The 112,758-nt window shown below is 41.4% G+C and overlaps 5 protein-coding genes and 2 long non-coding RNA genes across 13 annotated transcripts; 4 read left to right on the top strand and 3 right to left on the bottom strand.

The window, feature by feature from the left end:
- Nucleotides 1–4,067: 4,067 nt before the first annotated feature.
- On the bottom strand, nucleotides 4,068–19,899 carry LOC146520727 (SWI/SNF-related matrix-associated actin-dependent regulator of chromatin subfamily E member 1-like). 7 transcript variants are annotated; one of them, XM_085158073.1, is made up of 11 exons: nucleotides 15,878–15,985; nucleotides 15,286–15,343; nucleotides 14,305–14,348; nucleotides 13,562–13,660; nucleotides 12,126–12,206; nucleotides 11,371–11,502; nucleotides 10,272–10,443; nucleotides 10,003–10,175; nucleotides 9,644–9,745; nucleotides 9,191–9,428; nucleotides 4,068–6,156 (listed from the first exon to the last, which is right to left on the bottom strand). In XM_085158073.1, exons 2-11 carry the CDS (start codon nucleotides 15,290–15,292, stop codon nucleotides 5,771–5,773), a joined length of 1,434 nt encoding a protein of 477 aa, XP_085014199.1. In that variant the 5' UTR covers nucleotides 15,293–15,343; nucleotides 15,878–15,985; the 3' UTR covers nucleotides 4,068–5,770. The 7 variants fall into 7 exon arrangements, 5 of the variants coding, with proteins under 5 accessions (XP_085014199.1, XP_085014197.1, XP_085014198.1 ...); XM_085158071.1 differs by having other exon boundaries at nucleotides 12,114–12,206; XM_085158072.1 differs by having other exon boundaries at nucleotides 12,114–12,206; nucleotides 15,860–15,883.
- Nucleotides 19,900–36,013: 16,114 nt separating this feature from the next.
- On the top strand, nucleotides 36,014–45,905 carry LOC146520728 (MAGUK p55 subfamily member 2-like). The gene is made up of 6 exons (XM_085157627.1): nucleotides 36,014–36,156; nucleotides 36,239–36,457; nucleotides 40,236–40,387; nucleotides 41,053–41,255; nucleotides 42,294–42,422; nucleotides 42,554–45,905. Exons 1-6 carry the CDS (start codon nucleotides 36,014–36,016, stop codon nucleotides 42,728–42,730), a joined length of 1,023 nt encoding a protein of 340 aa, XP_085013753.1. The 3' UTR covers nucleotides 42,731–45,905.
- Nucleotides 45,906–51,541: 5,636 nt separating this feature from the next.
- Nucleotides 51,542–54,586, bottom strand: LOC146520729 (putative C-type lectin domain family 20 member A). The gene is made up of 4 exons (XM_085158093.1): nucleotides 53,609–54,586; nucleotides 52,855–53,149; nucleotides 52,394–52,677; nucleotides 51,542–52,308 (listed from the first exon to the last, which is right to left on the bottom strand). Exons 2-4 carry the CDS (start codon nucleotides 53,126–53,128, stop codon nucleotides 52,120–52,122), a joined length of 747 nt encoding a protein of 248 aa, XP_085014219.1. The 5' UTR covers nucleotides 53,129–53,149; nucleotides 53,609–54,586; the 3' UTR covers nucleotides 51,542–52,119.
- An 8-nt stretch (nucleotides 54,587–54,594) lies between these two features.
- LOC146520730 (uncharacterized) lies at nucleotides 54,595–56,618 on the top strand. The gene is made up of 2 exons (XR_014873880.1): nucleotides 54,595–56,278; nucleotides 56,504–56,618. It is a non-coding gene; the product is annotated as an uncharacterized LOC146520730 (long non-coding RNA).
- A 9,428-nt stretch (nucleotides 56,619–66,046) lies between these two features.
- Nucleotides 66,047–86,609, top strand: LOC146520731 (all-trans-retinol 13,14-reductase-like). Its single transcript, XM_085157858.1, has 12 exons — nucleotides 66,047–67,148; nucleotides 67,823–68,005; nucleotides 80,601–80,739; nucleotides 80,896–80,998; nucleotides 81,733–81,928; nucleotides 82,015–82,212; nucleotides 83,178–83,297; nucleotides 83,409–83,547; nucleotides 83,821–83,930; nucleotides 84,039–84,205; nucleotides 84,823–84,982; nucleotides 85,659–86,609. Exons 1-12 carry the CDS (start codon nucleotides 66,983–66,985, stop codon nucleotides 85,799–85,801), a joined length of 1,824 nt encoding a protein of 607 aa, XP_085013984.1. The 5' UTR covers nucleotides 66,047–66,982; the 3' UTR covers nucleotides 85,802–86,609.
- A 1,587-nt stretch (nucleotides 86,610–88,196) lies between these two features.
- On the bottom strand, nucleotides 88,197–91,020 carry LOC146520732 (uncharacterized). Its single transcript, XR_014873872.1, has 3 exons — nucleotides 90,742–91,020; nucleotides 90,539–90,641; nucleotides 88,197–88,230 (listed from the first exon to the last, which is right to left on the bottom strand). It is a non-coding gene; the product is annotated as an uncharacterized LOC146520732 (long non-coding RNA).
- A 9,847-nt stretch (nucleotides 91,021–100,867) lies between these two features.
- Nucleotides 100,868–105,520, top strand: LOC146520733 (macrophage mannose receptor 1-like). The gene is made up of 4 exons (XM_085158092.1): nucleotides 100,868–103,713; nucleotides 104,173–104,467; nucleotides 104,645–104,928; nucleotides 105,014–105,520. The coding sequence occupies exons 2-4, from the start codon at nucleotides 104,194–104,196 to the stop codon at nucleotides 105,200–105,202; spliced, it is 747 nt and encodes a 248-aa protein (XP_085014218.1). The 5' UTR covers nucleotides 100,868–103,713; nucleotides 104,173–104,193; the 3' UTR covers nucleotides 105,203–105,520.
- Nucleotides 105,521–112,758: the final 7,238 nt, after the last annotated feature.

Below are 112,758 nucleotides of genomic sequence, written 5' to 3' on the forward strand. Positions count from 1 at the left end.
TGGTGTTATGTGTATGCAGCTCTACGTGAATTATAATCCTTTGTAGGGCTGTGTGATATGACCAAAATCTCACATCCCAATGTAAGACATATCTCTCCTGATAATGATATATATCACAAAATAGTGCATTTTCTGTAAATTCTGTGATTCTCGGGCAACTCGACTTATGTGAAGTGTTTTCAGTTGGGCGTCGTGTACCTGGAGTTGAGTGTTTTGACCGATGCGTGAAACTATACATATTTAGACATGAGTTTAAATGGCCGCCATTTTCTTTCCGAGTATTTATTACACGGCGTGCTGCGAGGAAAAGCCTGTTCTAACGTTTGAGTCTAAGGATTATTTTGAGCACCTGATGGCTCTTTTTTGCTTTTCATTCGTAAACTCTCTCGAAACTCTTTCATGTGATTCTTGTGTAGGTGGTTAAAGAGGTTTGTTGTGTTTGAGTGGTGGTGGGGACCAGTTTGTGGCATAATTTGCATAGTACAGTTTTCTGGGGCGTGTCAGACTTTTCATAACCAAATCATTTCCATGCTACAGAGGTAGCCCCTCGTTTAACAATAAGGTCCTTGATTTCTTTTGACTGGTCCTTCTGTTTGGAGCTAGCTAGTTCTGCCTCATCCTTGCTGGCCATGCTGGTATTCTCTGTGCCTTCATCTGCGTGGTGACTGTAAGCGCCATGTATAGTTACTTGATGTTTTTATTTGAGGTCATTTGTTTGATGCATATTCTGAAATTTTATGTTTGAGAATAATGTATATCATTTCAGTTTATTTTGAAAAGTCTCAACAGAAACTTGAGCTTTATTGTGAAAGGTTTATGTGTAAAATAAACAAGTGGACGGTGGAGCCACACAATGGTTTTACCGTCATTGTTGGTAACGAAAGTACGCGTAAAAACAGTCACTTGTCCGTCCATAGTGTGGTTATTGTAAGTATAAGAGAAAGAGAGAACTTTAAGAAATAATATATCCACTACAGTGACCATCAAAATCATGAAAAAAATATTGCCGTAAACAGTTTATTTTGCAACACCACAAAACAAACAATAGTGTATAATATGAAACGATAGACATTTTTATATCGTCATCTGATATATATCGTCATATTGCACAGCCCTTTTTTTGTTTATGTTGTTTATGTTCTAGGTAAAAAAATATATAAAAATACAAACTTTTTAAAAATGTCTTGTTGTTTCTCTTTTTTTCCTCAGAATAAATTGCGACTAGTCTCAATGGCTGACATGGAGGAGCAACACAGCGACACGTTAACCCCGACTGCTGCAGTTCCTGTATGAACTGAGCAACTCTGAAAATCCAAGGAAAAGCGGAGTGTAGTTTATTTAAAGCTCAGATGGACCTTGATGGACTAACATGCAGGCTGCATTCAGGACTTTGTCACACTGGTATATGAAGAGAGTTAACAACACTTTGTAGTAATTTGTCTTACTATTGTCTTATTTATTGTGATTTAGGGTCTGTGCGCACAAGCAGAGGTTTTTGTTTGTGTATACTGTATCATAAGTGGACAGACATGGATGCAAATCACACCTTAACCATTTGGCTGAGGCAAAACTACCACAAGGCAGTGATTCTAACTAAAAGGTACTCTGGATATTATTAAATGTGAACATTGTCAGGTGTCCTGTTTGAAGAAAACACTTGGTAGCCACTTGAATGAATGTAAATAAACACATTTACATGAGGGCAACCTGATTTCAAGGAAATAAAAATGCTCAAATTTGAAAGCTTGTGAGTTATTTTGTTCATGTATCAGCTGTTTAGTAGTTTTATGACAAGATGGAAGCTGTTGTTATATTTTAGTATAGTGTTTGAGTTAAGGAGAATAAAAGAATATTTAACATTAATTGTACCAATGTTGTTGTGTACAAAGCACAAATTAATTTAAGTTTTAATTTATAAATTTTTGAGTACATGGTGTACTAGGTTGTAATTGCATAGAAATGTACGTATAAGGATATAAAGAACTATATTTAATGAGTTACAGTGAAAAGGAGTGCTTGGAAATAGTAATATAAACAGAAATTTAAATTTTTCTATTAACGGAAAATATCAGTTAATGATACAGGAATTATACTGTAAATCTACAGAATTTTCCGTTTTATCATTTACAGAAAACTCCGTCAAAAACAGAAAATGTACTGGCAGAAAATTACCAGGACATTTCCCGTTTTTCTACGGAATATTTTTTTTACAGTGTAGCTCAGTCTGCTGAGCTGACAGCAGAAAAGGAATTAAATGCTCTCTCTGTTTTTTGTACCAAATTTATTATAGTTATATACAATTAATTCCAACATCCGATATTTAAAAAAATCTAACAAAATTAATAATAATAATAAAAACAGTTCTCTTACATTTTGAAGATTTTTATTTGCCTAATGTAGATGTTTCCATCGAACTTGAAACAGAAATAACTTCTTATCTAAAGAGAAACCAAGAACTAAAAGCAAAGATGACAAACTCAGAAGCACTAATTTAAACAGGGGACAAAATAAGTCTTGAACATGAATACTATGACAAATCCAAAAGAATACATCATGAATCCATAAAACACAAAGCCACAGGTCAACAACTCAGGGACCTTAAGTATGCCAAAACTTGTAAACAGTACCACTGATGTCACTTGTGCAACTTGTTGGTAAGTGGCATGATCAGTGGTGTCAAAAGCTAAAGCTAAACCTAGTAGGATTATATTTATCCAAAGCGAATAAGAATATCATTAGTAAGTTTTATTAATGCTGTTTCCATGCTGTGGTTTTGTTGGACACCAAATTGGAAATTGTCCAATATATTATTTCCCACCTGATGATGATGATGATGATTATTATTATTAATAATCAAACCAGAAATATAAGATTTCGCTGATGTCCAAAAACATAGGTATGGTGATGAGGACGTGAGAAAGGAGAGCTGAAAACCTGGCTGTCAGGTGCTCATTAAAAATGTAAATGGTTTTCTTCTGGGAAGAAAATACTGGCTGTATCAAAAATTACACATTTGTGGTCAGACCAAAATCCCTTCATATAAATCAGACATTTGCAGGGAGTTTATAGACTGGCCAAGATTAAAACCCAGATCCTAGATGCACTTAGTTAAATGACTTGGCAATATCAAGTAATTCTGTGACAGTACAGTTAGAAGGATCGCCAGTATGTAAAGAACACCACCAAAATGATGTTGAATTTAACATACATGTCTTGCAAGAGTAAGGTTATTTCAGTGGGCCTCATTTACTAACAGTGCATACACATAAATCTGTAATTTATCAATATTTTACTACTTTAGGATTACATTTATAATTCCTTCTTATGAACAAACGATAAAAATGACTTTGACCATCACTTGCAGTATAATTCCTTGGAAACTTTGGCAGTGGGTTTCTCACCTGAGGCTGACAGCTCCGTGTCCTCCACCTGTTTTCTTCTTTTTTCTTGTAATCTGACTTTTTTTTTTTTTTACATCAGACTTTTTGATTCCAGGCTTTTAAAATGTTCATCACTCCGTGGAAACTCTTTGGAAAGTTGAGCCTCAACAGTCAGACTTCCTCCTTATTTCCTGCGGTGGAGCTGCAGGCTTTGCTCTTATAAGTCTGTCCCCAATTTCTGTGCTTCAGCTGGAGATATTATATAATGTTTATTTATATAGCGAAATGGGGGCAAAATCCTCTTGCTTGAGGGTGTCAATGAATGACTTTTGGACAGCAGTCAGGTCGGCAGTCTTACCCATGATTGTGGTTTTGAGTAATGAACCAGGCTGGGAGTTTTTAAAAGCCTCAGGAATCTTTTGCAGGTGTTTAGAGTTAATTCGTTGATTCAGATGATTAGGTTAATAGCACGCTTAGAGAACCTTTTCATGATATGCTAATTTTTTGAGAAGGACCTGTATATGCTTTCGGTACCAGATTATATCAGTTGCCGAGCACTCCTCTTAGCAAAACTCACTGGCTCACTCTTAACATCTTTCTCCGAGAGTGAAATTGTCACTAACCCCCTTATCCAGTCTTCCTTTCGGGAGACAAGACAAAAAAACAAAAACAAAGAAACAACAGGAGTAGCAGAAAGACAAATCATCTTTATTTGGGTCAACAAGTTCAGACAGTAGAAAAGAAAAATGCAAAAAAAAAAAAAAAAAAAAGGACAGGCATACTACCAAAAAACAGTCCAAGTAAGAAAACAGTCCTTTGAATGCATAAGTGAGGTTACCTGTGCATTTCTCTGGTGAAGTTAGATGCATGTAGTGCCAGCAGGAATCTGTGGTCTAAACAAAGCTTTTACAGGTTAAATGAGCAAAAATTAAATTAACTGAGTACAAGTGTCAGTTCTTTCTACTTAGACTTCAATATAGGGGAACAAACATCCATGTTAATGTTTTACACTCAAAGCAAGACATGTTATTCAGATTTTTTAAAAATACCCTGGAGATGATCCCATCATTATTTATTTGCTGGGATCTTCATGCGTTTTGTATTGAACTTTAATTTTCCTCATCTCCAGCTATACAAGACCTGCACTCAGATTCATACATGGGTAAGGTTAGTACATAGCCAAACATGCAGAATATGGAAAAAACAATTGATGCTGACTTTACAAGGGTGTGTGTTAAAATGGCATCTGATTCAAGAGTACAAATTACCAAGGTTGACCTGGATTACACTCGTTTAATAAGGTTCACTAAATCTCAAAAGACGAAAAAGTAACAGTAGTAGTTCTGCAAATGAAATGTATCTAGAAAATTGAGGTTTTTCAATAAGTGAGAGCCGAAAATATTGAGGTCCTTTTGTCAGAGCTGGCCCTTTAACATATGTCAGGTTTCTCAAAATGAATTACAAAATAAAACTCTGCAGTGGTCCAAAAGATAAACACACATACATGGAGCCTAACAGCCACAGCATTGAAACCTCTCATTATCATCACAGTTGCGCTGGGAAAACTTGGCAACCAGCCTTCATCTGGTTGTTGAGATTCACCTAATCGCTGCTGCATATCAACAAGCTCGGCTGCAGCAGCAGCACAACATCATAGATACACTCACACTGCAGTAATGAGGTGGACAACAGCAGCGAGGTGGTTTCAATGTTGTGACTGGTTGTTAATGTGCTTAATGCATGCAGATGTGTGCGTTTCAACCACATCCTGTCTATACAGTAAGCCTTATCTCAGGTGTTTATTTGAACTATAAGGGGCACGTGGCTGCTTTTTCTCGTTCATCTGAAGCCGTTTCACTCTGAAGTCAGTCGTGATACAAACCCTGATGATAAAAGTAAATGGACTTTCAGACTCGGTGGTGCTGAGCAGTTGTTTCACAGCCCTGTGTTATCCTATTTCTGAGTGTGTATCTGCTTACTTTAAAAAAATAACATCAAGTGACATGATTAGAAAAGAGGAAATGCTCTCACAGTGCCTGGAGCACAAACTCAAAGAGGGCCAGGTGTTGTACTCTTTGGTGACATTTCAATTAAGTCAGATTACCAGACCAGGCATGCTGAGTAAAGTTACAGGAAGCATAGAGCTTTAAAGGAAATCCTACTTTCCCTGCGTTTGGTGCAGCTACATGAAGCTGGATGATGAAAACCTACGTCACTCTCGCACAATTTTTTTTGTATTGACTTTACTTTTACACCTCTCAACCAATCAGTATTTCTCAGCTGTTACAGAGCCACTTCTTCTGCATCACTACAACACTGCTGCTCCATCCAGAGAGGGAGAGCTGCAGCACCAGGAGGACATCTACACCCATCACTTACAGCCAGCACTACTACATATCGTACTGCTGGCTGCTCTGACTGGGGGTCAGTAGTGGTGGTGGTGGTGGTGGTGGTGGTGGAGGGGTTGCTTCTTCTGAGGGAGGGGCTGGTGCTGCAGCCTCATTAGGATTAGCTGTACTGAGGTTGGCGTCTTGGCCTACAGGTGGGTCTGGGAATGCTCCTGATGCTGCTGCTCCAGGTGGGATGTCTGAGGGTGGAGGAGGCATGCTGTTGCTGCTGCCCCCATCATCACTGGGGGCACTGCTGTTGGGAGTACTGCTCTCCCTGGGGAGCTCAGGGGGAGGTGTTGCTTTATCAGAGGAAGATGATGAAGTATCAGATGGTGGTGGTGGAGCCACCTGGGGGTCTGAAAGCGGCTCTGCAGGTGCGGCCTCATCTAAAGAAAGGAATGGATGCAGATTTGGTATAAACACATCTGATTTAAGAATAAGCCGTCTTTAACCCTTTAAAACCGGTCGGAGCGGGCACGCTCTGTTTTGCGTGAGCTAGCGCAATAATTTTTTTTCCATATGAAACCTGAGGAGTTGTACTTACATCTTATACCATCAGCTTGTCCTCGGTCACAGTTTCCTTCCACATATAGCTTTGCAAAAACTGCATAAAAAGCACTTGCAGCAACAAAAACATAATATTCTAGAAACACGCTTTGCCGATCCGATCAGCTGTTCATAACACTTCCTACATTGGATTAGACGTCAGCGCGAACTATCGCATGTCCGCCATGACCTGCCCGAAACCGGAAGTGACGTCATTTTCGCGGAAATGTAGTTTTTTTTACCATCAAGGCCTCATGAGCCTATACTGGTGTTTTTAAAAGTTATGTTTGACTTTATGACTTTCTGTGTCGTTTCTGGGATGCTTAGGACTCATATTGCACTGCTGGAAATAGTTTATTTTGATGCATATGCTGCTTTTTTGCAAATTTGCAGTATAATATTTATTTTCGTTTTTCCTGCAGTGTATAAAAATTGGTGTATTTCAAAAATAAAACTGTGAAGGCACTCAAAATTTCCTGTGGTGGGAAACTATTTTGTGCAACTTTTTTGTATTTACAGTTTTGAGGGATAAGCCTCTTAAATTTCTCTAACTAGAAATATATGTTAAAAAAGCAAAAACGATTTTCATTTTTTTTGTAGTTTATTGCACTTTTTTGCAATTTCTGTAATCACTATGCACTTAATTCATACATATTATTAAAATCTGGGCTATAATGGTTGTATTGATGTATAGCAACTTGAAATGCTCCCAAAAATGGCACTACAGCATGTAAAAATATAATATAAGCTCTGGCGGACTTGGTTCTATGGTAGGTCTTAAAGGGTTAAGGACACATGTCATTGACATTTAAAACCTGATTAATGAAGAATAGATTTAACTGTTAAACCACTCTTAAAAGTGCAATATTTGTATAAACGATGTTTAATGGTGTGTCCACTAAACAGTTTTGATTAATTTTACTTGAGATGTTGCTAAAACAAGGTAAAACTCAACTAAAACTAAAGTAATAGTAGCTGTACCTGACGTTTACAGCAGTTTCAATCCAATCCGGTTTTATCAAATCAAAAACAACAGTCACCTCAAAGCGCTGTACAAGCACTAAAGCACTTTGAGAGGCCAGTAGAAGTATTGGTTCAACAACATCTAAGTACTAAACAGTTTTCATAAATGTTAACCTATCATGCAGCACATTAGCTAGCTGTTTAACTATTAGTAATAAGCTGACAGCCATGTTAGTCATTAGCAACACTTACAATTTGGAGTAATTAAAAAAAACAACTTTTCATTCATTCTGTTGGTCCCACAATTAAATCAATACAAATAATGAAGGCATTATAGTACACATCAAAGGTGGGGAGTCATAACTGGGTAACGTCCCAGTAAATCTGAATTAAATGTTCATTGCTGCTTGTGAGCTCTGCAAAATTAATAAAACAGTTAAAGAAAAAATTAACTAAAACTGACCAAACCTATCTATATACAGTGAAACTGCTTTGAACTAGGGCTGGGTATCGTCACTGATTTCTAGAATCGATTCAATTCCGATTCACAAGGTCCAGAATCGATTCGATCCACGATTCGATTTAATTCGATTCGATTCGATTCACTTCGATTTGAATATGGGGAATTTTGACAGTCAGAAATATTATAATTCAGATCAGTACATTTACATATTTTTGTATCTATAAAAAGGAAGCTGACACACGCAAGACTTTATCAAAGGTGTGAGCATCACAGCAGATGCATTTGTGTCAAAGTAGCTGAAGATAAAACACAGAAACACATGAAGGTGATTTTTCCTGGCCTGGGATTTTATAAAAATATTCTGCAGTACATCAAAAACGAAAGAAAACCATTAATCAACATATGAACATTACCTCTGAAGTTACAGCGGTTTTATTAGACACACGGCTTAGCGTTTTGCATTTTGCATAATTTTAAAAAGTTTAAATTTGTTCAGCATTGAACGGCAGAAATTAGGTTTTCTTTTCGGAAGTATATAAAACGGAAAGAAAAAAAAAGTCGGCCGATAGCGCTGTAAACAAAGGTAGACTTGTGCGTACAAGCAAGCGAATAATGCAGAAAACAGTACAGAGAGAGAGAGAGAGAGAGAGAGAGAGAGAGAGAGCTGTGCCTCATGGTAGAAGCAAAACAGTAAAAGTCAGAGTGAATACATGACGATGTTTATGTGAAGCGTAGTTTGGATCTTCTTTTGCTGCTGGTTCGGTCAATATTGTTTGGAGAGACATCAAACTAACAGCTTTACAATCAGCGCATAAAGGGCGTGAACACAAAGCGCGGACCCGCCGACAGATCAGAATCAGCGAGCTGTTGGCTTTCAGCCCCGACTGTGAGAAATTCGACATCTAACTGATTCTGATCCGCGGGCTGCGCTGTGTGTTTAAGTCTTTGTGCAGAATCCATGTTCCTGCTCTCATTTACTGTTTTAGCTGTTTGGTGGTTGTTGAAATTTTGTGAGATTTCACCAGAGATTCTGGCATTTCGGGCAAAATAAATTTGTATTAAAAAATCGATTCAGGATTTTAATGAATCGATTTTACGTAATCCAAGCCAGAATCGATTTTAATCGATAAATCGATTATAAAAACCCACCCCTACTTTGAACGACTCTTCCATCAACCAGTGGCTATCAGGTGGATTATGATTGTACTTAAATCCAAACAAGTTTTAAGATTTAAAGCGTTTTATCCAACATGCCTTTTTCACACAAGCACTTTCCTTCTATATTTAAATATTTTCAAAAATTCTCACACATCAATGGATGAATCTTGGGGATTGTATTTTTCCCAAGGATATTTGGCTTGCAGAATGAAGCACCCAAGGATAGACTCACCAACCAGACACCCTCCCCACCCCCCCTGTGTATGTCTCTGTGTCCCCCCCACTGGTACCTGTCTCCATTGGTGTAGGTTTGTCCTCCTCCTTGGTCCCTGAGGTGGGGCTAGCATTAGTGCTGCTCTTCTCTGCAGCTTTGTTTCCAGCAGCCTCCTGTTGCTGTTGAGCAGCTTTCTCCGCCTGCTCAGCGGCCTCCCGCTCCCGCTCCTCTGCCCGGCGCCTTGCTGCCTCTTCAGCAGCAGCCATCTCCGCTGCTAGTTTCTCCATATCCACTTCCACCTTCTGACTGCACAGCTGGAAACACACAAGACTCTCAATTAAACAAAATTTAAAAAGTTGCAAATGTCATAAGACTGAAGGCAAAGGGAAAGTAGTAGGCCTATACTTACAACACATAACAGTCTGTGGTGACAAAGTTTTATCTAAAGGGATGTTTAGTCATCTACAAATAAAGCTCTTTCTTCCTACACACTCAGCTCTCTCTAGGTAAATAAACAGTGCTGCTTTACCCGCTTCAGCTCAGTATTGAATGAGTCAGTGGTCTCCAGAAAACGTCTTTTCTTGTCTTGATGGCGGTCCTCGATCTGAAGAAGTTCAGCTTCAAGTTTCCTCTGAAATCACAAGCAATCAATCAGCAGGAATAGATCCTTCCTTTTAAATGTGAAACAGCTTATAAAACTAGTGCAACTACTTTTGGTTGTAAGCAAAAATCTTGTCACAAGGAAGCCAATCCCCTTTGAGGAATGCACATTTATATTAAAGTGTAAACAATGCTTTTGAAGTCAGTTTGAGTAATAGTTACACACATAGCTTTACAAGCTAAAAAACAAAGTAACAAAATAGAAGCAAAAATGTCCTGCTAACATACCTGGTGCACCATAAGAGACTGGACCTGCCTCTTGAGGACCTGCATGCGGGCTGTGGTGACCACAGAGCGGACATCAGGCACCACAATCTCACTGAGGATGTCACTAATGAGCCGGTGGTTTCTCTGGAAGCGAGCAGCTGCTGTGTGCTTCACTGAGAAACCATCATCATAATCTAGGTGGAGCGAAAAGACAAGATGGGCAGAACCATGACGAGGTTGTGAAGCCATGATTAAAAAAAAAATCATAGATATCTTCAGAATTAACCTACCATCAGGATCTTCAGCAGGCTGAATGCTCATGTACGGCTCTCCTTTGTCCATACGCGACTGCCTCTGCCTGCTCTCCTCCTCCATTGCCGCCTCAGCCCGGTTCTTGGCGTTGATGTAGGCCAAGTAGGCAGGTGAGTTGTGGTAGGCCTTCAAAGAATCATTGTACTCAATCTAAGAGGAAGAGGGACAGGAAAAGAAAACAAGCCCTTTAAAACAACTCTGATCATTTCTTATTTTTCAATGCAGGGATTCTTTAGTTGTCACTTCTACAACTGCTGTTGAACTGCCAACATGTAAAGAAGGTATCCAAGAGCAACGGGTTACTTACAAAAGAAATTTAGGCTGCGTTCACACTGCAGGTCTTAATGCTCAGTTCCGATTTTTTTTGTCTGCTTGTTCACACTACAAATAAAATGTGACAGCAAACGCGCTCTAATGTGAACCCTCAAAGCGGCCGCATGCGCAAAAGAAGACGTCACGCACAACACGCTCTGTTTAGATCCAGACCAAACAGTATTGTTTGACTGATGGCCCTTAATATAAAGACTTGCTTCGGACTTTACGTTTCCCAATTTTGCTTTAAGTTATAAAGTCATTTTGTTATTTACATATGGCCTAATAATGATCCTTATTGCTGTTTAGCGAGGAGCGGTGCTTCAAAGGATAGTTGCAGATTTCTGTCAGAATCTGCAGATTATGCAGTACAAATAAAAATGTTCACGTTTCTCCAACGTTGACTTCCAAACAGTTTCACTAACCCTAACCCATCTACACTGGATGACCAGGAAGCGTTCACGATGTCTTCTCGGGCACGTCTCCGGCGCTGATAATTGGCGTCTGTCTTGTGTCAGTGACGTAAAAGACGGATTTAATGCGACGTGAACATTCAAACAGCAGTCGCTTTCTAAAACATCGGATATGTCTCGGATTCAGTACCACATACGAAAGTGACCCAGATTGGATTTGAAAATATCGGATTTGTGCCGTTCACACTGTCATACCATGATCGGATATGGGTCGCATAGGGTCAAAAAAGTCGGATTTGATGCGCTTTCGCCTGCAGTGTGAACGTAGCCTTAGACTCTTGCTCCTCCTTACCTTCTCAGCCTCGTACTCATTAAGGTAGTCCTGCTTCTCTTCATCACTCAGGTCCCTCCACATGCCCCCAATAATCTTTCCAATCTCCCACAGCTTCAGGTCTGGGTTGGAAGCCTTTACTTGGTCCCATACCTTTCATATTCACATTAACACACACACACACACACACACACACACACACACACACACACACACACACACACACACAATCAGGCAGGATCAAATGACGTTGACTGTTACAATACAAAGGAAATACAGGAGGCAAAGTACAGAGGTAAGAAACAGTTGTAAGATCTAACTGGATGAAATTATTAGTAAGGCAAAGCATAACTACTTAAGTGCTGCAAGAAAGCATGATGGAAAATATTCACTTATATATGGAATTCAATTTTTTTCTAAATGCAGGATCCTTTAGATGTTTTTCAGCATACAGTGTTAAAATTACAGCTCTGAAACTAGAGAAAAGCAGGCAAGAGATGAGCCTATAAGGGGGAAAAATAGAGTGCCAGGGACAGATTATCCCCGTACGAGGAAACATATGGAGATGTAGCAATTTTGCATGTTGACAAAACACAGAAGGCTACTGTGAGTCAACGGAAACAAAGTGGAGAGCCTCCACTAGGTGGCTGAGGTGGTGGTGAGGCGTCATGGCTTGGCTGTTTCCCACCCTCAAACCCCTGCCAGCTTTTCAGGGGGATGGGAGGACAAGCAGTAAAAGCAGACACCGTGGATGGGTGTCTTACCTTCCTGCTTACCTTCCGGCTGTACCGCATGTATGGCATCAGTGGCTTGTCTGGTGGTTTGGGAGGCTTTGGGACGGTGATGCCCGAGGAGTTCTGTGGAAAGAAGGAGAGAGGGGGCACAAAGAAGAAGGAGGAAAAAGTATGAATGGAGAGATGGAAGGTATGAAGCCAAAGGGAAACAAACAAACAAGGGACAGGTTTAGAGAGTGAACAGAAAAAACAAAAACTATCATAAAACATCTGCTGATTATGGTCGGATATGGTTTGTGGAAAAGGTAAAACAACAGATGTGAATGTAAACATGACAATACACAATACTGAAATGTTCCTTAATGCTTTCATACAGTCCGATAAAAACAATTTTGATGTGTTAAGATGTTCTACAAGCCAAAGAATGGCTTTAAGTGTTTCAGAGCATCTCTGTAAGGCAAATGATGTTTAGATGTTTCACAGGCTGCTCATTACTATCACCCCCTAACTGGGTGTTTTTTTTTTTTGTTTTGGCTGTTCACTTTGATTTTGTTACAAAAAAATGAAATTCCAACATTGTCTTTATTTTGGGATTGGAATTCTAGAGGATTACGTGTGAACAAATCAAGCTGCCAGCTCTAATGTGTGTTCATGTTCGAAAACAGCACCACTGACTGAGTGCACAATGAGTGGGAAAATAAATACATTCTCAAAGTGAACAGTTTCCTGTAGCATTGCTTTCTCTGTGTTATGTGTTTTGTTCTGCTGTAATATATCTCGTTTTATGCAAGTGCACTCAGAGCCTGAAGGAAAAAACCTTGTTTAACAGAAGGCTGGCAACTACTGTTGTGATACAAGTTATCTCAGATTCGGTTTTAGGTTGTGCTGAAAGAACTAGCAACGTTTGGCTAGGGCAAAACATCTTTTGAAGATAATTCAAACAATAAAGGAACACATTCACCACAAAGGTAGTGTTTTGCCTATGCCACCATGCACACCCACAGGAAGGCTTGTGTTCTAGTCCGACAAGACCAGATATACTTTCTGACTTGATTACTGCTAACTGCAGTGCAGGAACTGTTAAGGCCGGATTGGTCACGTTGAAAACGTGTTATCCCCCCCCCCCCCCCCCCCCCCCACGTCAATATGAAAACAAAATCTTCTTCAGTTTATATTTTTTTCCAAAAGCAGAGCTGTTATCAAACGTTACGTTCCAACTGACATCACATCTTACTTTTTTTTTTTTAAATGCATTAATTTGTTTTTTCAACACACATTTATGCACGCAACTGAAGCTCTTTAAAGCTGCAAGTCATATATTCAGTTTCCCCACTTCAATATATACAGGCTAAGCCTTTCTTACAATCCTATCATTCTTCTTATACCTGGGCCCTTTATTCAATCCAAAACATTTACTTGTGCTTTACACTTTCTGTTACATTTAATTTGTTTTTCAAATTGCTCCATCAATTCATTACCCTGCTGGAGCCTCCGGAGCTCCCTCCCAGTCGGAGGTTGTTGTAGGCCAGATGGCTGTAAGGGTTGTAGCCCACAAACCCTGGGGTGGAAGGCATTTGCTGATGGAAGACAAATGAGACAAAACACGAATGAGAAATGGCTCACACACAAGAGGAGGAAGAGGGATAAACATAAATAAGTGAAAAGGAGGGGGAAACATGAAAATACATGTATATATATATATATGTTGACTTTTTGATTTGTTTGTTCCATGATCTTATCATGCAAGGCAAAAAAAGGCAACTGGGTGGCATTAAGAATTAGTTAAATAAGTTTTTGTTGTGCACTGAGTGTGTATCAGCAGATTTCAGCTCTACACAGTGCTTTGCACTGCATCTGAATGTAAGGAAATGAAAAGCATCAAAACAAGCATGTTGACTCTGTTACTTCACATATATGTCTTCTAATAACATCAGCCAAGGTAGATTCTGCAAAGCTCTTCAGTCAAATAACAAACTAATTTGATCCCCATCAGTAATCTCAAACACCTTTGGTGCAAGACCTAAAAAAAACGTGTGGCATGACAGGAAAAAGGGGTGAAAGAGATGATGGAGAACTGAAGAACAAGGTTTGTGGCAACCTTGGCACGTTCACACATTAAAGATTTAAAGGAAAGTAACAAAGAAAAGAAGCAAAAAAATAACATGGCCCTTGGCCGCTAAACCATGAACACTAAGACTGGTGCTAAAAGCGGGACACTTACTGTTGTTGGGGCAGGGGGAGGGGGAGGAGCGTAAGATGGTCGTTCTGTTCAAAGTTTAAAAAAAAGAGAGAGAGAAAAAAAAAATGTTAGTCAACCCTTGCATACCTGCTGTGTACAAATGACATGTTTTCCCTGCTGTTTACTTTTGCCTGACAATAATACCACTTGAGTGTGAACAGTGAGGGTTCTTCCTAACTGTCTACTGTGAAAGTACTTCAGCCTCATTTTTCACTCCTCTGCATCATGAATGTCTGAAAAGAGATGCACTTCTATATGAGGTAATCCAACTGACTGCTGCTGTCACCCAGGTACATTTTGCAATTCAATATTACTTTCAGTTTTCAGCCATAGACAATTCCTTATTTTTACATTTCCATTAATGCCAAAAAACTAGATCTGTAGCATTTCACTTTATCGACCAGCCTGTGCTGGTCCTGAGTGTTACTCTGATGCTCTTCGGGGTCTTAACTGTCAGTTGTACATTTTCAAACTCCACCACTGTGTTCTGCATTTCAAGTCCACAGTCCTCATGTCTCTGCAACGTCAAACTCAATGTGACCGCAGAGCAGAACAAAGGCTACCATCACTATCTCCAGTTTGAATCAGTTGACTTTGAGTCTATACACAACACAAGGAACTGACTAAAGAGGCAGATAGTACATATCGGACACAAATCTGATTCTATGAGAAATAGTGCAACTGTACACACTCTTCAATGTTGTTTTTATTGAAAAGCCCACCGATCTAGACAGGATGACACTATGAAGCATGAAAACCTAAAGCTTAAAATTCTGCATGACGGCATCCTATGTGCAAAAACAGCGCAAAAATGTGCTTTATGTTATCTGAGTCTCTTACTTAATGAAATAGTATTCCTGCATCTTTCCCCCAGTGTACTGGTCGCATATATATATATATGAACCATAGAATGAGACAGGTGTTGGCATATAAAGGATATCAAGGACTGATTTATTTACTTACTTGACATCGCAGCTGAGAAGCGGCCTACGGAATGGAGGCTTTTTTCATGCTGGTTAAGCTGAAGAGGGAAACATAAAGAGAAAGGAACTCAACTACAGTCCACTTTGTAGTTTCGGCGTAGAACGAGGCAGAAGAAAAAAGCACCGGTAAATGAGCGGATAACAACAACAATGACTGACTGGGTTAAACGGGTTAGCATTAGCTTGCAAGGCCTACTAGCTAAACTCGCCGACACCAAAACCTCTTTGTCCCATATTCATACGAGTTATCCATCGAATTTAATGACTCTAGGTCCAAACAGTAAAAGTAAGCAAACACGAATATGCTTTCATTCAAAACTATGTGACACTTTTAAAGAGCAAAACGCTTAAGCGACGTCTGTATAAGCCTTGCTGTTAAAGCTAGGTTAACGAAGAAGTAACCAGCTCCCGCTATCAACCAACATCAATTAATCAACAAGCCCAAGTTTCCTCTGGCACATGAAAACGTTTTCCCGCTTCTTCCCCGAAGTTACAAAATGCAACAGTGACACTTTTTAAAATATAAATTCGTGCATATATTTATATATACACACATGCTGGGAATAACATACAGCAATTCACTTAACCGTCCTTTGTTCCCTCTGTAGGGCCGCTTGTTCCGCCTCTCACGCACACAGCGGAAGTGATATTTTTCAAGCAGGTCGTCCGGCGGATAAGAAATGAGCATTTCATAATAAAAGTATATTTGTGTTAAAATACTTTTTTTTGTTCATGTATTTAAAATATCCCAACATCCAAACTATTAATTTTTGTATTCCAACCACTTAAAAGTATGTGTAAACCGTGGAAAATATCGATGTATCTTCTTGCCAGAAAAGCGAAACCATCAAATGCCTTAAGCCAGGATAAAGGCCAGCAGGGGGAGATTCCTGTGGTTGTAGAAAGACAGAAAGATTTATTAGTCAATCCTTTAACCAGTGAGTCTGTGTTTAAAAGAGTTCTGTCATCCCTGAGCTATTACCCTAAGTTGGTGAAGTCCTGTTGTGAAGCTACTAATTGGCTTTCTGAAAATGGACTTGATCTCAGTGTGACACCTCATGCTCTTTGCTCTTTATGGCTAACAAGCCATAAGCCAGTGAATGTACTCTGGTTTAGCCATCTTTGTGACATCAAATAAATATCATAATTTACAAAATAAAATTAATGTCCCATTCAATAAGAGGTAATACCAGCAACAGAGCCAGTGTAGCTGTTGCTGTTCTGTGAGTCTATTGTGCCCATGTAGAAAGGACGGCACTGCAACGCTGGACTTGCCCTTACTCTGGGCTCCCTCTTTATTCTGGCAACTGGTACAAAGAAAACAGCACACAGTCTTCATTAACAGTGTGTAAAGCAACTGCAACCTTCAGTTCACCAGCTTGGGAGTTTTTTTCCTTTTTCTTTCCAAACATAACACTTAACAAATGAATAAGATATATTTATACAACACAACATCAACAAAGTCTTTCTTTTAAAAGTTCTAGCTGAAACCAAACCTGTGATCGTATAGTAGCAGTATTATTTATTTATTTTTCTCCTTTTCCCTAAACAACAACAACAATAACATATAAAAACAGCTTTTCTATTATAAAACAATCATCATTGTTCATCTTTTTTTTTTCCTATACAACAGCATCAATTAAAACTTATACTTAACAGCGCCTACCTGGTACAAAGAAAACAGCACACAGTCTTCATTAACAGTGTGTAAAGCAACGGCAACCTTCAGTTCTGTTAAAAAGAATTAGAACAATTACAATCTCATAGAGAAACATTAGAGCTGAGTGCAAGTCAAAAAGCACCCGACTAGCTAACGAGTATTAGCTTAGCATGCTAACTAAAAATGCTACTCGTGAATAAAGTTACTACCCATGCATCAAAATGCCTGTAACTTTCAGGATACATGCTAGTACTGCTTACAATCAAAATACATGTTGACAATTACCACTATAAGAATGTTTTCATTAATACACATACAAAATTGACAACAGTTTCGCTCACAAGCACCTACCACCAGCTTGGGAGTTTTTTTTCCTTTGCTGAGGCATGCGCTGTGCAGCAATTTGGAACTTTAACAGTTGCAGTTGCGGTATTTGTCCACCAGGTGACTCCAACTATTCACAAAGCACATCAATTTTGAGGAAATTCATTAAGCTATTTTCTAACTCTGTTACATCCACCCCCGCAGAATTTCGCTCAAAATTATAGATGCACAACCCACAGCATCCACCAAAATCAACAAAACAAAAGAGAAACCCAAAAGAAAACAGACCCGACATGGTTATATAGACACACCAACTCAAGAAGTATCCCCAAAAGGATGAAGCAGAGTGAGCGGCGCCAACTCACTACCAGCTCCTGGATGCAGGATGCCGTCTACACCCCACACAAACCATGCCCCACAGAAAAAGAAATGTCCTCGTATCGGGACCGAAGTTCAAACATGGTGGTGCAATGGAAAACCAGAATGGAACAAAGAATACACCAAACTGGAAACCACAATGTAGAAGAAAAACCTTACTGAAAAGCCTGACATATTGACTTAGAGACTTTGCCAATTATCTGACTTGCATCATTAACGACCTCTTGAGTGGACATTACATGGAGCAACCGATTGACTGGTTTGACAATCCGTCCAAAACGAGATCTGACTGGTTGTACATCGCCAGGACCAGATTGGTTGGAAGGCGTGAGTTGTCTGTTCCCTCCCTGAGTGATAGTCGAGGGGGCCGATAAGCAGTCTCGTTCAGAGGTCATTGAACCGGCTTTATGGTGCAAATCACTCACACTCTTAGGCTCATCAGCCATGCTCAAAACACGACTAGAGGGTTCAGCGCCCTCACAGCTGTCCAAACATGCAGCCGACAAATTGTCAACCCATTGCCGAGTTCTGTTCACAGAATCCCCACTTTCTGAGAAAGACAGCAATCCCGTTGCATCCATGACATTGCCAGATCCAGCTTCAGAAGAAGAGGTGCGATCTGCGTGACTGTCCTCGTCCACAGGTAAGAAGTTAACAAGCATCAACAGGTTATGGTGCACAACCCTCTCCTGTCCAGTCATAGGATTCTTGATCACATATGTGTGAGTAGCAGGGTTCACACCAACGACAGTGTATATGGTGGACTCCCACCTGTCTGCTGTTTTTTGCTTCCCTCTCTCACGTCTGTTGGAAACCAGGACTCTATCACCCGTAGCGATCAAGTTCCCCTTCACACCGCGGTTATAGAGCTCAGCCTGACGTCTCTGTTCTTTGTCAACATGCCCTTGAGCAATAGCCATTGCCTCTTGAAGATCCTTTGTCAGGGACACCACGTAGCTGTCATAACAACTGATTTCAGGATCTTTCAGTATGTTTTTGAACAGCACATCAACTGGAAGACGGGGGACCCTACCAAACATGAGATAGAAAGGAGCGTAACCTGTTGTCTCATGCACAGTACAGTTATACATGAATGTCAGGGTCTGGAGGTGCCGGGGCCAGTCGTGTTTTGCATCAGGAGGGAGGGCACGAATCATGTTGCCCAGTGTCCTGTTGAAACGTTCCACACTACCGTTGCCCATTGGATGGTACGGTGTCGTCCGAGACTTCTTCACACCAGCAACTCTGAGCAATTCAGCAACCAGCTGACTTTCGAAAGATGCCCCCTGGTCAGAATGGACCCTCTCTGGGAATCCATAAATGCAGAAATACTTGTCCCAGAGTTGCTTCGCAACCTGTTTAGCAGACTGATCTCGGCAAGGGAAGGCTTGGGCCATCCTAGTAAAATGGTCCATCACTACCAGCACATCAACAGGTTTCTTGTTAGAATCCTCCGCAGCCCAAAAGTCAATGCACACAATTTCCAAAGGTGCAGATGTCTTGATACTCTCCAGGGGTGCCCTCCCCTCAGGATCAGCTGCCTTACCAATGACACACCGCTGGCATTGTCGCACATAATCCTTCACATCTCTGTCAATGTGCGGCCAAAAGAATCTCTGGCGGGCCAGACACAAGCTCCTAAACTGCCCCTGGTGACCAGCATTGTCATGTGTGCCCTGGAGGACCTCGGGTTTAAGGGCATCAGGGACAACAAATTGGTATCTCTTCTTCTTGGAGACCTGATCCCTAGATACTCTGTAAAGGACACGATTACACATCGTCAGTTTGTCCCAGTGTTTAAGGTACCTAATGACCATGGCACACTCACTGGATTTTTCCCTCCTGGAAGGTCGACGGCCGCGTTCCACAAAGTACAACACTCTGGAGAGGACAGGATCCCTCAACTGCCCCTCACGAAGCTCACCCTCAGAGAACACAGGTTGAGCATCTGTTGCAGGGAGAAGTAGCTGTGGAAGCTGTTGGAGGATGTCAACAGCACGCGTTCTGGCACACGACTCCCAAAGGGTATATGTCTCAAAAATGGCAGAGACCTCTTCTTTAGTCAAGGACTGGTTCTTGGCATGCCACATTAGGCTCCTCCTCGACCTGGCCATCGAAGAGATGTCGACTGGAGTTCGACTGTCGAAATGCCTCCTGTACTGAGCCAACAGAGATGAGAAGAGCTTCTCCAACTAGGTTGCTATAAGGGCAGCAAAGCAACCTCTCTCCGACAGCCAACTTCACAAACGGTCGACGGCTTAGTGCATCTGCGACAATGTTCTTAGAACCAGGGACATATTTGATATCAAACTCGTAAGATGCCAGCTTCGCCACCCACTGCTGCTCACATGCGTCCAGACGAGGTTTAGTCATAATGTGTGTAAGCGGATTATTATCAGTCCACACCGTGAAGGCATGTCCCTTGAGCCAGTGGCTAAACTTGTCACACACAGACCATTTCAACGCAAGGAATTCAAGGCGATGAGCAGGGTACTTCTGCTGGGCACGGGAAAGGGATTTACTGGCAAATGCAACTGGTCTAGCCACAAAATCACCTTCCTGAACTTGTGAAAGAACTGCTCCCAGCCCATCCAAGGAGGCGTCGGTGGACAAGACAAAAGGGCGAGCAAAGTCAGAATGGGCCAAAACTACTGAGGACACCAAAGCAGCCTTCAGATCCTCAAATGACTGTTGATGATCATGTGTCCAGTCAGTAGGTGTCAGCTTCCGAGATTGCATAGCACGGCCCACACGTGCCCGCCCCTTGCGCTTCTGCTTCTGGCCAGACAGAAGGTCAAAGAGGGGCCTTGCCAAGGCAGAGTAATTGGGCACAAAATGCTGGTAATAGTTCACCATCCCCAGAAATGATCTGACACGGGACTGTGACAGGGTGATCCCATCAGGCTCCATTAGGTCCGCAATGGTCATATTGCTTACAGCCTCGACCTTAGCAGGATCTGTGGACACACCAGACTCATTAATGATGTGCCCGAGGAATTTCACCAACCTCCTGAGAAGCCAGCACTTCTTTGGGGCCAATTTCAGGTTATGTTGGCGAAGTCGGCTGAAAACCATTTCCAATCTCTCCAAAGCTAACTGCTCAGATGGTGCAAAGACCAACAGGTCATCAAGATAGCACAGCAGGCTGAGGAAATTTTGATCGCCAAAAATGCAGGTCATCATTCTCATGAAGCTGGCTGGGCTGTTGCACAAACCCTGAGGAAGGTGGTTATACTCGTACAAACCCATGGGTGTTGTGAATGCAGAGTATTTGCGATCTTCCTCATGTAGCGGCATGTTATAGAAGCCAGAAGTCAAGTCCATCGTGCTAAAAAACGCATTGCCACCAAGGGCTGCCAAGCAATCAGCTTGATGTGGCAGGGGATGGGCATCCTTTAGCGTCCGCCTGTTGAGCCATCGAAAATCGGTGCACACTCGCAAGTCACCATTTCTCTTCCACACAAGGACAAGAGGTGAGGCAAACTCGCTAGTAGACTTCCTGATTATGTCTCTCTCCTCCATCTCGTTAAGAACCTGGCGGAGCTTGTGGTATTCGGCAGGAGGCACACGCCTGTAGGGGAGACGAAATGGCCTGTCATCTGTCAGTCGAATCCTGTGCACAAAGCCCTTAGCCTCACCACAGTCCAGATGATGGCGAGAGAAGACATCTTGATAATTGACCACAAGGTCAGCCAACTTTTCTTGCCAGTCCAATGACACATCACAGGATTTCAGGTCCAGGTCACCCAGGCCAACACGGTCCAGCCTCTTCTGTACAGTACCAACATCCACTGTGGGTACAGATGTCCCAGTGGGCTCTGTACGAGTAGACTGTTGACTGAGCTCTGGAACCTCCATATCCTCCAATGCAAGGCAGGTGTAGACATCAGCAAGCTTGGCATTCCTCCGCAGAATAACAGGGTTGTCTGTGACGTTAAGGAGCTTTAACGTTAACTAGTGATGACTTCATGAACTTCTTCACAAATAAAATTTTTATCATTAGAGAAAAAATTACCAATAATCATCCCACAGATGTAATATTATCTACAGCTACTCTTAGTTTCATTGATGTTAAGTTAGACTCTTTTTTTCCAATCGATCTTTCTGAGTTAACTTCAATAATTACTTCCTCCAAACCATCAACGTGTCTTTTAGACCCCATTCCTACAAAACTGCTCAAAGAAGTCCTGCCATTGATTAATTCTTCGATCTTATATATGATCAACCTATCTCTAATAATCGGCTATGTACCACAGGCCTTCAAGGTGGCTGCAGTTAAACCTTTACTCAAAAAGCCATCTCTAGACCCAGCAGTCTTAGCTAATTATAGGCCAATCTCCAACCTTCCTTTCATATCAAAAATCCTTGAAAGAGTAGTTGTCAAACAGCTAACAGATCATCTGCAGAGGAATGGTTTATTTGAAGAGTTTCAGTCAGGTTTCAGAGTTCATCACAGCACAGAAACAGCTTTATTGAAGGTTACAAATGATCTTCTTATGGCCTCTGACAGTGGACTCATCTCTGTGCTTGTCCTTCTTGACCTTAGTGCAGCATTCGATACTGTTGACCATAATATTCTATTAGAGCGATTAGAACATGCTGTAGGTATTACAGGTATTGCACTGCAGTGGTTTGTATCATATCTATCTAATAGACTCCAATTTGTGCATGTAAATGGAGAGTCCTCTTCACACACTGAGGTTAATTATGGAGTTCCACAGGGTTCGGTGCTAGGACCAATTCTGTTTACATTATACATGCTTCCCCTAGGCAGCATCATTAGAAGACATAGCATACATTTTCACTGCTATGCAGATGACACCCAGCTCTATCTGTCCATGAAGCCAGATAACACACACCAATTAGTTAAACTGCAGGAATGTCTTAAAGACATAAAGACTTGGATGGCCACTAACTTTCTGCTTCTTAACTCAGATAAAACTGAGGTCATTGTACTCGGCGCTGAAAAGCTTAGAAATATGGTATCTAACCAGATTCTTACTCTGGATGGCATTACCTTGGCCTCCAGTAACACTGTGAGGAACCTTGGAGTCATTTTTGACCAGGATATGTCCTTCAACGCACATATTAAACAAATATGTAAGACTGCGTTCTTCCATTTGCGCAACATCTCTAAAATTAGAAATATCCTGTCTCAGAGTGACGCTGAAAAACTAGTTCATGCATTTATTACTTCCAGGCTAGACTACTGCAATTCATTATTATCAGGATGTCCAAAAAACTCACTGAAAAGCCTTCAGTTAATCCAAAATGCTGCAGCAAGAGTACTGACAGGGACTAGAAGGAGAGAGCATATTTCTCCTGTTTTGGCTTCCCTTCATTGGCTTCCTGTTAAATCCAGAATTGAATTCAAAATCCTGCTCCTCACATACAAGGTCTTAAATAATCAGGCCCCATCTTATCTTAATGACCTTGTAGTACCATATCACCCTATTAGAGCACTTCGCTCCCGCTCTGCAGGCCTACTTGTTGTTCCTAGAGTATTTAAAAGTAGAATGGGAGGGAGAGCCTTCAGTTTTCAGGCCCCTCTTCTGTGGAACCAGCTTCCAGTTTGGATTCAGGAGACAGACACTATCTCTACTTTTAAGATTAGGCTTAAAACCTTCCTTTTTGCTAAAGCATATAGTTAGGGCTGGACCAGGTGACCCTGAATCCTCCCTTAGTTATGCTGCAATAGATGTAGGCTGCCGGGGGATTCCCATGATGCATTGAGTTTTTCCTTTCCAGTCACCTTTCTCACTCACTATGTATTAACAGACCTCTCTGTATTGAATCGTATCTGTTATTAATCTCTGTCTCTCTTCCACAGCATGTCTTTATCCTGTCTTCCTTCTCTCACCCCAACCGGTCGCAGCAGATGGCCGCCCCTCCCTGAGCCTGGTTCTGCCGGAGGTTTCTTCCTGTTAAAAGGGAGTTTTTCCTTCCCACTGTCGCCAAAGTGCTTGCTCATAGGGGGTCATATGATTGTTGGGCTTTTCTCTGTATCTATGAAGCGCCTTGAGGCGACATTTGTTGTGATTTGGCGCTATATAAATAAAATTGAATTGAATTGAATTGAATTGAGTGGGACCCACCTGTCTCCCCAGAGAGGAGTCACCACTCTAGCGACCATGATGCCCCTGGGTGCAGAGCGAGAGGTGGTTGGCTCAGTAACTACAGTAGAGCCGGGAGATATCTTAACATCTTTAGGAAGCTTCCCCCATACAAGAAACTCACTGTTACCTGGCAGGGTGACAGCCCTGTTGCACCTGACTGTGCCCACTTTGTCTGGTATCTCAGTACCAGACCAGCGTTCCAGGCCAGCAAGAAGAGAGAGGAACTGTTCAAGTTCCTGATGCCCTGAACCCGATGTTGAAACTGCCTCCCAGTAGCTTGCATCTTTCTTGAACTGACGGATTAAATGTCTGATGACATTCGAGCCAACAATTAAGTCATCTTGTTGATTCTCAACAACAAAGGTTGGAACCAAGATATGACACCCATACACTTCCATGTCAAGCTCCACCACTGATTTAGGCTTCACTCGTACACCACCACAGCCAACAAAAACAACAGTGGGTGCCCCCTGATTGCTCAAATCAATAGCACCAGCAGCAGCAAGCCTCTGCAGTGCTACTTCACTCAAAGAACAGGCCATTGAACCACTATCCAACATAGCACCAAGGGATGCCTTGCCTCCGATTGTAACAGGAGTGTAGAACAGGCTGTCACTGCTGCTGATTCTCTGTGTGTCCTGAAAAATAACTCTCTCAGACTTGTCTAAGTCCTTTACATTGTCATACAGCTCTGCTGCATCATGTGTGTGGGAGTGTTCTTCATGACCCGTACAGCCTCCCTCAAAGCACAGGTCGTCTAGTTTCCCTGGGCATTGTCACCCGTAGAGGCCCCATTGGCGCACGAGCGAAGTGTGTGACCGGGCTGAAAGCATGTGAAACAGAGTCGGGCAAAGCGGCAATGGGACTGTGTAGTGTGGTCCTCCTTATTACAGACCTGACAGCTCCTGCCATTGAACGAAGGGTCCCGATTCTGTACTCGTCTGCCACCCCGCCGTGAAGGGGAATGTCCATCTCCAGCCTTCACTTTATTCAACAGCTCCCTGAGCATTGACATCATCTCGCCAAGCACAGCATTATCGCTGGGCTGCTGACTGTGGGGGAACTGCTGCTCAGGAGCAGGGAGAGCAGACTGCTTCTGGTAATGCAGGGGAATAGTCTGACATCTATTCTGAGATGAGGTCGTCGGATTCCGTTCCCCATCCTGTGACAACAGAGGAGGAACTGTGGGACAGCTTGGAGCAAGAAACATCTGCTGCGTCTGGGACAAGAGAGGAGAGGGTGAGACAGAGGGTCCTACCCCAGGAGACGGGGGTGAGGTAGGAAGCGCGTCAACACCAGAAGACTTCCTCTCATTGTTATTCAAGAGCTCAACACGCGTGTCATCACGAATTAGCGCTGCTGCATGGGCCTCAACCACGCGCACTCTCACAGAAGACACCCTCTCGCGCCGATACTCATCTATCCTCTCCTGAATCTCCTTGCATGTCCACTCATGTATCTGCTTGTACTTAAACACAGATGCGAGCCCAGGATCTGGGCAGGGTTTCACAAACATTTTAGCGATCTCACCACCAATGTCCTCAATTCGCCTGCCTTGACGCTTCAAACCTTCCTCAGCCATATCAGCAGCCTTGTTGAGGCGTATCCAGTAATCAACAGGATTCTCCCTGTGAGAAGGCAGAGTTGAGTAGAAGTCCTGCAGGGGTAGGCAAGAGGAAGTGCTGCTGAAGTACCTTATCAGCATGTTGAATATGACATCAGGGGCGCAAGAAGTAGTAAGCGCAGGATCACTTCTCAAGCCTATCTTAACTACATCCCTGGCCTTCCCCATTAGCCTCCCCATCACCTCCTCTGTCTGCAACGACACATCAAGACTCTGCTTCCTGATGTATGATTTCATCAGCTCAACCCATTCAGTCACTGTGTACTTGTCTGTACCATCACCCCTGAAAATGACAGGCTCCCTGTCGGATTTTACAATAACACTGAATTGAGTGTTTTCACTAGGTGTATTCGTATCGCCACTCGAATGGGAAGTCTGGTTATGTGAGTGAGCATTATTTCGGTCGACATCACCAACAGCTCCACTAGACATAAGTCTGGCCGCAATAGATTTACCTATCTGTGAACCAAGTCGAAAGATCATGTCACTAAACTGGTTTAATGTGTCCTTCCCATCACTGGGAGTGGAGTGATGTGCTTCGCCCCGCAAAAATTGCCCCACGGGAGACTCATCTGGATCTACACCCGACCCAAAGGCTCCAACCCTCCCAGGCAACACAGGTGAAGCTCCCTCATCCCTCCCAACTGACCCATGTGACAGTAAATGAGCACGTGCTGCACCTCTACCCCGCCCAACAGAGGAGCGAACATTGTCACATATATCACTCAGCTAGAATTTGCTTGCCATATTAGCATATAAACAGAGAAAAGGAAAAGCAAGAAAAAAAAACAAACAAAACGTAGACAATAACAAATATTCAGAGTTGCAGGTGTCAGCACAAGCAGTCCGGAGAGAGTCCCATCAAACCAAAGAACAAACAGTCCAGTACCTTAACATAATTCACAGTCCAAAACGGGCAAAGGATGAATCTTTAAGCACAATACACTGCAACCTGGGTTGGAGAGCTGCATCAAGTTGATCTCAAATCACAGAGTCACGGCACCAATGTAGCTGTTGCTGTTCTGTGAGTCTATTGTGCAAGTGGTGTGATATGCCCATGTAGAAAGGACGGCACTGCAACGCTGGACTCGCCCTTACTCTGGGCTCCCTCTTTATTCTGGCAACTGGTACAAAGAAAACAGCACACAGTCTTCATTAACAGTGTGTAAAGCAACTGCAACCTTCAGTTCACCAGCTTGGGAGTTTTTTTCCTTTTTCTTTCCAAACATAACACTTAACAAATGAATAAGATATATTTATACAACACAACATCAACAAAGTCTTTCTTTTAAAAGTTCTAGCTGAAACCAAACCTGTGATCGTATAGTAGCAGTATTATTTATTTATTTTTCTCCTTTTCCCTAAACAACAACAACAATAACATATAAAAACAGCTTTTCTATTATAAAACAATCATCATTGTTCATCTTTTTTTCCCCCTATACAACAGCATCAATTAAAACTTATACTTAACAGCGCCTACCTGGTACAAAGAAAACAGCACACAGTCTTCATTAACAGTGTGTAAAGCAACGGCAACCTTCAGTTCTGTTAAAAAGAATTAGAACAATTACAATCTCATAGAGAAACATTAGAGCTGAGTGCAAGTCAAAAAGCACCCGACTAGCTAACGAGTATTAGCTTAGCATGCTAACTAAAAATGCTACTCGTGAATAAAGTTACTACCCATGCATCAAAATGCCTGTAACTTTCAGGATACATGCTAGTACTGCTTACAATCAAAATACATGTTGACAATTACCACTATAAGAATGTTTTCATTAATACACATACAAAATTGACAACAGTATCACTCACAAGCACCTACCACCAGCTTGGGAGTTTTTTTTTCCTTTGCTGAGGCATGCGCTGTGCAGCAATTTGGAACTTTAACAGTTGCAGTTGCGGTATTTGTCCACCAGGTGACTCCAACTATTCACAAAGCACATCAATTTTGAGGAAATTCATTAAGCTATTTTCTAACTCTGTTACACCAGTTATCAGGAAACTATCTCTTGACGTCATACAGTGCACAACCTACGAAACCAGAATCGATGCCCACTGTTGGTCATTAGAAAAAAACACATTCACTATTCAGATCTGGAAGCTACATCCATCCATTGAGTTCTGGTTACTGGCTTTCCTGTTACTTACTTAGATTTTTATGGCTCTTTCTTTGGCATTATATTTCACAGTAGTAAAACCTACAGACTTCATACTATGTTATTCTTAAAACTAAATAATTTTCCATGTTTGTTACAGTGGTCAGTTCCTCCCCATTTTTATTTCTCATACTCTCAGTCGGAAGTACGCTTTTCATACCAAATCATATTCGTCATTTTTTTAAAAACACATTTGTTGCCCTCTTTTGCTACTTTGATGACATGGTAGGGTTAAAAGAAATTCCACTGGCTCCATTTTTAGTGTTAATTCTGCTTACAAAGACAATAGCAAGCTGTAACCACAAGATGGCAGTAATGTAAAGGATGGATGCTAAGATATGAGCTCTTTGAAAACAACCTTATATCTTTCAATGTCTTTCACAATTCCACTGTAAAACCCACCAGTGTAGAAAAAATGTCTACACTGTAATTCAATTGACATACAATTAGACATGGTTCTGGATTCCTCATCATGTTAACGTTCATTTAATAATAATAATACAAGTCTTGTAATCATTACAAGTAATCTTTTACTGGAATTTAACTTGCAGTGCAGGAAACACAGAAACACTAGAGAGAAATTGTTCTGCACTGCAGTGACTCTTAAAAATAAAATGATTGAAGTACAATGAAAAACTTTTGTAAAACTTTGAGCACATACTCGGAAGATGTCGGACATAAATATTCCAATAGATATTCCAAATGTTGTTCTGGAAAAATCATTTTATGATGTTATCAATGCACTTACTTTATGTGCACATGCAGTGTGAACATAAAGAATGAGTGTTCCACTTATTCCCTGGTGAGTTGTTAAAATTCTAAAAAGTGCTGTACCTCAAACATTGTACTATTATTAAAACATGTTCTCATGGAGATGCATTTTCCTGTGTAGTGTGCTCAACAAAGAGTGCGCAACAAACACAAAAGTGTTCCATCATGGCCACAATATCAGACTGCAGCACACCTTGCATTAAGCACACAAACCATCATTGTGTGGTTTTAAAAAATGTATCCTGTTATAATAATTATGTTTCTCTTTCTTTAAGTAACCGATTTGGGGAGGTGGCTGTTTCTCATTTCACGCAAAAGGCGTGGCCGAGGGCTGAGAAAAACACAATAATGTCTGCTCAGCAGTACCAACCAAGTGCTTGTCAGAAACAGGGGTATTTTTGGTTTTGTTATGTTATTTTTTGTTTAGTTAGTAGTGGTGTTTCTTTTTTGTTTCCCCCTATTGTGTGTAAATGGTTTGGCCAAACCACTATAAAGGTTGTGCCTTTGTGTTTAGGTCAGTTTGTGAGTTAAGTTGCGTCTGCTTTGTTTGGTTAAGTTTCTGTACTGTTTACATGTTGTCATGTAGATCTAATAAACAAGAATACCTTTATTATAGAAAAGTATAAGTTAATGTTATTGTAGTTGCTGTTCATTGGAAATATCAGTAGATATATGACTGTAAACTCTTTTAATTCAATTCACTTCACTTTTATTTATATAGTGCCAAATCACAACAGCGGTCTACTTCAAGTTCTTTATATTGTACTGTACTGAAACCCAACAATATTGCAAAGAGAATTTGAACAGTCACACTTTATAACAATCAACAGTCTTAGAATGAACTGGCTTGAGATGACCGCTCAGATTGAAGTCCTTTTTACTCACTGTGGTGGGGTTGAGCTGAGGTGGAGAAGGATGAGAGTCCTTGAACACATTTTTATTTTACTGATGAATTCATTGAAAGTCAGTGTTGGGTGTGTTTTCAATACTGCCTGTCCCCACTTTAGTGCTCTCCCATGAAGCAAGGTCATCATGAAGCCAATCTTAGACCCTAGCTTAGACTCTGCTGAAGGAACACCAAAGAACATTGCATTAGGAAACCAACAGTTTTATCCAACTCATCTTAAAAAACTTCTGGTATAGGGAGTGACCTCTCCAGCGTCTTGGAAGGTTGTAACGAGTTGTCCAAGTTTGTACCAGGTTCTGTGGAACAGGTAGGTTAAGCAGTGTGACTGGAGTTGGAGTGGGGACCATATCTTTTATCTCAGCCGGGCATTAAAATACCAGCCCTAACTATATGCTTTAGCAAAAAGCCTAATCTTGAAAGTAGAGATAGTGTCTGTCTCCCGAATCCAAACTGGAAGCTGGTTCCACAGAAGAGGGGCCTGAAAACTGAAGGCTCTCCCTCCCATTCTACTTTTAAATACTCAAGGAACAACAAGTAGGCCTGCAGTGCGAGAGCGAAGTGCTCTAATAGGGTGATATGGTACTACAAGGTCACTAAGATAAGATGGGGCCTGATTCAAAGGACATAGATGGCTTCTTTCACTCCTCCTCTAAGCCATCTGTGTCCACTGTGAGCGACCATTTTTGAACAGAGGCGGCGGTTTACGACACCAACTCTCTGCCATCTATAATCCAGTTTTGAGTGGAAACAGAGCATGTGTGTGTTTTGCTTCTAGCTGAAGTCAGATCCTAGAAATCACACTGACTGCTGCACTGCTGCTGTTCACAATCAGCCAGAGTTTCGGGTGAGCTCATTTTGAGTTCCCTCCCCAGACGCCTTAACGCCCACTCACATCCTGGGTCATCTGACCTCAGGAATTCGCATGATAAGGTGGGGCCAGGTTTCACAATGAACTCACACCACAGTGTTACTGGAGGCCGAGGTAATGCCATCCAGAGTAAGAGTGGTACATAGCCGATTATTAGAGATAAGTTGATCATATTTAAGATTGAAGAATTAATTAATGGCAGGACTTCTTTGAGCAGTTTTGTAGGAATGGGGTCTAAAAGACACGTTGATGGTTTGAAGGAAGTAATTATTGAAGTTAACTCAGAAAGATCAATTGGAGAAAAAGTCTCTAAATGAATATCAATGGTACTGAAAGTAGCTGTAGATAATATTACATCTGTGGGATGATTATTGGTAATTTTTTCTCTGTTGATTAAAATTTTTATTTGTGAAGAAGTTCATGAAGTCATTACTAGTTAACATTAAAGGGATGGTTGGCTCAACAGAGCTCTGACTTTTTGTCAGCCTGGCTACAGTGCTGAAGAGAAACCTGGGGTTGTTCTTATTTTCTTCAATCAGTGACGAATAGTAAGATGTTCTGGCTTTGCGGAGGGCTTTCTTATAAAGCAACAAACTATTTCTCCAGGCTAAATGATGATCTTCTAAATTAGACACGCCATTTCCTCTCCAGATTATGAGTCATCTGCTTTAGGGTACGTGTTTGAGAATTATACCACGGAGTCAGGTACTTCTGATTTGAGACCTTATTTTTCACTGGAGCTACAGTATCGAGTCGTACGTAGTGAGGAGGTAAAATTATTAACAAGATAATCGACCTCTGTTGGGGTAGCGTTCAGATAGCTGCTCTGCTCTGTGTTGGTACAGGGCATTGACGATGATAACAGTGGGTGGATTATATTCTTAAACTTAGTTACAGCGCTTTCAGAAAGACATCTACTGTGATAAAGTCTACTCCCCACTGCTGCACAGCAAATTCAAAAGTGTTGAATAATGTAAAGAGTTAATTTTACTCTAAGTAGAGTCACATTCTTTTAATGTAACTCTGAGGTGTAAACTGATAGTAGTTAAAATCGAGTGTTAAAAATGAGTGTTTCTATGTCAAATCTGGAGGTGTTACAATGGAAATATTAACTCTTGACCTCTTAACTCTATGACACCAATAGAGTAAATTCACAGACTCCGCCCCCAGCACCATAGGCTCCAATCGAAGCTGAAGTGAAGCCGTTTCAGAACATTTTGCTCTACATATTTGAGTTGTTTGCCATGCTTGGTAAGTCATTTTTTCAAAGATTGTTTCAATTATTATTATTAGCTTTTACTTCTGTGGCTCTTTGGAGTTGAGACAAAGCTGTGTGAAAGGCATTAGCCATGTTGCTCGGTGATAGCATAATATTCTGTTTTAGCTAGCTGAAAGGTATTGTTTGCGGGCAAATACCACAGCCTTGAAAAAAAGCTTGCATGTGAATTTTCAGTCAAACCTTTGGTCAAATACACCTAAAACAATGTCTAGAATGTGAAATGTTGGTATAATTGTGCTACTTGAAGCCTGAAAACGATCTCCCATAAAAAAACAAAAAACGAGCAAACAGCAGTAGTAGATGTCCTGACTGGGTTCTACGTTAGCATTTAGATCCCTCCAGAGTTTTGTGCACACGGTTTAGGTAAAAATGAAAAAGGTTGAGGGTTTACATTTAGTTCAGTATTACCTGTTGCCTGTGTCCTTGTCTTTTGGGAAAATACTTTACACAAGTAATGGCTCAAAAATGGCTCTTTTTTTTTTTTTTTACTGTGCTGCAATTGATTGTGCCATTAATTTGTGTCAACTAATTTTTATTCAATCTCCACATAGGATATGCTTGTGAAGATGGAATATGGGGGAGAGCAGAAGTGCGTTGCAGTTCCACAAAGTGATGAATGAAGGACATGCATATTGTATTTTGTATTTATTGAAATAAGTGATTAGAATGCTGTTATTTTCATTTACCAGCTCACCTGTGTCAGACCTTTTGATAAACAAAATTCTAATGAAAGTGAGAACATGTACACTGTTACATCTTTCAGAAAATGTTTTGAAATTGTGGTGCACAGTTCAGAATAAATGTTTTTCAAAAACCATTGCGTCTTTTTAGTAAATGTTTATTTCCAAAAGAAATTTCTAGAAGTTCAGAACAGTAAAATTCCCGCTTATTAGAATTAATTAGAAGATAACTCTTACGTAGTTAAACTAAAATACTCTTTGAGAGTTAATATATAAACTCTTAACACCAAGTGTTAAATTATCAACTCCAGAGAGATTTGGTGTTTAACACTAAATCAGAGTTAACGTACCAACTCTCCAAAAAGAGTTAAATTAACCTCTTAAGCCCCAAGCCTACCTGATCTCCTGCTTTTTGCCCCCGTATCAGGGGGCGTTGGGGCTTAAGAGGTTAACACTCTCTGGTGTGGCCCCATATAGACACTTTAAAAGTGTTGAAATCAAATCTGACAGTGTTGAGGCTTGGTTTGTCTGGTCAGAGTCATGTGATCAGGTACATCCAAGCTTCATTCAGTGCATCATTGCTTCGGTACCTGATTCAGTGGTTTATACAGAAGTAAATCACTGCCAGGATTTGTGATGTGATGCGCGAAAATAGTGAAACAGTGTGCGATATAATGAGAGTCATGGAGCCCGTGAGGAAGAGAGGATGCTCTGCCTATTCCTAAATAAAAAACAAACACAATAACTTATGTGTAATGTTTTTATTTTATCTGTTTATAAGCAATTCTACCCCAGGGTAAAATCATACCTATAAGCTATAATATATTATATATAAATGAACATGTCCACTGATCAGTTACACAGCATGTGTAACAAGCATTACTCCCAGCCTTTTAAAAGAGCGTCTTATATATTTTTATATATAATGTATTTTTATCTATGAAGTTTATAAATGTTCACAAGCAAAGGGAGCACACACTATGGCACATGTGTAAACAAGGATGGTTTATTCATCAAAATTATTTAGTAATCACACAGATATAACACTGCTTTTTTTCACCCCTAAAAATACACATTCAAAGAACCATAATTGTAGCCTAATTTCACACAAAATTCACACAGAAGCCGTTCATTTTAATTTGTAGGATTTAGCTGCTTTTCAGTTTTTAGCCACCAAAGAGGACCGTGTTTAAATGTAATGAATGACTAACAGTGTTGGGGAGTAACGGAATACATGTACCACCGTTACGTATTTAAAATACAAAGTATGAGTAACTGTATTCCGTTACAGTTACCGTTAAAAAAGGTGGTATTTAGAATACAGTTACTTTGTTGAAATAAATGGATTACACGGCGGTACTTTCCTGTTTCATATTGTGGCGGGTCAGGACTGTTTGGGTTTTGTTTGACAGCTACGTTCTGTTGTTCCAGGTGGCAGCATTACGGTTGCCATGGTTACAGGGTGACGTTCTCTCGCTGCGCGTTTCCTGGGTGAGAGAGCGCCATTTTGTTGTTGTGCTAAGCTAATAGGCAGAATGCTACAGGTATAGCTCTAAGACTCGACTGTACACCGTGTTCGTGTTTTCCTCCGAAACAATAAGTTCCGTTGCAGCAGCCTTTCAACGCCTCTCTCTGTCTCTCGCTAGCAAAGTTGACCCAGACAACAAGTAAAGCTAGTTTTCGGCTACGAGCCCGACACGGAAGCCACTGTATTAGCCAGAGGTCCCTTTACTACGATTCGGAGCCGCGGACCTTCAGTAACAGTAATAAATCACAGCAATAGTACATTCATGTAGTTGTAAACAGCATGGTAATATATTAAGTAATCCAAAGTATTCAGAATACGTTACTCTCCTCGAGTAACGTAACGGAATACGTTACAGAATACATTTTGGGGCATGTATTTTGTAATCTGTAATGGAATACATTTTAAAAGTAACCTTCCCAACACTAATGACTAATGATCCCTTTTTTTGATACATGCTTCAGTGCTTCAGAAAGCTTCATTTGGCCTTTACTAGTGAAAACACAGTTTTGTTTTTTTTAGCTAAAACAAAAATGTCAAAGCAGCTGGAAGTTCAAGTCTCCACAAAATTTTACTTTGCAATAAATGCAAATGCGCGGGGGGCCCTTGGGGGGCCCTCGGGCCTCCGGCCTCTGGGCCTGCGGCCCGGTTCACTCTGGCACAGTTGGCTGCCGGCGGAGCCGGCGGGCATGCAGGTGCAGCCCCATCTAGCTTCTGCCCGGTGGCTACTGGGTGACCCCTCGTCTGGGGATCCTCAGCCCTTCCCATGAGGGTGGCACGGATGCCACCCTCATGGGAAGGGCTGAGGCTCAAATGGACAAATACGGCAATGCCATGATGATCCATTTGGCAAAATAAATCCATTGGGTATCCTTGTTGGTCTTCAGACAACAATTCTGACGGCTAAAGAACCAAATGGGACAGGCAAAAAAAAAAAAAAAGGGTCTTTGACCAGCAATTGATCGTGTGCCTTAACACATGAGCCAAGGTGTGAAAAAGGGTGTGGGTCATTATCACCAGAGTTTTCAGGTGAAACTATTATGAGACTTTGCCTCACTATATCATGAGACCTACTGAGCTCAACTGACACATGTGAGTGGGTGTTAAGGCCCTGGAAAGGGATCTCAAAACTGGACTGTAGGTGACATCTGTCATAGGCCATTTCCAACTGTTAAATATTTTCTTTGGTGAGAAGTTTGGGTTTTTTTTGCCTTGAACTAAAACATTTACATAAAAAGGCACCTCTTTAAAGAAAAGAAAAGAAAGAAGAAGAAAAAATACAAAATAATAAAAAAGACTTTGAACATGCATACAGCTATTTATTAGTCATTTTACTGTTCAACTTTATCACCATTGTTTCTGTATTTTGCAAATATGTAAATCTCACATTTAAAATGTTAGAAAAAAGATGGTTAAAAATTTATATTTTGGGTATAGGTATAGGTTAATATGTATTTTATATTTCTCACTAATTTTCTACTATCTCAGTTATTGTGCTGAAGTGTGGGAGAATACATATGCGAGTAATATAAAACCCATATGCTTGCTACAGTAGAAAATGGTACGAATGGTTCATAATGTTAAATATAGAAAACATACAAATAATCTATTTATAAAATCAAAATTGTTGAAATTAGAAGATTTAGTGACATTACAGACAATTACTTATGTTCAAGGCAAAAAAATATGCATTACCTCTTAAGTTACAAAGTTTATTTGTCATGTGTTTAGGATGTGGGCACTGTAGAAGGAAATTTTACTTGTACTTGTACAATACTATGTACTGGAATTTAACAAACACATTTTTCTTGCAGGAAACAGAAAAACATTTACCTAAAAATAAAAATGCAGTGCAAGATAGAAATGTTTCTGTATGAGTTCAAGTTCCTGCAGATTACATATTAAATCAATGAATAAGTTCTCAGTAAGCTTTAAATCATTTTGTAGACCTTCTATTGTTTATCCATATGTTGACAGTTGGCTTTGCTCCAGATGGTGAATCATGTTACTGCTATAACTCGCCTTGCAGGCTTTTTCCATGTCTTTATTTATTAGATGGTAGTCATTGTTTTGTCCTGTCAAATGGTATGCTACCAGGTAGCTCACATGCAAGCTAAACATCACTGATTAAAGTATGTGCTAATAATAATGCAGTAATTATCTCTGATTATTGACAAACAATCAGAAATTTTTACTGGAAATGCCAAGGATGTTATAAGCTTGCTGGATGCTCGCACTCTCTCACACTACAAAGTGTAAAATGATACAAATATATTCATTAACGCTCATCTAAAGTCATCATCTGCTTAATGTAGTGTATTAAAGGCAATGGACTATGAACTCAGTCTTACACTGTCAATTAGGAAGAAAATAATAAGTGAAGGATTTTTTTTTTGACCAGGTAAACTGCAGAGATGGAAAATGTCGTAGATGCACCAGATATTATCGGGAATGTGTTTGGCATTGGTCAAGGTATTGCCGGGGCACTGCCAACAGATTGTGCATGCACTGTGGAGATAAAGAATGAGTGTTCCACTTATTCTCTTTGTAACCCCTGGTGAGTTGTTAAAAAGTGCTGGACTTCAAATATTGCCCTATTTTTAAAACATGTTCTCATGGAGATGTATTTTCCTGTGTAGTGTGCACACAAAGAGTGGATGCTACGCCATTCCCTTCCCACCTACCATTCAACCGTCTGCTGAAGGGGAGGCTCAGTTTGTCAAGCGTCCATCCAGACTTGAAGGAGCAGTGGGCATCTTCACTTATGATCTTTGCAATAGTTCTTCCAAAGAGGCAACTGCAAAAATTGCCATCATGTTCAAGGTGCCATTAAAACAGAAGCCAAATCAATGTGGATTGTGAGTCTTTGATATTGGCACAGAGTGTAACCAATAGGGATGGGTACCGGTATCCATGGCACCGGCTTTTCTCTGCTTTTTTTTAAAAGCCGAGAAATACACTGTATTTGATAGCTTGCTGCGAGACCTCACACTGAGCACATCTACTGCGGGTGTGGTGCCTGTTATCGGACCAGGAGTTTGCAACATCCCCCAAAAGAGTAGAGTCCTGGCCCCTAGCCCTGCCAGTGTAGCAGAAATGATGACGGATGATGATGGCAGCAGCAGCCGTTCTTCTCTGCGTGAGTAGCTTAATGTTGTTCGTGTGTAATTTACGTTGAGTAGGCTAACCACGTTATTACATTAATGCACGTGTTGCGGAAGTTTTCCACTTAAATAAAGCCTGCAGACGAGCGGTGAGCGGTAGCTAACATTCTTTAATCAAAACACACAAAGAACAGACAACCAAGCTTGATGAAGTCCCTGCATGACCGCGGGACAGACGGTCAGCAGAGTCTCTCTGAGTCTAGCATGGCTCTCAGTTAAATACCTTCTTCAGGAACAAAAGGCAGTACACAGCTGTTTCACACCTTAAGGGTCACACTCCCTTGCTACTTCCCAGAGTCCTCGAAGAGACAAAAGACTGGTCCTCTGGAGTTCCTGTTTCCCCCAACATCCTTACTACACCCCCTACCATTTGTCTTACAGTATGAGTGTCAGACATGTTAAAATCCAGTGGCACCAAGGCATTACAATAACGTGATTAATAGCTAAGTGAAAGAAATTCCTATATAATCCCACCCTTTGATTCTTAAATCAAGAATCACATTAAAACCAGAATTTCTTTCCTGATATTCTGTATATCACATCAACATTATTGTACACTTAAAGGAGTTTCACACTGTGTATCCTCACTTCACTGTTCTCCCACCACGCTTTGTTCATCTTTAATCTTCCCCACAATCTAAGCTCCCACATGCAAATGGAAACACCAATGATACAGAGGAAAGGTCTTCTCCAGAGTGTCAAAGTACTTTGCATGGCAAAGTGAAACAGCATTAGGTGGTCATTCTCTGTCACAGTCATGGCTCCTGGTGTCTGTGCCATTTACAGAGTCATAATTCCAACGCTGATCTTCTTTGCGCTGTCATTTTGGAGCTTGCAACGCTCTCCTCATCCCTTGATTTCTGTTCCAACGCGGCTGTAGATTTAAGGCAGAGCACGTCGTACACCTTAGTTGTCTTCCTCAGCGTCAACGACGAAACTCTTTCATTTTATTTTAAGATTTTGCTGTTCAAAATCTCCTCGTGACAATCCTTTGGAAACCCAGTGGTGCAGCCCACTGTCGTTTGTCAGTGGTCCTGGAGATGGTTCCTGCTCCTCAATGGTCCTCTTGAAGCGTTCTCTCCCAGTCATGGTCTGCATCTGTGCCTCAGTCAATCCTTCCATATCCCTCATGTCACGGTTCCTGCAATTTAAAAATGAAAACTTCCCCGGAAAAACCCTCTTTTACCCTATGTCAGCTTATCACAATTGGACATGCACAATAAAGTTGTGCATTGTCTCTTAAAAATTCCCAGGGATTCTCCCCTGGAGTAGCTTCACTCCAGGCCCTGTTGTAAGAAAAAACATTAGCCAGTGCTGTGTCCTGCTGTAAATCATGTGATTAGATCATATGATTAGCCCTCTGCTGTGGAAAAAGTGATATAGATGTTAGCGCAGCGCGTCTGTATGCTCACTTTCTCAATGTGACCTCTGTACTGTAAACAATACAAGGTCATGAATAACACACCGCTGCTAAATTCACAATGACACAGAAAGTGGCAATTAAAAGGTTAAGTCAGCACGGCTCAAAAGCCCATGCAACCTGTTGCGGTCACCTTTCTGCTCCTGTAAAAAGAAACATACATATATCCACCCTTTTGTCACACTGGGTGGAGGTGCAATCTTGCATAGTCAGTCCCCACAGTCAGTCCCCATTTTTTATTTGCTGACAGTAGAACCTCTCGTGACGCAATAAGTTTCTACTGCCAGCAATGACGTCATTTCACAAAAAGAAAAAAAGAATTTAGACTGGATTACCTCGCTGAATCCTTTTTGACAGGGACTTGTTTTCTGATTGTCCCAAATAAGTGGCTTTCTCCCAAGCCCATTTTAATTTTGGAGAAACTCACTTGCGATTGTTCAACATGTTGTGTAGCGCTTTCAATTCCGATCTTGCAGGCCTGTTTGAAAAAGAGAAAATTGCCAAACATATAATTTCAGTGCACTGTTAAAATAAAAAAATATGAAGGCCTCTTTTTAGAAGTTGTCTAAGCATACTCTCTTAGTTTGATAGATCAAAACACAACTAATTGGCAGGTTCAAAGTGGTACCAAAAGAAAATGCATCAGTAAATCTCCAAAACTTTCATCCACCAGTCACACCTCACACAACAGCAATATTCTTTTAGAAAATGAGTTTTGTTTTCCCCATGTACCCAGATGTGTGTCATGATAAGACCTCCCTCACACATAAGAAACAAGAAACTCAATAATCTATTAGTCTCCACTCATCTGACCCCCCTGCAGCATTCTGTTCACCCCTGCTGTGATTCAATCATCCGTCCCCAAAAATAATACTAGTTCACTTGTCTATGTATCACTTCTTAACCCACTAAGTGAACCGGACAAGATGATGGTAACAGAAACGCATGCTTAAAATGCTATTTGGTCTTCATGAGCTTCATTGCATGTGTGTTTGTGTTAGTAGGATTAATGCATTTTTCTGTTTGTGGAATTTTTGTGTACCTCTCCTCTTTGCGGTGCTCCAGACACTTTTCAATTCTCCACGCAAAGCAGTCGTTTTTTCTTCCCAGTTTTCTAAACCCAAATTTCATTCCCACACTAAACAAAAAAACAAACAAAAAAAAAAACTTCCTACATGTCCTTCCCTGCTCCTTCCACTGTGGTCTCATCTCATCTCTCCCCCTTGCAGCAGTCCAGTGAAAGTCAGTTGTCTTTCAGCTTTGTCCTGTGTTTTCCACGGTCTCACTTTGCCATTTTGCTCCAAAAGTGGCAAATGTCCAACTCAGGCAGTCTTTTCAAAAGTCCATTCTCACACAGTGAAGTTGCAGCTCGTTGGAAATGCGCGTCTATCCATCCAGTCATGATGATGCCATTTTGCTACAGCTGCTAGAACTCACCCATCTGCAGCAGTCCCCTCAAAATCGATGATCTCGGTGGTAACTGAAACACACGGCTCTGTGACTCCTCCATTTCCTTCGCTTCAACAGTTGGTAGGACAAAGGTACCTTTTCCCTCAGGGGTGATCGGCCCGTCCACGGAACCGTTGTTCAGCGACCACATGGACCATCCCATCCTCGTCGCCATTTTGTTGCGGAAGTTTTTCCACTTAAATAAAGCCTGCAGAAGAGCGGTGAGCGGTAGCTAACATTCTTTAATCAAAACACACAAAGAACAGACAACCAAGCTTGATGAAGTCCCTGCATGACCGCGGGACAGACGGTCAGCAGAGTCTCTCTGAGCCTAGCATGGCTCTCAGTTAAATACCTTCTCCAGGAACAAAAGGCAGTACACAGCTGTTTCACACCTTAAGGTTCACACTCCCTTGCTACTTCCCAGAGTCCTCGAAGAGACAAAAGACTGGTCCTCTGGAGTTCCTGTTTCCCCCAACATCCTTACTACACCCCCTACCATTTGTCTTACAGTATGAGTGTCAGACATGTTAAAATCCAGTGGCACCAAGGCATTACAATAACGTGATTAATACATAAGTGAAAGAAATTCCTATACAACAGACATGAGATACTGCTCTATGAGGAGGTGGCCAAGGTCCCACCTTTCAAGAGGAAAACTCTGATTCTGATAGGTGCTCAAGGTGTGGGGAGGCGGAGACTAAAGAATAAGCTTCTACTGAGGGATCCACAGCTCTTTGGGACCATAATTCCATGTATGAAGTCTGATATATTCCATTGCCTTATTGCTTCTTATTGCTAAAGTAGCTAGAATTGTTTTTTTGTTATATTGAGTCGATCGGTAGGCCCACAAACTCCTATGCAGGAAGTTGATTTTGGCTCTCTGATTAAAAAAACATCTTGATCCCTGATCCTCTGATCTGTCCCCTCTGCATCATCTGAGTCTCAGCCAGTAGATGGTGCAGAGGGGACTCGCTCAACCTGACTGCCTTCATGTCCAGATGTCTTCCCTGCTTCCCCTGATAGGAAAAAAGCTGACTAGCTTTGCAGGTCCAACCTTTTTGATTACACCTGTTGTGGCACTTGTTATCCTGGGATGGTTTCAGAGGCCTGTACAATAGGCCCCAAGGGAAGATATTACTGGGAAAGGCAAGAGCAACCTATTAGAGCTAATATAGATTAACACTCACCTTTAATGTTTCTCAAAGGGTTTAAAAAGGAATGGCCACAGTTTAGACTTTAATAGCAGAAGATTTTATTAAAACAACTTTTCAGAGTGGGGTCTGCTACCAAATGTGGCAGACAAACTGACTAAAATGTCCACCATCCATCTAAAAATTTTTACATTTTGGTTTGGAGAGCTATGTTAGCTGGCTTGAGCTAATAAACTGATCATAGTAACTTCCTTGTATTTGCGCAGACACCTCCAGAAAACCCAAAAAGGGAGAGCGAGAGAGTCGGATGTTTGCTTTCACTACCCGCAGCAAAATGGAAACAGACATCAAGAACGGGCGCTATCTAGAACATGGAGAGTATGAGGGCAACCTGTACGGCTTGAAGATCGACTCCATACATGAGGTGGTGGAGGCAGGGCGGGTCTGCATACTGGACGCCAACCCTCAGGTGTGCACATACATACTCTTGCTCAAGACTTTTCTGTTTTAGCAGTAATCATAAGCAGCAGCATCTTTACTGTCTTGTGTGAAAATTAGGGGCTACTTTGACAGAATCCTGTATACATTACACACATGCTTCTAATAGTTTCTATTGCCAGTTTATTAAAGTGAAATGCTCTAACTTACGTTGTGCTAGTGGAGTCATAGACTGGGTGCTTTCTGTTGAGATGCTGAATCAATGTCGTTGTGCTATTGTGGTAAGCTGATTCAGTTTTACCATGAACACACTGTACAGCATTTTTGTTTTTCCTTTGTTTGAAATGATCCCAAACTTTAGATAGTTTTCATTTTTTCTGTGACTTTGCTTTTCACTTCTTCTTCATCTTCTCTGCTTTTCTGATCCCACCATCAAGTCAAGGCCGCTCCGTCCACATTAAACATGGTGATCACTAACCAGTACATGGCCTTAAAGTAGAAAAATTTGCACTTGATATTGCACATAAGTATTGTGCATAATATTGCATACAAGGGAGACTGGGCGAAGGTTAACACAGTGTATTGGATGTGTGTGTGTGTGTGTGTGTGTGTGTGTGTGTCATCTGAAGAGACCATGTTGTAGAATCTGACAGCAGTTGGAAGGAAAGACCTGTGAAATCTCTCTGTCCCACATCGTGGGTGCTGCAGCCACTGAAGGAGCTGCTCAGTGCTGTCAGAGTCTCCTGCATGGGGTGGGAGAGAGACTTTGATCTCCTGCATCCATTTGGGTCCACAAAATAAAACCCTCCACATTCCTCACATCCCATGACAACTTCTCTACTTTATCTTAAATCTGTTTGACACAGTCAGTCCCATTCAGTCAGCATAGAGTCATGTGCCTCACTCAAGGGCATCTTATTAAAAGCACTGATAGAGAAAAAGTCTTTCACTGTCGTCAGTCGGTAACTTGTGGTGGATTAGCCCAGTGGGTCAAAAGGTTTAGAGCCTGCAAGAGACTCTTTCAGTCTAATGTACTTGTGTTGATTTTGCTTGCGTGTCTTAATTTTAGTCTCTCAAAGTTCTGCGGACCTCTGAGTTCTTGCCCTACATCGTGTTCCTTCAAGCTCCAGAGTTCGAGGTGCTCAAGGCCATAAATCAGTCAGCTGCAGAGGCAGGGGTCGTCACCAAGACGCTGATGGTAGGAATTGCTCACAGTACAACCATATGCACATAAAGAAGATGAATAACTCAGGAAGCAGCAAATAATGAGAAATCAGTCAAAGCAGAAGTCCTGTGATTAACAGCCCTGCTATCTGTTTTCCTTCACAGGATGAAGAGCTGCAGAGGACATGCGATGAGAGTGCTAAAATCCAGACAGCTTATGGTCACTACTTTGACCTCAGCATTGTCAACGACAACCTCGACGAGACATACCGCACCGTCAAAGCAGCGCTGGAAACGGTTTCCAAAAACCCCCAGTGGGTCCCGGTCACCTGGGTGTTCTAGAAAGAGACATGTGCTGGACTGAGGAGGGAGGGAACAAGAAAGGAAGCAGGCACTGAAAATATTCCACTGAGTATAAATGATGGGTAATAACTTTACAGGATAACTTCTCACATTTCCATAATTTAAACAGGATATATTTTCAGTGCTGCAAAGAAAGCGTGGAATTGAAGAAGGAAAGAGATGAACGAGGAGGTGGAAAAAAACCCTTGATTTCAAAAAGTGTGCATATGCATGTGTGTTCCTGTTTACATAGAGACTTCAGAGCAAAGACTTGTGCCATTACTGATGATTATCATCAGACATTGTCATTGTTTACATTTTTTGCATTTAATCAGTGCCATCTCAGTGCAACTCGGTGCCATTAGGAACAAGCAAGCTCCATCTTTCACTTTTGTAAGTGTACAGTTTCTCATCATGAAATCCAAAATAGTTTCCCACTGCCTTCTACAGTAAATGTGGATGTTTTGCATAAAGATTAAGTTGTATAAGGTTTCCTATCAATCCCCTGACACCCATGGGTAAAGCTTTTTTTAGGTTAAGTCTGGTGAGGCCGTCATAATCTTTAAAAAATGTCTCTTGTTCTGGAGTTGGTTGAAAAGTGAAAGGACATCTCTTTCAGGCTTTTAAAAAGATTTGATTTAAACTTTTATTGGTTAGAGACACTAATCACTGAGCAATAGCATCTAAATGGTACATGACCATCAGTGGCAATAATTGATTAAATTTGTTTGAAAAGTCAAAGTTAACATCACATCCAGACCAGAGGTCTCAAACTCCAGTCCTCGAGGGCCGGTGTCCTGAAACCTTTCCATGTATACCTGTTGCAACACAACTGAATACAATTAGTAGGTCATTAGCAAGAGTACAGCACTCGAGTATAGAACTTGACTGCATGCAACCCCTAACCTACTAAATTTGAGTAATGTAAGTGTTTGGGAAAATGTACTTCTAAAAGTACTTTTATTGCACTATGTTCATTCACTCATGAGCTGCTGTAACGTGAATCAAATGGCTGAATAGCCACCTCAGTCCTCAAGGACTAGAGTTTGAGACCTGATCTCGATCAAAACCTAGCATGAAACCTCTCAGCCAGGTTTAAACAGAAAGAAACATTTTTTCTACATATCTTCACCTATCATAAAAAACCAGCTCGTCACATTTCACTATAATCTCATTTTAACTTTGTTTCAGTGTGCAGCACAGTCGCTTCTTTAACAGTTTTTCAATAAGTAGCATACTGGGTGGGTCACATGGATTAAACTATGATTTAGAGAACAAAAAAGAATCAACAAATATCCTCTTCATCCTATGGAGCAGGTGCTGAAAAAAATAGGACAAAGAAATAAATGAGAAATCTGGAGCGCTGCATTCAGTGAACTGTTAACTGTTTTTCTTAAATCATGATTTACTCATAATGCTGGCCTCTTCTCATGGTTCTCTTACTAAACCTGAACCCTCTTTAATTCAATTTAATTCTTTAAATCAACATGTCTTGAAGTTCTCCAGAGGCCTGGTAATGAACTAATCATTTGATTCAGGTGTGTTGACCCAGGGTGTTATCTAAAACCTACAGGCCTGATTTAAAACATAACCTTTACTTGATGATTTTCTATTTGATTTCTGTATAGGTTTCTCATCATATTCCAAATGTAATAATTGTTCGCAGACACTTAAAATTGATGTAAGGATTCAGTCAACCCACTCAGTAACATTTTGACAGCTAGTTTTGAGTTTCAGTCTTTTAACTACAACACCATTTAGTTGTAGATGTATTTTAAGCTTCTAACCTCTTTTAATTTTACTGTAGTTTTAGTCGACTAAGTATCATAAGAGTACAGTAGGCTAATCCTGAAGTTGAGTGACTTCACTTAAATATAAGTATGTTTTATTTTACCAGTAAGAGTTGCTCCAAACGATTACAGAGCATCTTATTTTCCTCAATATCCACTTTATGTCTTTGTCTCATCTTCTCTTCTACTCAAGTGTTGACATTTTGTTTTGTTTTCATGACAAACAGGGAGCTTCCCTCCAACTTACCCTGTTAGTCAGTGGCAGATGAAATACGCACAACTAACCTGACCGAAAAAGAGATTATTTCTGATTGGATCGCCTCCTTTCTGCCCAATATATATTCGATGACAACAGTGTCAATACACTTTGTCATAGTTTTTCTCCTCGAGCATTCTTTTTTATTTAGTTGTCATCATGTTTTAGGAAAACTATGATAGAAATTATTGGTCAATGAGATAAACAAATACAAATTTTATTTGTCACGTACACAGTACAACATATAGTGAACATGTAGTGATAGATAAAAAAACTTTATTAATCCCTCGGGTAGGTTCCTCTGGGAAATTTGTTTTTCCAAAAAGCACAGCACCGACAGAAGTTACAGAGTTAAGAATATTATATATATATATATATATATATATATATATATATACACACATATATAAATACAAAGACATATATAGATAAAATATACAAAGGGGATAAATAGAATAAATAGGAATAAAAATAAAAATAAAAATAAAAATACAAATACAAGTGAATTGCACATTTCAAGTATGGAGTCTATTGCACTGCTGATTATTAACAAAAAGTATTGCACAAAAGTTATTGCACAGTGAAGAGAAGAGGCACTACAGCTTAGTTGTTCCCCCCTCCTTTGTCCTCCTGTCTCCCCTCCCTCTCCCCTCCAGAGAGGAGTTAAACAGTTTGATGGCGTGTGGGACAAAGGAGTTTTTAAGTCTGTTGGTTCTTGTCTTTGGGAGAAGCAACCTGTCACTGAACAGACTCCTCTGGTTGTTTATGGCCGTGTGCAGAGGATGTCCAGCATCGTCCATAATGTCCAGCAGTTTCTTTAGTGTCCTCTTCTCTGCCACTGACACCAGAGTGTCCAGCTTCATGCCGACCACAGAGCCAGCCTTCCTGATTAGTTTTTCCAGCCTGGATGAGTCCTTCTTTGCTTTTTTGCTCCCCCAGCACACCACAGCATAGAAAAGTACTCCAGCAACCACCGACTGGTAAAACATCCTCAGGAGCTTCCTGCAGATGTTAAAAGACCTCAGCCTCCTGAGGAAGTACAGTCGGCTTTGGGCTTTTTTGTACAGGTGCTCTGTGTTGCATGACCAGTCCAGTTTATTGTCCACCCACAGCCCGAGGTACTTGTACTTGTTGACCACCTCCACCTCCTCCCCCTCTATCTGAACCGGCAGTGGACCTGCTCTGGACCTCCCAAAGTCCACAACCAGTTCCTTAGTCTTTGAGGTGTTGAGTTGCAGGTGGTTTGTGTGACTCCATGCGACAAAGTTCCTCACCAGACTTCTGTACTCCTCTTCCTGATCATCCCAGATACACCCCATGATGGCTGTGTCGTCTGCAAACTTCTGAATGTGGCATAATTCAGAGTTGTAGCAGAAGTCAGAGGTGTACAGGGTGAAGAGAAGAGGGGACAGCACAGTTCCCTGTGGTGCTCCTGTGCTGCTGACCACAGTGTCAGACGTGATGTCCTTCAGCCTGACGTACTGTGGCCTGTCGGTGAGGTAGTCGGAGATCCAAGCCACCAGGCAGGGGTCCACCTCCATCCTGTTCAGTTTCTCCTGGAGCAGACAGGGCCGGATGGTATTAAAGGCACTGGAGAAGTCAAGAAACAGGATCCTGACTGTGCCTTTTCCCCCATCGAGGTGTGAGTGGGCTCTATGCAGGAGGTACAGGATGGCATCGTCCACTCTGACACCCGCCTTGTAGGCGAACTGTAGTGGGTCCTGGGCATGTTGTACCTGTGGTCGGAGAAGGTTGAGGAAGAGCCGCTCTAGAGTCTTCATAAGATGTGATGTCAGTGCCACCGGTCGGAAGTCATTCAGCTCATTGGGCCGGTTCCTTTTGGGGACCGGGACGATGCAGGATGTCTTCCATAGGGCGGGCACTCTCCCCAGTCGCAGACTGAGATTGAAGACTCGTTGTAGTGGCTCCCCAAGTTCAGCAGCACACGCCTTTAGCATCCTCGGACGCACCTTGTCCGGACCTGCTGCCTTCCTGGGGCGAAGCTTCCTCAGTTGTCTCCTGACCTGATCCACTGTGACACTGGGAGATGATTGGAAGGAGGGGGGGGGAAGATGTCCTGCTGCTGAGAGAGGGATTGGAGGAGGGGGGTGTCATCATAGTGTCAGGAAGGGGGGGAAGCAAGCAAGGGAGGTAGGAGAGTGGGGAGAGGGCTCTGTAGTAAAGGTGAGGGTGAGGGTGGGGGGGTTGTGGGCTGGTCAAACCTGTTGAAGAAGTTGTTGAGTTCGTTTGCCTTCTCCACAGTCCCCCCCACTGTGATATGCTTGTGTCCTGAATGACTGATATTTAACTGTGCATCATTTATGCTGATAACTTCTAGGACCAAATATGTTTGCAAAGGTGTGTGGCTGCACAGCAGCACACAGCCTCTGCAGGCTGTTATAGGTGGATCTAGACCTAGAGTTCAGTTTGGACCAACTAAACATGCAGAGTGTCAAGAATATGGAATAAAAGTGCACACATCAGGAAGAAATCAAACAAACACAAGCTGTGAAACAGTACATTGAAGTCATTGTACAAAGCTTTCTTTCACCAGAATGAGTTATTCTGTTTCACTCATCCTGTCATTCTCAGTTAGCACTTTTAATTTTGATGTGTCTGTGATTTTTTTTTTTTTTTTTGTATTTCTTGCGTGAGCTGTAAAAAGTTTGTAGATAGAATGTAGATACACAATCATATAGAAGGAATGATGCTCCCCCCTCGTATTTACAGTATGAGACATGTCAGTGGTAGCCTGAGAGTGAAGACCACAGCAGCTGACCTACATCAAAATAAATGTAAAACAGTATTTTCACCATTTGAATGTCAACACAGTGTGTTGTCTTTTGTCTGTCTTTGTTTTTGCCCTTCAGTTGTAGTGTCACTCTCAGGCCACCGTACTTGTCACAGTTTCCACAGTGCCAACTGAACTAAAACAAATCTTTGTATTTATTTTTTAATTTCATGTATTTTTTGTGGCAGCTACTCAGTATTTTGATGCACAATCGCTCAGCGATATAAGAAAATTTGGTGTTTAACAGTGAACAGAGTCTGGTTGTTTAGGCTGTGTTAGGGGAGCAGTTTTTAGTCAGTCTTTGTAAATAACATTTATATTTATGCTCTAGTTTTTAAAGATGGCTTCAGAAAAGCAGATTCTTGCCTGGCAGCTATACATGTGACGTCTGAATATGCTGGAATAAAACCATCATTACTCTTGAGGACATTCCAAAACCTCACTGTCTGCTATTTTTCAATGAAATGTCACGAATGCAATATTCGATTTTTTTCACCGTAACAATCATCAAATCACAGAAAGATTTGATGATCTTGCAATAATGGACTTTCCTGAAGGCAAAACAACAAAATCTTTGCAGTCATGCGGTGAATTAGACGGTGAATCAGTGTTGAACCTTGGAATTATTTTGTAAGGCTGCTATTAGCGATGCTTCTGCCTGTACAGAATAAATGATTCAATTATAATTATTTGTGATTATTTTTCTTCTTTCTGCATGTTTTTAGGTGCTTAAAGCCTCAATTATTCATGTGCACTTTTATATTTAATAATTTTATATTTTATAAGTTAAGTATTATAAAAGACACTTTGGAGTGGCATGATGGATGCAAGGCATTTTCCCCTCAAAAATAACAAACGCTGAATGCAAACAGTTAAACAGGAACCAGCCAATGATATTGGTAAGTAATGTAACTTGTGTAAACCATTACTTTTTCTTTTTTTTTTGACTCTGTGGCTCCTCATTTCCTCCACATAGAGATGAACACATAAAAACAATGTCCAGCACTGTCAAGAGCACGCCAAGTCAACCCTAACCATGTAGAAATGTTGGCCAACTAGAAGCCTACCAGCAATTTAACGCACAGTCTGACATCATAAAGGGGATAATGGCACCGACCTTTGACACTGCAAGCCAGTGTTTATTTTTATTTTCCACAGACATTCTGAAAACATTCAACCAGGAAAAGCATTTTTCAAAAACTCAATTTGGTGATCTAAAACTTCTGGAAAACCAAATTGCACAGTGAACCTATGCTTTCCCAAAATTGCTGTGTACATGTAGAAACAGTTGAATGAACCTTTCCTGAAACAGAAACCAGATTACTGGAGATCATTTCAATCTTTTGTACAAATATGTTTAAATGTTTACTAATAAATATCAAGTGAAAAACGTTTATTAATAATTAATGAGTTTATTTTGTGTTCCAAAAGAAGAAAAGAAAGGTGGTTTTTGATACCTTAATATAATGTTAACAGTGTTAATGTTTACTGCGGGAAGAAACGGTACAAACGTCATTTTATAAGGAAAACGCTCGAAAGCACTCTCCGCCTGTGAGCAAAAACAAAACCAAAAAACCCCCACCCTTTCCTATTGGTGGAAAAATGTACCATGTCGACCAATCAAAAAATGATATGGCAACATGGCATTTAGTGGTTTAGGAAGGGGGAAGTTTTAGGAGTGACGGCGGTGTTTTGAGATGTGAGAGATTTGCAACGTTTAGCGCAAATCTTGTGTAGTTAGTGTGTAGTGTAGTCAATAGTTTTGTTGTGTGTGTCAGAACAACGAGGCGACTGCTGAATGTTACAGGTGTTACAGCAGTGATACATCTCCTGTTGTCGGGCCTGCAGGTATCAGGCTGTTGTTCTCCTTTATCTCATAGTGGACAGAAATTATTTTTTGGAGTGGCACAAATAATTTGTGTGGCATCAGATTTGATGCAGAACAGCTGATTGTTCTGTAAATAGCTTGAAATGTTTATTTAAAAAAAAAAAAAAAAAACCCCGCCTTGGCCGCATTTTTAGGTAAACAGCTGCAAAATCTTTGTTTGCATAACTCTTTTTTTGAAGAAGTAACTATATAATTAATTGCCCAACATTGGTCATTATATACTGTATTTTGCAGACAGAGAGTTACAGGACTCTCTCCCAGACCACAGACTCATAATACAAGTCAGAGCTTTATAAAAAATAAAAATAAAAAAGAGAAAGTTGTGTTTTCAAAATTGGAGTTCAAGTTATTTTTTACTTCCAATGGTGTCAACATACTACACAGGTCATGAACAAGATTTATTTACTAATTTTTATTGTAAGTGGGCTAAAGCAGTTAATTAAAAGTAGTCTAACATAAATGCTGTAATTTGATTATTTTAATAAACCATGTAACTTGGATGGATTCGATGCTGGCGTGACCACAGTGCACACGTCTGCTGTTGCTCACAGTGGTCCAAGATACCGCTCAGGGAGTTTGTGTGTTCGCTCAGACACATGAAAAATTAGAGGGAACATTGCTCACCACACCAAGAATCATAGTTTCTATGTTATATAGCTTTTTGTCAATTTTCAAATAAATCACTATTTTACCTTGAATACCTTGCTGGATGTAAGCCAGAGTTTAATGGCTCATTAGCATGAACCCACTTTACACCCCAACAATCTTCTATCAAAATTCATTAACAACTTTTCAAGCTATCGTGTTTAGAGGGAGAATGACATGACCAAAGACATAACCTCCTTAATGATGCTGGGATAACAAATATGATCAAAACAGAAGTCAAAACTTTTCCAAAATGGACGGATGACACAACAGAGGTGGGTCTTATCTCCAAAGGTGATGAGATGGCTTACAGGGAGGAGGTCAGCGCCCATTCACACTGGGGCCAAGAGAACCATCTCACCCTCAATGTCACAAAGACAAAAGAGATGATATTGGACTTCCGCCTGAATTACCGCTCAGGCGGTAGAGCAGGTCATCTACTGATCGGAAGGTTGGTGGTTCGATTTCTGGTTTCCCCTAGGCTGCATGCCAAATATCCGTGGGCAAGATACTAACCCCAAATTGCTCTCCGATGCATCCATAAGAGTATGAGTGTGTGTGAATATTACTTATAAAGCACCTAGAAAAATGTGCTTGTGCAAATGGGTGTGAATGGGTGAATGCACAAGTTGTGTAAAGCACTTTGAGTGCTTAGAAGAGTAGAAAAGTGCTATATAAGAACCAGTCCATTTACCATTTACTTCCAGAGGTGGAGAGAAGAACCCCACCCCCCCACCCGAGTTAATGTTTGCCGAGTTAATGATCTTGACCGTTAAATTGGCTCAGTAGTGGTGAAAATCTGTTAAGTAGATTTCTGGTGACATATCCATGGTGATTTTGGGTAATTTGTGACAAATAAAAAGTAAAGTCTGGGGAATATTTGATGAAAGTTTATTCCTGTTAGGGTTGGGGGAATTTTAAAGTTGATGTGCTGTGTTTAATGTAATTGTGTGCTGTTGGCCCAGTGAAAAAGTTTAGAGTAGGGCATTTGGTTAAAAGGATTGTTACAAGATAAATATATATATAATTAATCCTTATTTTCTGGTTATATTGTTTTATAGAGGCCAGTGTAGACAATCGCCCTTCTGAGTTAGAATGTGTGCCAAACGTCACAGAGTAGTAGGAGACTGCATGTCTTGTGCAGAGAACAGGAAGTTAGTGCAGAGCTGCATAGGCATATTAATAAAACACAGGAAACCAAACAGAAAAAGCGGAACTAAGTAAACTGTGTGTGTGACGTATAGCAGAACTATGTATAACCATAGTCTGTTCTCAGATTGGATAGTTAAATTTGTGATTGACATGACATTGGCCAATCAGATGAAAGGAAGAAAAATAGGGTCAGAATTTGTACTTGTAACTTAAAACTTGAGTGTAGAGTTTCACACCTATTTTTTGGCTAAGTCCACACACAAATCTTTTTTATACATATATATCCTGATTTACAAGTACAAAATATTTATGACCACAATTTGAGCCCATACTGGGGCAGTAACAGCAGAGGCGAAAGTATCACCTGTATTTGGCAGTGAGTAGAAAATCCTTTGTCCATCTGCCACATTACATTTCTGTCTGCCACCTCACATATGCCTATCTAGAACCAGTCCACTGTACTACCAACCTTCCAATTAAAAGATCACTAGCTTTACCTTCCTAAGTACAGACACGCTAAACAACTAATATATATTTTTTGTAGTCCACCATTTATCCATCACCTGTCATAAGCTCAATACAATTAAATAGAGTCACAAGACTTTTACACAATTTATTGTTTACACAACATGTATTAGGTTTACAGATGAAATGCTGGTTGGCTAAACTTTCTAATAAATTGTAATGACATAATAAACACACATCTTGCAGTAACTAGTATAACATTCCCAGTAAAATAGTGCATATAATAGTGATCAAAAGTTTGAAGTAATTTAGAAATATCTTTAAACAAGTAGTCAAACTTAAGTAAGAGCCATTGCAAAGAAAATCCTTATATACAAACATACAGAACTTGAGTAAGTGGCTTTATGGCTTTATGTAACAGAAGAAGTTCCTTCTCTGCTGACAGTTTCTTATGCCATAGGATGCAGTACCACTCTTCTCGAGGACGCCACAGAAGCCATTAGTCGGGCGGCTTGGAATATTTTCATATTGCATCTGTTCTCCACCCAAACACAGCCACTCACCAGCCAGGTTACACAGGCCCGTCCACACCTGCCAACAATGAACACAGAGACAATTGTAAACATGGTGTATGAGTTTCTCACCAACACGCATACGCTGTAGGAAACTGTCCAACCTCATCAGTGGTAGCTTGTTGTGCTCTCTCCCGTGCATAGGTGTGGTCATCAGTAGTGATCAGCGTGGCCAGGTCATAGCGATGGTTCCTGTAGGGAGAGTTGGGATCATTTGTGTCCACTGCACCCAGAGACCTGCAGTGGTTTAATGCCTCCTCCCACGTCTTATTCTCCTTCACCAAAACCAGTTTCTCATCATAACACATGAAAGAATGACTGTAATGGCAACCACAACTCCACCATACACCATCATGCTTGAATACACAGTCTCCATATCGATCTGCATCTGAAAGAAGAAGCAAAGAGACACTGTTATTTACTGTTCCCAACAGCAAATAACACACTAATGTTAATATCAACAAATGTGATCTTGCACAATCTAATAAGAATCAATAATTTGCTCTCACACCTAAACAGGTGTTATTCTAAGATTAATACTTGAGCTTTAAAACATGTTACTTACGAGAACTACCCCACTTGATGAAGCTAGCTATCTCGTCTCCTCTGGACCATTTCCATGTACTTGTATTAGCTCGATATAATCCGATCCAGCCTCCAGATTTGAAAAATGTGTTCTCTTGTTCATTTCTGATTGTGATCAGGTCAGTGTGGTGCTTCCTGCAGAAGGTCTGGGCATTTGTCCAACTTCTGGAGTAAGACCCAGAGTAAAGTTTAAAGTTTAACAGATTCCCACAGACAGAAGAAATAAAAAGCAGCAGAGGGATGAGAAGGCACATCTTCCTTAGGATGCATTGACACTGTAACAAAAAGGAAAAGGGTCACAGAGAAGAAGATTGCAGTTTTTTGCGCAGCCATGTTTCACTGATGAAGTAGTCAAGTGTCTCTCTCAGCAATGACAATGTAGGACAGATGATGACGTTAGGAAATGTGGATGAGTCTTGGATTAAACAAGAACTGTATAAATGTAACTGACATTTAGTCTCAGTAATATTACTTAATCAACTCAATATTTTACCTAATGTACTTGTTTGATGTCATCCTACGAGACTTTCACATGCCTTAATCATGTATGGTACAAATAACTAAAACAGTAAACTTTGTAAATCTTGTAAACGTTTAACTTAAAGAAAAAAAAAGAAATTGGTTAACAACTTGAACAGTCTTTTCTAGTGAAGTGGGGGCATACATAGGTGATATACTCTCAGCAGGTTAAACCATTCATTACACTGTGTATCAGTTTCTACAGCAGTACTCACCTTGGCAGCAGATAATGTGGAACCTTTGAAGCTCAGAGTCTCCTGATGATGCTTTTTTTTAAGTCTGTGAGATTCTCATGGACTGTGATACTTGTCAAAGCTTTTCTTTAGCATAGACTCCGCCTTTGTTCGAAGCATTTGAATAGCTCTGGCTTTCTATCCTCAATTTCATTTAAATCTTTCTGAATTTCTATAAAGATGCTAAGCAGCATTCAAATGTGGTTTTGTGTCGGGGATCTTCATCCTTTCTACTTCTCTTTTTGCTCTCAATCCTTTGAGAAATAATCATTTTCCATCTCTGTAATGTAAGGATTTATAAAAACATTTATGTTTATAGAACACTCTTTTCTGCTAAGTTCCAACCAACCTGTCAAATCTTATTATACTCTCTTCGCTCTTTCATTGGTTTTCTCCACCTGCAGCAGCTAAACACAATTAAATAATACAATATATTGAAAAGTTGTTATTGCTGGTATGTGATTTCCTGGTAATTGTCATAGATTTAATCCCCAACAAATTTACTTTCCCCACTTGATAGTCATATTTAGAACTTTATAAGAATTTTTTTTATTCTGAGTCATTACAATCACAGTGGACGAGACCGGGGATGGAAAAGAAAAAGAAGAAAGAAACAGAAGTTGGGGAGAAAGTTGACAGAAGGAGATGGATACAGAAAGGGAGAGAAAAAAACCCACTGAAAATCTGCTTCAAACACTGCTGAAAAAAACAATAACACAGCAGAGAAACCACAGCAACAACCAACAGAGAAAAAAAACCACTCATCAACAACAATGAACAAGCAGAACAAAACCGCGACAACCCCCACCCCAACTAAGTGATGGAGCTGATCAAAGGAGCCCAGAGAGATTGATCTGTTGTGGCAGCAGAGGCTGTATCAAGGCTTATGTGGTCCAACAAATGGTCTCTATATTGGTTAATATTAAGGTTCTTTTTATTTTTCCAGATCATAAGAAGAGTCATCTTAGCAATCTCATCTCTTTAGTGACCTCGTCTAGGTCACTCAAGAAGCAAACTAAAGGGAAAGCTGGCTGTTACATTCCAGACACTTTGATAAGACTTCACATATGCAACACCAAAACCTCGGAGCAGGTGGACCAAAGAGTGTGGTTGTAATTGGCTGGTGTATAGAGATTAACAGACCACGTGACTTTCGCGCATTGCATGCCGGGAACTCGTGGCAAAACAATCCAAGTACCGCATCAAATGCAAGCATTTGCAGCACCGCAAAACGTTCATTCTCCGGTTCCAATACCTTCTTGCTTTTTCTTTGTCCCCCAAAAAAGTTATGTACAAAACGAAGGAGAACAATGCCGGTCCGTACAAAGACAGACTTGATGAAAAGTCAAAGAAAAGGAGGGAAAAAATCAAAGGAGTGAAAGGGTTAGACCCTTACAAGCGCACAGAGTGGACAAAAGACGTTAGCATGCTGCCCAACTTTCACCACGCTCATATTTATAATTATACGGTTCTTGGAGTGAGTGCATACACTCATGAAGTTTAGTAACTTCAGGTCACTGCAACAAGCCCAGGAACAGTTTACTGACGGATGGGTACAGGACCTTGAAATGCACCGTGTAGAACGAAAGACCATCGTACATATCATAAGTTTACCAGTCTCACAAATCGTCTTCATAAATACACATTCGTTAACCGTTTATTAATAGGACCTTTGAGCTCAACGGTAATTAATTAGTAGTGGAAATAATTTCTGTTTCGCATCACAGAAATGTAGCAGTGACAATAATATTCTATGCTGTAATCGTACTGTGCAATTAGTGATACAAAAAAACCTGTTTCATCCTGTGAATAAAAGTATATGTTTTTGTCAATGTACCATGGTAATAACAGAAGCGAAACGCAATATTGTGTCAGGACAATTCACTATTTATGCACAATAAACAAAGGAGCATAGCGCGACAATTTCTGTTCAGCGCCAGACTTGTAACCTATATCACCAATTATGTTATGAAAAATGACGTATTAACTACAACAGAAGACTGACCTTTGTGGAAATGATTGAAGCAGACTAACATGTGAGCTGGAGTGTTCTGGGACGTTATATTTGGTCTTTGAATGGCTGCAATCCAGGCCATCCGTCGCCTCTTTGTTACTTCGGAAACATGGCTCGAACAATTTCTCTTCAACGATGTAATCCGATAACAAGCGATCTCTTTACCCGTCGGCTTCCCGTGGCTGTCATGCGACCGGCTATTGCAGTTAATGATACAACAGCTTCTTGCCATTTTTTTGTGTTTCTTTTTATCGCTGTGTAACTGATTTTAATTGAAAGCCTGCGTGCGCTAGTACCTCTTGCCATGAGTTCCCAGAATTCTTTGCGGTTTTACCCTTGAATGACGTCACTGTGTTGCCCTTAAGGCATTTCTCTGAATAAATAGGTTCATAAGTTTGAAATAAATAATTCTAAAAAGATTTGCAATTAAAAAATTAATGTGTTGTTAAAATGAATAATTCATGCTTTACATACGTTTTAGTTAAAAGGAAAATATCGCTAAAATGTATTTCCTGTTCTGGGGGGGCACTTCCGGTTTTGGTCAAGCACTCGGTTTTGAGAAACAGGCTCCTCATGCTAAAGGCAGTATGGAGATGTAATCAAATGCCATCTACTCTGAATTATCAGGCTGGAACGCCGTAAGTTACTTTATATGACAGTTTATACAGATAACCTTGGATATTAACCTCTTAAGCCCCAACGCCCCCTGATACGGGGGCAAAAAGCAGGAGATGAGGTAGGCTTGGGGCTTAAGAGGTTAATGTATATTTTGCTAACATGAATGTTTTAGTGAGAGTAATGCACTTTATTGATGTAAACATGCTTCTGCCTGTTGAGATGGAGTTTATTTTCTGTCATTTCAGTTTTCACCACATGTTCATGGAGACAATTAAACAAGCTGCAACTAAACTCCAGGGTCTTCATTTGTGGTTTAACTCGGTGTCACCAACATCCTCGTTGAAAACACTACAGTCACATTTTCAATCTCTATTGCCTTCACATTGTGAGGTGTTGGATGACGTGAAATCCATACTAAATCCATACTGCTTTTTAAAGCATACATGTTATTATTAAGTTTAAGAATATAATCCAGCCACTGTTATCATCGTCAATGCCCTGTACCAACACAGAGCAGAGCAGCTATCTGAACGCTACCCCAACAGAGGTCGATTATCTTGTTAATAATTTCACCTCCTCACTACGTACGACTCTGGATACTGTAGCTCCAGTGAAAACTAAGGTCTCTAATCAGAAGTACCTGACCCCGTGGTATAATTCTCAAACACGTACCCTAAAGCAGATGACTCGTAATCTGGAGAGGAAATGGCGTGTCACAAATTTAGAGGATCATCATTTAGCCTGGAGAAATAGTTTGTTGCTTTATAAGAAAGCCCTCCGCAAAGCCAGAACAGCTTACTACTCATCACTGATTGAAGAAAATAAGAACAACCCCAGGTTTCTCTTCAGCACTGTAGCCAGGCTGACAAAAAGTCAGAGCTCTTTTGAGCCAACCATCCCTTTAACGTTAACTAGTGATGACTTCATGAACTTCTTCACAAATAAAATTTTTATCATTAGAGAAAAAATTACCAATAATCATCCCACAGATGTAATATTATCTACAGCTACTCTTAGTACCATTGATGTTAAGTTAGACTCTTTTTCTCCAATCGATCTTTCTGAGTTAACTTCAATAATTACTTCCTCCAAACCATCAACGTGTCTTTTAGACCCCATTCCTACAAAACTGCTCAAAGAAGTCCTGCCATTGATTAATTCTTCGATCTTATATATGATCAACCTATCTCTAATTATCGGCTATGTACCACAGGCCTTCAAGGTGGCTGCAGTTAAACCTTTACTCAAAAAGCCATCTCTAGACCCAGCAGTCTTAGCTAATTATAGGCCAATCTCCAACCTTCCTTTCATATCAAAAATACTTGAAAGAGTAGTTGTCAAACAGCTAACAGATCATCTGCAGAGGAATGGTTTATTTGAAGAGTTTCAGTCAGGTTTCAGAGTTCATCACAGCACAGAAACAGCTTTAGTGAAGGTTACAAATGATCTTCTTATGGCCTCTGACAGTGGATTCATCTCTGTGCTTGTCCTTCTTGACCTTAGTGCAGCATTCGATACTGTTGACCATAAATCATGACAAAACCGACATTATAATCTTCGGTAAGCAGGACTCTATTAGCCTCATAAGAAACAATCTGGGCCCATTATCAGCTAATGTGCATCCCCATGTAAAAAATCTTGGTTTCATTTTTGATTCCACTCTCAAGCTGGACAAGCAAATAAACTCAGTTGTTCGTGGCAGTTTTTTCCAACTCAGGAGCGTTTCTAAACTCAAAAATATCCTGTCATCTAAAGACCTGGAAACTGTTATCCATGCCTTCATATCATCACGTCTTGACTACTGTAACTCTCTCTATTTAGGTATTTGTCACTCAAGCCTGTCACGCCTGCAACTTGTTCAGAATGCAGCCGCAAGGCTTCTGACGGGCACTAGAAAGAGAGAGAGTATTACCCCGGTACTTGCATCACTACACTGGCTACCAGTTAAATATAGAATTGATTTTAAGGTTTTATTATTTGTTTTTAAAGCCCTCCATGGTTTGGCTCCAGGTTACATTTTAGATCTTCTTAGCCTGCACTTGCCCACTCGATCTCTGCGCTCCTCCAGTCAGATGGTTTTATCAGTTCCACGCTCCCAGCTCAAATCTAGAGGTGATAGGGCTTTCTCCATTGCCGCCCCGAGACTCTGGAATAGTCTCCCCCCCTTCATAAAATTCTCTCCATCCTTGGAAATCTTTAAATCAAATCTCAAGACCCACTTATTTTCCAAGGCTTTTGGATCTCGCTGATATTACATGTCTTACAAAGTTTTCTTTCTATTTTAATTCTTTTATTATATTATTCCTCTGTTCAGCACTTTGGCCGGCACTTGATGTCTTTTAAATGTGCTATACAAATAAATAAAGTTGAAGTTAATATCCTATTAGAGCGATTAGAACATGCTGTAGGTATTACAGGTATTGCACTGCAGTGGTTTGTATCATATCTATCTAATAGGCTCCAATTTGTGCATGTAAATGGAGAGTCCTCTTCACACACTGAGGTTAATTATGGAGTTCCTCAGGGTTCAGTGCTAGGACCAATTCTGTTTACATTATACATGCTTCCCCTAGGCAGCATCATTAGAAGACATAGCATACATTTTCACTGCTATGCAGATGACACCCAGCTCTATCTGTCCATGAAGCCAGATAACACACACCAATTAGTTAAACTGCAGGAATGTCTTAAAGACTTGGATGGCCACTAACTTTCTGCTTCTTAACTCAGATAAAACTGAGGTCATTGTACTCGGCGCTGAAAAGCTTAGAAATATGGTATCTAACCAGATTCTTACTCTGGATGGCATTACCTTGGCCTCCAGTAACACTGTGAGGAACCTTGGAGTCATTTTTGACCAGGATATGTCCTTCAACGCACATATTAAACAAATATGTAAGACTGCGTTCTTCCATTTGCGCAACATCTCTAAAATTAGAAATATCCTGTCTCAGAGTGACGCTGAAAAACTAGTTCATGCATTTATTACTTCCAGGCTGGACTACTGTAATTCATTATTATCAGGATGTCCAAAAAACTCACTGAAAAGCCTTCAACTAATCCAAAATGCTGCAGCAAGAGTACTGACAGGGACTAGAAAGAGAGAGCATATTTCTCCTGTTTTGGCTTCCCTTCATTGGCTTCCTGTTAAATCCAGAATTGAATTCAAAATCCTGCTCCTCACATACAAGGTCTTAAATAATCAGGCCCCATCTTATCTTAATGACCTTGTAGTACCATATCACCCTATTAGAGCACTTCGCTCTCGCTCTGCAGGCCTACTTGTTGTTCCTAGAGTATTTAAAAGTAGAATGGGAGGGAGAGCCTTCAGTTTTCAGGCCCCTCTTCTGTGGAACCAGCTTCCAGTTTGGATTCAGGAGACAGACACTATCTCTACTTTTAAGATTAGGCTTAAAACTTTCCTTTTTGCTAAAGCATATAGTTAGGGCTGGACCAGGTGACCCTGAATCCTCCCTTAGTTATGCTGCAATAGATGTAGGCTGCCGGGGGACTCCCATGATGCATTGAGTTTTTCCTTTCCAGTCACCTTTCTCACTCACTATGTGTTAATAGACCTCTCTGTATTGAATCATATCTGTTATTAATCTCTGTCTCTCTTCCACAGCATGTCTTTTATCCTGTCTTCCTTCTCTCACCCCAACCGGTCGCAGCAGATGGCCGCCCCTCCCTGAGCCTGGTTCTGCCGGAGGTTTCTTCCTGTTAAAAGGGAGTTTTTCCTTCCCACTGTCGCCAAAGTGCTTGCTCACAGGGGGTCATATGATTGTTGGGCTTTTCTCTGTATCTATGAAGCGCCTTGAGGCGACTTTTGTTGTGATTTGGCGCTATATAAATAAAATTGAATTGAATTGAATTGCTGTTCTGCATAGGCCTTAACCCCCCCAGTGCGATCATTGAAGGTAGTCAGAATTGAGGGGATCGAACTACCAGAAGGCAAGATTGCAGACATAGAGGACAGTTACAAGTACCTGGGGATCCCACAGGTGAATGGGAACCATGAAGAGGCCGCTAGGAAAGCTGCAACCACCAAGTACCTGCAGAGGGTCAGGCAAGTCCTGAGGAGTCAGCTGAATGGTAAGAACAAGATCCAGGCCATCAACACCTACACCCTGCCCATGATCAGGTACCCCGCTGGGGTAATAGGCTGGCCAAAGGAGGAGAGAGAAGCCACTGACATAAAGACAAGAAAGCTCCTTACCATGCATGGAGGGTTTCACCCCAAGTCCAGCATCCTGACGCTGTATGCTAAGCGGAAGGAAGGAGGCCGGGGACAGGTGAGTGTCAGCACCACAGTCCAGGATGAGACAAGGAACATCCACGAATACATCACGAAGATGGCCCTAACTGACAGCGTGCTCAGTGAATACCTCAGGCAGCAGAAACCCAAGAAAGAGGAGGAAGGCGAGGAACCATCATGGAAGGACAGGCCCCTGCACGGTATGTACCACCGGCAGATAGCGCAGGTGGCTGATACCCAGAAATCCTACCAGTGGCTGGACAAAGCTGGACTGAAAGACAGCACAGAGGCACTAGTCATGGCAGCACAGGAGCAAGCACTGAGCACAAGATCCATAGAGGCTGGGGTCTTTCACACCAGGCAAGACCCCAGATGCAGGCTGTGTAAAGATACCCCAGAGACAATCCAGCACATAACACAAGGGTGCAAGATGCTAGCAGGCAAGGCATACATGGAACGCCATAACCAAGTGGCCGGCATAGTGTACAGGAACATCTGTGCCGAATATAACCTGGAAGTCCCATGGTCAAAATGGGAGATGCCCCCAAAGGTGATGGAGAATGACCGAGCTAAGATCCTGTGGGACTTCCAGATACAGACGGACAAAATGGTGGTGGCTAACCAACCGGACATAGTGGTGGTAGACAAACATGAGAAGATGGCCGTAGTGATCGATGTAGCGGTTCTGAATGATAGCAACATCAGGAAGAAGGAACACGAGAAGCTCAAGAAATACCAAGGGCTCAGAGAAGAGCTCGAGAAGATGTGGAGGGTGACAGTGACGGTGGTCCCAGTGGTAATCGGAGCACTAGGTGCAGTGACTCCCAAGCTAGGCGAGTGGCTCCAGCAGATCCCGGGAACAAAATCGGAGATCTCTGTCCAAAAGAGCGCAGTCCTAGGAACAGCTAAGACACTGCGCAGGACCCTCAAGCTCCCAGGCCTCTGGTAGAGGACCCGAGCTTGAAGGATTGACCACCCACCTGGGCAAGTGGGGAATTTATTTTTATATATATATATATATATATATATATATATATATATTTTAGGGGTGCAACGATATTCGTATCGATATTGAACCGTTCGGTACAGTGCTTTCGGTTCGGTACGGATATGTATCGAACAATACAAAATTTTTTATTTATTTTATCAACTTTCCTTCTGACGATGCTGTCTGTGTTGAGCGCTCCATAGATCTGCGCTCGACAGTGCAGCCTAGGCGGAGTAGTCGAACGCAGATTCACTGAGCAAGCTAGCGAGACAGAAGTTAAGCTCTCCTTGCAACATGGCAAATTGAACCTCCCCCACCCTAATTCAGATGTGGCGTTTGGAACTATTTGGTTTTCATGTGACGTATGACCCTGAAGGTAAGCGCATCATGGACAAAAGTAAAACAGTATGTCGGATGTGCCACGCAATGCTCAATTACATTGGTGGGAACTAGTGCGTTAGCGCAGTTAGCTCGTTAAGGTGTTGACGCCGTCCAGCGTCAACACCGCTCGTTAACGGAGATTTGCCGTGTTGTGGCGTTAACGTCATTTCAGATTATCGCTGACAGCACTAGTGGGAACACAACGAATATGACTGCACATTTACGCCGACATCATCCTAGTGCAAAGACAAGTGGAAGCAGATAAAAACAACAAGCATGCATGCTACAAACTTCACCCGAGTCATTTAGACAGCCGTTAGCACATGATTCTCCTTATGGGGACCTGATATGTTTAATATGCTGCTGAGAATATAGCCCAGAAGAAGCGTATATTAGTATAGCTTTTATTTTGGAAAGAGCCATTTCTCTGTAATAAACTCTGTTTTCCAAAGATGAGTGATTTCTCGATCAGATAGATTTATTATTTTTTTTACTTTGTTGTTTCAGCAACATTAAATTTAAAAACTGTACTTTTGAGTTAAAATATATATTTATAATTTTAATAAATGACAAATTAAAAAGGCATGAACATTTTTTTGTATTGAAAAAATATCGAACCGTGACACCAAAGTATCAAACCGAACCGAACTGTAAATTTTGTGTATCGTTGCACCCCTAATATATATATATATATATACATATATATATATATATATATATATATATACATATATATATATATATATATATATATATACATATATATATATATATATATGTGTATATATATATATATATACATATATATATATATATATGTATATATATATATATATATATATATATATATATATATATGTATATATGTAGCCACTAAACTGGTGGACCTAAATCTTAACCACCACGTCCGTATATATACAAGCAGAAAGGGAGTGAGTGGGTCAACGCTCGGAGAACAGAAGCTAAGCCAGCTTTAAACACACCATTTTTTTTTTAGGATAAAACACAGTCAGAACCCCCAGATACAGGCTAAAATCCCCGCTATACAATAAAAATAATGTTTGTAACCCACTAAAAACCCTGCCGGCAGGAATAACTATACACTAAAAAACCAAAACTAAATGAATGTTTTTTGTATGGTAAACACTCCCCCCCCAGAGTCAATTCAATTCAATTCAATTCAATTTTATTTATATAGCGCCAAATCACAACAAATGTCGCCTCAAGGCGCTTCATAGATACAGAGAAAAGCCCAACAATCATATGACCCCCTATGAGCAAGCACTTTGGCGACAGTGGGAAGGAAAAACTCCCTTTTAACAGGAAGAAACCTCCGGCAGAACCAGGCTCAGGGAGAGGCGGGGCCATCTGCTGCGACCGGTTGGGGTGAGAGAAGGAAGACAGGATAAAAGACATGCTGTGGAAGAGAGACAGAGATTAATAACAGATATGATTCAATACAGAGAGGTCTGTTAACACATAGTGAGTGAGAAAGGTGACTGGAAAGGAAAAACTCAATGCATCATGGGAATCCCCCGGCAGCCTACATCTATTGCAGCATAACTAAGGGAGGATTCAGGGTCACCTGGTCCAGCCCTAACTATATGCTTTAGCAAAAAGGAAAGTTTTAAACCTAATCTTAAAAGTAGAGATAGTGTCTGTCTCCCAAATCCAAACTGGAAGCTGGTTCCACAGAAGAGGGGCCTGAAAACTGAAGGCTCTCCCTCCCATTCTACTTTTAAATACTCTAGGAACAACAAGTAGGCCTGCAGAGCGAGAGCGAGTCCCATATTCCCTCTTGTCCAGCCACACACATGCGGGCAAATGTTCCTTAGCTGGAAGAGACAGGAGAGGAACTCCTCTTCCGGGATGGTAAAACTCGCCCGCAGCAGACCAGGGAGGAGGCTCCTATCTCCGCCTGACAGTGCGCGGCCGTGCAGTCCAGCCACTCTCCGCACCTGCACACGGCCTCCCTTGCAGCCCCGCCCTGAAACAACAAACACGGGCCAGCAACGTTGTCGGTGCAGCCGCTGTTACCCTCTCCCGGCAAAGCTACGCCTAGCGCCCAACAGTGGGAAAGCAATATTCACAAATGCAGGAAGAGGCGTCCCCCTGCCCTGCTGTGGATTTCACGCGTCGCCTCCCACTGTTGCTATTTTGTCCGTCTGGACTGGATCGCCGGGTTATGCTAGCCGATCGTCGGATATCTCGTGACGCCCCACAGGCAGGCCGGTCTTTCTTTGCAGGTGCTGGGCTGCACACGTTTTGTTTCCTGCTCCTCGCTTCTCGTGTGTCTCTCCTCTTCCCTCTTTGTGCTCACTAGCTCCCTCAAGTCCGTTTGGCGGCTGATAGGCCACCTCGGGGAACGCCCCCACCTCACAGGTGCCTACAATTGTCCGCTTAATCCACAGTGGAATAAAAATACTATACAACAACACCAAACACACACTATAAATATGGGGATAAAATCATGCAATCAGAATATTAATAAAGAAACATGCAATATCACTATTACAATAAAAACATGCAAATAAAATCGACACTATGTACCAACACACAGTCTGATTCAAAACAAAATATAAAAAAATTATTTTCCCCGTGTGACATCCCCCGCACCCTATACACTACACCTGTATTGCCAACCTCTTCCACTACCACATACGGCTCTGAGCTCCAACCTGGGTGCAACTTGCCTTGTCCCTGCCTATTCCTGTCCCTTATCCAAACTCTCTCGCCTGGCACCAATGGCAGGGCCCGCACACTTCGGTCATAAGCCCTCTTGTTTTGGGTGGCTGCTGCCTTCATCTTCTTCCTAGCCTTCTCATAGGCAAAAGATAGTTTCTGGTGATGGTCCTTAACCCACCCTCCCAGGTAGTGGCATGGGGATTCCCGCTCAACACCTAGGTTTAAATCCACCGGCTGTCTCAAATGCCGCCCAAACATCAGGTACGACGGCGCATACCCTGTGGCACTATGGACAGTATTATTGTATGCTTGTAAGAGCTCTGGGAGATATTCTGGCCACCTCTGTTGTCTCTCTGACTCTAGGGACCGAAGCATGTGCAGCAATGTCTGGTTCATCCTCTCATCCACCATTTCCAGCCGGATGGTATGGGATGGTCTTGCTTTTTGTAATGCCATAGCACTTACACAGCTGGTACATCAGGGCAGACTCAAAACTACCACCTCTATCTGAGTGTAGCCTGGTCGGGCAACCGAAGGTCCGAATCACGTGAGCCCAAAGAGCATGCACCGCAGTCTGAGCAGTCTGGTCTTTGGTAGGAACTGCCCAGGCGTACCGTGTGAAAAGATCAGTCATCACCAGAATATTCTGGTACCTGTCTGTGGGCCTCCCCAATGTAAGAAAGTCCAGGGCCACAACCTCAAGGGGATATGACACAATAATGGGATGCAAAGGGGCTCTAAGCCTATTTCTATCTCGCAGGCTACACACAGCGCACCCTAGCTGGAATTCACGCACCTCTTCTTCCATGCTGGGCCAATAAAAGAAGCGACGTATCCTGGACAGTGTCTTTTCCACTCCCGCATGCGCCGCTGCCTCATGATACTTCTCCCACACCTCCTTGTGTCTCTCTGCAGGACATAGGATCTGAAGGTACATTTCGTTAGTGTTAGGGTCCCTTACCTCTCTGCACAGCGTACCCTCACAAACCTGCAGCCTTCTCCATTGCTGTAATAACTTCTGTACAGGGCTAGGCAGGGCTCTCCTCGTTGGTGCATCAGGGGGAATTCCCTGTTCCACGTACTCCCTCAGGATGCACAGATCCATGTCCTTTTCCTGCGCCTCCTTCCAGTCATTCATCTAGTCTACCCATATTCCCTCTTCTCCAGCCACACACATGCGGGCAAATGTTCCTTAGCTGGAAGAGACAGGAGAGGAACTCCTCTTCCGGGATGGTAAAACTCGCCAGCAGCAGACCAGGGAGGAGGCTCCTATCTCCGCCTGACGGTGCGCGGCCGTGCAGTCCAGCCACTCTCCACACCTGCACACGGCCTTCCTCGCAGCCCCGCCCTGAAACAACAGACACGGGCCAGCAACGTTGTCGGCGCAGCCGCTGTTACGTACCAAAACACAGAATCACAAAACAGAAACGTGTTGCTCTTTCATTAGCTGGGACCACATCCACATTTAGTTTTGACAATAGTGAATGAAGAATCATAAACTGATGCTGTGGTTTGAGGAAGGCCTCAGAGGGGCCTGGGAGCGGATCCGAGGCCGAGTAGATCTTCAAAGAAGGGATCCTAGTGAAGTAGTAATGATTTAGCGTTATGAAGGTTCAGGAGGCATGCATCGATGCAGAGCCGTGAGAGTAGTTTATGAGGTGTGGTCCTGCTCCTGAAATTCAGATAAATTATCTCCACTTTCAGTAAAAAGTGAAACCAAACATACAAGAATGTCACAAGAAACCAGAACAGGGCTTCTCAGCAGAGCCTTCAAAATAAAAAAATCTTCCAAATAATAAAATATCCTGGAATAAAGTCTGCACACAAATCTAATATATGAGTTATATTTCTGCCTGGTTACATTATAACTGGTTTTCTAATTCCAATTTTGTTCATCACATGTATCATACTTTGCTGTATGAGCAACTTTGCTGCTTAGCGGTCTTTTCACAGTGTATAATATTGCCCTCTGAATTTGTAACCTTTACATATTTCCCAGAGGACTAAGAACTTCAGTCACTGCAATTTATCTCTCAAAGCGTTTTTGTTCACAATCATAAAGTAGAACTGCAGTGATCTAAGCTAAACAGTCACATAGCTGTAAATAAAAGTCCTTTTTTGGATGTGGATATCACACACATACAACCAGCCCTCTATTCTCTGCCAGTGCTCGCCTACTGTGGAAAATTCATTTCCCACTCCTGTAATTCTGTGGTATGATTTCACATAATGTCACATGTTATGTGCTTGTTACTTCATGACTATAAAAAACAACAAAGTTTTCATTTTTCATTGGGTCTTCTCCTCTACAGCCCGGTTGGAAAGCTTCCCATTTGATCTCCTCACTGCTTCGTTCTTGCCTCTGATCTCTCTCCTGTTGTCAGTGTAGAAGGTGCAAAGCTCCCTTCAGCTAGTATGTGGTGGTGGCTGCTTGGTCTACTCAGCTGCGTGCTGCTGGCGGTTATTGTCATTTTCTTTTTGATAGTGGGGCAACGCTACAAGGTATTTAGTGAGTCGTGCCTGAGACCACCCGGACCCCTTGTCGCTGACAGCAAACTGAGGGAAGCCAGGCTGAAGAGAGGTAATGTATGCATGGGAGCAGTGGTCAATTTGGTGACTACTTGATGCTTAGTTTTTACTCAGTGTTTATTTAAGGAATGAGGAATTTGTAAAACTCTGCTGATCAAGACTTCTTACTTCTGCTAGAGTCATAATAAATCCTTAAAACTGAGAAGTAGTACTAATTTTCCTATTAATGTTGATAGTCGATGGATCAGTTTGTCAGTATTTTGGTTTATGAGCAACACCTGCAAATTTAAGATAAGACTTTATTGATCCCACAACGAGGAAATTTGTGCAGCTCAAGTACAATGCCATTCCCTTTGACCTCAGCTGTAGTGTTAATTACACTAAACATTAAGCTTTTCGTTTAGTTACTACAGCTCTAATCACCAGTGTTTTCTTACATTTTCTTGTCATTTTTTAGCTTCTGAAGAAAATGTATTTTTAGAATAGAAAATAAATAATTTAATACACACAACTTTATAGCTGTTATTCATAAAGAATTTCATATTTACATGTAAATTGAAATTTTGTGTCAACCCCTATTTGTTTTTCTAGATCTAGCTATACAAACATCTGAAGTGGATCTTTCTGTGGAGGTTGCATTGCCATCAGAAACCTCTTTTTCTGTCTCGTGTGCCTAGAAACCCTCACAATCCTCCATCAGGCTGATTTGAAATGTTTCCCCCACAGGATTTCGTGTGGACCGTGTTCCTGCTGATCTGGACGCAGTGGTGATTGGCAGTGGCATAGGAGGTTTGACGGCAGCAGCACTTTTGTCCAAAGCTGGGAAGAAGGTTGTAGTTCTGGAGCAGCATGACCAAGCAGGAGGGTGCACACACACCTTCCAAAATAAAGGATTTGAGTTTGATGTGGGTAAGCTGCTGAAGGAAAACACACATCAGTCCACAAAATAAAACTCACAACAATATATCTTTAAAACCAACAAGACAAACTGCTAAAATGCTCAAATTTATTGCTGGAGTTTTAAGCCTAATCTCATATGCTCTCATGTTGAGATCAACACATCTTCAAGTTAGCTATGGTCAAATTTCACATTCACTTATATTTTTTTAAATCCAAATTTAAAATGATTATAAAAATTACATGTGATTTACTATCAGAACCATGAGTATTGTTATTCAGTTAAGTACATTACCATTAATAGGATGTTTTTCAAGAACAGGGTTTATGGCATGAACTTGTCAGTGGTGAATATTTCTGTCAACATTCGGCTGTGTGCAGGCAAGAGTTAGACCCAAAATGCAATCTCAGATATGAAGGATGAACTCAAAAACCACAGCTTTATTGCAGGCAAACGAAAAGGCATACAACACAAAACTAAACTAAACTGGGAAAGAATAAACTAGACTCGCCGGGAAACACACAGAGAAACACAGCCATGAGGGACAAAGCAACACTGACACAGCGAAACACAGGGCTTAAATACACTGGGGAATAACGAGGGGAATGAGACACAGGAGGAGAGCACAGCTGGGAGAAATCAGACATGACAAGAAGTGAAATTCAATACATTCATGTAGGACACAGACCTTCAAAGTAAAAGAGGAAATGTAACACTGAGACGCGGACTTGACTAGGGCAGAGCAACTGAGAAGCACAGAGACCAAACATAAGGGAGGCACAGTGTACAGAATGGTGTACGTCAGTTTAATGCTGGGTGGTGCTGCAATAGTAACTATCCTCGGTCAGAAGGAGAAGCTGACATCCAGGGATTAGATTACCACAGGTGGAGTTTATTGGCGGTCAGATGGATGGTACAGGGAGGTATGGCATACAGTAGAAGGATGTGGAGGGGTGATATGGTGTGGTTTCTATGATTAAGAACGGGGTATGTATTACAACATGAATACAGATTAAAGATTAAGAAAATTGGCAACAAATTCCTCCACTACAAATCAGTCTGATACCACTTCTTACAGGGTTCACATTTACTAAGGCACTACCCAAAAGGCGCCACAAGGGGGCACTCCAACACAAGAGATGACCTATTTACACTGATGCACTTAGTAAACAGTCAGCCCCCTACTTGGTGGGGCGATCGTGGCTCAACAGTTAGGAGTTCGCGTTGTAATCGGAAGGTTGCCAGTTCGAGCCCCGGCTTGGACAGTCTCGGTCGTTGGGCAAGACACTTCACCCGTTGCCTACTGGTGGTGGTCAGAGGGCCTGGTGGCGCCAGTGTCCGGCAGCCTCACCTCTGTCAGTGCGTGCCAGGGCAGCTGCGGCTACAACGTAGCTTGCCATCACCAGTGTGTGAATGTGTGTGTGAATGAGTGAATGACAGGATATGTAAAGCGCTTTGGGGTCCTTAGGGACTATTAAAAGCTCTATATAAATACAGGCCATTTACTTAGCCACTACGTAATACAGTGATATTACAGTATACAAATTCACATAAATTGGCAGAGGGAACAACCAAAGCTGTAACAAGCCCAAAACAATCAAATAACTGGGCTGCCATAGCTATCGCTAACTAGCACATATGCTAAAGGTAACTAAAACCAATACAAACAAGTAGCAGTGTAACCATCTTAAGCATGGAACATTAACTCACGTTTATGTGACGCACACCATCCCCAACAAATACAGGATGGGCTATTTGCTTCCCTTCCCAGCAGCTCTCTCCTAAATCGTTAGCCCAGGAACAAACGAAGACCATCTAGCTCAGAAGTCCCATGAATCCCATCACTGCCCAGAGGCTGCTGGGTAATGTAGTTCACACTAACAGCCGCCCCTGTACTAATCATTGCAAAAAGTCTGTGTTGTACTATGTGGATGTCTCTTCCGCTGGCATCCGAGGCAGGGTGACCAGCTTAACAACTGGTCGTATGTAAGTATGATCCTTTACTTGCACCTCCGCCGATCGCACTTCACCATCTGCTCCGGGAAACACCTTTGAAATCTTCCCAACTGGCCACATGGCCCTGGGCAGTTGCAAGTCCACGATCATGACGACCGGGTGTCAGATCACGCCATTTCTGTCTGAGCTGGAGACCTGGGAGGTACCTCCAAATGAACTGGCTCCAGAAGTGGTCAGCAATTACCTGGCTTTGTTTCCATCTTTGACTGGTGATAAAATGACCTGGTCCATAAACCACCTGTGGCAGTGAAGCGTCCCGCCGCCCCATGAGCAGGAGATTTGGTGTAATGGGGTCAGGATCAGCAATATCCGAGGATGCGTAACCAAGAGGTTTTGCATTAAGAATCCCTTCTACTTCAAGGAGAGCCATGCGGAGGACTTCTTCCGTCACAATCTGATCCTTCAGGATGACCTGGAGTGTCCCCTTAACTGACCTTAACTGACCTTATCTCCCAGGTCCCCCCAAAATGGGGGGCATGCAGTGGATTACAATGAAAGGTTATCCTCTGCTTTGTCAGCTGTGCCTGAAGAATGGGCGTCATCATAGAGAAAGCTTCCTGTAACTCCCGAGCACCCCCACGGAAATTAGTGCCCTGATCTGACCATATCTCGAATGGGGTACCTCGACGAGAGACAAATCTTCGCATGGCCATGAGAAAAGCGTCTGAGTCCAGGCTTGGCAGCAAATCCAGGTGTACACATCGGGTGGTTGGGCACTTAAAGATTATGCCCCAACGCTTCTCATGCCTCCGGCCTATCTTGATGGTGTAGGGACCAAAGCAATCAACTCCCGTTGACCAGAAAGCAGGTTTGTGGATCCGGAGTCTCGCTGCCGGCAAATCAGCCATCTTGGTGGGAGCAGGCCTCCCCCGCCACTCTGCACATTGTATTTGATATCTCCGGATTACTTGTCGCCCTTTAATGACACAATAAGTGCGCCGTATCTCTGCAAAGACGTGCTCTGGACCAGGGTGCAACAGAATCGTGTCGAAGTGTTGGACAAAGAGCTTAGTTACCGGGTGTTCGGGAGGTAGCACAATAGGGTGTATGGTGTCTGAGTCCAGACCTTCGGCACGTCTCAGGCGTCCCCCAACCCTGATCAGGCCAGTAACTGGATCATACTCAGGGCGGAGCGAACAAAGTCGACTATTTAGGGCCAGAGTTCGTCCCTTCATCAGAGCTATCATCTCCTCCAGAAAACTGTCATACTGAGCTGACTTCAAAATGGCTATCTCTGCTTCCACACGATCAGAGGCGGTCATTGGAGGAGAAGCCGCCCCGTGACGCGCATGGTAAGTAGCTTTCACAAGGTCCTCCCAAGATGTGAAGTTGCCAGGGTCTGGAGTAGGAGTCTGGGCCACTGTGACAAGCCCACATAGCATCCCCTTGTGCAGCTCATCTGTAGTCTCAGCCCTACCAGTAGGTTGGGAGGGCCAGTATGCCGAACTTTGTTGCAAGAACTTGGGGCCCTGAGCCCAACGGCTGGCTGGCGAAAGACTACAGAGTTCCTTCCCCCTGGTGATGTCATCAGCTGGGTTTTCTGCTGACGTGACACACCTCCACTGATGAGAACTGATGACCTCCTGGATTTCAGCAATTCGAGTCCCGACAAAGACCTTGTACCGGCAGGAATCTGACTGCAACCAACTCAGCACAGTAGTAGAGTCAGTCCACAAGATGGTATTCTGCAGTGGTAGGGTAAGCTGTGGATCAGCTTGGTTAAAGGTCAGCCTTTAACCAAGGTCAGCCAGAGCTCACAGATATCAGAACGGGCAGCAGTAGGCAGGTGGGACACCACCTCTGGCACATTACTAGCCCACTGCCGTATCTCAAATCCTCCCCTGGTCAGTAGCTGTCTCATTTTGTCCAGTAGCTGTTTAGCTTGGCAGGGAGTCAGAAGAGACTGGAAACAATTGTCCACATAAAAAGCTGTGTGGACGGACTCATACACATCTTCATTCCCCTCACGGTGGTCTTGCACATGCCGCTGTAAAGCATAAGTGGCACATCAGGGACTGCAGGTCGTACCAAATGGTAACACTCGCCATTCATACACATCAGGTGGGCGCTCCTGTTGTCCATCCCTCCAAAGAAAGAGGAGCAGAGGCTGATCTTCGGGATGCAGACGCACCTGATGAAACATGGCCTTTATGTCACCGCTTATGGCCACAGCATGCCTGCAGAATCGGATTAATACGCCACGGAGTGAGGGGCTAAGCGTGGGGCCTGGCAGCAGGAGGTCATTAAGGGCAGTTTGCTGGTACAGGAAGGAGCAGTTGAAGACTAGGCAGGCTTTGTTGTTGTGATGCACAAGATGGTGTGGAATGTACCAGGATTCAGTGGAACCATGCACCTCCTCTGGAGTCAACTTTACCACATAACCCGCCTTCTCCAGCTTTTTGATCTCTTTGTTGTATGTCTGTGCTCTGCTGGGGTCCTTGCGTAGCCGACGCTCATTGGCTCCCCGAAGAGCCATGACAGCCTCTTCAGGTGCCTTCACCTGAGGAAACTCTGTGTGGCGAAGCAAGGGAGTAGCATATCGGTGGACTCCCTCTACCTGTCGATTGCCTGCTGGTCCTCCTTTGACCTGGTGACCTCCTTTTCATTCCTAAACGGGAGGACGTCCAGCTGCCATAGCCTCTCAACATCTTTGGAGAGCTCTGATGTCTGTGGGAGGAATGATGAGTGCAAGCATGCCTGTCCAGCCGCTGGATGTGGAAGACTCTTGGCAGGTCCCTGCAGCACCCACCCCAGCTCCGTGCAGACTGCTACTGGCCCTCCAGGTGGTCCACGAATCACCGGGCATACCGGAGTGATAAGGTGCGGGTGATCTGATCCAATCAGGATCATAGGTTTTACCTTGCTGAAACCTGTGAGGGGTAGTCTTTGCAGGTGACTATACTTCCTTTTGAGTGTTTCCACTGGGCAAGATTGCTCCGCCAGAGCCAGTTGTTCTGCTGTGAATGCATTTAGTATTTGATGCCTCACCTTCGGCTTAGCTTTAGTGGACACCTCCAATGATATGCTTCCCCCATGCAGCTGCAGGACATCCTGTCTGATGGTTGGAAGGGCCAGAGCCTCATCTGTCGGGGCTAGGCCGAGGAACTTCACAGCAGCAGGCAAAATTAGGGTTCTCTCTGAACCGTCATCCAGCACAGCATAGGTGTCCATGGTTTTTCTCCCATTGTGGAGTTGAACTCTTACCACCTTCAACATCGCTCTCCCAGAGTGACTGGGATGGTCAACATAGATGACACTGGATGCTGTGCACATGGTCAGGATACTGGGGTTCTGCTCTTTAGCCTTGGCGAGGCCATGTAATACAAGGAGGTGTTGCTCACCACAGGTGCTGCAGGGTTTCTTGAGCGTACAGTTGTCAGCAGAATGGTTCCGGCCACGCCTCCAACATTTATTCTTATCTCTGATCCAGTCCACAACCGCAGCCACATCCAGCCGGGAGAACTCATTACATCCACTCAAGTAATGCTCCGTCCCTTCACAGAAAGGGCAGTAAGGCTTGAAACTTTCTCTTTTCTTCTGCATCGCAACAGCCTTTGGACCTGGATGGGCCACAGCAGGTGGTTTGGTGGCTGTGGTTTCAGGTCCATAATAAACAGAGGCCAACTTGGGTTTGTGTTTTGTTTCCAAGTGCCTACTGACTTTCCCCTCCAACCAGGGCTTCTCTGAGGCATACAGCTCCGTGGCCCGTCGGGAGACCTGCATTGCTTGGGTATTGTGCTCCAACCACTCGGCTAGATCATAGAGGGTATAAGTGCAATTTGATTCAGGCCGCAGGATCCCTCGGTTAAAGCAGTACTCTGCAAAGTTATCCCGATAACTCAGAGGGAGTTTGGTGAGTAACCGGTCCACTCTCTGCCACCCCGTCCATTGTGGTAACCATCCCCACTAGACTGGCAACTGACAGGGAAAAAGCTTCAAAGGCTTGTGAGTCACCTGGTTTTATGTGTGGTGTGCACAGGATGGCGCTGAGTTCACTCCGTACCAGTTGTCTTGGCTGACCGTACTTCTGCTCAAGAGCCCTCATTGCACTAGTATATGGAGTTGGGTCATGGATGTAGCGCTTAGCCACTTGGAATGCACTTGGGAACTTCAAGTGATCTAGCAAGATCTGATACTTATAATCCTCGGATAAGTGCTTGTGAGGCCCAAGAACACTATCCAGTCCTTTTTTCAGTAAGACAAAGTCACTCTAGATAGTGACATGGTAGTCAGGACATGGTGAAGTGAATCTCGGGGCAGACGCTGATCTATCCATAGAGGGCACTGTGGGTGGCCCAACGTGTGCAGTGGAAGTGCCGGGGACTGGGGATAAAGGAGCTGACATCACACAGACGGGCCCTGTACTCCCCCTCCTGAATTGATTTGGGCTCCCTGGCTGTAGGATTTGGTGTGGAGACAGCTGAAGCCATTGTTTCCACCTCCATTAATGCCCCCTTTGGCACTGGAGAGGTGAACTGTTCTAGTCGCTGCACACGTTTGTTAATGTCACAGGACTCTGCTACAGTCACTTGCAGAGACCGCATCTGATGCTGGATATTAATTAGACAATCCTCCATTCTTTGCCATCTTATCTCCTCCACATCCGGCCTCCTTGTGTAGTGGGAGTCTGACGGTGCCATCATAACCTCCTCTGTTAGATTGGGTGACAGCCTTGGCCCACGTGTATGGTAGGACAACTCATAGTCCTCTAGATGTCCAGGGATACGATGGATCCTGGTAGGACGGGGACTTCGTGCATCATCCTGATCTCTGGAGGCAGCCATGTCATGCAGGTGCAGCACATCCGGCTCGAAGGACCACTTTGTACAGAATGGTGTACGTCAGTTTAATGCTGGGTGGTGCTGCAATAGTAACTATCCTCGGTCAGAAGGAGAGGCTGACATCCAGGGATTAGATTACCACTGGTGGAGTTTATTGGCGGTCAGATGGATGGTACAGGGAGGTATGGCATACAGTAGGAGGATGTGGAGGGGTGATATGGTGTGGTTTCTATGATTAAGAACAGGGTATGCATTACAACATGAATACAGATTAAAGATTAAGAAAACTGGCAACAAATTCCTCCACTACAAATCAGTCTGATACCACTTCTTACAGGGTTCACGTTTACTAAGGCACTACCCAAAAGGCGCCACAAGGGGGCACTCCAACACAAGAGATGACCTATTTACACTGATGCACTTAGTAAACAGTCAGCCCCCTACTTAGCCACTACGTAATACAGTGATACTACAGTATACAAATTCACATAAATTGGCAGAGTGAACAAACAAAGCTGTAACAAGCCCAAAACAATCAAATAACTGGGCTGCCATAGCTATCGCTAACTAGCACATATGCTAAAGGTAACTAAAACCAATACAAACAAGTAGCAGTGTAACCATCTTAAGCATGGAACATTAACTCACGTTTATGTGATGCACACCATCCCCAACAAATATAGGATGGGCTATTTGCTTCCCTTCCAAGCAGCTCTCTCCTCAATCGTTAGCCCAGGAACAAACGAAGACCATCAAGCTCAGAGGTCCCATGAATCCCATCACTGCCCAGAGGCTGCTGGGTAATGTAGTTCACACTAACACAGGCTTTTCTACACACAGAGAACAATAAATACTGGAATAGATTATAAACAACACAAAACGCTGGGTCACACCCAGGACCCTGACAATTTCCAAGTATATTATGCACACAGGGATGTTTACATAATTTAATATTATTTATCTGAAACTTGTTACATGTTGTGAATGAATGGAAATAAATAATAATAGAGATCCCAAATTGAGAATTCAGCTTGTTATAGAGACCAATTTGCAAATGTAAATTTAAGAGAAAATAATGTCAAAACTAGTGCTGTCAGCGTTAATCTGGTTAAAATGACATTAATGCCATAACTGCATTAATGTGGCAAATCTCCGTTAGCGAGTTAAGGCGGATCGCCCGTGCATGGAGCTGCACTGCGTCAACGCGTTAGCACAGTTAGCTTGTTAACGTGTTAACGCTGTGCAGCCCCCGCTTTAATGCGGTTATGGAGTTAACATCATTTTAACGAAATTAACGCTGACAGCACTAGTCAAAATATATTTAATTGCTTTAAACATTCATGACACATAATTCAGTCCAAGTAGATTAAACATGTTTATTTAATGTATGGGCAGTGTTGGGAAGGTTACTTTTAAAATGTATTCCATTACAGATTACAGAATACATGCCCCAAAATGTATTTTGTAACGTACTCCGTTACGTTACTCAATGAGAGTAACATATTCTGAATACTTTGGATTACTTAATACATTGTCATGCTTTTTACAACTACATGAATGTGATTTATTACTGTTACTGAAGGTCCACGGTTCTGAACCGTAGTAAAGGGACCTCTGGCTAATACGTTGGGTTCCGTGTCGGGCCGAAAAATAGCTTTACTTTGTTGTCTGGGTCAACTTTGCTTGCGAGAGACAGAGAGAGGCGTTGAAAGGCTGCTCCAACGGAACTTATTGTTTCAGAGGAAAACACGAACACGGTGTACAGTCGAGTCTTAATAGCATATTTACAACTGGGCTCGTCAGGCACTCTTCTTGGTTGCAGTGGTTATTATTATATTTCCATGCTTCCATCTCCTGTTTCTCGGTGACAGCTCGTACTTTTCCACTCTCATTTTTCTCCCTCCTCGCGCTCACAGACAAATAACAGGTATGGCAGTCCCTGCAGCACGGACTACACTGCCCATGAGGCTACATTCTTTAGGGTAGTGTTCTGCCTATTGCCTTCATATTAAATCATTTTTAAAAATATTTCTTCACGTCATTATCAGACACAAGATTGAGACAAAGGCATTAGGGCCTCTTAATGCGTGTTTTTTGGGGGTTTCCACTGCCATGGAATTACCAAAAATAGAGAGGGTATAGCCAAACATATGAAACAGGAAAATACCGCCGTGTATTATACATGTTGTGGCTAGCTCAGACAAGGAGGAGACAGAGGTGTCGTTTAGTCTTGCTTCCCCGAGTTGCCAGGGAGCACAGCCGTTCATTTGCCAACAGAAACGCACCGCCGGTAACTAGTGATGTGCGGATCGATCCTGAAATATAGATTCCTCCGATACCAATCATTTATGTTCTAGAATCGATTCTCACATTAAAATATCGATATTTTAGTAATTTAGGGTAAATTTATAGTTTATCACTAACAGGAACACAGTGGAAAGAAACTATAACATTCGGATTGTCTACATTCAAAGAAAAAACTCCCTCTTCCGCCTTTCATACTCATGTGCAAAATACGGCTGCATAAATGTCTCGCAGCCCCTTGGCGTGCGCGCTCACAACAATGGCTGAGCGTAATTGTGCGGACGTATTTTACCTCCACAAACAGCTGAGACGTGGTTTGCGATACATGTGGCAAAAAAGTGCTCCAACAGTGAGGTGTTGTGGCCATACTTGCCAACCTTGAGACCTCAGAATTAGGGATACATACATTTTAAAATGTTTATTTATAGGATAAAATACGTTAAATGTCACCGTTATTATTGGCCGGCCCGGAAACATCAGGGGTTTCCAAATTCAGAGGCTGCTTCCACCTGAGGACCCGGCCTTCGCAGTCTAAAGAAAGCTGGGTAGCTCCCTCGGTGGAGTGAAACTCTGCCGTCTGCTCCTTGCTATCTAAAATATAAACTATATGTATATATGTAAACTCTCGACCGTCTCACACTTTGTTTAATTAGTTTTCTGTTTGATGTTTATTCAGCTGTGTGAAAACCCCGGAGGAACCCTTTCCTATGGATTAATAAAGTTTAATTTAATTTAATCGAATCTAATAACTTTAATCTCAGCCGAACCAATTTACTCACGAACAAATAAAACACTGAAAAAGCCAAACAATAACATTTTTAAGTTATCAAAGTGACTTATATATCATGTTTAACCCGAGTAGTGAAAGACTGCGGGGGTTTGAAGACGATGTGTCAGTCGGCTCAGATATTTGAAGTTTACACAGCTACATTCTCACCTGAAAATATGTTAAAAGTTTTTTTGTGACCCAGAAAGAGAAATTAGAGTAATATTAAAACTAAGCAGCTGCTGCCATTGTTGGAAACTGGAATTGGCTGGGCCGCGCTATGAATTCTGCGATATGGTTTTTCAATTTTGTTGTCCTGGTGGAAAAACGGGAGAATGGTGGCTCCGGGAGATTTTTGGGAGGGGCACTGAAATTCGGGATTATCCCGGAAAAATCGATAGGGTTGGCATGTATGGTTGTGGTTGTGGTTGTGACATCACTAACCTTGTCAAACACCTTCAGAGTAAATCATATCACAGAATATGATGAGCGTATGTTGAGGCGAACTGAAGAGGAGGAGAGGCACAGGTGCTGCTAGGGCAAGACAGACGTCTCTCATGGAGTCCTTTAGTGCTGCAGGCAGGCAAGGTGTTCAAATAGCAAATAGTTCAAATAACAACTTCAGATTTTTTATTTCTATATGATGAACTCTGCATTATTAAGTGATAAGAACAAGTAATCTGATGTCCTGTAATCATTATGACGCTATAATTTGAGATACAATAAATAAAATAAGTTTTTGTACAAAGTATCGGTATCGGATCAGTATCGTCGATACCACCCTGAATATTATTTGGTATCGGATCGGAAAGGAAATCAGTGGTATTGTGGTGGACCACTAGAGGGCTCCACTCACATCCAGTGTTGAGGAAGTGTGTTCCTGTGTTTTGTGGTGCGATATGTGCAGTTGATGTTGGAGACGAATAAAGAAGGAGTGAGAACTGAGAGCTCTGTGTCGTCGATGCTTACCTCCACATTGGTGACCCCTGACTTGAGCATGCAACGGGCCGCAGATAACGCAGACTCCGCTATGGATGCATCAGCGGCCGCCGGACCTCCGCCTCCTGTTGCAGCTACGTTCACTGTGGCGCTGAAACTGCCGGACTTTTGGCTCCATGACCCTGTCGTTGATGCTTACCTCCACAGTATCGCACATCACTACCGGTAACCCAACTGCTCGGCATAGCTTAGCACAGAGCCATTGCAGGGGGGGGCGCAGAATGAAAAGGGGGAAAAAAAAACAAAACGCTTGGACACTGCTAGCACAGGGTGCCCACAGAAACGCAAAGCAGGAGATGAAGCATCGCTGAATATGTTTACAAACCAACTTCATTCTAAGCCAAAGACTAGAAAATATGGTGAAGCATATCTGCCCTTTGGTTTCACCTGCACAAGTGCCGAGGTAGGTCTCCCCTGCAAAATTGGTTTTCCCTGCGTCGAGAGCAGTGCTGGGCTGTTCAAATCACGGACAAACAGTATCCTACAGTTGTTTATGTTTTTAAACCTATTTTGCACAGAGAGGCATTTTTTGAAAAATGTATTGATAGCAATGTTGAATATTATTACACATGAAAAAAACTACATGTAAAATAATCACATCGTGACGCCTCTGCCTTTGTAAATGGAGGGACAATAACTGCGTGTGTGCATGTAAGCGTGTAAAACCTGCAGATAGTCAGAGACAAAATACTGTTAATCTATCTGCCATTCTGCAATTCATCTCATGTAAACAATAATGTGGCGCACAGCGTGACGTGAGAAAGGCACATACCTTTGACATTGTGTGACCAACTCTGTATTCCTCGTCCACACGTAAACGCAAAAAAGGAGTTTAAAAAAATCTCAGTTTTCGGTGATTCGAAACGCTGTTTACGTGTGGACGAAACAGCTGTGTTTTCAAAATATCAGTGTAGGTGTGGACGTAGCTTAAAAGAGTTAGTAGTTTATTTTCTTACTACCTGTAATTTATTGCAGATTACTTGTATTTGCTTAATTGTTTACGAAATGTTTGAGGTGTGAAATAAACCGCAATGGAGCAAAATATGGGTGTGTGTGGTTGGAGGATGTGTTTGTGTGTTGCGTGTGCGTGCGCGCGCGAGAAGGGGGGGGGGGGGGGGGCGCGAACATTTTTCTTGTAAAACAAGGGAGGCCCAGAAAAAAAAAGTTTGGGAACCACTGGCTTAGCACAACAACAACAACAACAAAAAGGCGCTCTCTCACCCATGAAACACACAGTCGCAAAGAGAGCAGTCATCCTGTAACCATGGCAACTGTAACGCTGCCACCTGGAACAACAGAACATAGCTGTCAAACAAAATCCAAACAGTCCTGACCCGCGACAATATGAAACAGGAAAATACCGCTGTGTAATCCATTTATTTCAACAAAGTAACTGTATTCTAAATACCACCTTTTTAAACTGTAACTGTAACGGAATACAGTTACTCATATTTTGTATTTTAAATACGTAATGTATTACATAATGTACGGTACATGTATTCCGTTACTCCCCAACACTATGTATGGGTGATGTAACCCATTATGCAGTACTATCCATTTTATGACTGCACAGTTACTTGATTCCTTTATCGTGAAATTCTTAAGAAACCCTAAAAAAACTGGTTCATCTAAATGTGAGAGATTAATTTGGTTTCACTGCTTGTGTTTTCTTTCTTTTTTGTTTGTTTACATTTTTGAAAAAATGCACAAGTGAATTTAAACCCATTATGTTACAACCAGGTATCCATTACCTGGGTCAGCTTCACGAGAACAGCTTGTTGAAGGTTGCTTTGGATCAGATCACAGAGGGACAGCTGCAGTTTGCAAGGCTGGAGCAGCACTTTGATACAGTGATCCTAGGTCAGCATGACCAGCGCAGGTAGATCAGACTTTGTTACTTGTTTCAGTATCCCTGACTTTCGTTAACTTTTTTGCCAAATTTCTATTGCAAATGAAACAAACTGGATTTCCCACCTTTAGTGCCTCATCTTTCCTCACTTTCTTCATAAATCTTCCAATCTCCTATCATTCTCAGGGAGTACCATGTCCATGCAGGGAAGACTGAAATGGCAGTCAGCCTGAAGAATCAGTTTCCAGGAGAAGAAGAAGCCATTGATGAATTAATGAGACTGATGAAGGTAAAAAGGGACAGAAGCAAGGATAATCATAAGGAAGTGGATGCCTCAAAAAGAAGGGTGCAGGGATTATGCAATGGACTAGTATATTAAAATGTAAGGCATAAGCAAAAAATTAAAAAAAACCCTCAAACATCTTGCAACAGGAATTTTAACTTTCCTTGTGCCTATTATCAAGACTATCACCTTGTTTTACAGGCACTGCTTCAAAGAGGATCAAATGCTTGCTTGTCCACTGGATATGTACTTCTCAAAAAATGAAAGGAACAAGAGACTCTAGGAAATCTAATTCAAACTACTATTTTTTTCTGTTTTATCTGTTTCATTCAGTTCCTAACAACTTACACTGTCCATATCAAAACAAAAATCCATTTTTTTCCATTGAGCTCTATTTTGTTTGCAGCACTTACTTGTTTACACACATGCAACTGTATACATGTCCAACAATGTGATGAATCAGCTAAACAGAATGGGTTGTAGCTTAAAATAGTGGATACTTATTAGAAGCCAAAAATCACCAATTAACTGATCCAGTTCCAGAAATACAATCAGTATAGCAATCTGTTATCAGATGACCAGTTCTGCTCTTCCCCGATGAACTTGGGAGAATTGCTCAATAGATTTTTTGCACTTTAACAGTAAAACCGTTGAACTGCATTTGTATTATAAATGGTGCCAGATAAGTAAAGCGTAGATAGGACTCTCATTAATAAATATGACTGTGTGCTCTCTTACAGCTTGGTTCACAGAGGGCGCCACTTATTGCCATGTTGAAGATCGTTCCGTACTGGTTGGTTAACTTTCTCATTCGGACTGGCCTATTACATTGGATATCTTCAGTGTTTCGTCTTGCAACAACCAGCCATTCAGAATTAATATCTCACCTCACACAGAGCAAGGACTTGCAGGCACTTTCTGCATACCTGTTCTACGGTGCTGGACACACACAAAGGCATATTGCCACTCAGATCAGACGGTACATTCTCTTCATGGTTCTGTTTCATCTTCTTCTCTTGAAGGCGTCCCTCCTAAAGACTCCAGCTTTCTCATTAATGCCCTCCTCCTTCACCACTACAAGCGTGGTGCATACTATCCACGTGGGGGCGCAAGTGAATTTGCCTTTCACATCATCCCAGTCATTCAGCAAGCAGGTGGTGCAGTCCTAGTCAGGGCTCCAGTGCAACGCATCCTCCTCAACGAACAGGGGAAGGCGTATGGTGAGTGGGACAAGGGGAGAGAAAATAACTTCATATTTCATGTTTAATTTATTGACAAATTCTCTGAGGACAGTCTGATGGCTTGTTGTGGGTCTAGCCGAGTGTCCAAACGGACACAGCCTGAATTACTAACTTGTATGACTGCACAATGTACTCAAAGTATACTAAGTTTGCTGAATGTTTTCTGTTGCAAACTACAGCAGATCTTTTGCAATATTAAATGTCAACCTGTCAGTATATGCTTTACACATTAAACCCACAGCAGCTCACCTATGGAAACTCAAGCCATGAAGCTCCTGAAGCACAGTTTCTGAGTTGATTGTAATGCCAGAAGAACTTTGCAGTGACTAATTCAGCAGAGTTTTATGCATTATTATACATCTCAGTGACCATACTCTGCAATTTATATGGTCAATTCATAGCTGAGTTACTGTAGTTCCAAAACTCCTCCACTTTGCAAAAATCCCAAGTACAGTTGATTGTGGAATATCTAGGAGGAAAGAAATTTCATGAAATGGCTTGGCATCCCATTACAGTACCATGCTCTAATTCACTGAGCTCGTCAGAACAACACATTCTTAATCCTACTGTACAAAACCGCAACCAGTGAGACAAACTTATTTGTCAGACCAGATTATTAAAAGTAAGGCAGTTATCTCTGTTTACTTAGTAGTTACAGATAGTAAAATGAGGTGGCAATTAGTGGCAAATGTTTTGCTGGTCGAATTTTAGTCACCTTAGGTCATTGGTAGTAAATTTGTAATGTCATGATGGTTTTAGACTGGATAACTTTATTGATAAATTTCTGTCTTGAAATTAATGTCTCAGGTTATCTGAAGTTTGGATTTACTGTTTTTCCAAAGCAACTCTACATTATCTGAGAAACAGGAGCAAGTGTGATCCAATGTCCAAAAACGATATCTCCATCAAGTAATAATATCAGGATAACACTGTGTATCTTTCAGGTGTGGTGGTTCTTAAAGGACAAGAAGAGATAGAGGTTCTTGCCCCTGCTGTAATTTCAAATGCTGGAATCTTCAACACCTTCCAGAAGTTTCTACCTCACAATATACAAGAAAAACCAGGTAACAGTCGATGTGTTGCACTTGTTTTTGATTTTAATTCGATATGAGTGTCATGCATTTCCTGAAGTGTCTTTTGCCCTCTAAAGATTCTGTATGTTTTCTGTTGTATAGAGATCCAGTCATTGTTGAGTATGGTACATCATGGCATGGGTTCCTTTTTGGTCTTTGTTGGTCTGGATGGAACCAAAGAGGAGCTAGGCATTGTTTCCAATAACTTCTGGATGTATAAAGACAATGACTTGGACTCACTGTAGGTTTTCCTCTCTTCTTTCATTCCTTCATCTCTTTGTAGTTTATCTTTATTTCTACTTCTAACTTCTATCCGATTTCTTCTAAAATCTAGTCAAAAATTGTATCTCGGTTGATACTTTTTTTGTCATTCTAGTGTTCCATCTAAATATTTCCATGTTTATGTGTTTTATAATAATAATAATTGTAATAATAATAATAATTCAACCCTATCTTATCGCCATTGCAGTGTAAATTTTCTTTTGTGTCTTTGTACAAAACATTGTGTGAGAAGCATGGAGCAGTATTCATCTCTAAGCAGAGAGCAGGTTTTGGGAAACATTCCCATGATGTTTATCACTTTTCCGTCTGCTAAAGATCCAACAGCCAGCATCAGACATCCAGGTAATGCACATTTGCATGGACAAAATTCACCTGTGCATCTTTGATGCACCACTCTGACTGTTTGACAGTATTAGAGTACCCTTTATTCTTCTTCCTATCTCTTCACAGGTAAGTCCTGTATGACTTTGTTAACCATGGCACGCTATGAATGGTTTGAGGAATGGGAGGGGACCAAGCTTGGGAAACGGGGACAGGACTACGTTGATCTGAAGAACAGTATGGCCCAAGAGCTGCTGGAATGGGCACTCACCATCTTCCCTCAATTGCGAGACAAGGTGTGTGTAGATACTTGTTAATGTGTTCATTGTCTGCACAGACAATGTATTCTGATTGATTCATTAATGATCTAAATTTGATTTATCACATTTAGTCAAATTACGCAATTAACTTAATCTGTTTGCAAACTAAGCTAACGTGCATTACTCAACAGTTTTCTGTTCAAAAGTTGCTTTTTAGTCGGGGTTAGTTTATTTTCACTGTTTAGGATTAAAAATGGACTTGTAGAGGTGCTGAAAACCACTGAAAAGGCTTGCATTTTAACCCTGTGACATCTAACCCCTCATGGGAGAATGCTCATATATGCTTTGAAGAAATTTAAAGAAAAAAAAAAGACTTTGTCATTGTTAGCTCCATGTTCTCAGCTCGTTGTCATTCCTTTCAATCTGGAAAGTGCAAAAATGTTCCGGCTTCCATCCCTTGTCATATGTATGCTTTTGTCGTTTTACAACAGAACTGCTGTTTTTTAATGTCCACAATTTAACTGTCAAAAAGCAACACTAACATCTCTGTATATTTCATTATCCGCTCAACTTGTACAACAACTAGTTGGAATTTCACAGTCCCAAACTCTATTGATAAATCCTCTATTAATTTACACATGTATGTTTTTCAGGTAGTAATGGTAGATGCTGCAACCCCTCTAACAAACGTCCACTATTTGGGTGCTCCAAGAGGTGAGATGTATGGAGCTGAACACAACTTGGAGCGCTTCAAACCAGAAGTGATTGCTAAGACACGACCACAGACTCCCATCAGCGGTCTCTATTTAACAGGTGATTCTCATTCCCCCAGCCATATCTACACTTACTAAGATTCTCACTCACACAGTGACAATAATTCATCTTTGTCACAGCCTTTTAAGAAACAAAAGAAAAATACTCCAAGAAAAGGCCATGGGTGGTAACCGGTAGTTTGTTTCTGAATGCACTTTCTTGATTCTTTGAAAAACATATGTTGTTTATTTCTTATATAAATATGAACCAAAAATCAACCAAATAATTTCTTACAACTTAGGTGTAAATGAAAGTTTATTATAATTACACTTATATATATATATATTAATTTAATATAATTCCACAAGTTCAAAAAGTGTTTTAAAAAAAGGCCGTTTAAAACCCTCCTGTCGTCTTACTGGACCTTTGATAAACAAAATAGATTTCCACTGCACCCCACCTTGTTCTCTTAAGCTCTTAATTAATGGGAGGGTCCAAAAGTTACCACAGTAATGAAAAATTTTCCAAAATTAAAAATGTAATTACAGATTTAAAAAGCAAACTAGCTTAAGTATATTCTTACTATAACAATAATGGATAAAAAAAGTATGATTCCCAAGAATTTAACAAAAGTGGCCCCAACAATCTTACTCTACAAACTCAACTACAAACTAGTTCTTTAAGTATATGCAAACTCTGAGTGCAATAATTTCCTGATGTTTCTGTGTGTGTTCAGGTCAGGACGTATTTTGCAATGGCATGGCTGGAGCTCTTCACGGTGGACTGCTTTGTGCGTCAGCTGTCCTCAATCAGATCCTCTACATTGACCTTCTAGCCCTGAAGACCCGCCTCAAACGCAAACAGAGTAGTCACAAATGAACCTGGTAGCTGTGGTGGAGTCTGTGGTCTTCTCGAGTACATAAAATTTCACGTCTCTGAGATAAGATTTAATGCTTTTTATGATATATATCTTTGGATAGTTTCCAGTCATGCTGTAAGGTTAGCTGAATTAAATGTGTAAACAAATGTGTGAGTGATGAATACAAATCTGCACTTCCACCACCATAACTGCTTCTGCTGTAGCTGCTCTTAGATTCTTTAAAAGTGATAAAGACATTTTAAACCTGCTGCCAAATGTCACCTTCATTCACTTTTCATTGAGCTTTCATTTAAAGAAAACCTCACCAGTTGCACATGAGATGTCTGCAATAAACCATTACAGTGATACCTTTAATAAACAATTAAGCTATTCGTTTACAAGTCTTTTTATTGACATCCTGCAGCTTCCCAGGAATCACCAGATTCTTCCGACCGCTCCCTTTAGGGGTCACCAAAGTTGATCTATTCTAACATCCTCTTCTGAAACACTAATCTTCTGCATGTCCTCCTTTACTACAGCCATGAATCTTCTCTGTGGTCTTTACCTGAAAACTTTACATTCAGAATCTGTTGTCCAGACTATCTCAACCTCTCCTCTCCAACTTTATCTCCAAACCACAAAACTAGAGCTGCTCCTTCGATACTCGTTTTTTATCCATCCTAGTCACTCATCATATTATCCTCCTGTGACAAATCTAATCTACAGCACTATAAGTTTATGTACTTGAATTGGAAGGGGTAAAAAACACAATAAGGTTGATGGCAATAAGAACATTAATGCCACGGAGCGATTAATCAAGTTATTAGCACCACATGCTATTAGAACCACCTTTTAATGGTGCCACATGCCCCCATGTGGCACCATTAAAATGATATTGAATTAATTATTAGCAATTCAGGTTTGTAATGTACCGCAATTATCAATGTCAAAGTGTAGAAAACCTTAAAACATCCTGGGATCTTGAGGGGATTGCTGTTGGAGCTATATAAAAGTGAATTGATTTAAATTGAAAGAGCTTGCAGTCATATTACATATATCTACTTATATTTGTAAAATACAACAAGCACATTAACCGATAATTTTCTATAATAAGGGCACAGCTGTTAATACATCTACATGACAATGCGTAAAGGGTACAAACAAACACACAGAGAGAGATGCATAAATTGCTGTTTTTACCAATTTATTTAACATTTTACAGATCTGTGTTCAGTGCAGGTTTTCCAAGAAGCCAGAGAAGCATCATTCAAAGCAAATATCAGTGATTAACCACATGAAGCTGAACAATCAAACTAGCTTAGACAACTAGCACAAAATCACTCTCTGAAAAAGTAGATTTACCACTGGAAAGTTATTTGCAGTTTTCCTTTACTTGCACCTTAATTGAAGCTGTGATGCCTTTTGACATTGTGGCCATGATGGTAACACTTTCACTTTTGTATGTGAGATTGGGACTAGGGATGGGTATCGTTTAGGTTTTATCCGATACCGGTGCCAAACCGGTACTTTTGAAACGGTGCCGGTGCTTAAACGGTGCTCAAACCGGTGCTCAAACCGGTGCTTAAAGAATGGAGAACACAAAATTGGTCCAAAAGCCATAACAATGTTAGCCTTTTCTGCAGCTATGGGGCATATATGGTATCACTCTTGGCTGGAAGCAGTGCTTAAACAATAGAAAAAACACAAACTTTGTCTAAAAACCTCTCATGTTTAACTGTTTTCCACTTTTTCTTTGGTCATTTTAGCCTTTTTGGCCAGGGTGAAGGGAGTATCTGCCATCAAACAAGAAGACAGCCGCATGTAGCTATGATGATGTTTGCTAGTTCACCTTACGTGTGTATAGGAATTTCTTTCACTTAGGTATTAATCACGTTATTGTAATGCCTTGGTGCCACTCGATTTTTACATGTCTGACACTCATACTTAAGACAAATGGTAGGGGGTGTAGTAAGGATGTTGGGGGAAACAGGAACTCCAGAGGACCAGTCTTTTGTCTCTTCGAGGACTCTGGGAAGTAGCAAGGGAGTGTGACCCTTAAGGTGTGAAACAGCTGTGTACTGCCTTTTGTTCCTGAAGAAGGTATTTAACTGAGAGCCATGCTAGGCTCAGAGAGACTCTGCTGACCGTCTGTCCCGCGGTCATGCAGGGACTTCATCAAGCTTGGTTGTCTGTTCTTTGTGTGTTTTGATTAAAGAATGTTAGCTACCGCTCACCGCTCGTCTGCAGGCTTTATTTAAGTGGAAAAACTTCCGCAACACTGTCAAACTCTGAGGGTGAACAGAGAGCAGAAAGTAAGGACGAAGCAGTAGGAATATTTGACCCCAGCAGAGCTAAACTGATCCTGGCCCTGTTTTATTACCTGCATTTTTGGTGGTCACATACATCATCTTCTTCTTCTTCTTTCCTCCAACACCAGTACACAGATTTCCTGTTGCATTGTTGGAGCACAGCATTAGTGTAGGCAGACAACTGAAGTCAAACTTCAAACTAAAGTAATTTATGAGCATCAGTCATGTTTCACAACTACTAACTTGTACTCATTTGCCCACAAGCTGGCTTGTAATGATCAGCCATGTTCATGCAGGTGTCTCTGCCAGATATTATGTCTCATACACATTAAATTTTTCCTCTTTAAGTTCTAATATTCATGTTTGTGCTTCTAAAGGGGGAATTAGATCTACTGGATCTACTGATAAGAGCTCCCTTACAGAACAAAACCCTTTCTGTGAACTCTAACTGAATTAGCAGTTGTTCGAATGCTTATGCAAATCTCACAGAAGTGTAAAAAGTGACACATCATTGACTGGTAACGTTTAGCAAAGAAAACCTTTTTTCTTTTACAAAGGTTGGACATCTGCTGGCTGCTTATTGGGGCCTGGAGCCTTAGGCTTGCTCGGGTGCCGCTGCCGGCGGAGCTCACGGGCACGTCACTGCAACCCCCCCTGGCTTCTGTTCCGCGGCTGCTGAGTGGCCCTTCATCTGGGACTCTCCTCAGTTCTTTCTGGGATAGTGGCGCAGCTGCCCCTCTGTTGGTCTTCCTTGGTCTCTTGTGTTCTGGGGGCCTCTGGATGTCTGGAGTCTTGATCTCCTCCATACCTGCTTCATGCCCTGGAGGACGGGGCTGTGGCCCCCTACACCCTCTAGCAGACATGAAGGAACCTTTTAAAAAAGAAGCGCGCTCATGCTCACAGGTGTACACACAGGTGCTCACACACACAAACTACACCCTTTTTGGCTCCTACCTCAAAGCACACTGTCCGCTGTCGATCTTACGTGCTGCACAATAATGTTTAATATTTAGTATTTACTGTCATATTCACATAGATCATCGTGATGTTGTTTATTGTATTGCTTTCGTTTTCTTCTGCTTGTTGTCTTTTTTCTTTCTCAACAGATGATCCATGTGATTGATATATGTATTTTTTTTTTGTCTGCTTATTTAGTTGGTTTTTGTTTTTTTGCCCTTTATCCCCGTGCCTCTTCTCTGCTGTTTTTACCCCCTCTTCCTTTCTCCCTTTTCTTTTCCTCATTCAAGTCTGTCCCGTATCTAGCAAGTCAAGATAAAATAAATAAATTAATTAATTAAATAAACAATAATATATAATGCTCAATGTTATATTAAAAATCTTTCTTATAAAAAGTTAAATGGTAAATGGCCTGTATTTGTATAGCGCTTTACTAGTCCCTGAGGACCCCAAGGTGCTTTACACATCCAGTCATCCACCCATTCACACACACATTCACACACTGGTGATGGCAAGCTACATTGTAGCCACAGCCACCCTGGGGCGCACTGACAGAGGCGAGGCTGCCGGACACTGGCGCCACCGGGCCCTCTGACCACCGCCAGTAGGCAACGGGTGAAGTGTCTTGCCCAAGGACACAACGACCAAGACTGTCCAAGCCGGGGCTCAAACTGGCAACCTTCTGATCACAAGGCGAAGTTAAGTCTAACGATTCTTAAAACATTGTAGACCAGTGCACTGGCACATTGTGAAATTTAAACATCTGAGCAAACTTCATGAACCTGACGTGTTTGTGCAGACCTGGATTTCCACCACCACACGGCAGTGACAAATAATCAATAAACCATGGGCTGCAGCAACACACTCCAGACATGTGAACATAATGCCCTTCCTTAATGAACACCTACTTAATACTTAACACTCTTTCAGAAGTCTTTTTTTGCTGCCATATGTTATATTTCTGTTTACAGTATAATATGCTAATATAGTTCAATACAAATGGGTCATATTCTGTTGTGTTCATGAAACATTTTTGGCTTTTACCCCAAAGCTGTAAAAGGCTGATGGAGTACTGTCGTCACCCTGCAGGGCAGCAGCTTGGACACTCAAGTTTGTGAATGCTATAACTCCAAAATGTGCCAATGTGGGATTTTGAAATGTTTTGGATTTTGAAGATGCAGCTACTAAAAATTTCAGATGAGTTTGAATCTCAGCGACACTGACCTCAAGGTTTCTTCAAGTTTCCTGAAAATCTTGTGATGCAATAATTCAAGGAGGTGGTCACCTATGATTATCTAACTGATACCATCCACTAGGAGGCTGCAGAGCAACACTGGCAGCCACCAGTATTTTAATAATATTTTACATCCATAGTGAGATGATTTCATTAAGGCCCAAAACACACACTGCGTCCATGCTTTGATTAGAATCCAGGCCCTCTGTTAAAAGAAAGTCACCATCATCACAACCTTATTCGTTCTTTCATATTACCTGCAGGTGCCAGCTCCACATCTCTCTTGACAAAAGCTTTCCTTTTTTCCTCAAGCATCTGACTAGGGATTAACCCAGCACTCCCACCTTCCACATGACGTGCCTGCACAACAAATGAAGAAAAAATTAGCAAAGCAATCCAAAGATATGAAAATGTGCACACAGGAAGCTATAACATGTTCACATAAATACTATTCTGTCACCTGCCACCAGTTGACATCATCCTGATTGACTATTTGCAGGATATCCCCGGTCTCAAACCTTAACCCCGCCTCCTTGCAAGGAATCAGGTTGTCGTTGGCTGGGTCATAATCATAGTGACACTTAAAGAATACCTGGAGAAATACATAGAGGTACACATCTTTATTTCAGTGGTGCATCCCAAGTTAAAATCCCTTTAAGACTAGAACTGCCAAAAGGGGCAAAGATGCCAGTTTTTAAGTTCACTTAAGTTGTTTATTTCATCAAATTTTTCTAATTTTAAGTCAGATTTGGCAAAACAAGGATTTAAAAGCTGGCTTACAAAATTTAACTTTGCTTTTACAACCCTCTACCAGCCAGTTTTGCATGTTGATGTATCCATATAGTCAAATACATCCATGCCTCAGTGACAGGCAAAACATGTGCTGCATCCTGTCATTCAGGATCAGTGACCTTTGATGAAAAATATTTTCATTTGAGTTTGTTTGTGAGATAATTAAATAAATAAATAAGATTTATTTAATAAATAATTAAGCTAATAAATAAGAAGGTTATTCCACCAAGTAAAAACTGGAAATTTAGTACATCATTTTAGATTTTATTAAATATTTTTTTAAAGAGTGGGCTTTATATTTAGACTGTAATGACCATCCTGGAACGTCAGCACCTGTTCTCAGGAAAGGAGGAAAAGCTGTGATGAGAGGTAAAATAACTATATTCTCACCAAAAAATCCAGAACAAATGTATTCAGGAATTAGAAGGAACCATCAAAACCCTAGAAGCAGCCAACCAGCTAGCTGGAAATACTATTCCGAATTTCTGCTTCTACCCCACTGTAATATGGAAATATTAAATATTTAGGCATTAATGTTTGTCCTAGACTTCCAGATTTAATTTAATTAAACCACATCCCACTTTTAAAGAAAGTAGAAGATGATCTGGCTAGATGGAACTCTCCATCCATATCACTCATGTCGCTTCAGTAAAATTGATGGTTTTACCAAGAATCAATTATTTATTCTCAATGATCCCGAGTAAAATATCACCGGACTGGTTTATACTCCTAGGACCTGGTGTCCACATATGTGGACATCACATTTTGGGTTATGTCTTTCCAGAATTCCTTTACCAAACTTATCTCCAATTTCTTAGCAAGGGAGTCTGCCCTCATTGTATCTTTATTCATTTTAATAAAACATAGCACATACTTAAATTTAGCATTTTTGCATTTCTTGTGGTTAAATTTGAGGGCCAGAACATTGCCACCCTGACTCCATCCAAACTTTAGAGGACCTTACCTCAGCATGAAGCTCCTCACATCATAACTTTTATTATAATAATTTTTTAGTGATTTTATCACTGAACTGTTTTCAGTTTGTCATTTATGGCATATTTGTTGTTGTTACTGAAATATAAGGAAAACAAATAGTAGTTATGACAGCTTAAACAAAAAGGTTTATCAGGTTAGGAAAGCAGAATCAGTAGGAGCTTTTACCTTTTCAATTCAATTCAATTCAATTTTATTTATATAGCGCCAAATCACAACAAAAGTCGCCTCAAAAGTCGCTTCATAGATACAGAGAAAAACCCAACAATCATATGACCCCCTATGAGCAAGCACTTTGGCGACAGTGGGAAGGAAAAACTCCCTTTTAACAGGAAGAAACCTCCGGCAGAACCAGGCTCAGGGAGGGGCGGGGCCATCTGCTGCGACCGGTTGGGGTGAGAGAAGGAAGACAGGATAAAAGACATGCTGTGGAAGAGAGACAGAGATTAATAACAGATATGATTCAATACAGAGAGGTCTGTTAATACATAGTGAGCAAGAAAGGTGACTGGAAAGGAAAAACTCAATGCATCATGGGAATCCCCCGGCAGCCTACATCTATTGCAGCATAACTAAGGGAGGATTCAGGGTCACCTGGTCCAGCCCTAACTATATGCTTTAGCAAAAAGGAAAGTTTTAAACCTAATCTTAAAAGTAGAGATAGTGTCTGTCTCCCGAATCCAAACTGGAAGCTGGTTCCACAGAAGAGGGGCCTGAAAACTGAAGGCTCTGCCTCCCATTCTACTTTTAAATACTCTAGGAACAACAAGTAGGCCTGCAGAGCGAGAGCGAAGTGCTCTAATAGGGTAATATGGTACTACAAGGTCATTAAGATAAGATGGGGCCTGATTATTTAAGACCTTGTATGTGAGGAGCAGGATTTTAAAAGCTGGCTTACAAAATTTAACTTTGCTTTTACAACCCTCTACCAGCCAGTTTTGCATTTTAATGTATCCATATAGTCAAATACATCCATCCCTCAGTGACAGGCAAAACATGTGCTGCATCCTGTCATTCAGGATCAGTGACCTTTGATGAAAAATATTTTTATTTGAGTTTGTTTGTGAATGTAATGTTTTGTGTAAAGAAAGTAGATGATCTGGCAAGATGGAAGTCTCCATCCATATCACTCATGTCGCTTCAGTAAAATTGATGGTTTTACCAAGAATCAATTATTTATTCTCAATGATCCCGAGTAAGGACAGGGATAGTAGGTAGGGTGGTGGCCCCATGATCGGAAGGTCGGGGGTTCGATTCCCCTGAACAGCTACCCTGCGGTACCCCTGAGCAAGGTACCGTCCCTACACACTGCTCCCTGGGCGCCCAATGGCTGCCCACTGCTTCACTGAGTGAATGGGTTAAATGCAGAGAGGATCCCCACGGGGATCAATAAAGTACATGTTCTTTCTTAAAATATCACCTGACTGGTATGACACATATGTGGACATCACATTTTGGGTTATCTAGACTGAAATACTAAATTTTGTTCTACAAGGGCCTGATACCCACTTACGAGGACATTATACTGCCACTGTTCTATCGAAATTTAAAGCAAATGTCCTCATATGTGGCTCTCATTTTTTTCAGAAACAAAAATCAGGTAAAAAACCCCCAAAAAACCTAATTCTTTGTTTTTACATTCATTAGGTCCCAATCAACCCAAGTAGCAAAGAGAAATTAAAAATGCATGCCTAGGGATGGGAATTGAAAACAGGTTCTTGTGGTTCCCACTCAATTAATTGGAATTGTTTGTCATTTTTGCAAAGGATTCCCTTATTGATTCCAGTCTCCTCGGATGACGTCACCACGTTGCGGAGCTACTAGGCAGGAAACACGGCGCCTAAGTGGCACAAACGCTCAAAAGTTTGGTTATACTTTACGAGAACGGATGACAACAGGGCAACTTGCAATACTTGCAAAGTAGATATTTCATTAAAGGGAGGAAACACTACGAATGTGCAAAAGCATTTGCTCACAAAGCACGCGATAACCTTAAATGAATGTCATGTTTTTAATTCCGCTCCGGACTAGTGAAGCTCAGCGGTGATGTTTGCACGTCCTCTCCTGTTAATACGGCAGGTAAATAATCAACTAACATTGCATATTATATTAGCGCAATCTGCCTTATTACAAAACTGTGCGTTGCATTAAGATGACCATGATGAGAGAAACAGACAGAGTCTTGCTGGCTCAGATGCTGGCAGTTCTCGCTGCAATGACTAAGTTTGTGGTCAAAGCCTTGAACCCATTTGCCACAGCAGATGCCCCCGATTTTTGGTAAGTGAATGTGTTCAATTGTAGGCAGGGACATTACTGGATATTCTTGTGTAATTGCTACAGAATAATTTATTTTATACTGTGTTATTGCTCCAGAAGAAAATTTATTTTATTAATATTTTACATTTACAATTTTTTTCTGAGGACCCCGTGACATCCCATCGAAGAGCCATAGGCTGTGGATCTCTTAAGATCTCACTGTCGGGTTTGTAAGGCCGCGTTGCTCCTAAATTTCTATCTTGTTCAAAGAGAAGATATAAAACAAAGTTCTGAGCTAATCGACCTTCGTGTTCTACTTTTTTTTTTAAAAATCAATAAGAGAATCGATAAAGAATCGAATTGTTAAACAGAATCGAAAATGGAATCAGAATTGTGAAAAACTTATTAATTCCCATCACTATGCATGCCATAAAAGAGTTTGGTTCTTAAGAGGTTAAATCTCTGGAGTCCACCATTTCTAAAGAAAACCGAACGCGTATTAGCTTAAAAATGTTGCAAAGGACCAAAGATGGAGGAGGACTAGATCTGCCTTTCAACTTTCAACACTACTTCTTAGCCAACAAACTACAATACATCTCAGGATGCTTAAAACATACCCTCTAAAATGAGCCCTGGCTAGACGTAGAACAGACACTATGTAATAATACTTTGGACCTACCATTCATTAGTATAAGCATCAAATAACATGTATGCTTTAAAAAGCAGTATGGATTTAGTATGGATTTTACGTCATCCAACACCTCACAATGTGAAGGCAATACAGATTGAAAATGTGACTGTAGTGTTTTCAACGAGGATGTTGGTGACACCGAGTTAAACCACAAATGAAGACCCTGGAGTTTAGTTGCAGCTTGTTTAATTGTCTCCATGAACATGTGGTGAAAACTGAAATGACAGAAAATAAACTCCATCTCAACAGGCAGAAGCAGGTTTACATCAATAAAGTGCATTACTCTCTCTAAAACATTCATGTTAGCAAAATATACATTAATATCCAAGGTTATCTGTATAAACTGTCATATAAAGTAACTTACGGCGTTCTAGCCAGATAATTTGGAGCAGATGGCATTTGATTACATCTCCATACTGCCTTTAGCATGAGGAGCCTGTTTCTCAGCAAAACCAAGTGCTTGACCAAAACCGGAAGTGCTTGACCGGAACCGGAAGTGCCCCGCCAGAACAGGAAATACCTTTTAGCGATATTTTCCTTTTAACTAAAACGTATGTAAAGCATGAATTATTCATTTTAACAACACATATTAATTTTTTTAATGGCAAATCTTTTTAGAATTATTTATTTCAAACTTATGAACCTATTCATTCAGAGAAATGCCTTAAGGGCAACACACTCCCCGCCTGGCCTCGGGAGGCCACTATGCTAAACAAACATTATGCATTCAGTCCTTTGGCATTAGGAGGATAACTTCTGTAACTGGTCGCATAAATGTCTTTATGCACCCTTGATTGCATGTCTTTACCTCAATTTTCCTTACTCGATCGTCCTTGCTTGAGAATGTGGCAGTGACCCTGGCCATGGGCCAGCTGTTTCGTGCAACCTGCTTGTCCTTGAGCAGAACCAGGGCACCAACTTGGAGGTTTCTGTGCGACCCGGTCCATTTTGGCCTTTGCTGCAATGTGGGTAGATACTCTCGCCTCCAGCATGTCCAGAACTGTTTGGAACGGGCTTGGACCCGTCTCCATTGATTGTTGTAGAGGTCTTTATCCGAAAAGTCTCCAGGTGGGGATAGGAGGCAAGATTTCTGCGTACGGAGCATTGAAGGGGATAGGACAAAAGGGTTCTCTGGATCAGAGGACACTGGGACGAGCGGCCTTGCATTTATTATGGCTGTAACCTCAGCCATGAGTGTGCATAGCACGTCGTGAGTCAGTTGAACCTTATTTTGTAGTAGCATGGAGTCCAGGATTCTGCGGGCGACTCCGATCATGCGCTCCCAAGAGCCTCCCATGTGGGATGCATGTGGTGGATTAAACTCACAACTGCAGCCTTGGATAGTTAGGTACTGTTGGAGTGATTTATCCATTCCAAGTTCCTTTGAAGTGCTAATAAAATTGGTGCCACGGTCAGATAGCAGCTGTTTGGCGGGGCCTCTCAGAGCAAAGAAGCGGCGGAGGGTGTTTATGCAGCTGGATGTGTCCAGAGATTCGATTACCTCAATATGCACAGCTCTCGAACTCATGCAGGTAAACATGATGGCCCACCGCTTACTTTCAGCTACTCTGCCCCTGGTACGCCTGGTTGTTATGGACCACGGTCCGAAGACATCAAGGCCGACGTAGGTGAAAGGAGGACAAGGTTTTAGGCGTTCAGGTGGTAGGTCCACCATGAGTTGTTGTTCTTGTTTTCCACGTAGTTTGCAGCAGGTTAAACATTTGTGGATTACTGAATTGACTAGTTTTTTGCCGCCTAAAAGCCACAGCCCAGCAGCTCTGCTTGCTCCTTCCGTCAGATGACGACCTTGGTGCCTTGTTAGCTCGTGGTAATGGCGAGTGAGCAGAAGGGAGATGTGACTGTTTTTTGGAAGAATTACTGGGCTCTTTTCAACACTCTCAATTTCTGCATGTTTGAGTTGGCCTCCAACAGAAATGAGACTGTCCTGTAACATTGGGCTGAGCTTCTTGAGGGGGCTCTGTTTTGAGATTGGCTTGCCAGCATCAAGGGCAGAAAGTTCCTTCTCAAAGTATGCCTTCTGTGTCTCTTTGAAGATGACAGTTTTTGCTTGAGCAATCTCCTCTGGAGTTTGTGGCAGATGACATTTGTGCCAGCCTTTGCATTTTTTGTTTGGATTAGTCCCATTGAAGGACTTTGCAATGTGGATAAGATTTGCTATGGCTCTGACTAAAGACTGAAAAGTAGAAAAGTGCTCAAACAGCTTATAGATGAGTACTTGGAGGTGAGTGACGTAAGTTTTTACTTCTGGTCTAATTTCTGAGTCCTTATCTGGTTCGATCAGGTCAAACGTTCCACTCAGTTGTGTTGTCTCTGCGGCAGGACGGTGGATGAAGGGTGGTCCGGTGAACCAGGTGGACTTTTTTAGTTGGAATGCCGACAGTGACCTAGACGCATGGTCTGCTGGATTTTCCTCTGTGCGCACATAATGCCACTGTTCTGGCTTTGATGACTGGCGAATGCGCTGTACTCTGTTGTGAACGTATGTGTAAAACCTTTTTGACTCATTACAGATGTAGCCAAGCACTACCTTACTGTCCGTATAGAAGTGCACTGCATCAAAGTCTAAGTCCAACTCATCTTGAATGAGGTCAGCCATTTCTGCTGCCAAGACGGCTGCACATAGTTCAAGTCTTGGTATTGTAGGTTCTGACAGGGGGGCTAGTTTTGCTTTGCCCATTATGAACCCAACCTCGACCTTCCCATCTGTTTGAATTGCCTTTAAGTAGGCTACAGCTCCTATGGCCTTAGTAGATACATCTGAGAATAAACACAGTTCCTTTCGCTTTGCTCAACTTAGTGAGGTGGATGTGTAGGTTCTGGGAACATGTAGTTCTCTTAGATCCTGAAGGGAATTTCTCCACGTTTCCCATCTGCTTTGTTTGTCCTCTGGAAGGGGTACATCCCAATCTGAACAATCCGAAGTAAGCTCTCTGAGTAGGACCCTTCCTTGGATTGTAACGGGTGCCAATAGGCCCAGGGGATCGAAGACGCTATTGACAGAGGACAATACGCCACGGCGAGTGAATGGCTTGCTTGAGGTGGCCACTGAGTAAATGAATATGTCTCTTGTTATTTCCCAAATGAGTCCAAGGCTTCGCTGGGATTGTGTCTCTTCACCACTTAGATCTAAGTTTTTAATGACAGGAGCACAATCTTCTGGGCAGAAGGCCTGCATAACTGCCTGAGAGTTGGAAACGAACTTATGCAGGCGCAGGTTGGATTCAGCAAGTGAGGCTTGTGTTCTTTGAAGCAAGTCTATAGCCTCAGCAGGAGAGGGGACAGAGATCAAGCCGTCATCTACATAAAAGTGCCTCTCCACGAACGTTACTGTATCTGCACCATAGTCTTTCGAACCTGCCCTGATGGCCTTGCGTAGTCCATAAATGGCAACAGTGGGGGATGTTGAGTTGCCAAACACGTGGACTTTCATCCGGTACTCGACTACTTCTTTGTTTAGGTCGTTGTTCCTATGCCACAGAAAACGGAGGAAGTTGCGGTGGTCTTCGCGTATCATAAAACAGTGAAACATTTGCTGTATATCTGCCATGATTGCAACACTTTCTGTCCGGAAGCGGAGAAGAACTCCGACAAGTGTGTTGTTTAAATCAGGGCCAGTAAGGAGGACATTGTTAAGTGAGACACCCAAGTACTGGGCGCTAGAATCGAAGACAACCCTGATCTGATTGGGTTTTTGTGGGTGGTAGACTCCAAATGTTGGAAGATACCAGCACTCTTCTCCCTTTTCCAGTGGGGGAGCCACCTCAGCATGACCATTGGAGAGGATTTTTTCCATGAAGGCCACATAATGCTCCCGCATTTCAGGTTTCCTATTAAGGGTGCGTTTTAAGGAGGAGAACCTTGTGGCCGCCTGCTGTTGCTGTTTGGTAATTGCTGGCGGGGTTCCTTAAATGGAAGTGGGGCGACCAAACTGTTGTCCACGTCTTTGTACATAGCATTGTCCATCATTTTTAGAAAGGGAGTGTCCTGTATTGAGGGAGCTGGTTTGTTGTCGTTATCTGTCCGGTTAAAAAGCGTTTGACCCAGAGTTTGTTCGGGCGCTTTACCTAGCCTGTTTGTGTGTGGCATTTCTTTGAGTTGCAGAAGGCTATTGCATGGTTTGAAAACTGTAGGGCAGCCATTTTCCAGAATGACTGTCTTCAGGGTGCTGATTGTAGGCCTATGAACATTGCCCAGACAGACCTCCCCAACTACAACCCACCCTAGGTCTAGGCGCTGGGCGAAGGGGGCATTATGGGGGCCGTTAATTCTCTGCCTGACCTTGTGTGCCTGTAAAATGTCTCTCCCTAGTAGCAGGAGTATTTCGGCTTTAGGGTCTAGCTCTGGGATGTACTTTGCTATGGTACGGAGGTGCGGCTGGTGTAGCACTGCGCTGGGAGTTGGGATTTCATTCCTATTGTTAGGAATGTCCTGACACCCTATGAGCGATGGTAGAGGGATAACTACTGACCTATCCAGTGACTCGATATGGAAGCCTTCAGCTATTTTACCCCATGTTTCTACAACACCAGAGCATGTTCTAAGATTGTAGGAGAAAGGTTCACTTTTAATGTCAAAAAGTTTGAAGAACTCAGGCTTGGCTAAAGAACGATTGCTCTGATCGTCTAGTATTACATATGCCTTAACAGCTCTGTCCTTGTAACCTTTAGGGTACACCCATGTGAGACATATCTTGGAACATGAACGTCCCCACTGACCTGGACCGCACACATCTGTGCAGCTTGCTGTGACATCAACCGTGTCATGACTGTTTTCTCTCTCCCCGCCATTCTCTTGTGCCGGAGGTGGAGCCTTGTTGGTCTGTGGTGGAGGACCGGGATGCATGACTGCGCCGTGACTTGTGCTGTCACATTCAGAACACTTTACTGAAGATTTGCATTCCTTCGCAAGATGAGTGTCTGAAGAACAGCATCTGAAGCATATTCCTTTCTCTTTGAGGAAGGCCTTTCTTTTGTCCAGTGGTTTATTCCTCAATGTTCTGCATCTTTTGAGTGGGTGTGGCCTGTTATGCAGTGGGCAGTTCCGATTAAAGTCCTTGTTAGGGGGAGAAATATTGGTTTTGTGTACAGTAATTGGCTTGCTGGAATTTAAGTTTTTTGCAAAAGGTTTTTCTGGTTTTAAGTTTTGCTGGTGGAAACTTGGATCATTGCGTTTCTTTGCCTCTTTACATATGAATTCACAGAAGTACTCAAAGGGTGGGAAACAGCCTTGGTTGTTCTCTTTCTATTGAGAGCCGTGTGACATCCACCTCTCCTGAAGTCCATGTGTTGGGTGAATTTGCTTGGGGGCAAGAAGTGGTTGGTAATTTTTGTGGACTGGGAGATAGCTTGGTATCCATTTGAGATCGTACATATTCATTTGTACGTTCTAATTTTACACTTTCTGATGGAGATTTTCTACTCTCAGGTTCTTCTTGTATAGCTTCAGCTTCCTCTAGCTGCTTCAGCGACAGCAGCATCAGCTTCCCTCTGTAATGTTAACACTTCTAATTCTGCATCTATTTTTGCCTTTTCCAGTTCGCTTTGAGCTTTTTCAACTTTTAACTGTGCTTCTTTTGTTGCATAGCATGCTCTCACCTTGGCAGCCTCTGCTTTAGCTTGAGCACGGGCAGCGCTTACTGCTGATCCAGATGAGCGGCTGGTCCTTAAACTGCGTGCAGACTTGTTACTTGATGCCATTTTGACCGTGATGAATCATCAGTAGGCGCCTTTTCACTGTAGTGTTTTCAACGAGGATGTTGGTGACACCGAGTTAAACCACAAATGAAGACCCTGGAGTTTAGTTGCAGCTTGTTTAATTGTCTCCATGAACATGTGGTGAAAACTGAAATGACAGAAAATAAACTCCATCTCAACAGGCAGAAGCATATTTACATCAATAAAGTGCATTACTCTCACTAAAACATTCATGTTAGCAAAATATACATTAATATCCAAAGTTATCTGTATAAACTGTCATATAAAGTGACTTACGGCGTTCCAGCCTGATAATTTGGAGTAGATGGCATTTGATTACATCTCCATACTGCCTTTAGCATGAGGAGCCTGTTTCTCAAAACCGAGTGCTTGACCAAAACCGGAAGTGCCCTGCCAGAACAGGAAATACATTTTAGCGATATTTTCCTTTTAACTAAAACGTATGTAAAGTATAAATTATTCATTTTAACAACACATATTAATTTTTTAATGGAAAATCTTTTTAGAATTATTTATTTCAAACTTATGAACCTATTTATTCAGAGAAATGCCTTAAGGGCAACACAGTGACGTCATTCAAGGTTAAAACCGCAAAGAATTCTGGGAACTCATGGCAAGAGGTACTAGCGCACGCAGGCTTTCAATTAAAATCAGTTACACAGCGATAAAAAGAAACACAAAAAAATGGCAAGAAGCTGTTGTATCATTAACTGCAATAGCCGGTCGCATGACAGACACGGGAAGCCGACGGGTAAAGAGATCGCTTGTTATCAGATTACGTCGTTGAAGAGAAATTGTTCGAGCCATGTTTCCGAAGTAACAAACAGGCAACGGATGGCCTGGATTGCAGCCATTCAAAGACCAAATATAACGTCCCAGAACACTCCAGCTCACATGTTAGTCTGCTTCAAGCATTTCCACAAAGGTCAGTCTTCTCTTGCAGTTAATACGTCATTTTTCATAACATAATTGGTGATATAGGTTACAAGCAAGTCTGGCGCTGAACAGAAATTGTCGCGCTATGCTCCTTTGTTTATTGTGCATAAATAGTGAATTGTCCTGACACAATATTGCGTTTCGCTTCTGTTATTACCATGGTACATTGACAAAAACATATACTTTTATTCACAGGATGAAACAGGTTTTTTTGTATCACTAATTGCACAGTACGATTACAGCATAGAATATTATTGTCACTGCTACATTTCTGTGATGCGAACCAGAAATTATTTCCACTACTAATTAATTACCGTTGAGCTCAAAGGTCCTATTAATAAACGGTTAACGAATGTGTATTTATGGAGACGATTTGTGAGACTGGTAAACTTATGATACGTACGATGGTCTTTCGTTCTACACGGTGCATTTCAAGGTCCTGTACCCATGCGTTGGTAAACTGTACCTGGGCTTGTTGCAGTGACCTGAAGTTACTAAACTTCATGAGTGTATGCACTCACTCCAAGTGCATACACTCAACCGTATAATTATAAATATGAGCGTGGTGAAAGTTGGGCAGCACGCTAACGTCTTTTGTCCACTCTGTGCGCTTGTAAGGGTCTAACCCTTTCACTCCTTTGATTTTTTTTCTCCTTTTCTTTGACTTTTCATCAAGTCTGTCTTTGTACGGACCGGCATTGTTCTCCTTCGTTTTGTACATAACTTTTTTGGGGGACAAAGAAAAAGCAAGAAGGTATTGGAACCAGAGAATGAACGTTTTGTGGTGCTGCAAATGCTTGCATTTGATGCGGTACTTGGATTGTTTTGCCACGAGTTCCCGGCATGCAATGCGCGAAAGTCACGTGGTCTGTCAATCTCTATACACCGGCCAATTACAACCACACTCTTTGGTCCACCTGCTCCGAGGTTTTGGTGTTGCATATGTGAAGTCTTATCAAAGTGTCTGGAATGTAACAGCCAGCTTTCCCTTTAGTTTGCTTCTTGAGTGACCTAGACGAGGTCACTAAAGAGATGAGATTGCTAAGATGACTCTCCTTATGATCTGGAAAAATAAAAAGAACCTTAATATTAACCAATATAGAGACCATTTGTTGGACCACATAAGCCTTGATACAGCCTCTGCTGCCACAACAGATCAATCTCTCTGGGCTCCTTTGATCAGCTCCATCACCTAGTTGGGGTGGGGGTTGTCGCGGTTTTGTTCTTCTTGTTCATTGTTGTTGATGAGTGTGGTTTTTTTTCTGTTGGTTGTTGCTGTGGTTTCTCTGCTGTGTTATTGTTTTTTTCAGCAGTGTTTGAAGCAGATTTTCAGTGGGTTTTTTTCTCTCCCTTTCTGTATCCATCTCCTTCTGTTAACTTTCTCCCCAACTTCTGTTTCTTTCTTCTTTTTCTTTTCCATCCCCGGTCTCGTCCACTGTGATTGTAATGACTCAGAATAAAAAAAATTCTTATAAAGTTCTAAATATGACTATCAAGTGGGGAAAGTAAATTTGTTGGGGATTAAATCTATGACAATTACCAGGAAATCACATACCAGCAATAACAACTTTTCAATATATTGTATTATTTAATTGTGTTTAGCTGCTGCAGGTGGAGAAAACCAATGAAAGAGCGAAGAGAGTATAATAAGATTTGACAGGTTGGTTGGAACTTAGCAGAAAAGAGTGTTCTATAAACATAAATGTTTTTATAAATCCTTACATTACAGAGATGCAAAATGATTATTTCTCAAAGGATTGAGAGCAAAAAGAGAAGTAGAAAGGACGAAGATCCCCAACACAAAACCACATTTGAATGCTGCTTAGCATCTTTATAGAAATTCAGAAAGATTTAAATGAAATTGAGGATAGAAAGCCAGAGCTATTCAAATGCTTCGAACAAAGGCGGAGTCTATGCTAAAGAAAAGCTTTGACAAGTATCACAGTCCATGATTATCTCACAGACTTGATAAAAAAAGCATCATCAGGAGACTCTGAGCTTCAAAGGTTCCACATTATCTGCTGCCAAGGTGAGTACTGCTGTAGAAACTGATACACAGTGTAATGAATGGTTTAACCTGCTGAGAGTATATCACCTATTTATGCCCCCACTTCACTAGAAAAGACTGTTCAAGTTGTTAACCAATTTCTTTTTTTTTCTTTAAGTTAAACGTTTACAAGATTTACAAAGTTTACTGTTTTAGTTATTTGTACCATACATGATTAAGGCATGTGAAAGTCTCGTAGGATGACATCAAACAAGTACATTAGGTAAAATATTGAGTTGATTAAGTAATATTACTGAGACTAAATGTCAGTTACATTTATACAGTTCTTGTTTAATCCAAGACTCATCCACATTTCCTAACATCATCATCTGTCCTACATTGTCATTGCTCAGAGAGACACTTGACTACTTCATCAGTGAAACATGGCTGCGCAAAAAACTGCAATCTCCTTCTCTGTGACCCTTTTCCTTTTTGTTACAGTGTCAATGCATCCTAAGGAAGATGTGCCTTCTCATCCCTCTGCTGCTTTTTATTTCTCCTGTCTGTGGGGATCTGTTAAACTTTAAACTTTACTCTGGGTCTTACATGACAAATTGGACAAATGCCCAGACCTTCTGCAGGAAGCACCACACTGACCTGATCACAATCAGAAATGAACAAGAGAACACATTTTTCACATCTGGAGGCTGGATCGGATTATATCGAGCTAATGCAAGTACATGGAAATGGTCCAGAGGAGACGAGATAGCTAGCTTCATCAAGTGGGGTCATTCTCGTAAGTAACATGTTTTCAAGCTCAAGTATTAATCTTAGAATAACACCTGTTTATGTGTGAGAGCAAATTATTGATTCTTATTAGATTGTGCAAGATCACATTTGTTGATATTAACATTAGTGTGTTATTTGCTGTTGGGAACAGTAAATAACAGTGTCTCTTTGCTTCTTCTTTCAGATGCAGATCGATATGGAGACTGTGTATTCAAGCATGATGGTGTATGGTGGAGTTGTGGTTGCCATTACAGTCATTCTTTCATGTGTTATGATGAGAAACTGGTTTTGGTGAAGGAGAATAAGATGTGGGAGGAGGCATTAAACCACTGCAGGTCTCTGGGTGCAGTGGACACAAATGATCCCAACTCTCCCTACAGGAACCATCGCTATGACCTGGTCACACTGATCACTACTGATGACCACACCTATGCACGGGAGAGAGCACAACAAGCTACCACTGATGAGGTTGGACAGTTTCCTACAGCGTATGCGTGTTGGTGAGAAACTCATACACCATGTTTACAATTGTCTCTGTGTTCATTGTTGGCAGGTGTGGACGGGCCTGTGTAACCTGGCTGGTGAGTGGCTGTGGGTGGGTGGAGAACAGATGCAATATGAAAATATTCCAAGCTGCCCGACTAATGGTTTTTGTGGCGTCCTCGAGAAGAGTGGTACTGCATCCTATGGCATAAGAAACTGTCAGCAGAGAAGGAACTTCTTCTGTTACATAAAGCCATAAAGCCACTTACTCAAGTTCTGTATGTTTGTATATAAGGATTTTCTTTGCAATGGCTCTTACTTAAGTTTGACTACTTGTTTAAAGATATTTCTAAATTACTTCAAACTTTTGATCACTATTATATGCACTATTTTACTGGGAATGTTATACTAGTTACTGCAAGATGTGTGTTTATTATGTCATTACAATTTATTAGAAAGTTTAGCCAACCAGCATTTCATCTGTAAACCTAATACATGTTGTGTAAACAATAAATTGTGTAAAAGTCTTGTGATTCTATTTAACTGTATTGAGCTTATGACAGGTGATGGATAAATGGTGGACTACAAAAATATATATATTAGTTGTTTAGCGTGTCTGTACTTAGGAAGGTAAAACTAGTGATCTTTTAATTGGAAGGTTGGTAGTACAGTGGACTGGTTCTAGATAGGCATATGTGAGGTGGCAGACAGAAATGTAATGTGGCAGATGGACAAAGGATTTTCTACTCACTGCCAAATACAGGTGATACTTTCGCCTCTGCTGTTACTGCCCCAGTATGGGCTCAAATTGTGGTCATAAATATTTTGTACTTGTAAATCAGGATATGTATGTGTAAAAAAGATTTGTGTGTGGACTTAGCCAAAAAATAGGTGTGAAACTCTACACTCAAGTTTTAAGTTACAAGTACAAATTCTGACCCTATTTTTCTTCCTTTCATCTGATTGGCCAATGTCATGTCAATCACAAATTTAACTATCCAATCAGACAACAGACTATGGTTATACATAGTTCTGCTATACGTCACACACACAGTTTACTTAGTTCCGCTTTTTCTGTTTGGTTTCCTGTGTTTTATTAATATGCCTATGCAGCTCTGCACTAACTTCCTGTTCTCTGCACAAGACATGCAGTCTCCTACTACTCTGTGACGTTTGGCACACATTCTAACTCACAAGGGCGATTGTCTACACTGGCCTCTATAAAACAATATAACCAGAAAATAAGGATTAATTATATATATATTTATCTTGTAACAATCCTTTTAACCAAATGCCCTACTCTAAACTGTTCTTCTCTACACCTCTGGAAGTAAATGGTAAATGGACTGGTTCTTATATAGCACTTTTCTACTCTTCTAAGCACTCAAAGTGCTTTACACAACTTGTGCTTTCACCCATTCACACCCATTTGCACAAGCACATTTTTCTAGGTGCTTTCTAAGTAATATTCACACACACTCATACTCTTATGGATGCATCGGAGAGCAATTTGGGGTTAGTATCTTGCCCACGGATATTTGGCATGCAGCCTAGGGGAAACCAGAAATCGAACCACCAACCTTCCGATCAGTAGATGACCTGCTCTACCGCCTGAGCGGTAACTCAGGCGGAAGTCCAATATCATCTCTTTTGTCTTTGTGACATTGAGAGTGAGATGGTTCTCTTGCCCCAGTGTGAATGGGCGCTGACCTCCCTGTAAGCCATCTCATCACCTTTGGAGATAAGACCCACCTCTGTTGTGTCATCCGTCCATTTTGGAAAAGTTTTGACTTCTGTTTTGATCATATTTGTTATCCCAGCATCATTAAGGAGGTTATGTCTTTGGTCATGTCCTTCTCCCTCTAAACACGATAGCTTGAAAAGTTGTTAATGAATTTTGATAGAAGATTGTTGGGGTGTAAAGTGGGTTCATGCTAATGAGCCATTAAACTCTGGCTTACATCCAGCAAGGTATTCAAGGTAAAATAGTGATTTATTTGAAAATTGACAAAAAGCTATATAACATAGAAACTATGATTCTTGGTGTGGTGAGCAATGTTCCCTCTAATTTTTCATGTGTCTGAGCGAACACACAAACACCCTGAGCGGTATCTTGGACCACTGTGAGCAACAGCAGACGTGTGCTCTGTGGTCACGCCAGCATCGAATCCATCCAAGTTACATGGTTTATTAAAATAATCAAATTACAGCATTTATGTTAGACTACTTTTAATTAACTGCTTTAGCCCACTTACAATAAAAATTAGTAAATAAATCTTGTTCATGACCTGTGTAGTATGTTAACACCATTGGAAGTAAAAATAACTTGAACTCCAATTTTGAAAACACAACTTCCTCTTTTTTATTTTTATTTTTTATAAAGCTCTGACTTGTATTATGAGTCTGTGGTCTGGGAGAGAGTCCTGTAACTCTCTGTCTGCAACATACAGTATATAATGACCAATGTTGGGCAATTAATTATATAGTTACTTCTTCAAAAAAAGAGTTATGCAAACAAAGATTTTGTAGCTGATTACCTAAAAATGCGCCCAAGGCGTTTTTTTTTTGTTTGTTTTTTTTTAAATAAACATTTCAAACTATTTACAGAACAATCAGCTGTTCTGCATGAAATTTGATGCCACACAAATTATTTGTGCCACTCCAAAAAATAATTTCTGTCCACTATGAGATAAAGGAGAACAACAGCCTGATACCTGCAGGCCCGACAACAGGAGATGTATCACTGCTGTAACACCTGTAACATTCAGCAGTCGCCTCGTTGTTCTGACACACACAACAAAACTATTGACTACACTACACACTAACTACACAAGATTTGCGCTAAACGTTGCAAATCTCTCACATCTCAAAACACCGCCGTCACTCCTAAAACTTCCCCCTTCCTAAACCACTAAATGCCATGTTGCCATATCATTTTTTGATTGGTCGACATGGTACATTTTTCCACCAATAGGAAAGGGTGGGGGTTTTTAGGTTTTGTTTTTGCTCACAGGCGGAGAGTGCTTTCGAGCGTTTTCCTTATAAAATGACGTTTGTACCGTTTCTTCGTGCAGTAAATATAAACAACGATAGTATTCAGGAAGAAAACCAAACATTGCAGATATTTTATCATAACTCTGGTTTTACGTGGCCGATCAACACAATTTAAAAACTGGTATAAAGTCCACACTTTTTCCGTCAGTTGTTCCGTCTGTCCTGCTCACATCTCCAATGGTTGTACACATTGTCATTAACATGGTTTCACTCCACATCAGCCACGCCGCTTTGCTAGCTAAAACATCTGTCACAGCGTGTCGACGTTGATTAGCTGCGTATATACGCATGTGAATCGCATTATTGGCTGGACTATGGGATAAGGTGGCATCGTTCTAATTCCATACGGGAGCAGCCAGTCACTTACTGACTAACACTGCAAAACAGAATTGTCAGAGTATTAATTTTAATTTCAATTCAGGTTAGATTTTTTTTTGTGCGCAACGCAGATTTTCTGCGTAGAGACCGTGCCAGCAGGGCGCAATTGCGCACACACGCAGCTTAGAGGGAACATTGGTGGTGGGTATTGTATTGAAAGTACCATATAAAGATTTAAAATATGTCACATTTGACCTTTGACCTCTCCTTCAAGCCAACATCAAACTGCAGGTTAAAGTGACATTAACATTATATTAAGGTATCGAAAACCACCTTACCTTTCTTCTTTTGGAACACAAAATAAACTCATTAATTAGTAATAAACGTTTTTCACTTGATATTTATTAGTAAACATTTAAACACATTTGTACAAAAGATTGAAATGATCTCCAGTAATCTGGTTTCTGTTTCAGGAAAGGTTAATTCAACTCTTTCTACATGTACACAGCAATTTTGGGAAAGCATAGGTTCACTGTGCAATTTGGTTTTCCAGAAGTTTTAGATCACCAAATTGAGTTTTTGAAAAATGCTTTTCCTGGTTGAATGTTTTCAGAATGTCTGTGGAAAATAAAAATAAACACTGGCTTGCAGTGTCAAAGGTCAGCGCCATTATCCCCTTTATGATGTCAGCGCCATTATCCCCTTTATGATGTCAGACTGTGCAATAAATTGCAGGTAGGCTTCTAGTTGGCCAACATTTCTACATGGTTAGAGTTGACTTGGCGTGCTCTTGACAGTGCTGGACATTGTTTTTATGTTTTCATCTCTATGTGGAGGAAATGAGGAGCCAGAGAGACAAAAAAAAGTAATGGTTTACACAAGTTACATTAATTACCAATATCATTGGCTGGTTCCTGTTTAACTGTTTGCATTCAGCGTTTGTTATTTTTGAGGGAAAAATGCCTTGCATCCATCATGCCACTCCAAAGTGTTTTTATAATACTTAATAGAGATGGCACGATACCACTTTTTTATGTCCGATACCGATACCGATATCATAAATTTGGATATCTGCCGATACCGATATGAATCCGATATAGTGTGTTTTTTAATCAATAAAACGTTTTTTTAATATCTTGCTGCATTTTGTATAAGTTTATACTCAAGTTTAAATAAATAACTAAAGCTATTCTGTTATACCTGTATGTAAAAAATACACTGCACTATATTTCATAGTTCAGCAACACTGATCAATCTAATAAACTTAAACCTGCTCCATCCTCCCTATTCTGGTATTTTAAAGAGTACTTAGCAGAAATATTAAGCAACCTAACTAATAGGGTTGCAAACTCCCAGCAAAAAAAAATAGGGAACCACCCTCCACCTCATGATGCTTAATCGATGTAATCAAATTTAATTTGATGCAGGGGGAAAATGCACAGAAATAAATTATTTTTCAAGAATAATTAAATAGATTCAACATCTTTCTTCAACAGAATTGCAGACTGCACAGATGGCATCTTCCCAAAGGAAAAAGTACTATAGCTTACTAGGGTATATTAGACTTAACAGTTACTATATACAGTAATGGACTTCTATATATTTTACATCAGATTAAAACTTTGGGTGTAAGATTCAGATAATTATTTATTAAAAGCTCGACATTTTAAATGAGAATAAGAAAGAAAAGTATGTCTTTGTGCCCCCTTTTGCCTGTTCATGCCCTATTGGCCCCCCTGGCTACACTTTGCTAGATCCGCCCCTGCACAGTTACCAGCCGTCAGCTACGTAGAAAAAGACCCTGGTGTAGAAAATAATATTAAATAAATTCTAACAACAGCTTATCAAGCTTAATAGTGCTGCTGTTGTTCAGCCGCTGGTTTCCTCTTTTTGGTGAGAAGTGGGCCAAAAACAAAGAAGAGAGACGGACTCGCAACAGAAAAGCCGATCAGCTGATCATTGATCTGTTTCACGATTGAAGTAGCAGCAGGAGAGAGAGAGAGAGAGAGAGAGGCAGTCGCTCCATATATCTGTTGTTAAGCTTAACATGGGAATGCTTTACAAACATTCAGAGATGAACTTACACACTTGCTTTACTTCTCTCTGGGAAAACTTCCTCGGAGATGAAATGCTGGTATGCTAGCAAGGCTACAAATACACACAGCGGCTCTATCACGTGATGCATACTGCTGCAACGTGCTACGGTTATGAGACGAGTTACGCCTTGTAGCAAGCTTTGTGAGGTGCTTTTTTGATATTTAATGGATCGGATTACATTTTTTATTTCTCGCCGATATCCGATCCAGTAATTTGGGTCAGTATCGGACCGATACCGATACGTAATATCGGATCGGTCCATCTCTAATACTTAACTTATAAAATATAAAAATATTAAATATAAAAGTGCACATGAATAATTGAGGCTTTAAGCACCTAAAAACATGCAGAAAGAAGAAAAATAATCACAAATAATTATAATTGAATCATTTATTCTGTAGAGGCAGAAGCATCGCTAATAGCAGCCTTACAAAATAATTCCAAGGTTCAACACTGATTCACCGTCTAATTCACCGCATGACTGCAAAGATTTTGTTGTTTTGCCTTCAGGAAAGTCTATTATTGCAAGATCATCAAATCTTTCTGTGATTTGATGATTGTTACGGTGAAAAAAATCGAATATTGCATTCATGACATTTCATTGAAAAAAAAGCACACAGTGAGGTTTTGGAATGTCCTCAAGAGTAATGATGGTTTTATTCCAGCATATTCAGACGTCACATGTATAGCTGCCAGGCAAGAATCTGCTTTTCTGAAGCCATCTTTAAAAACTAGAGCATAAATATAAATGTTATTTACAAAGACTGACTAAAAACTGCTCCCCTAACACAGCCTAAAGAACCAGACTCTGTTCACTGTTAAACACCAAATTTTCTTATATCGCTGAGCGATTGTGCATCAAAATACTGAGTAGCTGCCACATAAAATACATGAAATTAAAAAATAAATACAATGATTTGTTTTAGTTCAGTTGGCACTGTGGAAACTGTGACAAGTACGGTGGCCTGAGAGTGACACTACAACTGAAGGGCAAAAACAAAGACAGACAAAAGACAACACACTGTGTTGACATTCAAATGGTCAAAATACTGTTTTACATTTATTTTGATGTAGGTCAGCTGCTGTGGTCTTCACTCTCAGGCTACCACTGACATGTCTCATACTGTAAATACGAGGGGGGGAGCATCATTCCTTCTATATGATTGTGTATCTACATTCTATCTACAAACTTTTTACAGCTCACGCAAGAAATACAAAAAAAAAAAAAAAAAAAATCACAGACACATCAAAATTAAAAGTGCTAACTGAGAATGACAGGATGAGTGAAACAGAATAACTCATTCTGGTGAAAGAAAGCTTTGTACAATGACTTCAATGTACTGTTTCACAGCTTGTGTTTGTTTGATTTCTTCCTGATGTGTGCACTTTTATTCCATATTCTTGACACTCTGCATGTTTAGTTGGTCCAAACTGAACTCTAGGTCTAGATCCACCTATAACAGCCTGCAGAGGCTGTGTGCTGCTGTGCAGCCACACACCTTTGCAAACATATTTGGTCCTAGAAGTTATCAGCATAAATGATGCACAGTTAAATATCAGTCATTCAGGACACAAGCATATCACTACATGTTCACTATATGTGTATGTGACAAATAAATTTGTATTTGTTTATCTCATTGACCAATAATTTCTATCATAGTTTTCCTAAAACATGATGACAACTAAATAAAAAAGAATGCTCGAGGAGAAAAACTATGACAAAGTGTATTGACACTGTTCTCATCGAATATATATTGGGCAGAAAGGAGGCGATCCAATCAGATATAATCTCTTCCTCAGTCAGGTTAGTTGTGCGTATTTCATCTGCCGCTGACTAACAGGGTAAGTTGGAGGGAAGCTCCCTGTTTGTCATGAAAACAAAACAAAATGTCAACACTTGAGTAGAAGAGAAGATGAGACAAAGACATAAAGTGGATATTGAGGAAAATAAGATGCTCTGTAACCGTTTGGAGCAACTCTTACTGGTAAAATACAACATACTTATATTTAAGTGAAGTCACTCAACTTCAGGATTAGCCTACTGTACTCTTATGATACTTAGTCGACTAAAACTACAGTAAAATTAAAAGAGGTTAGAAGCTTAAAATACATCTACAACTAAATGGTGTTGTAGTTAAAAGACTGAAACTCAAAACTAGCTGTCAAAATGTTACTGAGTGGGTTGACTGAATTCTTACAGGAATTTTAAGTGTCTGCGAACAATTATTAAATTTGGAATATGATGAGAAACCTTTACAGAAATCAAATAGAAAATCATCAAGTAAATGGTTATGTTTTAAATCAGGCCTGTAGGGTTTTAGATAACACCCTGGGTCAACACACCTG

This window comes from Neolamprologus multifasciatus, chromosome 4, assembly GCF_963576455.1.
Source record: "Neolamprologus multifasciatus chromosome 4, fNeoMul1.2, whole genome shotgun sequence".
Lineage (NCBI taxonomy): Eukaryota > Metazoa > Chordata > Actinopteri > Cichliformes > Cichlidae > Neolamprologus > Neolamprologus multifasciatus.

What these genes read in the sequence shown, in the direction of transcription:
- LOC146520727 (XM_085158071.1), bottom strand. An exon ending in GCTCCGGAGGCTCCAGCAGG is followed by an intron (nt 12,207 to 13,561) that starts GTAATGAATTGA and finishes TTCTTTCCACAG; the next exon opens with AACTCCTCGGGCATCACCGT. An exon ending in ATGAGTACGAGGCTGAGAAG is followed by an intron (nt 10,444 to 11,370) that starts GTAAGGAGGAGC and finishes TCTTCCTCTTAG; the next exon opens with ATTGAGTACAATGATTCTTT.
- LOC146520728 (XM_085157627.1), top strand. Translation starts at nt 36,014, where the DNA reads ATGGAAAATGTCGTAGATGCACCAGATATTATCGGGAATGTGTTTGGC. An exon ending in TATTCTCTTTGTAACCCCTG is followed by an intron (nt 36,157 to 36,238) that starts GTGAGTTGTTAA and finishes TTTCCTGTGTAG; the next exon opens with TGTGCACACAAAGAGTGGAT. An exon ending in AAGCCAAATCAATGTGGATT is followed by an intron (nt 36,458 to 40,235) that starts GTGAGTCTTTGA and finishes CCTATACAACAG; the next exon opens with ACATGAGATACTGCTCTATG.
- LOC146520731 (XM_085157858.1), top strand. Translation starts at nt 66,983, where the DNA reads ATGTGGTGGTGGCTGCTTGGTCTACTCAGCTGCGTGCTGCTGGCGGTT. An exon ending in CAATATACAAGAAAAACCAG is followed by an intron (nt 83,298 to 83,408) that starts GTAACAGTCGAT and finishes TCTGTTGTATAG; the next exon opens with AGATCCAGTCATTGTTGAGT. An exon ending in TCCCTCAATTGCGAGACAAG is followed by an intron (nt 84,206 to 84,822) that starts GTGTGTGTAGAT and finishes TATGTTTTTCAG; the next exon opens with GTAGTAATGGTAGATGCTGC.
- LOC146520729 (XM_085158093.1), bottom strand. Translation starts at nt 53,128, where the DNA reads ATGTGCCTTCTCATCCCTCTGCTGCTTTTTATTTCTTCTGTCTGTGGG. An exon ending in CATCAAGTGGGGTAGTTCTC is followed by an intron (nt 52,678 to 52,854) that starts GTAAGTAACATG and finishes TTCTTCTTTCAG; the next exon opens with ATGCAGATCGATATGGAGAC. An exon ending in AACAAGCTACCACTGATGAG is followed by an intron (nt 52,309 to 52,393) that starts GTTGGACAGTTT and finishes CATTGTTGGCAG; the next exon opens with GTGTGGACGGGCCTGTGTAA.
- LOC146520733 (XM_085158092.1), top strand. Translation starts at nt 104,194, where the DNA reads ATGTGCCTTCTCATCCCTCTGCTGCTTTTTATTTCTCCTGTCTGTGGG. An exon ending in CATCAAGTGGGGTCATTCTC is followed by an intron (nt 104,468 to 104,644) that starts GTAAGTAACATG and finishes TTCTTCTTTCAG; the next exon opens with ATGCAGATCGATATGGAGAC. An exon ending in AACAAGCTACCACTGATGAG is followed by an intron (nt 104,929 to 105,013) that starts GTTGGACAGTTT and finishes CATTGTTGGCAG; the next exon opens with GTGTGGACGGGCCTGTGTAA.